The sequence below is a fragment of the Macaca mulatta genome, chromosome 4, assembly GCF_049350105.2.
Source record: "Macaca mulatta isolate MMU2019108-1 chromosome 4, T2T-MMU8v2.0, whole genome shotgun sequence".
Lineage (NCBI taxonomy): Eukaryota > Metazoa > Chordata > Mammalia > Primates > Cercopithecidae > Macaca > Macaca mulatta.
The window spans coordinates 70,233,538-70,355,433 of NC_133409.1; the positions used below are offsets into that span (position 1 = coordinate 70,233,538).

General features: G+C 41.2%; 1 protein-coding gene and 1 non-coding gene across 2 annotated transcripts; one reads left to right on the forward strand and one right to left on the reverse strand.

The window, feature by feature from the left end:
• The first annotated feature begins 32,064 nt into the window (after positions 1-32,064).
• CCDC170 (coiled-coil domain containing 170) lies at positions 32,065-121,638 on the forward strand. Its single transcript, XM_078001035.1, has 11 exons — positions 32,065-32,139; positions 33,314-33,442; positions 35,030-35,286; positions 41,595-41,739; positions 45,376-45,561; positions 75,307-75,624; positions 88,223-88,423; positions 95,092-95,265; positions 98,358-98,600; positions 118,096-118,332; positions 120,554-121,638. Exons 1-11 carry the CDS (start codon positions 32,065-32,067, stop codon positions 120,752-120,754), a joined length of 2,166 nt encoding a protein of 721 aa, XP_077857161.1. The 3' UTR covers positions 120,755-121,638.
• LOC114677820 (U6 spliceosomal RNA) lies at positions 118,426-118,532 on the reverse strand. Its single transcript, XR_003729262.1, has one exon. It is a non-coding gene; the product is annotated as a U6 spliceosomal RNA (small nuclear RNA).
• Positions 121,639-121,896: the final 258 nt, after the last annotated feature.

Consider the following 121,896-nt stretch of genomic DNA (forward strand, 5'->3'; position numbering starts at 1 on the left):
TCAGGGGCTATTCCATATGTGACACTGTTCCCAAATTTGTATTCATTATTCTTGACAGTTATACCCAATACCTCCTATGGAGATAGATCCCATGTAAATGCTAAAAAACGGCTAGTGGCTTAAAATAGGACCTGAAGTTAATTAATTTGCCTGTGACTTTCTTTGAGTCCAGCCTAAGAAATTATCTTACTAACTTGAACAGATATTTTTAAGCTTCATAGAACTTTATATTAAACTAAATTATAGCTCTGAAATCAACAAGATCCAATCTGTACATTTATGAATGTGTACAGTTATGAACATGGAAGAATGCATCTTCCAAAAAGTGGTTAGAAAGAGATTTATGAATTAATTAAAATTAAATTAATTATTTGAGTTAACATGACTTATGGAAATGCAAGTCATCGTTACAACAGTCTTAGAGACAGCAATATCAAGTGTCAGAAAATCATTCAATTTAGGGAAAGGTGATCATTTCAACTTTTAGCCAGGCATATATGGGACAATAACATTGTGAGTAAGAAGCCGGGCATGGTGGTTCACGCCTGTAACCCCAGCACTTTGGGAGGCCGAGGCAGCCGGATCACGAGGTCAGGAGTTTGAGACCAGCCTGGCCAACATAGTGAAACCCCGTCTCTACTAAAAATACAAAAATTAGCCAGGCATGGTGGTGCACACCTGTAATCCCAGCTACTTGGGAGGCTGAAGTAGGAGAATTGCTTGAACCTGGCAGGTGGAGGTTGTGGTAAGCAGAGATCGCACCACTGCACTCCAGCCTGGGCAACAGAACGAGACTCCATCTCAAAAACAAACAAACAAACCCACAAAACAAACAACAACAACAAAAAACATTGTGAGTAAGAGCATGGGCTTTGAAGTCAGAAAGTCTTGGTTTGAATTCTCACTGCATCATTTTGTTCATTCATTCTTCAAATATTTACTGATACTCAGTCAATGAGGCTACAGTGATGAACCAGACAGCCATTCTTCTATCTCTGTGGTAGAAAAAGAGTTTCAGAGAAAAATTTCACATTTATGCTAATTCTAGAAATGAATTATTTATTAGAGTAAAAACTGAAGGAAAAGGCCAAACAAAGCATTTTAGTGTTTTCGGACTAACAAGTGAATTTAAATGTCATATATCAGTGAGGTTACAGAATAAAGATACTGAAGTCAGAAGGGTGTGTTAATATAATTTCCCATAATGTACATCTGGCATGCAAAAAAAAAAAAAAACCTTGAGATTAAGATTAGATATTGCAAAGGAGGTGATAATGAGCTTTTAAAGATAGAATGAGTTAAAGAAATAATTGCAAACTTATTAGTCAAATATTAAGGTTTATAATTTTATAAGTAAGTTTTTTTTTTGTTTGTTTGTTTTGTTTAATAGAGTCTTGTTTTGTCACCCAGGCTGGAGTGCAGTGGCACAACCTCAGCTCACTGCAACCTCCACCTCCTGGGTTTAAGCAATTCTCCTGCCTCAGCCTCCTGAGTAGCTGGGATTACAGGTGCCTGCCACCATGCCTGGTTAATTTTTGTATTTTTAGTAGAGATGGGGTTTCACTATGTTGGCCAGGCTGGACTCGAACTCCTGACCTCAGGTGATCCACCTGCCTTGGCCTCCCAAAGTGCTGGGATTTCAGGCGTGAGCCACCGCACCCAGCTTCAAGGTAAGTATTTTATAGGTGTTTTATATTTTTGTCCTTACCTAATAAGATGTGGATGAATAATTCATGGCTTTGCCTCTCCAGTGTATCTTGGTCAACTGCCTACTACACTTTCCAGTTCTTCTAAAACTCACTATCTTTGCTTCTAAGGTTTTGTCTAGCCCGGGCTAGACAAAAATAGAGGGTTTATAATTTCCTAGTTTTATAAGACATCGTGAAATTCCATCTATACTTGTTCTAGGGGACTATTCTTTGCAATAGTAAGGTGTTATTATAATTAAGTTCAGCCAGGTTGTTTTTTTTTTTTTTTTTTTGAGACGGAGTCTCGCTCTGTCGCCCAGGCTGGAGTGCAGTGGCGCGACCTCGGCTCACTGCAAGCTCCGCCTCCCGGGTTCACGCCATTCTCCTGCCTCAGCCTCCCGAGTAGCTGGGACTACAGGCGCCCGCCACCATGCCCGGCTAATTTTTTGTATTTTTTAGTAGAGACGGGGTTTCACCGTGTTAGCCAGGATGGTCTCGATCTCCTGACCTCGTGATCTGCCCGTCGCGGCCTCCCAAAGTGCTGAGATTACAGGCTTGAGCCACCGCGCCCATCAGCCAGGTGTTTTTATCTTTGACACGCTAACCCTAGAAAGTGACCAGAGGGAAGAAGCCTTTCTATGTTTGTCTATTTATCTTCCTATCCATGTGCTCATTCATTTATCCATCCATTAATTTATTTAACAAACATTAAATGTATATTCACTCACTAGATATTTATGGGGTGTTCATTATCTGCTAGGAAATGTGGTTGGTGCTAAGGATAAAAATATAATTGATTTCTAGGTTCTGCCTTCAACTATACAACGTTGTAGCCGAACCATTCATTCATTTATTAATGTCCAACATACATTTCATGAGTGCATACTATCTGCCAGGCACTGTTGCAGACGCAGTACTGGAAAACGGAGGGCCTGCTCTCGTGGAGCTTACATTCTAGTAGGTAGACATAAAACACAAGATGATTTATGAGAGGTCCAAGAAGATAAGATTTGAATTTTTATCTCAATCTTAATTTACATTTTTGTGTATGTTTGGTAATGTGCATAATATGTACAGTAGTATATGTATATCTTTTTTATTTTTGAGACAGGGTCTCAGTCTCTGTCACCCAGACTGTACTATGGTGGCACAATCAGAGCTCATTGCAGCCTCGATTTCCTGGGCTTGAGCAATCTCCCACCTCAGCCTCCTGAGTAGCTTGCTGGGACCACAGGCACACTACCATGCCTGGCTAATTTTTTAATTTTTGTAGAGATGGGGTCTCACTATGTTGTCAGGCTAGTCTCAGACTCCTGAGCATAAGCAGTCCTCTTATCTCAACCTCCCAATGTGCTAGGATTACAGGGGTAAGCCAATGTGCCCAGGAGTATACCTTTTTTTTTTCTCTTTGAGACAGAGTCTAGCTCTGTTGCCCAGGCTGGATTATAGCGGCATAATTTAGGCTCACTGCAGCCTCTGCCTCCTGGGTTCAAGCCATTCTTCTGCCTCAGCCTCCCGAGTAGCTGGGACTATAGATGTGTGCCACCACACCTGGCTAATTTTTGTATTTTTGGTAGAGACGAGGTTTCACCATGTTGGCCAGCCTGGTCTTGATCTCCTGACTTGTAGCGATCTATGGGCCTTGGCCTCCCAAACTGGTGGGATTACAGGCATCGCCACTGCGCCCGGACCCAGTAGTATATCACTTTAAAACAAACAAATATTGAAATTTGTTCGTAGACTCATACTGATAGCTCGTAGACAAAAACATTTACAAACTCCAGGGTAAAAGCATGGGTGTTAAGATCAGAGACTTGTGGGTTTGAATCCAGGTTCTGCTTTACTCATTGCCTGTGGGTCCTTGGGTAAGTCCGAGTTCCTCATCCTTTCTAAGAACTGTTGTAAGGGTTGAGTGCAATAATGTTAGTAAAGTGCTTATCTGTATATACCAAGTCCTTAAAAAAAGGATGAGTAATGTTACTACTATTATTATTCTTTGTGTGATAAATATTATAATACAGTTATTATTTTATTATTAAATAAATATTTATTTTTATATGTTATTATTAAATAAATATATTATTTAATATAATAATAAATATATTATTTATTTAATAATAACAAAAATATTTATTATTTTATTTAAATAACCAATTTATTATTTATTAATAAATAATATTATTAATATTATTTGTTATATATTTTGTATATGTAATATGTAATATGTATAAAACATGTAATATTTCATTTATAAATAATTCATTTATAATTATTAATAAATTATCAAATTATTTATTTATGATTTATTTATAATTCATTTATAGTTACTTATTAATAATTATTATTAATAAATATATTATTTATTATTTATTTAAATATTTTATTATTAAATAAATATTATATTATTGTTAAATAATATAATAAAATATTACAACACCTCTTAAAAGGTATATAGAAATATTGAGAAGGAACTGATTAAGCAGTGACCCTTAAAGTCATGAACCTTATCGTATATAATTGGTGGGAGTGTAAATTGGTGCTATTTTATATGCAATATGTATCAAAACAATTTTTATTCCCTTTGACTCAGTTGTTTCTTTTCCAGAGAAACAACTTTCCTCATCCTAAGGAAACAGAATTATAACAGATTTATAATAGTGACCAATTAGAAAGAGAACGAAAAGTCCAATTGTGGGAGAGTAGTCAACTGAAAATACAGCTTTATGATGGAATATTGTGCAGCTGTTAACATTTTAAAAGAACACTTGGGGAGATATTAATATTAAACGTAGAAAACAGGTTGTAAAATTGCAGTTACAGTATAACCCCAATTATATTTTTAAAAAATACATGATATATTTGTATTAGAAAAACACTATAAAGAAATGCATTGGTGGCCGGGCGCGGTGGCTCAAGCCTGTAATCCCAGCACTTTGGGAGGCCGAGACGGGCGGATCACGAGGTCAGGAGATCGAACCATCCTGGCTAACATGGTGAAACCCCGTCTCTACTACAAAATACAAAAAAACTAGCCGGGCGAGGTGGCGGGCGCCTGTAGTCCCAGCTACTCGGGAGGCTGAGGCAGGAGAATGGCGTGAACCCGGGAGGCGGAGCTTGCAGTGAGCTGAGATCCGGCCACTGCACTCCAGCCTGGGCGACAGAGCGAGACTCCGTCTCAAAAAAAAAAAAAAAAAAAAAAAAAAAAAAGAAATGCATTGGCAAGGCATGGTGGCTTACGCCTGTAATCCCAGCACTTTGGGATGCCAAGGCGAGCAGATCACTTGAGGTCAGGAGTTCGAGACCAGCCTGGCCAACATGGTGAAACCCTGTCTCTAGTGAAAATACAAAAACTAGCTGGGCATGGTGGTGCACACCTGTAGTTACAGCTACTGGGAAGGATGAGGCAGGAAAATTGCTTGAGCCCGGGAGGTGGAGGTTGCCATGAGCTGAGATTCTGCCACTGCACTCCAGCCTGGATAATAGAGTGAGAGAGGCTCCATCTTAAAAAAAAAAAAAAAAAAATCGGGCACCATGGCTCATGCCTGTAATCCCAGCACTTTGGGAGGCTGAGGCAGGTGAATCATGTGAGGTCAGGAGTTCAAGACCAGCCTGGCCAAGATGGTGAAAACCCTGTCTCTACTAAAAATACAAAAATTATTTGGGCAGTAGTGGCATGCGCCTGTAATCCCACCTACTCCGGAGTCTGAGGTAGGAGAATCCCTTGAGCCTGGCGGGTGGAGGTTGCGGTGAGCCAAAATCATGGCACTGCACTCCAGTCTGGGTGACAGAATGAGACCCTGTCTCCGGAAAAAAAAAAAAAAAAAAGAAAGAAATGCATCAAAATACAATAGAGTTATCTCTGGTAGGACTGTGTGTGCCATTCATTTTTTTCATCGATTAGACAATCACAGAAATATTAACCAATATAAATAAAGCAAGATGGACATGTGTGTAGGAGTGGTAACTGGGATAAAAAGAAATTTTGACCAGCCTGGACAACATGGTGAAACTCTGTCTCTAAAAAATTACAAAAATTAGCTGGGTGTGGTGGCACGTGCTTATAGTCCCAGCTACCTGGGAGGCGGAGGTAAGACGATCGCTTGAGACTGGGAGGTCAAGGCTGCAGTGAGCCATGAGCATGCCACTGCACTGTAGCCCGGATGATAGAGTGAAATCCTGGAAAGAAAGAAAGGAAGGAAGGAAGGAAGGAAGGAAGGAAGGAAGAAGGAAGGAAGGAAGGAAGGAAGGAAGGAAGGAAGGAAGGAAGGAAGGAAGGGAGGAAGGGAAGAAAGAAAGAAAGAAAGAAAGAAAGAAAGAAAGAAAGAAAGAAAAGGAAGAAAGAAAGAAAGAAAAGGAAGAAAGAAAGAAAGGAAGAAAGGAAAGAAAGAAAGAAGGAAAGAAAAAGAAAGGAGGGAGGGAGGGAGGGAAGGAAGGAAGGAAGGAAGGAAAAGAGGAAAGAAGGAAGGAAGGGAGGGAGGGAGGAAGGAAGGAAAGAAGGAAGGAAGGAAGGAAGGAAGGAAGGAAGGAAGGAAGGAAGGAAGGAAGGAAGGGAAATTATGCCTAGGGATCCTAGGAAGCCTTCACAAAAACACCTGTTCCAACTCTTGAATGGGGCCCAGACTTTTGCCCAGTGGAGAAGCAGCTTGTGAAGGAAGAGGAAGAACCCAGACGGTGAAACAGCTATGAAAGCTCTGTGGCATGCCGAAACAAATTTAATTTTTCCATGTGACTGGAGGTCAGGCTAGATATTGGGCACTGGGGAAGAAACCCTGGGGATGTGGGTTTTGGCTGATAGAGAAGAGACTCACATACCTTAAGGAGTTTATTCCTTACCTTGTCTATCATGGGCAGCTTTGTAGGTGGGGAGAGATGGATCAGGTCTGCATTTCAGAGTGGCTACTTTGTGGCAGCATAAAGGTTAGGTCGGCACAAAGTGAGACGGAAAGGAGAACAGTGAGGAGCCTCTTGCTTCTGTCTCCATTCTTTTTGGATGAAGCCTTGGCACAACCATTCATTTCCAGTCTAATATTGAAATGCCTTTGCATTATTACATCAGCTTAGGCTATGTGACTTTTGAAAGCTTGGTAGGCTGGTGTCAGGTAAATGAGGCCTTTGCACTCATTCACCTGGTCTCTGCAAGAAACTGGATCAAGGTGATGAGGAATGCACTCTTAATACCTGAACAAGAGGTCTTGGAAATTGTGTTTCTTATATTAACTAAATAAATGCAGTCAATGCTATTATAAAGGATTGGCTGAAGAATATGTATTTCATTCATTCTATGCTCTACTTCAAAATTATCCTTGAAATGCAAGAACCTGGGAGAGATGTCTACTTGGACTGCGTTGTTTGGACCCTGTTTTAGGGATTGGCATTACACCATTGGATTTGTAAATCAAAAAGTATCTGAGACAAGTCTCCATCAATTTATTTATTTATTTATTGAGATGGAGTCTCGCTTAGCCACCCAGACTGGAGTGCAGTGGTGTGATCTCGGCTTGCTGCAACCTCTGCCTGCCAGGTTCAAGCGATTCTCCTGCCTCAGCTTCCTGAGTAGCTGGGACTACAGGTGCACACCACCACACCCAGCTAATTTTTGTATTTTTAGTAGAGACAGGGTTTCACCATGTTGGCCAGTCTGGTCTGGAACTCCTAACCTCAGGTGATCTGCCTGCCTCCCAAAGTGCTGGGATTGCAGGTGTGAGCCACTGCGCCAGTAGGAAGGCCCAGGTTCTTGTTATGTAGATGATGTCTCTGTAGCAGGCTTCAGAGACAATGGATGGTAAATGTCTTCTTATCAGACCCTAAAAGGTGCTAGACTCTCCTGAAAAGACCTAATAAAGGAAAGAGATTCTTTACAGAATGTACATTTCCTCCACAAGAGACAGCTTTGCAGGGCCATTTAAAAATATGACAAAGAAGGTGGGGCACAGTGGCTCATGCCTGTAATCCCAACTGTTTGGGAGTCTGAGGCAGGAGGATCATGAGGTCAAGAGACAGAGACTATCCTGGCCAACATGGTGAAACCCTGTCTCTACTAAAAATACAAAAATTAGCTGGGTATGGTGGCACTTGCCTGTAGTCCCAGCTACTTGGGAAGCTGAGGCAGGAGAATCACTTGAACCCAGCAGGTGGAGATTGCAGTGAGCTGAGATGGCACCACTGCACTTCAGTCTGGTGACAGACTGAGACTCTGTCTCAAAAAAAAAAAAAAAGACAAATATATTTTCAGGTAAAATACTTTGATATCTTTCAGGGCTGTTATCTGTCATGTAATGCTATACTAGAGTCAGGTTGGAGTTTGGTATCTTATTGCTACAGGAGTCTGTTCTGTCAATCTTAAGATCTCCATTTTAATGTTAATGTTGGTCAGTTGTGTCTGAATTCCAAAGGGAGAAGGGTATAATGAGGTATGTCGGGATCAAGGCCTGAACTAGTTTCAGGTTTACTTTGGAATGCCCTTGGCCAAGAGGAGGTCTCCATTCAGTCAGTTGGAAGGCTTGGAATGTTATTTTTAGTTTACAGATTGTTTTGTGGGTTTTGAAATTTGTCATGATTTCTCGTCATGAATGGGTGTGTTGTAACTGAGCAGGTTCTTTGCTTTACCATGAGGTCCTAGTAAATCATGTTGAAGTGGTGTTGTTGTCTGGGGTAAATACCCAGGGTTTGTCATCTCACACCAAGAAGATTAAGGACATGGACACACACGACCAGTGAGTTTAGGAGCAGAGGTTTAATAGGCAAAAGAAAGAGAAAGAAGAACAGCTCTCTCCCTTGCAAGAGAGAGGGGCTCCCGAAAGGGAAAAACTGGCCAGCTGCAGACTGTACCAGATTTTATAGGCAGGCTTGAGGAGGCAGTGTCTGATTTACGTAAGGCCCAGAGATTGGTTCGACCAGCTGTGATGTTTACGTAGTGCGTGGGGAAGGCTGGTGGTCCCACCCTAATCTTATTAGGCAAATAGGGTCTTCGCCTGGCTGGTGCCATATTGTCTTCTCCATACTGTGCACATAGTTTGGCAAAAAGAAGTGAAGATGAACATGCCTAGTCCCAGGAAGCCATTTCCTTTTGGCACAACTGCCGACATTCACCCGTGTAAGCTTCCAGCTTGCTTGTCTTTGCCTGCAGCTTGATTTTACAGGCTGCTCTTTGTTAGAAAAGAAAATGATTTTGGGGCTGGGTACGGTGGCTCACGCCTATAATCCCAGCACTTTGGGAGGCCTAGGTAGATGGATACCTGAGGTCGGGAGTTGGAGACCAGCCTGACCAACGTGGATAAACTGTCTCTACTAAAAATACAAAATTAGCCGAGCGTGGTGGGGCATGCCTATAATCCCATCTACTTGGGAGGCTGAGGCAGGAGAATTGCTTCAATCTGGGAGGTGGAGGTTTCAGTGAGCTGAGATCGTACCATTGCACTCCAGCCTGGGTAACAAGAGGGAAACTCCATCTCAAAAAACAAGAAACAAAAGAAAATTATTTTGGAACTGCTTTTCATTAAAAAGAAAACCTTACCGAGGACTCTCATACTCTCATACCCTTACTAATAATTTCTTCTTCTTTTTTTTTTTTTTTTGAGATGGAGTCTCGCACTGTCGCTCAGGCTGGAGTGCAGTGGCTCGATCTCTGCTCACTGCAACCTCTGCCTCCCGGGTTCAAGCAATTCTGCTGCCTCAGTCTCCTGAGTAGCTGAGATTACTGGCACCCACCACCACACCCGGCTAATTTTTTTTTTTTTTGGTCTTTTTAGAAGAGACGGGGTTTCACCATGTTGGTCAGGCTGGTCTCGAACTCTTGACCTCGTGATCTGCCTGCTTCGTCCTCCCAAACTGCTGAGATTACAGGCGTGAGCCACCGCGCCTGGCCACTAATAATTTTTTCTTAACTCCTGTATCAATGTGACTCATATCTGTCAGCGTGGAAGGGCCAAGTCAAGCTTGGTCCACCTCTATTAAGTGTACAATACTCACAGCATGTATATAATACTCCTGTGCTTCCTCTTATTTTTTCTTCCTTCAATTTTTCTTTACTGCCATTTACTTCCTTTTTTTTTTCTTTCTTTCTTGTTTTCACACTGGGTAAGAAATAGCCCTTAAGCTTTGGATGAAAATTAAAGGAATTCTCTAAAATCCAGGCCTTTTGCAAACAGTAAAGATTATATGAAACACTAGCTAGGTGGGGCCTTGCCTTCAGTTTGTGGTCTTGCCATGGTACAGAAGCATGTCCCAGAAGAGCCACAGAGTCCAGAAGAAGGCAACCTTTCTCCTTTGGACTTGTGGTTATGGAACACATCCACGTTTTTTAGTTTGTTAATGCTTCTGGGTGGACCAGGCTGAGATGGAGTGTTGCAGGCTATCTTTCCTAGTGTGGGAATATCTGTGCACTTTCTAAGCCAGCCCATCTCCAGGGGGTGGGATCTTGGAGAAATCAGCCAGCTCCAGGGGCTGAGGGGATTTGGTTTAGCAGATGAGAATGGGATGAGACTGTCAAGTCAATCACATGGGAGGACTAGGATGTTAGTAGAGAAAGCACCCATTTGGTACCAGGAAGGAGTCCCAATCCAGACCCCAAGAGAGGGTTCTTGGATCTTGTGCAAGAAAGAATTTGGGATGAGTTCACAGAGTAAAGTGAAAGCAAGTTTATTAATAAAGTAAGGGAATAAAAAGGGTGGCTACTCCATAGGCAGAGCAGCCTCGAGGGCTGCTGTCTGGCTATTTTTATAGTTATTTCTTGATTATATGCTAAACAAGGGGTGTATTATTCATGAGTTTTCTAAGAAAGGGATATGAGGAATTCCCAGACCAGAGGGTTTCTCTTCTTTTTAGACCATACAGTGTAATATCCTGATGTTGCCATGACATTTGCAAATCGTTATGCTGCTGGTGGGAGTGTCTTTTAGCATACCAATGCATTATAATTAGCATATAAGGAGCAGTTAGGATGACCAGAGGTTACTTTCCTTGCCATCTTGGTTTTGGTGGGTTTTGGCCAGCTTCTTTATTGCATCCTGTTTTATCAGCAGGGTATTTGTGACTATACATTATGATCTCCTGTCTCATCCTGTGATAAAGAATGCTTAACCTCCGGAGATGCGGGTCTCAGCCTCATTTTACCCAGCCCGTATTCAAGATGGAACCACTCTGGTTCCAATGCCTCTGACACATTCATTCACTTAGTTCTACAAATAAGGATTGCATGTTTACATTGTGAGGTCCTGAGTAGGGGAGGGAGGAAGACATTGATTACTTATTAAAAATTAAACACACAGCTTATTCCTTCCCCTTATGCTAAGTGCCAGGAGGGAGAAACAGGGGTTGCTGTGAGAGGAGAGCTGACAGAGAGAAATACGGTCAGAGAAATATGGTCAGTGGGAGCTGTGATCGGCAAAGATGTACAGACACGGGACCCTGGGCAGACAAATAATGAAACCGCCTTTGCAAAATTATGACTGAGACAATGAAAGAGATCTAATCTAACCGATTCCATCTTGATTGTAACCTTTAAGCTGTCCTTGTTCTTTCCTGGGCGTAGGCTGAACTAATTTTGGGAAGAACTTAGTTTATAGTTTAAAACAAAGACGATAACAGCTCTTTCCCAAAACAAACCTCCTTCTTGCCTGGGGACTAGATTGCCTTTGTAGTACTAAGACATTAGCCAAAAGATTAGAAATTATGGTTAAGGAGTCATTGCAGCTGGAGGCTACAAGACTCTGACCCTCCCTAAACTGCTCCTAAGATCCATGCTTGAGATATTTTGCAGACCCGCACTTGATGGATCAGCTGGCATGACCCAGATCAATAAACTGGCTCATCTGATCTTGTGGCCCCCAGCTAGAAACTGACTCGGCACAAGAGGACAACTTCAACTTCCCATGATTTCATCTCCTACTTCACCAGTCAGCACTCCTGGCTCACTGGCTTCCCCCTATCCACCAAGTTATCCTTAAAAACTGATTACTCAAATCAGCTTGGGGAGACTGATTTGAGTAATAATAAAACTCCGATCTCCTGCACAGCCAGCTCTGCGTGAATTAACTCTTTCTCTATTGCAATTCCCCTGTCTTGATAAATCAGCTCTGTCTAGGCAGCAGGCAAGGTGAACCCATTGGGTGGTTACAAAAATGGCTTGAGAAGAGTTTTAAGTTGTAAATATTAGAAGAACGAGAGGATTACTATGAAGGTGTGTATGCTGTTCATTTGCTGATTTTGTTCATTGGCCTCTGATTCCTTCTTATCTTCCCCAGCTGCCTCCTGCTACTCTCTTTATTAAATTGAGGGTGAACTCTGGTTATAAAGGAAACAGTGGGTTCCATCTTTTGAAAGGATGGGATCCTAAACTGGAGTCTACCTATACCTGTCCTAAAAAGAGTGTTGGGGACACTCTTGTCATCCTCGTGATAAGTAATGAGGGTTGCTAAGCACTACAGTATAAGATTTGTAATCTATTTTTTGGAAAACAAAATTGTGAAAAAAATTATAAAAATCTAATTGTGGATCATTGTCTCATTGCAAGTATCAGAGGCATTCAAATCAAAGTAACTCTGTCTTGGATAGGGGCTGGGTAAAATGAGGCTGAGACCTACTGGGCCATATTCCTAGGAGGTTAGGCATTCTTAGTTAACAGGATATTTACAGTTAAGGGAACAAGTTAATAATGTTTTTTGAACAAACCCAGGACTTAACTGACCCAGGAAATAACAGACCAAGGAAATGTCCTGATGACCCACTGTCTTAAGAACAAAAGCATTCTTAGTTTAAGAGTAAGTTTCAGGCTGGGTGTGGTGGCTCACACCTATAATCCCAGAAGTTTGGGAGGCCGAGGTGGATGGATCACCTGAGGTCAGGAGTTCGAGATCAGCCTGGCCAACGTGGTGAAACCCTGTCTCTAATAAAAATACAAAAAAAATTTGTTGGGCATGTTGGCATGTGCCTGTAATCGCAGCTACTCGGGAGGCTGAGGCAGGAGAATGGCCTGAACCTGGGAGGTGGAGGTTGCAGTGAGCCGAGTTGTGCCATTGCACTCCAGCCTGAGTGAGAAGAGCAAAACTCCATGTCAAAAAAAAAAAGTTTTGCTTTAAAGATAATAATACAGATTCTTGCAGAATACAGTAGTTGCACAAAGATTAACAATCCTTTGTCGCAAGGCCTTGTAGACAACATCTTCCTCATGTTTTTTGCTTTGTTATCTTACCTATAAACAAGCATTGTATCTTGTTAGATATGAGTTCTAAATTTCTTTTCAAAGAATTAATATGTCAGTATGTTCAATTCTTGGTCTACTTTTAAACTTAACTTCCTTGTAAAGCAATCTTTTTTGATTACCTACTCCACCCTGACTCATTCCGATTACCTACTCCACCCTGACTCATTCGGATCACCTGCTCAACCCTAACTCCTTTTGATCACCTGCTCCCCCCTAACTCATTCTGATTACCTGCTACCTCCTCTGCCCTGACTCCTGCCAAAGCACTCACTCTGTCATTCTCTTTAAATTGGCCAATCTGAATTAGTTTAGCCCTTGCAGTCTAACCCTAGCCAATAGGGGAACTACACAGCGTCAGGGGCCACGTGTGTCAGGGATAAGAACCCCTTCCCCTCCCTTGTCCAAGTGTGCGCTCACCGTTGCTCCATCTGTAAGGGCGCACCCTTCTCTAGAAGTACCTTGCCTTGCTGAGAATTAAAAAGAAAATTTTATATTTGAGTGATATTCCTTTGCGGCACCAAAACTTTATATATAACAATCTTACATATAAACAAGCATCGTACCTAAGGTGTGCGCGTTCCTCCTCTTGCTTTCGAGAGTGCCCTGCTCTATCTGCTCTGTCTATAGAGTAGCCATTCTTTTATTCCTTTACTTTCTTAATAAACTTGCTTTTACCTTACCCTGTGGACTTGCCCTGAATTCTTTCTTGCACGAGATCCAAGAACCCTCTCTTGGGGTCTGAAATGGGACCCCCCTCCGGTAACAGTAGAATTGTTAAAGGAAGGTTGATTTCTGCTAATGTGAGACATGGGGAGATCACACACTGCTAACATTTCCTACTTTCTTCTCATGTGTTTACAAAATGGGCCACTGTGGAGGCTCTGTTGCTCTCAGGGGTTTGTACAGTTGGATGCTATGGATTCTGTCTAACAGAAGAAATGGGTCCTACAAATGATGAAGCAGCATTATTTTTATTGAGACTTCTTCAGGCAGAGCTAAGGACACCTTGGAAAATAAAGCAAGGATTTAGTGCAACACAGAAGCTATTTAATTTTCTCTCTCTGGCTTGTCCTTTGCTAATTGGAGATGGTTTTCTAGTTAATAAAAGCATTAAAAAATCATTGAATTCTTGGCGGCCAGGCACGGTGACTCACGCCTGTAATCCCTGCATTTGGGAGGCTGAGGCGGGTGGATCACTTGAGGTCAGGAGTTTGAGTCCAGCCTGGCCGATATGGTGAAACCCTGTCTCTACTAAAAATAACAAAAATTAGCCAGGCGTGGTAGTGCATACCTGTAATCCCAGCTACTTGGGATGCTGAGGCAGGAAAATCTCTTGAACCCAGGAGGTGGAGGTTGCAGTGAGCTGAGATTGTGCCATTGCACTACAGCCTGGGTGACAGACTGAGACTGTCTAAAAAAAGAAAACAAAAAAATCATTGAATTATTGTTTTAGTCCTTGAAGACACTTAATATTTTGGCCAGAACACTGTTTATATTCCATTTATTTTAACAATGAATTTCCTGTCCCAAATGTAGTCAAAATGTGTACTTGCACAACAAAAGCTTTGCAAACACTGCTGTGTTACCAAACACTGCTGTGTTATCTGGCCAATGCACCACAATGCAGCAGACTCTTTGTGTGAGTTATTATCTGGAGTACTTTGTCTCAGGACCAAGAGAATTAAAGGGTGAGGTTGGAGCGAAAGTTTAATAAGCGAAAGGAGAAAGCTCTCTGCTGGGGAGAGGGGACCCAGAAGAGGGTTGGTGGTTTTCACAGTTTAATGCAAAGGCTTTTATAAGAAACCGATGAGGGCTGGGAATCTCATTTGCATAAGGTGTAAGTTTCTGGTAGCTCCACCCTGACCTCCTAGTACACATGCAGGCCCTTAGCTTAAGTTACTCGATATTGCTTTGTTCTCCTTACTGTGCATGTGTTAGGGGATGGAATTTTCCATTGCGGTCTTGGCTGGGCAAGCCCCCCTGTGCAAGTTCCCTTATCTGTGCCTGCAGGCTGCTCTTCAGTTTGCAAGAATTCATCCGAAGACCCATCCTAACTGTCTGCCTGACTCGTTTCTTCCTTTCTTCTCTCTCAGCTGGTATTCTGATTCTCCTTTTGACTTCTACTTTGACCATGCTGGGGTCCAAGTTCAGGATTTCCTGTGGCCTCTGTGGCCATTTATTGGCTGAATGTGAATTCTTTATGAATTCACAAGCAGCTTTCAGATTCTTGAAGCCTGCAGTGTATGAATATTAGGATGTAAAACTGAAAACCTAATAAATTGGACTTTTAAAACATGCTTTCAGTTGTCTTTTACTTAATTAAGAAATTGATTTTAATACTAAAATTATAGTCACTTTTTCTTTAAAAATTGGAACATTAAAAATGAAGCTACACTTTCCTTTGACAACCACCTCTAATCTTGATCATCTTCTCCCATTGTTCAGAGGTCATTATGATATAAGTTTGGTGAGTGTCCTTCAGACCATTACAGATACTTTTTTTCATTTCATTTCATTGTGCCTATACAAATATTTTGTTTGGTATGTACTTTTAAGACATATATGGTATCAAACTGTTAGTTTTGTCCTCTAATTTACTTTATCTAAAAAACAGTATGTTTTTGTGATCTGTTTATCTCCAAATAGATCCAAATGGATTTAGTCTGATTCTTTTAACTGCTTTGGAGTTTCCCATTTATGAATGTACTATATATGTCAGGCCTCTGAGCCCAAGCTAAGCCATCATATCCCCTGTGACCTGCACGTATACATCCAGATGGCCTGAAGCAACTGAAGAACCACAAAAGAAGTGAAAATAGCCAGGTTCTGCCTTAACTGATGACATTCCACCATTGAGATTTGTGCCTGCCCTGCACTAACCAATCAATTGACCTTATGACAATACACCCTCCCTGCCCTTGAGATAATGTACTTTGTGATAATACCCCACCCTTAAGAAGGTAGTCTGTAATATTTCCCTGCCCTTGAGAATGTACTTTGTAAGATCCACCCCCACCTGCAAAAATTGCTGCTAACTCCACTGCCTATCCCAAACCTATAAGAACTAATGATAATCCCACCACCCTTTGCTGACTCCCTTTTGGGACTCAGCCTGCCTGCACCCAGGTGATTAAAAAGCTTTATTGCTCACACAAAGCCTGTTTGGTGGTCTCTTCATACGGACATGTGTGACATTTTGGTCCCGAAGATCCAGGACAGGGAAACTCCTTCGGGAGGCCAGTCCCCTGTCCTCGCCCTCACTCTGTGAGGAGATCCACGTACAACCTCGGGTCCTCAGACCATCAGCCCAAGGAACAACTCACCAATTTCAAATCAGGTAAGCAGTCTTTTCACTCTCCTCTCCAGCCTCTCTCGCTACCTTTCAGTCTCTCTGTCCTTCCAGTTCTAGTTCTTTATCCTCTCTAGTAGAGACAAAGGAGACACATTTTATCTGTGGACCCAAAACTTTGGTGCCAGTCACGGACTCAGGAAGACAGCCTTCCCTTGGTGTTTAATCACTGCAGGGACACCTGCCTGATTATTCACCCACATTCCATTTGTATCTGATCACCACGGGGAATCCTGACTGATTATTCACCCACATTCCACTGGGGTCTGATCACCACGGGGAAGCCTGTCTGATTATTCACCCACATTCCATTGGTGTCTGATCACTGCGGGGACGCCTGCCTTGGTCATTCACCCACATTCCCTTGGTGGCAAGTCAATTGCGGGGATGCCTGCTTTGGATAATCACCCGCATTTACAGCCCAGGGCGGCTCACCACCCCCTTCTCCGTGTCTCCAACTTCCACCCTCCATTCCCCCTTCTCCCTTAGCTTGTTTCTCAAGAACTTAAAACCTCTTCAACTCACACCTGACCTAAAACCTGAATGCCATATTTTCTTCTGCAATGCTGCTTGGCCCCAATACAAACTCGACAATAGTTTCAAATAGCCAGAAAACGGCACTTTCAACTTCTCCATCCTACAAAATATAGATTATTTTTGTCGAAAAATGGGCAAATGGTCTGAGGTGCCTGACGTCCAGGCATTCTTTTACACATTGGTCCCTCCCTTGTCTCTGCTCCCAGTGCGACTCATCCCAAATCTTTCTTCTTTCTCTCCTGTCTGTTCTGTCAGTCTCCACCCCAAACTCTTGAGTCCTTTGAAACCTCCTTTTCTATGGACCCATCTAACTTCTCCCCTCCTCCCCAGGCTGCTCCTCACCAGGCCAAGCCAGGTCCCAATTTTTCCTCAGCCTCTGCTCCCCAACCCTATAATCCACACCTGGTCCAGCTTACAGTTTTGTTCTGCGACTAGCCCTTCCCAACCTGTCCAACAATTTCTTTTTTAAAAGGTGGCTGGAGCTAAAGGCACAGACAAGGTTAGTGCTCCTTTTTCTTTATCCGACCTCTCCCAAATCTGTTAGCATTTAGGCTCTTTTTCATCAAATATAAAACCCCAGCCCAGTTCATGGCCTGTTTGGCAACAACCCTTGGACACTTTACTGCCCTAGACCCAGAGGGGCCAGAAGGCCGTCTTATTCTCAATATGCATTTTATTACCCAACCCATTCCCAACATTAGAAAAAGCTCCAAAAATTAGACTCCGGCCCTCAAACCCCACAACAGGACTTAATTAACCTCACCTTCAAGCTGTACAATAATAGAGTAGAGGCAGCCAAGTGGCCACATATTTCTGAGTTGCAATTACTTGCCTCCACTGTGAGAGAAACCCCAGCCACATCTCCAGCACACAAGAACTTCAAAACACCTAAACTGCAGTGGCCAGGTATTTCTCCAGGACCTCCTCCCTCAGGATCTTGCTTCAAGTGCTAGAAATCTGGTCACTGGGCAAGGAATGCCCACAGCCTTGGATTCCTCCTAAGCCATGTCCTATCTATGTGGGACCCCACTGGAAATTGGACTGTCCAACTCACTTGGCAGCCATTCCCAGAGCCCCTGGAACTCTGGCCCAAGGCTCTCTGACTGACTCCTTCCCAGATCTTCTCGGCTCTGTGGCTGAAGACTGACACTGCACGATCACCTCAGAAGCCTCTTGGACCATCAAAGACACTTTGGGTAACTCTTACAGTGGAGGGTAAGTCCGTCCCATTCTGAATCAATAGGGAGGCTACCCACTCCACATTACCTTCTTTTCAAGGGCCTGTTTCCCTTGTTCCCATAACTGCTGTGGGTGTTGACGGCCGGGCTTCTAAACCTCTTAAAACTCCCCAACTCTGGTGCCAACTTAGACAATATTCTTTTATACTCTCCTTTTTTAGTTATCCACATCTGCCCAGCTCCCTTATTAGGTTGAGACATTTTAACTAAATTATCTGCTTCCCTGACTATTCCTAGGCTACAGCCACACCTCATTGCTGCCCTTTTCCCAGTTCAAAGCCTCCTTCACATCCTCCCCTTGTGTCTCCCTACCTTAATCCACAGTATAAGATACCTCTACTCCCTCCTTGGTGACGATCATGCACCCCTTACCATCCCATTAAAGTCTAATCACCCTTACCTGGCTCAATGCCAGTATCCCATCCCACAACAGGCTTTAAGGGGACTGAAGCTTGTTATCACTCGCCTGTTACAGCGTGACCTTTTAAAGCCTACAAATTCTCCTTACAACTTCCCCATCCTACCTGTTCAGAAACTGGACAAATGTTACAGGTTGGTTCAGGATCTTCACCTTATCTGCAGCCCCTCTTATGAATCTTCCCAACAGGACACCCTCCTGCTCCTCCAACATCTGTTCTCAAAGGGATATCGCATATCCCCCTCCAAAGCCCAAATTTCTTCCTCATCCGTTACCTATCTCAGCATAATTCTTCATAAAAACACACGTGCTCTCTCTGCTGATCATGTCCAGCTAATCTCCCAAATCCTAACCCCTTCTACAAAACAACAACTCCTTTCCTTCCTAGGCATGGTTAGGTACCTTCTCCTTTGGTTACCTGATTTTGCCATCCTGACTAAACCATTATATAAACTCATAAAAGGAAATGTAGCTGACCCCATAGATCCTAAATCCTTTCCCCACTCCTCTTTCCATTCCTTAAAAACAGCCCCAGAAGCTGCTCCCACACTAGCTCTCCCTGACTCATCCCAACCCTTTTCATTACACGCAGCCAAAGTACAGGGCTGTGTGGTTGGAATTCTTACACAAAACCCAGGACCATGCCCTGTAGCCTTTCTGTCCAAACAACTTGACCTTGCTGTTTTAAGCTGGCCTTCATGCCTCCATGTGGCGGCTACCGCTGCTTTAAGACTTTAGAGGCCCTCAAAATCACAAACTATGCTCAACTCAACCTCTACAGTTCTCATAACTTCCAAAATCCATTTTCTTCTTCACACCTGATGCATGTACTTTCTACTTCCTGGCTCTTTCAGCTATATTCACCCTTTGGTGAGTCTCCCACAATTACCGTTGTTCCTGGTCCAGACTTCAGTCTGGCCTCTCACATTATTCCGGATACCACAACTGACCTCCATGACCGTATCTCTCTGATCCACCTGACATTCACTCCATTTCCCCACATTTCCTTCTTTCCTGTTCCTCACCCTGATCACACTTTGTTTATCGATGGCAGTTCCACCATGCCTAATTGCCACTCACCAGCAAAGGCAGGCTGTGTTATAGTATCTTCCAAATCTATCATTGAGGTTGCCGCTCTGCCCCCCTCCACTACCTTTCAGCAAGCCAGACTCATTGCCTTAACTCGGGCCCTCACTCTTGCAAAGGGACTACGTGTCAATATTTATACTGACTCTAAATATGCTTTCCATATCCTGCACCACCATGTTGTTATATGGGCTGAAAGAGATTTCCTCACTATGCAAATGTCCTCCATCATTAATGCCTCTTTAATAAAAACTCTTCTCAAGGCTGCTTTACTTCCAAAGGAAGCTGGAGTCATTCACTGCAAGGGCCATCAAAAGGCATCAGATCCCATTGCTCAGGGCAACGCTTATACTGATAAGGTAGCTAAAGAAGCAGTTAGCAGTCCAACTTCTGTCCCTCATGGCCAGTTTTTCTTGTTCTCATCTGTCATTCCCACCTACTCTCCCACTGAAACTTCCACCTATCAATCTCTTCCCACACAAGGCAAATGGTTCTTGGACCTAGGAAAATATCTCCTTCCAGCCTCACAGGCTCATTCTAGTCTGTTGTCATTTCATAACCTCTTCCATGTAGGTTACAAGCTGCTAGCCTGCCTCTTAGAACCTCTCATTTCCTTTGCATCTTGGAAATCTGTCCTCAAGGAAATCACTTCTCAGTGTTCCATCTCCTATTCACCATTCTCAGCTACTTGTAAATGTCCTGCCCTTGTTTACACTGCCAGTTTACACTTTTAGTCCAAACCATCATAACTGATATCTCCTGGTTTTACCTCAAACCACCACCCTTAAGTCTCTCTTGAAGTGGATAGAAGATCTTCAGTGGCAAGGTACACTCCAATTCTTCCATCCTGATGAAGTCCTTTTTTTTACTTTTCTACTCACTGTTATCTTTGCCCCCATTCTCCAGTCTCTCTCTACCTCTCCCTAGTTACCTCCAGCATACTTTCAATCTCACCCACTCTCTCCTCACTGCCTCCAATCCTTCTCTAGCAAAGAATTGTTGGCTATGCATTTTCGTTTCTCCCTGCTCTTACACAGCCATCCCCGCTCTACAGGCCGACTGGGCTACCTCTCCCATTTCCCTGCACCTCCGAACCTCCTTTAATAGCCCTCATCTTTACCCACCTGAGGAACTTCTTTACTTTCTAGACAGATTTGATGAGAACTCCCTAGACATTTCACACCAACAAGCTGCCATACTTCTCCGCATCTACTTACAGCACCTTTCTCCTTATATGTCAATTCCACCGCTCCCCCATATTTGGACCCCTAACCACAGAAACAACTATCCCTGTTGCCGCTCCTTTATGCATCTCCCAACAACAGCCTACTGGAATCTCTTTAGGTAACCTTCCACCATCCAAATGATCCTTTACTCTTTATCTCCAGAACCCAGCCACGCATGTTGCCAAACAGATGGGAGTATTCCAACTTCACATTAGTGATAAGCCCTCTATCATTATTGACAAACTAAAAAACATTGGTAGTCACTATTTTCTTTTGTTTTCCTTATTAATATAAGAAGACAGGAATAGGCCTCGATTTACTCACTGCTGAAAAAGGAGGACTCTGTATATTTTTAAATGAAGAGTGTTGTTTTTACCTAAATCAATCTGGCCTGGTATATGACAACATTAAAAAAAACCTCAAGGATAGAGCCCACAGACTTGCCAACCAAGCAAATAATTACACTGAACCCCCTTGGACGCTCTCTAATTGGATGTCCTGGGTCCTCCCAATTCTTAGTCCTTTAATACCTGTTTTTTTCCTTCTTTTATTCAGACCTGTGTCTTCCATTTAGTTTCTAAATTTACACAAAACTGCATCCAGGCCATCACCAACCATTCTTTAGGACAAATGCACCTTCTAACAACACCACAATATCACCCCTTACCCCAAAATCTTTCTTCAGTTTAATCTCTCCCACTCTAGGTTCCCACACAGCCCCTAATCCTGCTTGAAGCAGCCCTGAGAAACATCTCCCATTATCTCTCCATACCACCCCCCAGAATTTTTGCTGCCCTAACACTTCACCACTATTTTGTTTTGTATTTCTTATTAACATAAGAAGACAGGAATGTCAGGCCTCTGAGCCCAAGCTAAGCCATCATATCCCCTGTGACCTGCAGGTATAAATCCAGATGGCCTGAAGCAACTGAAGAACCACAAAAGAAGTGAAAATAGCCAGGTCCTGCCTTAACTGATGACATTCCACCACTGTGATTTGTTCCTGCCCTGCCCTAACTGATCAATTGACCTTTTGACAAATACACCCTCCCCACCCTTGGGATAATGTACTTTGTGATATTCCCCCACCCTTAAGAAGGTACTTTGTAATATTTCCCCACCCTTGAGAATGTACTTTGTAAAATCCACCTCCGCCTGCAAAAATTGCTCCTAACTCCACTGCCTATCCCAAACCTATAAGAACTAATGGTAACCCCACCACCCTTTGCTGACTCTCTTTTCAGACTCAGCCCGCCTGCACCCAGGTGATTAAAAGGCTTTACTGCTCACACAAAGCCTGTTTGGTGGTCTCTTCATATGGACACGTGTGACACTATAGTTAACTAATTTCTGTATCGATGGACACTTACAGAACATGCACATGCATATAAAATTAGAAGTAGAACTATGGGTCACAGGGTATGTGCCAAAGTGTCCCCTGCAGTGGCTGGGACATTTTATGTATCTCTTCATTAAGAATACTTTACATTTGTTTCTATTTATTATACAGCAAAGAAAAGTGTCTCCTGCAGTAGCTGGGACATTTTACACATCCCTCCATTAAGCATAGTTTAAATTTGTTTTTATTTATTATACAGCAAAGAAAACAATCATTGCTTCCACATCTGCTACTAGTCTGTCTTTCCTTCCTTCCTTCCTTCCTTCCTTCATTCCTTCCTTCCTTCCTTCCTTCCTTCCTTCTTTCCTTCCCTCCCTCCCTCCCTCCTTCCTTCTCTCTCTTTCCCTTCTTCCCTCCCTCCTTCCCTCCCTCCTTTCTTTCTTTCTTTCTTTCTTTCTTTCTTTCTTTCTTTCTTTCTTTCTTTCTTTCTTTCTTTCTCTCTTTCTCTCTTTCTCTCTTTCTGTCTTTCTTTCTTTCTTTCTTTCTTTCTTTCTTTCTTTCTTTCTTTCTTTCCTTCCTCCTTTCTTTCTCTCTTTCTCTCTCTTTCTCTTTCTTTCTCTCTTTCTTTCTCTCTTTCTCTCTCTCTTTCTCTCTCTCTTTCTCTCTTTCTCTTTCTCTCTTTCTCTCTTTCTCTCTCTCTCTCTCTTTCTCTCTCTCTTTCTTTCTTTCTTTCTTTCTTTCTTTCTTTCTTTCTTTCTTTCTTTCTTTCTTTCTTTCTTTCTTTCTTTTTCTTTCTTTCTTTCTTTCTTTCTTTCTTCTTTCACCTGTCTTATACTTGTTTTCTTTCCTTTCTCTTTTTTTTTTTGAGATGGAGTCTCTCTCTCTCACCCAGACGGGAGTGCAGTGGCATGATCTCGGCTCACTGCACTTCCACCTCCTAGGTTCAACTGATTCTCCTGCGTCAGCCTCCCTAGTAGCTGGGACTACAGGCACGGGCCACCACACCCAGCTAACTTTTGTATTTTTTGTAGAGATGGGGTTTCACCATGTTGGCCAGGATGGTCTCAATCTCTTGACCTAGTGATCCACTTGCCTCGGTCTCCCAAAGTACTGGGGTTACAGGTGTGAGCCACCCTGCTTGGCCGTTTTTTTTTTGTTTTTTTTTTTTTTTTTTTTTTTTGAGATAGAGTCTCACTCTGTCGCCAGACTGGAGTGCAGTGGCGAGATCTTGGCTCACTGCAACTTCCACCTCTTGGATCCAAGCGATTCTCCTGCCTCAGCCTCCTGAGTAGCTGGGATTACAGGTGTGAGTCACTGCCCCCGGCCTTCTACTTGTTTTCTATCCAGCAATATAATCCCCCTTTTAGGCCTTAATTGCCTGAGTTTTAGGTGAGGGAATAACAGGACTGTTTTGTGAAGAGTGAATGCTTTTCTAAGTGCAGCCCCTGCCCACCCAATGAAAAGAAGACTCAGGGGAGCAAGAGTGTTAAGAATATTTTAGAGTACTGCATTCACTTCAACAAGGATGTTGAATTAGAAGAATTTTTTTTTTTGAGACACGGTGTCGCCCACGCTGGAGTGTGGTGGCACCATCATTGTCACTACAACCTCCACCTCCCAGGCTCAAGCAATTCTTGTGCCTCAGCCTCCCAAGTAGCTGGGACTACAGGTGTGCACCACCATGCTTAGATAATTTTGTTTGCATTTTCAATAGGGTTTTGCCATGTTGGTCAGACTGGCTATGAACTCCTGGCCTCAAGTGATCCGCCTGCCTCAGCATCCCAAAGTTTTGGGATTACAGGTGTGAGCTATCGAGCTTAGCCATATTAGAAGGATTTTTAATCGAATAAGAGTAACACCCAAGAGAAAAGAAATGGGAAAATAATGTAAAAACAATATGATCAGCTTTTTCACCATACTTCATTTTATGCAGAAATGTCTTCTTCCAAAACTTTTCCCACAACTGCTAAATTATAGATGCTCAGATAAATTTTCTGGGTCCCACAGCTGCCACACTCTCCCCTGCAGGCTCTAGTGGGCCCCAGAAACCAAGAGCAGATAGAAGAAGGAAGAAAACCAGGAGGGCAAGGAAAGTCCTCCCAAGTGGGGAGAATTGGCAAATAGTCAAAATTTGACAGGTTGAATGATTAGATTGGAGAAATGCAACTTGCAAGACTTAATGTATACACTGTAAATTAGGAAAGAAACTTTATGTAGTGAGAAGAACATGGACAGTAGGGGAGAGCTTCTTAGAAGGAGTTGTTTACACTGGAAGCTTGGTGGGGGCATGGGGAGAAAGAGAGGTAGAGAGAAATAGAAAGAGCGGGAGAGGGAGAGGAGACAGGCACAAGGAGGCATTCCATAATAGAAGAGCCTACGGTAATATGATTGTGCACTGCAGCATGGGATAATGCTGGGACAAAGAGGAGGCTGGTTATGGGATAGAATGATAAGAATGGAATGGATTTAGGAGCTTTTGTGTGTCAGGGGCAGGCAGTGATTTTCTTCTTATTTTTTCGTCCGTGGGATAATAAGACAACTAAATACCATAGTAGCAAGACTGGCCCAAGACATTGTCCCCAGGTCAGATAATTGGGCACATTGTGTACCAAATTATGAATAAGCTTATCTTTGCTTTATGCCATTGAGCTTTGAAACCATCCTTTATTCTGAAAAGGCTATGAGCCACCCTGTGAGACAATTTCAATCATTATCATAATAATATCAGTAGCAGAATCAAATCATATGTGGTTGGCTCTCTGAAACTAATCTAAAATTGCTGCATGGGTTAGCTGAGAGGTACCTAATAACTTAGATTGTCCTCAGGTGAGAACAAACGGATGAGTTTTTATTTCATCTTGCCATTTTAAATAGGGTAAAAAAATTTTTTAGGTGAAGATTGTTTGATACAGGAAAAGTTGAAGAATTTTCAGAAAATTTTTATGAACTCCAGGAGGACTGAATTAAGAGAGAAAACCCCCCAAATATCAGCCTTCATATCTGTTCAAGTCTGTGTTACCTATGGTTGTTTCTTTGTCATTACCTTCTTCGTAAAGACACAGCATAGCAGGATTGGTGATTTTAGTCTGTCCTTGTCTCCTTTTTTTAAATTTAAGAGGGAATGTTTATTCTAATTGTGAAAGCAATACAGTTATTGTAAAGGATTTGTAAATATAGAAGCATAGGCGGGGTGTGGTGGCTCACGCTTGTAATCCCAGCACTCTGGGAGGCTGAGGCGGGTAAATCAGTTGAGTTCAAGATCAGCCTGGACAACATGATGAAACTCTATCTCTACTAAAAATACAAAAATTAGCCAGATGTGGTGGTGCATGCCTGTAGTCCCAGCTACTTGGGAGACTGAGGCAGGAAAATCGCTTGAATCCAGGAGGTGGAGGTTGCAGTGAGCCAAGATTGCACCACTGCACTCCAGCCAGGACAACAGAGTGAGACTCTGATCTCAAAAAAAAAAAAAAAAAAAAAAAAAATATATATATATATATATATAATATGTCTGTGTGTGTGTGTATACATATGTATATAATAAAGAAAATAATAAAGTCTATGCTACAACCAAAAGAAAACCATAGTTAACACTTCTTCCTAGTGTTTTTCTTTTCTTTATATTATATTTAGTTGTACAAATAATGAGTAAATATATCCTTATTGAAAAAGTCAAATCACTGCCCCTCTCCCCACAACTTCAATTGTCATGTCACCCTCAGGGATAAATACTGTTATCAGGTGATGGGGATTCTATAAAATTCTTTTTTTTCTTGTCTCTAAATATATTTATAGACAAAACACAATACTTTTCCTTCTGCATGTGTTTTATGAAAGACAGTAACAAACAATGAATTTATACTTTCTTATTTTTGTTCAGTGATGTCTTAAGGATATTACCATACCCAAGCATAGAGATCTATCTCATATTACCTGTTGCATAGGATTCAATAGTATAGAAATACTTTTATTTGATAATTGCTTTGTCAACAGGAATTTACAGTTTCAACATCCTCATCCTTCTTGCTGCCATTACAAATAATGGTATTCCTGGGCATGGTGGCTCACACCTGTAATCACAGCACTTTGGGAGGCTGAGGCAGGAAGATCACGAGGTCAAGAGATTGAGACCAGCCTGACCAACATGGTGAAACCCCGTGTCTACTAAAAATACAAAAATTAGCTGGGCATGGTAGTGCATGCCTGCAGTCTCAGCTACTCGGAAGGCTGAGGCAGGAGAATCACTTGAACCCGGGAGGCGGAGGTTGCAGTGACATCGAGCCACGGCACTCCAGCCTGGTGACAGAGTGAGACTCTGTCTCAAAAACAAAAACCCAAAACAAATAATGGTATGATGAACATCTGTATACATATCTCTATGCACATGGGTGAATATTTTTGTAAGGGAGATAATTGGAGAGTGGAGAGGCAGTGTCTTAGTCCTTTTTCTGTTGCTATAACAGAATACCACAGACTGAGTAATTTATGAGGAAAATAAGTTTATTCTGTTCATAGTTCTGGAGACTGGGAGGTCCAAAAGCATGGTGTGGTGTCTTTTGAGGGTCATCCCATGGTGGAAGGGTAGAAGGGCCAGAAAGCATGAGTGAGAGAGAACTTGATTTTATGACAAAGCCACTCTGGTGATACCTAACCTACTCCCAGGATAACAGTATCAACCCATTTATGAGGATTAATATATCAGGACCTAATGACCTTTTTCTCCAAAAATATAATTTTTAATTACTGAATATAATTTCATTGTGTGAATGTATCATTATTGTTTTTCTTTATGTTAACATTCTTTTATTTTTGAACTCTAATTGTTTTAAATATTTGCTATTGCAGATTTTTTGAAAATGTTGCTAAAGAGTACCTTTCTGAATATTTTTGTGTTTAATTTTTGGGTATATTTCCATTTCTTTTGATAAGATCATGAGAAAGAAATTCACTGGGACAAATCGTATCAACTTTTAAACTTTTTAAATGATACATATTGCCAAATACTTTTCTGGAAATTTTGTACCAGTTTATCTTTATTTGAGCAGTGTATTAGTATGTCTTTCTTATAGAACTATCTTTTAATATGCCTAATTATTATTATTATCATCATTATTATTATTACTTTTGAGACAAAGTCTCACTCTGTCACCCAGGCTGGAGTGCAGTGGCATGATCTTGGCTCACTGCAGCCTCTGCTTCCTGGGTTCAAGTGATTCTCCTGCCTCAGCCTCCTGAGTAGCTAGGATTACAGGCATGCGCCACCATGCCCAGCTAATTTTTGTATTTTTAGTAGATTTTGTATTTTTGTAACTTTGTATTTTTGTAATTTTTGTATTTTAGGGGTTTCATCATGTTGGTCAGGCTAGTCTTGAACTCCTGACCTCATGATCGGCCTGCCTCAGCCTCCCAAAGTGCTAGCATCCCAGATGTGAGCCACCGCACCTGGCCAATATGCTTAATTATTAAATATATTTAAAATGTTGCTAGTTTCAAAGATCAGAAATAATATCTCACTGGTATTATAATTTGTATTTAATTGATGATCAGTGAGGTGGGACATTTCTCATTTTATTAGCCATTTATGGCCCCTTGGATAATTGTTAATTCTTCTATAGAAGTTTTCTCTTAGGTCATTGGTTTTCTTATTGGTGTGAATAGGCTCTTTGCATATTAAAGTTTTGACTCTTTGTATTATTTCTGGAAACATTTTTCCAGTTTGCTCTTTCACTTTAAATTCTGCTTACACATTTAAAAATTTTGTTGTCATCTGTGCTCTTTTTCTTGAATGTTCTTGCATTGCTTTTATGCTTAGAAAGTCTGCTATGGCTTTCATGTTTGTGTTGCTCCGCTAATTCATATGCTGAAATCCTTACCTCCAAGAAGACGGTATTAGGAGGTGGGACCTTTGGGAGAAGATGATTATGTTATAAGGGTGGAGGCTTCATGAATGGGATTAGAAAAAGAAAGCTTAGAACTGTACTTACACATTATAAACCAAATAAATTTAAGATAGACTTAAAGCACTGAATATAAAAAATAAAATAAGGCCAGGCATGGTGGCTCACACCTGTAATCCCAGCACTTTGAGAGGCCATGGCGGGCAGATCACTTGAGGCCAGGAGTTCAAGACCAGCATGGCCAACATGGTGAAACCCTGTCTCTACCAAAAATACAAAAAGTTAGCCAGGTGTGGTGGCACATGCTTGTAGTCCTAGCTACTCGAGGGACTGAGGCAGAAGGATCACCTGAACCCAGGATGTCAAGGCTTAAATCTACCATAATGCTTAGGGGGAAAACCCAAATACACTCCTATGAAAGTTAGGAACAAGACAAAATGTCCATTATTACTATTAATGTTTAACAATGTGGTATTAGTTCTTATGCTGTTAATAAAATCATACCTGAGACTGGGTAGTTTATAAAGGAAAGAGGTTTATTTGACTCACAGTTCAGCATGGCTGGGGAGGCCCCAGGAAACTTACAATCATGGCAGAAGAGGAAGCAAACACATCCTTCTTCACGTGGCAGCAGCAAGAAGTGCTGAGCAAAAGGATAAGTTGCTTATAAAACCATCAGATCTTGTGGGAACTCACTATCACGAGTACAGGGGTAACTGCCCCCCTCATGATTCAATTGCCTCCTGCTGAATCCCTCCCATGACATGTGTGATTATGGGAACAATTCAAGATGAGATTTGAGTGGGGACATGAGATTTGAGTGGGGACACATCCAGACCATATCAAATGTTCTGGGGTTATTAACCAATGCAATTAGTCAAGAAAAGGAATAGAAGTATGAAAATTGGAAAGAAGGAGGTGAAATTTTCATTATTTACAAACGGTTTGTGTGTTTACAGTGCAAAACCCAGGAGAATCAATTGAAAACAATTCCAAACAATAAGAAACATAAAAAAGATTTAGGTACATATTTAATATATAGGAATAAGTAGATCCCATTTACAAGATGACAAAAAGATAATATTTTTAGAGATAAACTACAAAATATAGTAAATCTAAATTGCTAATAAGAATAAGACTTCTTGGTGGGGTTCAGTGGCTCACGCCTGTAATCACAGCACTTTGGGAGGCCAAGGTGGGTGGATCACTTGAGGTCAGGAGTTCGAGACCAGCCTGGCTAACATGGTGAAACCCTGTCTCTACTAAAAATACAAAAATTAGCCAGGTGTCATGGCATATGCCTGTAATCCCAGCTATTTGGGAGGTTGGAACCTGGGAGGCGAAAGTTGCAGTGAGGTGAAAGTTGCAGTGAGCCGAGATTGCATCACTGCACTCCAGACTGGGTGAGAGGGAGACTCTCTCAAAAGAAAAAGAAAAGAAAAGAAAAGAAAAAAGAATAAGACTTCTTGAACAAATGAGAAGAATGATTTTAGTTGGAAGACTCAACATTTAAAACATATAAATTCTCCATAGTTTATTTATAAAATTAACGTGACCCCAATAACAATACCAACACAATTTTTTGGAATTTTCCAAGAAGATTTTGAATTTCATATGGGAAAATGAATATATAAGAATGGCCAGGGTTATTCTGAAAAAAAAGCCCTACCAAATACAAAATATATTAATGATCTCAGAGCTGCCTTTCAAACCCCGCTGCCACTAGTTTTCGTGTGTGTTTGTCTGTAGGCATCGCTGCTTTCTCTCAGATACTTGCCTGCATGGGCCAGATCCCTGCCACAGGGCCCTTGCATGGACTTTTTGCTATTTGAATGATGTGGGCAGCTCCTGCTTCAATACCTCTTGACTATTTCACTTTTTTTTTTTTTTTTTTTTTTTTTGAGATGGAGTCTCGCTCTGTCACCCAGGTTGGAGTGCAGTGGTGCGATCTCGGCTCACTGCAAGCTCTGCCTCCCGGGTTCACACCATTCTTCTGCCTCAGCCTCCTGAGTAGCTGGGACTACAGGCGCCCACCACCACACCCAGTTATTTTTTTTATTTTTATTTTTAGTAGAGAAAGGATTTCACCATGTTAGCCAGGCTGGTCTTGATCTCCTGACCTTGTGATCTGCCTGCCTCGGCTTCCCAAAGTGCTGGGATTACAGATGTGAGCCGCTGCACCTGGCCAGACTATTCCATTGACTATTTCATTCTTATTTAATCATCACTTCTGGCAGGGCATGGTGGCTTATGCCTGTAATCCCAGCACTTTGGGAGGCTGAGACAGGCAGATCACCTGAGATTGGGAGTTCGAGACCAGCCTGACCAACATGGAGAAACCCCATTTCTACTAAAAATACAAAATTAGTAGGGCATGGTGGTGCACGCCTGTAATCTCAGCTATTTGGGAGGCTGAGGCAGGAGAATCACTTGAATCCGGGAGCTGCAGGTTGCAGTGAGCCGAGATCGTGCCATTGCACTCTAGCCTGGGCAACAAGAGTGAAACTCCATCTTATAAAGAAAAAAAATTCATTACTTCTTCAGGGAACTCTTTCCTTCCACCTCCTTCATCTGAAGTCATTTTCCTTTGTTAGCTGCCTTTTTGCCTTCCTTGCATTTATTTCATTTTGTAATTATACAATTCTAAGTGTGGTTGTTTGATAAATTCTGTTTCCCTTTTTAGACTGTCGGCTCAGTGCCTGATCCAGAGTAGGCTATCAGTAAATATTACTTGGTGGATAATCTCCAGTCTGCTGGACTCTGAGGGTGATTTAGATCCAGCAACTATCTTATAAACTCAGTCATCAAAAGAGCTCTCCAAATGTAGTCCCGACTCCAGTGTCAAGGGAATGATATCTTAATATATAGCTTCTTTTCTTTTCTTTTCTTTTCTGTTCCTTCCCTTCCCTTCCCTTTCTCCTTCCTTCCTTCCTTCCTTCCTTCCTTCCTTCCTTCCTTCCTTCCTTCCTTCCTTCCTTCCTTCCTTCCTTCCTTCCTTTCTTTTCCTTCTTTCTTTCTTTCTTTCTTTCTTTCTTTCTTTCTTTCTTTCTTTCTTTCTTTCTTTCTTTCTTTCTTTCTTTCTTCTTTCTTTCTTTCTTTCTCTTTCTTCCTTTCTTCCTTTCCTCTTTCTTTTTTTTGAGACAGTGTTTTGCTCTGCTGCTTAGGTTGGAGTGCAGTGGTGAGATCACAGCTCACTGCAGCTTGACCTCCTGAGGCTCAAGCACTCCTCCCACCTCAGCCTCCCAAGTAGCTGGGACAACAGGAACATGCTACCATGCCCAGCCAATTTTTTGTAGAGATGGGGTCTCACTGTTGCACAGGCTGGTCTGGAACTCCTGGGCTCAAGTGATCCTTCTGCCTCATTCTCCGCAAATACTGGGATTACAGGCATGAGCCACTGCACCTGGCCTGGCTTCTTTTCTTAAAAAAAAAAAAAAAAAAAGTTAGTCATTGAAAGAAATAATCATAGCCATTGGGAAACTTACTTTCCTAATACATTTTATAAAATGGTATGCCATACAAATCTCTTATAAGTGACCTGTGTCCTCATATGGCCTAGTTTAGAAAATACGGCGTGGTGGTCAGGGTGGAGAAGACCCTCTGACTATTGAATGAGTCTGAACAGGATGTGGCTCTCTAATAAGAGATTCAGTTAAACTTTTTATGCTTTTTCTCCAGAGTACATGTCTACCATCTTCTTGGTTGTGCTATGATTGGCAAACACTAGCTGTTACTAAGAGCTCTGAAGGTTTTGTTTGGCATTTTGTGGATTGAATCACACTGGTCATGATGCTTGTTGTAAAGTTATGAGCTTTAAGATGACTTTTGCATTCATGACTATATCAAACAGTAGTTGCTGGCAGTGGAGTAGTCTCTGGCATTCTTAAAAATATTTTATCGCTGAGCCTCCTGAGGCCATTTAGATACTCCAGGAAATCCTCCTTTATGTGACCTCTTTCGTATTCCTTCAAAAACGAATGGCTTTCTTCTGGGTCTTTCACAAAGACCACAGGCCTTGGAAACTCCGTAGAGGTGGTGTAGATATCCAACCTCAGTCATAATTCTTGAAGGAAGCAGGCATATGGCATGAGTCAGATGGAAACGGGACCAGAGGGTGCAGTCTGCAGCCCGCAGGCCAAACCCACCAAATCTGCTCTGCAGGTGTGTTTATTTCATTTATATGTGTTTCTTTTTTAAACATTTAAATCAGTTGCCAACCTGCAAAAACCGGGAATTTACACTTCAAAAAGTCTGGATATATGGCTTGTCTTGAAAAACTGGAATGATTTGGAATTGGAAATTCCAAAATTAGAGTGGTTTGGCCAGGCTGGAAATCCTTACTTCTGTATCTGCAACCATCAGTGAAGCTGAGAGCTGTTCCCTTCCAGATGGGCAGGGGCTGTCCGTGTGTGACCCTGCCATCTCTCATCTCACATGTTCATTTCAGTTGCCTTCATGATTCATGGGTATGAGATTATGAGATTGAGAATATCATGGTTATGAGGTTATGAGACTGAGTATAAAAGGCATAGTAAATAGTTACAAAGGAGACAGCCTTTTACATTTGGATCACATGATCTCTTTGATCAATAAATGAGACACTTAAATCAACAGACAAGAAATGAGTTGATCATCTTTGTGATATGGACAAAGAAAAACAACGAAAACTGTCCCTAGTTGCACAGGATGTAGCATTGTTCTCCTCTGATAGCTCTTTGTTGAGTCTATTGATTCAAATACCATGTGAGTTGGGTGGAAGGAAAATCTTTTTTTGTTTTCTCATTTTTAGAGGCAGTCTCTCTCTCTGTTGGCTGGGCTGGGGTGCAGTGGTGCAATTATAGCTCACTGAAACCTCAAATTCCTGGGCTCAAGTGATCCTCCTGCCTCAGCCTCTGAAGTAGATAGGACTACAGGTGCATGACACCATGCCTGACAAATTAAAAAAAAAATTTCTTTTTGTAGAGATAAGGTCTTGCTGTGTTGCCCAGGCTGGTCTGGAACTTCTGGCCTCAAGCAATCCTCCTGCTTTGGCCTCCAAAAGTGCTAGGATTATAGGCGTGAGCCAACACACCCTGCCCTAGGCCACTTCTTAAATGATAAATTTCATCACCATCCTGGAGGAGCACATCATTTGTTCCTGAACTTTCTCCTGCCTCCCTTTGAACTTTGAGAATGAGAACCAAATGGTCTGAATATAACATTTCTCTGGGTAGCATGTTTGACACATTTGGAATACAAAGAATGCTTCTGCCTTTAATCTTGCTTTGTGCAGCTGCACAGAAAAGATCGTTTAACACTCTTCTTTATATTTTGTATTTTGGGGGAATTCTACTAGGAAACTTACGATCATCTTTTGGAAGTCCCGGTCACGCGGGAGCAGTTAAATCACTATCGGAATGTGGCTCAAAATGCTCGAAGTGAACTTGCAGCAACTTTGGTCAAATTTGAATGTGCTCAGTCTGAGGTAAGAAAATGCATCTCCATCACTCAGAAATGGGCCTTCTTAGCTTCTTATAAAGTGAAACAGATCACTCCTGTAACCCCAGCTCTTTGGGAGGACGACGCAGGCGGATCACGAGGTCAAGAGATCCAGACCATCCTGGCCAACAGAGTGAAACTCTGTCTCTACTAAAAATATAAAAGTGAGCTGGGCATGATAGTGAGCATCTGTAGTCCCAGCCACTCGGGAGGCTGAGGCAGGAGAATCGCTTCAATCTGGGAGGTGGAGGTTGCAGTGAGGCGAGATCACGCCACTGCACTCCAGTCTGGCGACAGAGTGAGACTCCGTCTCAAAAAAAAAAAAAAAAAAAAAAGGAAACAAAGTAGGAGTGATTAGAAATAGGACAGTGGATATAGATTTAAAGCTTTTGGCAAAGTTGAAACATGCTCTCTTTGTGCCTATCACCTAGAATTCCTGAAAAGTTACGCATTTGCCAGACTGTAAAGCCTGGTGGCTTGGGCTGAATTCTGGATCTCAGAGGAGCTATACAGCCTTGAGAGATCTGAGGGCGCCTGAAGATGTTAAGTAAAGCTCCATGGGCCTCAGAGAACTTTCAGCATCTCTCAGAATATCTTCCTTTAATGTGGATTGCTTGCAATCTGGAGTTCTTAGGAGGGAATTCTGAATCCCTTTCCTGTGTTAGTTCCAACTGGCTGGGGAAATTCTAGGAAGAAGAGTGGGATCCGTCTACCCTGTAGGCTAGCTCAGATTTAGAGTGGAGTTTCTGAGAGTCTTCCTAAACTCATTCTGCTTATAGTCTGGTGGCCCCAAGGAGTTCTAGACTGGCCTGTGATTTCTCACTAAGGCTGCCAGGACCCCGTAGAAAGATGAGTTGGTAATGTGTGTGTGAATGAATGTATGTATGAGCACTCACAGCTCCAAAGAAGTACATGCTTTCATAACGTTTTCTCATAGGGTAGATCTGACATTTTAACTCAATAGGGCACCTATGTTGTTCAGCGTTTTGATATCACAGAACTCATAAAAGTTAAAATGTTTTCTTCATATAAATCCTATAAGGATTTTTCTTTTCTCTTATGTTTTTTTTTTTCCCCAGAAATTGAAATTTTATTTTTCTTTGTCACTCATGGTTAGAGTCCAGGAGATAAGTGTGAGAAATATAGTGACATACTGAGTAGTCTGTGTTTAAGTGGGGAACAGTTACGGCTGTGAAATCACCGACCATGTGATTTGTAGGTTGCTTGTCTAACTGTTTATCAGCAGCAATAACAGCAATACAGATTTAGAAAATGTGGACCATTGCAAAATATTTTATTGCTTATGCAATCAACATCATAAACTTCTCCTGAATGAGACTAAACAACGTAAGACATTGCTCAATTGGTTTTGGAAAAGATAGATTATAAAGTCAATTATTTAGGCATAATTTCTCATTTGGTAATACAGATACAAATATTAGAAAAGAAAATAAAGTTAGATTAAGTCACGAATAAAAGAGTGAACATTTAAATGATGGCTTTGGGTTTCTTAAAGATGCTTCAAACTTAGGTTGTTAAAGTGTTTTTTTTTTTAACTTCTTTTCCATGTTAGCTTCGAGACCTCCGATCCAAGATGCTTTCTAAAGAAGTCTCCTATCAAGAATTGAAAGCTGAAATGGAGAGCTACAAGGAAAACAATGCCAGAAAATCATCTCTCCTTACCTCTTTGAGAGACAGAGTTCAGGAGCTAGAAGAAGAATCAGCAGCACTTTCCACTTCTAAAATCAGAACAGAAATCACAGCTCACACTGCAATCAAGGAGAACCAGGAATTAAAGAAGAAAGTTGTAGAGTTAAATGAAAAATTACAGTAAGGATACTGCAACATATTTTTCGCTTTAGCTAGCGTTAAAATACTAGCTTCTGAAAGCAAACTATGTCTTTGAACGTACTGGCATTTTGCATTACTTGGCCCCGAAACTCAATTTGAAAAAAAGTTATTGACCTCAAATATCTTTGGAGTCTTGACAAATTTTTCCAAGGCTCATTTCTAAATGTCATCAAGAGTCTTAACAAATACAGCCTTGTCTTAAACATGTTTCTAGGCTATCAATTAGGGCTGCAAATGCTTATTTACACAATTTGGAAGATTCCTTTAAGTAGAGGTTAACCCTGAGGTGGTGGGGTAGTACACAGAGGTAGATGTTTATTTAGAACCCAGTTATAAAAATATCCCAGAAGCTAGACCACTCCAGATCACACTGAACACTCCTCATTAGATTTTATTACTAGTTTACGCAGAGAAGTCATGAAACCTAGGTTTTCCACACTTCATTTTGACAAGAGGTGATTATTGAGACAAAATTGGGAACAAGTTGTTCCTAAAATATATTTTAAAATTCTATGAATGACTTAAATGTCTTTAGTAATGAAATACATTGTATTTATTTTACTTATTCCATTTAAAAAAAATAACCCAATACTTCCAGCCCCTGTCCTCTTTCTCTACTTCCACTTACAGCAAAAACTCCTTAAACATTGCATGTATGGCCAGGCGTGGTGGCTCACACCTATAATCCCAGCGCTTTTGGAGGCTGAGGTGGGCAGATCACTTGAGGTCAGGAGTTTGAGACCAGCCTGGCCAACATGGTGAAACCCCGTCTCTACTAAAAATACAAAAATTAGCCAGGTGTGGTGCCGGGTGCGGTGCCGGGTGCCTTTAATCCCAGCTACTCAAGAGGCTGAGATACGAGAATTGCTTGAACCTGGGCAGGTGGAGGCTGAAGTGAGCTGAGATCACATCACTGCACTTCAGCCTGGGCAACAAAGTGAGACTCTGTCTCAAAAAACCCAAAAAAAACCCCCAAAACATTGTATGTATTCATGGTCTCCAATTTCTCTTCTCTCTCTGGAATCTGCTCCACTGAAACCACTCATTAAGGTCATCAGTGGGTGCACAGTGCAAGTTAAATGGTCAGTCTTATCTTATTTGACCAATCAGTAGCATCAGTCACAGTTGATCTTTTTCTTTGAACCACCTTCTCCTTCTCTTGGCTTCCAGGACCTTACACATGCCTAGGTTTTTTCTTTTCTTTTCTTTTCTTTTTTTAATCTTACCCTTCTAGTTAGTGTCTTTCACTGTTTCTCCTCATCTCTTTTGCTTTCAAATACTGGAGTACCTCAGGGATCAGCCCTTGAATCTCTTCTCATTTGTATCTAAATTTACTCCCTTGGTGACATCATTTAGTTTCATGGCTTTAAGTTTCTAAATGCTGGTGACTCCCACACTTCTGTGTCTAGCCTGGATCTCTTCCCAGAGCTCAAGAACCACATATCTTATTAGCTACTGTACATCTGCATGTGGATCTCCGACAGGCATCTCAAACTTAATGTGTCCAAAATGGAGCTCCCAGTGTTCCCACAAAATCCTTCTGCACTTCTCTTCATCTCATGTGATCATAATTCCATTCTTCTAGTTGATCATATCAAAATTCTTACTATCAAACTTCGTTCTCTTTCTCTTTCACCCTCCATGTCTGATTGTTCAGCAAATCCCCTCATATCTATTTTCAAAACAAATCTAAATTTTGTCAGCTTTCCATTATCACATTTATTGTCACTAATTTGGTCCAAGCCACCATTAACTCTCACCTGGAGAATTGTAATATGTATCTATTACAGCAGCATCCCCCTCCTGGTACTAATTTCTATCTTAGTCGGTTTGGGCTAACTAACATATTAACATAAATTAATAACATATACTAGGTGGCTTAAAAGACAGAAATTTAGTCCTTTAGTTGTGGAAGCTGGGAAGTCCAAGATCAAGATGTTGGCCTATTCAGTTCCTGGTGAGGGTCCTCTTTCTGGTTTGTAGATGAATGCCTTCTTGCTGTATCCTCACATGGCAGAGGGAGAGATCACCTCTCCATGCTCCTCCTCCTTCTCCTTCTCTTTCTCCTTCTTCTTCTTCTTCTTCTTCCTCCTCCTCCTCCTCTTCTTCTTCTTCTTCCTCTTTTTTTTTTTTTTTTGACAGAGTCTTGCTCTGTTGCCCAGGCTGGAATGTAGTGGTTGCAATCTTGGCTCACTGCAACCTCTGCCTCCCGGGTTCAAGCAATTCATGTGACTCAGCCTCCCAAGTAGCTGGGATTATAGGTGTGCATCACCAGGCCCAGCTAATGTTTTGTATTTTTAGTAGAGATGGGGTTTTACCATGTTGGCCAGGGTGGTCTTAAACTCCTGACTTCAAGTGATCTGTCTGTCTCAACCTCCTAAAGGGCTGGGATTACAGGGATAAGCCACCACACCCAGCCGGTGTCCCTTCTTATAAGAGCACTAGTCTCATTCATGAGGGTGCCACTCTTATGGCCTAATTACCTCCTAAAGGCCCAACCTCCAAATATTATACCGTCATATTGGGAATTAGGACTTCAACATATGAATTCTTGGAGGACATAAACATTCAGGTCATAGCAGTGGTTTCCCTACCTCTGACTGTGCCCCCTACAGCCAGAGTGATCCTGTTAAAACACAAATTAGATCATATAAATTCCTAGCACAGAGTCCTCCAGTGACTTCTCTTCTCACTCAGGGTAAAAACAGTGTTTTCTACGAACCAAAAGGCTCATCCTGACCTGGTTTTGCTACCATTCTCTCCTTTATTGTTTCTATTCCAGATCACTGGCTTCTTTGCTGTCCCTTGAACCTGACAGACCTGATCGTACTTCAGGACCTTTGTAATTGTTAATTTCTCTTCCTGGAAGGCTCTTCCCCCAGATATCACATGGCTGACCCCATTTTCTTTAGGGCTTCACTCAGATGGCACTTTCCAAGTGAGATGTTCCATGAATAACATATTTTAAAATGTACTCCTCTAATATCTCTTGCCCCTCTTTCCTTCCTGCTTAATTTTTCTCTCTAGTCCTATTATACTGTACTATACCTTTTACATATACTCATATTTTGATTATTGTCCATCTTTCCAAATAGAACATAAGCTCCATGAGGTCAATAATTTTTTTTTCAGAGATGGGGGTCTCACTGCCCAGGCTGGCCTGAAATTCCTGGGTTCAAGTGATTCTCCCACCTCAGCCTCCCTAGTAGCTGGGACTACAGGTGCACACCACTGCGCCTGGCTGGATTTGTATCTCTTTTGTTTACTATTGTATCTTTAGCACCTTTAATGGGGCTTGGTGTATGGTAGGTACTCAATAAGTATTTATTAAATAAATGAGTAATAAAAACACTATATGCATATTGTAAAAAATATTTTTTAAATACAGAAAAGTGTCAAGAAGAAATTAATAATTACTTAAAAGCTTTTGGTTATAGAAGAGCTATAATTAATATTAATATTTTATTGTATAGATTTTTCAGAAGATCATATACAAATGACTTTAGGTAGTGTACTATTTTTACTGAATCATATGTTGTAAATATATATAATTTATATATTATATATATTTATATAAATTATATACATATTTTTTAAAGACAGAGTCTTGCTCTGTCACCCAGGCTGGAGTGCAGTGACATGACCTCAGCTCACTGCAGCCTCCACCTCTTAGGTTCAAGCAGTTTTTATGCCTCAGCCTCTTGAGTAGCTGGGATTACAGGCGTGTGCCACCACTCCCAGCTAATTTTTGTATTTTCAGTAGAGATCGGGTTTCGCCATGTTGGCCAGACTGGTCTCGAGTTCCTGACCTCGAGTGATCTGCCTGCCTTGGCCTCCCAAAGTGTTAGGATTACAGGAGTGAGCCACTGTGCCTGGCTATATGTTGCAAATATTTAAAAACTCATTTAGCATATACTTTTATTTATTTACTTATTTGAGACAGGTTTTCACTCTGCCACGCAGGCTGGAGTGCAGTGGTGCAATCATAGCTCACTGCAGCCTTGACCTCCTAGGCTCAAGCGATCCTCCCACCTTAGCCTCTTTTGTAACTGGGACCACAGGTGCATGCCACTATACCCAACTGATTTTTAATTTTTTTTGGTAGAGATGGCATTTTGCCGTGCTGCCCAGGTTGGTCTTGAATCCCTGACCTCAAGCAATCCTCCCACCTTGGCCTACCAAAGTGCTGGGATTACAGGCGTGAGCCACTGTGCCAAGCCTGGTACATAATTTTAAATGACTCATTATATTCCATTGCTTGAAATATCATAATTTACTCAATTAATTACTTTTGCTATTTCTACAGGCTCTTAGGTTAGTTCCACTAAAAAAATTACTATAAACCAAGCTGCAATGAATATCTATATGATTCATATTTTTACATTTCTGTGATTATTTTCTTAGGGTAGATTCTTGAAACTTTGTTGGGTCAAGTGAATTGCAAATAGAAATGGAAGTAGTCTAGAGACCTTTGGAATGGAGAAGAAAGATTGAAATCTTGGGGTTAATGTATGGAATCATATATGTAAATTGATCAGCACCATACAATTAATTATGCCTTTCCTGGGTCCAAAAGACTGAAGAGTTTTACTTTTCATATGCTAAAATAAGAACTCAGAGACAGCAATGTTAGTCTTTCATCGTTACACATTTTTCTAAATAGAAATCTGATATGCTTTGAGTATCTGCAATTACATGCTTTGTTACTCTTTGAATAGATCGAAGGAATTTGCAGTAAACACTCAACATGGTAAAAAGGAAAAGCAATAATCATGTTTATTATCTTGGATATTTAAAAAATGACACTAAATTACTGAAATGATTCTAATTTGCCTTTAAAGTATGCCTGTTTTTGACGATCTCTTAGTTGCTAACATTTAAAGCATTAGAAATAGACCATACTATTTCAACAAACCTATCTGAGATTTGAAATAATATATTCATAATAGACCACAAATTTCCTTTTTCCTTGACTGGCCAATTCTAATACTCTTCCAATGCTCTTTTTTTTCCTTTTATTTTTAGTTGACTTGTAATAATTGTACATATTTATGGGATATGGAGTGATATTTTGATATATGTATACAATGTATAATGATCAAATCAGGGAAATTAGCACATCCATCATCTTGAACAGTTATCATTTTTATGTGTTGTGAACATTCAAAATCCTCTCTTCTAGCTATTTGAAAACTAAATTCTTGTTAACTGTATTCACCTTACTATGCTACAGAACACTAGAACTTACTCCTGCCATCTAGCTTTATAACTTTATAACCATCTTTATAAGTTTATAGCCATTGACTAACCTCACTGTATCCTCCTTCATCCGCTACCTTTTCCAGCCTCTAATAATCAAAATTCTACTCTGCTTCCATGAGTTCAGTTTTTTTTGGCTCCTACTTATGAGTGAGAACATGAGGTAATTATCTTTCTGTACTTGACTTATTTTGCTTAACATAGTATCCTCCAGGTTCTTCCATATTGCCACTCCTGACAGGATTTCATTCTTTTAAAAGGCTAAGTAGTATTCCAGTGTGTACATATATCATATTTTTTCCCCCTATTCACCCACTGATGGGCACCTGTGTTGATTCCCTGTCTTGGCTACTGTGAATAGAACTGCAGTAAACATGTGGGTTCAGACATCTCTTCAATATAATGATTTTCTTTCCTTTCTTGCAATACTCTTTAAAGACTGAGGGCATGTGAAAACTCGTAATGAACTTTGCTGGTGATTGAACACATCTCTTTTCCAGAGGCGAGAACCTTCTCTGCTTTTGATGTATTTGTTATTATAGTTATGCCTGGCCACGAACCAGGACCCTTATAAATAAATCACTGTATTGTAAAGTTTGAAAATAAAATGAAGCTTGATCCTCTAGAACCAATGTGGTAGCACTGTCCTTCCCCATGAGGCCCCAGTGAAGACCCATGGCTATGTGGATTGTGAGCACTGTGCTCCAGACACGTGCCTCCATTTTTAGAGATCCTAAAGGGTTGAGGCTAAGGGAATCCATTTCCCCTCCTGTTACTAAGTCCACAATGCCTTGAAGATTTCCTTATATTTCTGCAAAGCATAGGTGTCCCAAAATTGCTGCCACTTTTCTCCTTCCTTTTTAGGGCTTTATAGGGCTTCTGTGACAATAATTTGCTCTGTGTCTGGGAAACTGTGTTGCGTTGAAAACGACAATTATTTCCCCCAGAGAGCTTATATTCTGACTTGGTTTGATGAATGTTATCTTCCATGGTGTTAAATTCTGACTTGCTTGTTATTTGCCTAACAGAAAGTGTTCAAAAGAAAATGAGGAGAATAAGAAACAAGTTTCAAAGAACTGTAGGAAACATGAGGAATTTCTGATTCAACTGCGTGACTGCTTGGATCCAGACGAGAGAAATGACAAGGCATCAGATGAAAATTTAATTTTAAAGGTATCTGTATGCAGATTAAAAAGTCTATAAATGTAGTGGTGATTCTGACGTGTGGCATGAAAGGAAGTGCTGTGGTTGAGTTTGAGTGGGGGTGGCAGGAGAATGGCACAGTAGCCCAAGTGTAGCATTAATTAACTGTGTGACTTGGGACAAGTCATATCACCTTCCTGAGCCTCAATTCCAAGATCTTTTCTAGCATTATTAGAATTAATTATTCTCCAAAAGAGATAATGGCTTTGTCTAAAATATATTTAGGTTGTCATATACAATTAATTACTCATTTTAACCATTTGCTTTAGGGAGATTTTTTCCTTTTAGTTACAGCCAGACATATACTCACACAAAACCAGCTGCATGTCATTTTTAGGATACTGATTGAGTGTGAGTTCTAAAGTACTGTAAAAATTTACATTAAAACCAAATAGTGGCTGGGCATGGTGGCTCACGACTGTAATCCCAGCACTTTGGGAGGCCCAGGCAGGCAGATCACCTGGGGTCAGGGGTTCGAGACCAGCCTGGCCAACATGGTGAAACCCCGTCTCTACTAAAATACAAGAATTAGCAGGGCATGGTGGCGGGCACCTGTAATCCCAGATAATTGGAAGGCTGAGGCAGGAGAATCACTTGAACCAGGAGGCGGAGGTTGCAGTGAGATCAAGCCACTGCACTCCAGCCTGGGCCACAGAGTAAGACTCTGTCTCAAAAAAACAAACAAAACAAAACAAAAAAACAAATAGCAAAAATTCTACTTTAATAGTAGATTACCATTAAGCCAGAAATAAATAATATTAACTGAATGATTCACTTGGCCCATAGTGCTTCATTAGGATGCCTGAAAGTATCTGAGTGCTCATGGTTCTCTTTGGCTATTTACAAACCTTTCATATCCTTGCTTCCTGACAGATTTCCATACAGTCGTTTTTTTATGTTTGTTTTTGTTTGTTTGTTTGTTTGTTTGGTTTAAATTTAGAGATAAGATCTTGCTCTGTCACCCAGGCTGGAGTACAGTGGCATGATCCTAGTTTACTGTGGCCTTGACTTCCTGGGCTCAAGTGATCCTCCTGCCTTAGCTTCCTAAGTAATTGGGACTACAGGCGTGCACCACGTCTGGCTAATTATTTTATTTACTTAGAGACGAGGTCTTGCTATGTTGTCCAGGCTGGTCTTGAACTCCTGGCCTCAAACAATTACCCCACCTCTGCCTCCCAAAGTACTGTGATTGCGGTTGTGAGTCACCATGCCCAGCACCCATGCGTCTTTTTTTTTTTTTTTTTAAATGGAGTTGAGGTCTCACTATATTGCCCAGGCTGGTCTCTAACTCCTGGGCTCAAGCGGTTCTCCCACCTTGGCTTTCCAAAGTACTGGGATTATAGGCATGAGCCATCATGTCTGGCCTATCATGCAGCCTTTTTAAAATGCAGCCATTTTAAAAAGTCATCTCTCAGGTGTCTACTAGTGAGCTTCCCAAACGTCCTCTCTGAAAGCCGCAAGATGACTTCATTCGACTTTGGGAGTATTCCACCTCATGGATGGGTTTTGATAGCTGGGACCATGGGTCCACCTGATGCTCTCATGGGTGCTGGATGCTTCTCCTCCTGCTCTCTATGGCTAACCTGTGACCGGGAGCTCGGCTGTAAAAGTCCACTTGTCATTTGAGAATTATCTTTCAAACCAAATGATGGGGAAAAGAAAAGGGAATTCAGAAGCTCCTTCCGTGACACCCTTTTCTCTATCAGACACAATCTCCCGGTGCTAATCTGGGTGTTTCATCATGCCCTTGTCTTTTCTGTATTTCTAAGGCTTTGACTTCTGGGGTCTTGCTGAGCTGGAAGAGCCTGCTCTTCCCAGCAGAGCTTTCACGTGTGAACTGACCAATCCGGAGCCCACTCCCCAGTCACCTCCTACAACTGGTTCTTACCTTCAGGCTATTGCCCCTTGCCCTAAGTCCCCCAAATAGCTCGGATCAGCCCCTACACCCCAAGAGCCACTGAAATCATTCAATAGTCAACCCTAAGTCTGCTTACTCTGTTTTGCTTATTCCTTCCTGTGGAGGCGACAATAAAGTCTCTGGCCAGCTTTTCTCCCGTCTTCTGCCTCCCGACTGGCCCTGGTGCTTCCCCATGGCCCTGCGTGGTGTGGTGGGTTTCTTCCACTTGGGAAAAATGAGTAAGAAACCATCTTTTTGATGGCAATTTCCTCCTGGGATTTGTTGGCTTCAGCTTAGCTGAACAGTAATGGAATCTATATTTCACGACAGAGGGTAGGAATCGGGAGCTTTGGCATCTCCGCCACCTGAGCAGGTGCCTGTCTTAAAAAGAAAAAAAAAAAAAATTGCCCAGATCAGGAAGTCTGCTGTCTTGACCGAGACTGCAGCCTCATTAGGTGTTCCTCCAAGAACAAAATGGCTCTGGTTTCAAAACTGTTCCTTCGCTTTCACACGCCCTCATAAACACGTGTGCGCACGCATTCCCAAGGAACCATGCATTCCTAATAATTTGACATTCATTCCTTCATTTCGCAAATATTTAGTGAGTGCTTACTATATGCTAGACACTGTTCTGAGTGCTGGAGAGAGAGCAGTGAATGAGACAAGACTATGTCTATGCTCTCCTAGAGATTTCGTTTTCAAGGGGTAAGGATAGTGAAGAAATAACCAAATAAATATGTACGATTGCTCCACATGGTGAAAGGTGCAATACAGAAAAACCAATTAGGATGCAGGGATACAGAGGGAAGCAAGTCACGGGTGTCGGAGACCGTCTGAGGAGCGCCCCCCTGAGGTCGGGAGTTTTGAGGGCTATTGAGGAGCGATCATGCAAACGTGAGGAAGAGTGTTGGAGAGAGAGGGGACAGCGTGAGCTGGGAGTGGGGCTCCATGTTTTCAGAGCATTGAGGCTCAAAGATACATCACTTCCACGGAGAGTCTCAACACAAATGCTGGCCCTGTCCTGAGGGGTCTCAAGTCACCCTACAGGCCTTCCCCTGGCCCTACAGAGTGAGTTTGTCTGTGTGGCTCCTTCCCTGAGGTCAAGGAGCCTGCTGGCTTTTATTTTCCCCTTGTAAATCTTATAAATGCTCCCAGTTAACCATTCCAGTGCACAACATAGTAAGCAAAAGCCCTGCTAATCTCAATTCCCTATGATAAACACTGAGCTGTTATTCAGAATTTTCCTATGCTTATATTAAATAGAAGAATATATATATATATATTTAAAAAGCATGGCCCTGTGTTCTCTGTATTTCCTCCAGTGCCACATGGTGTCTTGACTGCAGTAGGTCTGAGTGGACATGGGCTGAAGGCAGGTCCCTTGCTTCATCGCCTACTGTAGCCTCTGTAGAGCTTCGCCTTACCTGGTGTATTTAGCAGCTAGAGGTTTGCTAATGTGTGTTCCCTCGGGACGCTTTTGGCTTCATTATCCTTGCCTTGTGGCCACCTTTTGGATAATTTGAATTGGACTCCCAGGTCTAAAACAGAGTTTAGAGGCTGCCTTTGAAAATGTGACCTTTCGAGTCCATGCAGGGATAGTGCTCTTACATTTTTCATATGATAATGCTGTCTATAGATTGTGAGTTGCTTAGAGAAAATGTATGAAATTGTTAATTTTTATAGGACAGCTGTAATTGCTTTCTCTTCAGCTTAGAGAGCTGTGCAAGGAAAATGAATTCGTGAAAGGACAAATTGTTATTCTTGAAGAGACTATAAATGTCCATGAGATGGAGGCAAAAGCTAGCAGAGAAACGATCATGAGGCTGGCTTCAGAAGTCAACAGAGAGCAGAAAAAAGCTGTCTCCTGTACTGAAGAGAAAGACAAGCTGAACCAGGTACGATATGTGAAGTATACGTGTGCATCTGGGATCATGTTGAGGAAGTAGAAATGGAAGAGATGGATGTCAGATAAGTGCCCTAGAACTATTGATGACAATTTTTTTTTTATTGATCACAATTTTAAGAGCCTGCACTCAGCAGAAGGGTTGGGGACGACATGGGACAAGGTGACTTGAACAGGCTATTGGCTACATGTACACTTAAAAATTTTAATTGTAATTAATTAATTAATTAATTTTTGAGAAGGAGTCTCACTCTGTCATCCAGACTGGAGTGCAGTGGCGCTATCTTGACTCACTGCAACTTCCGCCTCCTGGGTTCAAGCAGTTCTCCTGCCTCAGTCTCCCACGTAGCTGGGACTACAGGCGCCCACCACCATGCCCAGCTAGTTTTTTGTGTGTTTGTTTGTTTTTTGAGACAGAATCTTGCTCTGTAGACCAGGCCAGAGTGCGGTGGTGCGATCGTGGCTCGCCGAAGCTCTGCTTCCCGGGTTCTCGCCATTCTCCCGCCTCAGTTTCCCTAGTAGCTGGGACTATAGGGACTCGCCACCATGCCTGGCTAATTTTGGTTTTTTGTATTTTTAGTAGAGATGGGGGTTTCACCGTGTTAGCCAGGATGGTCTAGATCTCCTGACCTCATGTTCCGCCAGTCTCGGCCTCCCAAAGTGCTGGAATTACAGGCGTGAGCCACCGCGCCTAGCCTGATTTTTGTGTTTTTAATAGAGACAGGGTTTCACTCTGTTAGCCAGGCTGGTCTCGACTCCTGGCCTCAAGCGATCCATCTGCTTCGGCCTCCCAAAGTGCTGGAATTACAGGCGTGAGCCACTGTGCCTGGCCACACTTTTTTAATAAATGGGAAAAAGAAATACAAAACACTTAAAAGTAAAGAATTTGTAGAGAAGATGTCTTACTTTAGTTAAATTATAGGATCTTAAAAAGTTTAAATTTAATATATTTGAACAAATAGGTAATATATTTACAAGAAACAAAATTCTAAATGTACAAGAGTATATGGTGAAACATGTTCCCCATACCCTCTCCCCAGCCATCTGGTTCTCTTCAGAGGCAACCTCTCTGTTAACAATTTCTTTCTTTTAAAACATTTTTTTTGTAGAGACAGGGTCTGGCTATGTTGCCCAGGCTGGTCCTAAACTCCTGGCCTCAAGTGATCCTCCCACTTGGGCCTTCCAAAGTGCTGGGATTACAGGCATGAGCCACTGTGCCCTGCCCCAGTGATTTCTTATATACTCTTCTGGAAATATTTTACACACATACACATGCTCTTTTAATTTCTTTTTAACACAAATGTTGACACACTCTGCACACTATATTTTTCTCTTTTTATTTATATTTTAACACAAATGACAATATCCTATACATTATTATCAATACAGGTATTATGAGTAATCTTTTATCATTCTTCATGTGGGAGGATATATCAGTAAGACAAAATCCAAGAAGTAGACTCGCTGGGCCAAAGGACATGGACCTTGTAATTCTGACAGATATTGCCAAAGGGAAGTGACTGAATTATAAACTTTTATTTACACAATGAATTGGCTGATCTTTTCAAATGATTTGCAACCTATCTGAGCATGGGACTTAATACCATATATATTTTTTAACACTATATAATCCCTTAATTATAATTTTGTGATAAAGAAATTTATCATGGGATTAATAATAATGATTCATTTCCAAAAGTTAAAAAAGAGCTTGTACAATCAATTAGTAAAAGTACATAGGAAAAAAGTGAATGGCAATGGCCTAGCAGATGGAATTTAAGATCAGCTAAGGACTGGTGCTGATAAAGGGAGCCTCCCTGGGGGTGAAGGGCTAGTGGTGGCCCACAGGCTGAGGAGGGGCCTGTGGAATTGGTGGGTGCAGGAGAAGGAGTTGCCTTTTCGGGAATTTCTTTTGGGCCTTCTCTGTCTAGTGACAGCCACACCGAGGTGAGATGGGAAGTTGGAAAGCACAGTCATGACAATAATTTCTATTTTCAATTAATTTCCTGCATCAAAAAGCCCTTTGCACCACTGGCTTTATTCTCCTGACACATTAACTCTGTGGAAAGGGCAACGTTTATTATTGTCAATGCCCTCATGGTCAGCTTGGACTGCCATAACACAGTACCATAGACTGGGTGGCTTAAACAACATAAATGTATTTCTCCAATTCTGGAGGCTGGGAAATCCAAGATCAGGGTGCCAGCATGGTCAGGTTCTGGTGAGGGCCCTCATCCTGCATGTAGATGGCTGCCTTCTCTCTGTGTCCTCACATATCACACAGAGAGCAAGCAAGCTAAGTGCTATGATGTCTCTCCTTCTAAGGGCACTAATCCCATGGTGAGGTTCCCACCCTCAAAACTTCATCTGAACCTAATCACCTGCCAAAAGCCCCACCCACAAATACCATCACATTGGGGGTTAGGACTTCAAAATACGAATTTTGGGGAAGACACAAATCAGTCCATAGTATTAGCTTGGTGCAAAAGTAACTGTGGTTTTTGCAATGACTTTTAATGGCATCAACCTAATAACTTTCCATTATTTTTCACCAACATTTTCTTTTAAAAAATTTTGAATATATAGAAAGGGTTAAGGAATATGACAATGATCACCCACCCACCTCCGCCCAGATGCAACAATGGTTAGCATTTTGTTTTATTTGCTTTATTATTTTACATAAACAATATATATGTTATTGTTTATTTATTGTTACATAAACATAGATATATTTGCAGAACCACTTGAAAATAAGTTGCAGACATCGTATGTATTGCCTCTAACTATGTCAGCATATTTATCCTAAGAATAAGAACATTGCCCTATGTAACCACAATACCACTGCTGCATCTGAAAGTTAACTGTAATGCCGGATGCCATCTGTGGTGGTTTTCAAGCATGCACATTTTTTTTATATGTTTCCTCTTGAGCATGGTCTGGACTTACTGATTCCCTTCTAGAGAATAGAATATGTCAGAAATGATGGATATCACTTTTGATATTAGGTTATAAAAAGGCTGTGGCTTCTGTCCTAGATACACTCTGTTGATCTCTCTGGAATCACTTGCTCTTGAGGGAAGCCAGGGGCCGTGTTGTGAGGTAGATCTAGGGAGAGGGAAGTCAGCTACTATGTGGTGAAGACACTCAGCCACCTCTCGGGAGGCCCACGTGGCAGGGACCTGAGGCCTGTCAGCTACCCTGTGAGTGAGCCCAGCAGGGAATCCTCCTCTGGGCAATCCTGGGGAGGACTGCAGCCCTGCTCAACAGCTTGGCCCTAACCTTAGGAGAGCCCCTGAGCCAGAATTACCACCAGCAAAGTCGTGCCGAGATTCCTGACCCATAGAAACTGTGAGATAATCAGTGGTTGTTGTTTTAAGCCACCAAGTTTGGCTTAGCTAATAATCATCTAGTATCACTCCACATTCAAATTTCACCACTTGCTACAAGAATGTCTTTTCCAGCAGTTTTCTTCCCCAAATTGGGATCCCACCTAGGTTAATTCACTGCATTTGTTGATTGGTTTCAGTTTTTTGTTGTTGTTGTTCTTATTGTTTTCAAACAGCATTGACATTTTGGAGAGTCCAGAGCAGTGGCCTGATTATTTCTTCACTGTGTGGTTTAACTTGTTTCCTGTAAATTTTTTTTTTTTTTTTTTTTGAGACGGAGTCTCGCCGTGTCTCCCAGGCTGGAGTGCAGTGGCGTGATCTCGGCTCACTGCAAGCTCCGCCTCCCGGGTTCACGCCATTCTCCCGCCTCAGCCTCCCAAGTAGCTGAGGCTATAGGCGCCCGCCACCACGCCCGGCTAGTTTTTTGTATTTTTAGTAGAGACGGGGTTTCACCATGTTAGCCAGGATAGTCTCGATCTCCTGACCTCGTGATCCACCCGCCTCGGCCTCCCAAAGTGCTGGGATTACAGGCTTGAGCCACCGCCCCCGGCCCGTTTCCTGTAAATTTAAAAGTTGGATCTAGAGGCTGGATTGGATTCAGGTTAAGGCTTTTGGCAAGAATATTACATATTATTTTTCACGTTGCATTCTATTAGAAGGCAAATAATGTTAGAGTGTTCCACTGCTGGTGACACTAAGTTTGACTACCAATCTCTTTGGTGTAAGTGTACATTTTTTCTCTTCTGCAGTTAAGTTTCTGTGTGGTGATAATCATCAGGTTATTCCTGTTCCCTATGACTTTACCTAGTGATGTTAGCATTCACCGCTTCTTGTCTGGATTAACTATTACATCATGGGTGGCAAAGTGGTGATATTCTAATTTCATCATTCCTCCCATCTATTAGGCGGTATTCTTCTCTAAAGGAAAGCTTTCTTTATTTTCTTTCCTTTTGTTTTCAATTCTATGGACACATGGATTTTTATTTATTTACTGTGTTATAATCAATTATTCTCTTTCAGTGCTCCAAATTCTCCAAATTTGTCCAGCAGAAGCTCCTTCAGGATGTCCCCTGTGATTTTGTAGCATGAGTCCTTTAGTCTCTCAAGTCTTCCTTGATCTCTGGCTGAAGATGTCATCACAGGCTCTCTTGCAATATTCAGGCCACTGAACTAAAACCAGCCAATTCTTTCTTTTTTTGAGACAGGGTCTCGTTCTGTCTCTCAGGCTGGAGTCCAGTGGCGCAACCTCAGCTCTCTGCAACCTCTGCCTCCCTGGTTCAAGTGATTCTCCTGCCTCAGCCTCCCCAGTAGCTGGGATTACAGGCACGTGCCACTACACTTGGCTAACTTTTTGTATTTTTAGTAGAGAGAGGTTTCACCATGTTGGCCAGGCAGGTCTCGAACTCCTCAAGTGATCCATCCACCTTGGCCTCCCAAAGTGCTGGGATTACAGGCATGAGCCACGGCACCCGGCCTACCAGCCAATTATTTAAAGCGCTTTGGTTCCTAATACTGGGAAATGGTACTTAGAAAGCAAAATCAATGATTTGGAAATGTTCATTTATTGAATACTTACCATTAGCACAGTCATTGTGTTAAGTGATCAGAGAGGTTATTCACTTTGCTCAACTTCACACAGCTATTAAATGGCAAAGCTAGGATTTGAACCCAGATCATTACATTATTGTACCTTCAGCAATAATCTTCTTTCCATATATATTCACAGCTACATCCTACATACAAGTCTGATGCCAGAAACTATTTATTAGTCAGTGGAACAATGACAATAAATAGCCACGCAAATGTCCTCAATAAGTAACTTTTAATTCAATTATAGCTAGTAGTTATTAAATTATCAAGATTTGGATATGGGGGGGAGAGGACGGATTAAAAGAGACTTGACTATTAGGAAGAATTTAATATTTATTTATAATAGCACATTCAAAAACCAGAACTTATTCCTCTTTTTATATAAGTGTCTTCACTTGTAAATGACTGATGCAATGTTGTTCAGACTTTGGAAACACATTCACTTTGGGATGAAGTTCCTGCCAAAATCGTAAAAATTGAAAAAAAAGTTATATGGGCAATAAAAAAAACTTGAGGTCTTTAATAAAGTACTTTATTCATAGGATTGTGACTCCCAGAGATTTACTACTCAAAAATACCATCAAGTGGTTTTACTGACACATTAACAGCCTCAGGAAGAGTCTTCATAATGCTTTCTAAAGCTCTGTTTTTGAGGTAGGAAACTTACTTTATTAGTGAAGTCCAGAAGCACTGCAGAAGTAGAAGTAGCCACAGGGCTAGGGTGTGGTTTCTACAGAACTCAGCTTTTCTGATTTGCTTGAAGACTCTACTTCAGTTCCTTCAAGAAAATTTCACAAATAAAAGTCCAAGTGATTTGTCATATATATGATAAATATATTACCTGAAAAGATTTTGGTAGTTTCATATTGCAGTATGTCTTAAAAACTACCAAAGGTTGGTACTTTTCCCATTGGTTTTCTTGAAATAACCTACTGTTGAGGAAAGCAGTCATTTTGCCTGGGCAAGCCACACACCCATTTCCTATGAATTATAGAAGTTAAAATCAGTGAGATCAGAAACTAAACTTCCATGTTGCATTTAATTCTGCTAGCAAGAATTAAAGCTAGGAAATAAAGTGGTATTAGAGTCAGGCAGGCCTGGGTTTGCAATGATGTCAGTTCTGCCTTTTTTGTTAGCTTACAGTGGAATATGTAAGAGAGACACTGCACAGGCCGGATGCAGAGGCTCACGCTTATAATCCCAGCACTTTGGGAGGCCAAGGTGAGCGGATAACTTGAGGTCAGGCGTTTGAGACCAGCCTGACCAACACGGCAAAACCCGATCTCTACTAAAAATACAAAAATTAGCCAAGCATGTGGCGGGCGCCTGTAATCCCAGCTACTCGGGAGGCTGAGGCAGAAGAATTGCTTGAACCTGGGAGTCAGAGGTTGCAGTGAGCTGAGATGGCACCACTGCACTCTAGCTTGGGCGACAAAGCTAGACTCCATCTCAGAGAGAGAGAGAGAGAGAGAGAGAGAGAGAGAGAGAGAGACAAAGAGAGAGAGAGAGAGAGAGAGAGAGAGAGAGAGACTGCACAGAGTGGTTAAGAAGCTGGGCTCTTTAATTAGGCTCCTTGGGTTTTCATCCTGGTTCCAGAATCATGAATCATTTGGCTATGTGATTGCAGCATGTAGCTTGATCTCTTTGGAACTGTTTTTTTTTTTGTGTGTGTGAGACAGAGTCTTGCTGTATTGCCCAGGCTAGAGTGCAGTGGCGTGACCTCGGCTCACTGCAACCTCTTCCTCCTGTGTTCAAACGATTCTCCTGCCTCAGCCTCCCGAGTAGCTGGGACTACAGGCACATACCACCACACCCAGCTAATTTTTGTATTTTTAGTAGAGATGGGGTTTCACTGTGTTGGCCAGACTTGTCTCGAACTCCTGACCTCATGATCTGCCTGCCTCGGCCTCCCAAAGTGCTGGGATTACAGGTGTGAGCCACCATGCCCAGCCTGGACCTCAGTTTTTAAAATCTATAAAATGGGAAAATAAGGCTCTCTTACTATTACATTAGAATTAAATGATAAAATATACGTAAAATACTTAGGATGTGTCTGGCACGCAATTGGCGTTCAGTATTTTAATTTCCCTTTCCTAGTTCTTTACTTTTACCTAGGGATAAAATAAACATGAGATTAATTTAAAGTATAGTCATATGGAAATAGTTCCTGAAAGTAAGAAATGACTAGATGAGATAGATTACTAAAGAAATTACAGACCTCTTTACAATTCTAGAATCATAAAGTTGGAAGTGACCTTCGGGCCATTTAGAATCTAGATCGTCTAACTCTCTATGTGAAATAAGAATCATGTTTTAAAACAATTTCCCTGACTAGCTAATGTCCAGCCTTTCCTTTAACTCTTCTAGAAACAGGGAACTCACTACTGTATAAGGAGGTCCGTCTCATCTTTGTGAAGTTCTAATTGTTTGACAGTTCCATATTGTAGCAAGTCAGGATTAGAGCCTCTATAATTCAGTTCCTTATCCTGGTACTAACTTGTGAAACTTCGCTGAATAAATGAAAATCCCTTTTCCTATGGCCACACTTCGAGTGGTTAAGGACATTTATTATGGATTTCTAAGTCTCTTCTTCTGGCTAAACAGCCTTAGATCTTTCAAACTTTTCTTATTTGAACCCTCCTTCTTATTGTCTGTGAGGTTGGGGGAGTTCTAGTCTCTGGATGAGGAATTAAAATGAAAATAATAAACACCAAATAATATCTGCTCATATTATAAAAAATTAAAGCTGGGCTGGGGATGGTGGCATATACTTGTAATCTCAACACTTTGGGAGGCTGAGGCTGGAGGATCACTTGAGGCCAGGAGTTCAAGATCACCCTGGGCAACATAGTGAGATCCCTATCTCTATAATAAAATGAGAAGCTGTTTATAAGACTCCTACAAAATGACGTGTTTTAACTGTTTCTCTTTTTTAGTTCTTTTGAAAATTACCATTAAGACTTTAAAGTGGCCAGCCGTGGTGGCTCATGCCTGTAATCCCAGCATTTTGGGAGGCTCATGCCTGTAATCCCAGGCAGATCACTTGAGGCCAGAAGTTCAAGACCAGCCTGGTCAACATGGTGAAACCCTGTCTCTACCAAAAGCGCAAAAATTAGCTGGGCATGGTAGTGCATGCCTGTAATCCCAGCTATTGGGAGGCTGAGGCACAAGAGTCACTTGAACCTGGGAGGTGGAGGTTGCAGTGAGCCGAGATTGAGCCACTGCACTCCAACCTGGGTGACAGAGCGAGACCCTGTCTCAAAACAAAAGACAAACAAAACTAAAACTTTAAAGTAATACAATTTTATTCCTGATTCATCAATTTGAGGCAGTATTTGGCAAAGACTTTCTGCTATAATATATGAAGATTTCATGCCTCCTAATTTTTTATTATTGCTACATGATACTTGAATGTATTTAATGGGTACATGTACTATTTTGTCACACGCATAGAATGTGTGAGGATCAAGTCAAGGTATTTAAGGTCTTCATCACCTTAAGTTTTTATAATTTCTATGTGTTGGGAACATTTCAAGTCCTCTCTTCTAGCTATTTCAAAATATGTAATACATTGTATACAGTATAGTCACCCTACTCTGCTGACGAACGTTAAAGCTTATTTCTTCTATCTAATTGTATGCTCATATCCATTAACCAACCTCTCTTCATCCCTCCTCCCACCCACTCACCCTTCCCAGCCTCTGGAATCTATTTTTCTACTCTAATTCTATGAGTCAACTCTTTTATTTCCTGCATATGAGTGAGAACATGTGATATTTGTCTTTCTGGGCCTGGCTTATTTCACTCAACATAATGACTTCTCATTCCATCCATGTTCCTGCAAATGACATGATTTCATTTTTTAATGGCTTAGTAGTAGTCCATTGTGTATGTATACCAAATTAAAAAAATCTATTCAGGCTGGGTGCGGTGGCTCACACCTGTAATCCCAGCACTTTGGGAGGCCGAGGAGGGCAGATCATGAGGTCAGGATATCGAGACCATTCTGGCTAACATGGTGAAACACCGTCTCTACTAAAAAATACAAAAAATTAGCCAGGTGTGGTGGCAGGCACCTGTAGTCCCAGCTACTCAGGAGGCTGAGACAGCAGAATGGCGTGAACCCAGGAGGCAGAGCTTGCAGTGAGCTGGGATTGCGCCACTGCACTCCAGCCTGGGTGACAGAGCAAGATTCCGTCTCAAAAAAAAAAAAAAAAAAAATCTGTTCATCCATTGGTGGACACTTGGGTTGATTCCATATATTTGTGATTGTGACTAGTGCTGCAGTAAACATGAGTGTGCAGGAATCTCTTTGTTATGCTCACGTTCTTTCCTTTGGATACTCAGTAGTGGGATTGCTGGATGTGTGGTATTTACATTTTTAGTTTTTTTGAGAAATCTCCATACTGTGTTCCATAGTGGCCATAATAATTTACATTCCCACCAACAGTGTTACAAAAGTTACCTCTTCTCTGTATCCTTGACAGCATCTGTTATTTTTGTTTATTTGTTTTTGTCTTTTTAATAATAGCCATTCTAACTGGAGTTAGATGATATCTCATTGTGGTTTTGATTTGCATTTCCCTGATGATTAGTGATGTTGAGAATTTTAAAAACACACCTTTTGGGCCAAATCCCAGCACTTTGGGAGGCCAAGGTGGGTGGATCACCTGAGGTCAGGAGTTTGAGACCAGCCTGGCCAACATGGCCAAACTCCATCTCTGCTAAAAATACAAAAAATCAGCTGGGTGTGGTGATGTACACTTGTAATCCCAGCTACTTGGGAGCTGAGGCAGGATAATCGCTTGAGCTTGGGAGGTGTATGTTGCAGTGAGCCGAGATTGCACCACTGCACTCCAGCCTGGTGACAGAGTGAGACTCCATCTTAAATAAATAAATAAATAAACCTTTGGCCATTTGTATGTCTTTCGTGAAATGTCTATTCATGTCCTTGCCCACTTTTTATTGAGATTAGTTTTTTTTTTTTTTTTTACTGTTGAGTTGCTTGAGTTCCTGTGTATTCTGGATATTAGTACCTTGTTGGATAAATAGCTTGCAAATATTTTCTCCCATTCAGCAGGCTATTTCTTCACTCTGTTGATTGCTCCTTGTGCTGTGTAGAGGCTTTTTAGTTTAATATAGTCTCTTTTGCCTACTTTTTTTTTTGTTGCCTGTGCTTTTGAGATCTTAGCCATAAAATATTTGCCTAGCCAATGTCTTGAAATGTTTCCTCTGTATTTTATTCTAGTAGTTTTATAGTTTTAGGTCTTATGTTTAGGTCACTAATCCATCTTGAGTTGATTTTTGTGTATAATGAGAAAGATAGTGACCTAGTTTCATTCTTCTGCATATGGATGTCTAGTTTTCCCAACACCATTTTTTGAAGAGGCTGTCTTTTACCCTAGTGGATATGCTTGGCACATTGTTGAAAATCGGTTGGCTATAATTATGTGGATTTGTTTTTTCGTTCTTTATTCTGTTCCATTTAGTGTATTTGTCTATTTCATACCAATACCCTGCTGTTTTGTTTATTATAGCCTTGAAATATATTTTGAAGTCAGTTAGTGTGATGCCTCCAGCTTTGTTCTTTTTGTTCAAGATTGCTTTGGCTACTTAAGGTCTTTTGTGGATCAATAGAAATTTTATGATTTTTTTCTATTTCTATGAAAAATAATATTAATGTTTTGATAGGGAATACAGTTAATCTGTAGATTACTTTGGGTAATATGGTCATATAACAACATTAATTTATCTTTTCTTTCTTTCTTTTTTTTTTTGAGACAGAATCTTGCTCTGACTCCCAGGCTAGAGTGTAGTGGTGTGATCTTGGCTCACTGCAACTTCCACCTCCCAGGTTCAAGCGATTCTCGTGCTCAGCTTCCTGAGTAGCTGGGACTACAGGCGCATGCCACCATGCCTGGCTAATTTTTGTATTTTTAGTAGAGACAGGGTTTTGCCATGTTGGCCAGGCTGGTCTTGAACTCCTGGCCTCAAGTGATCCACCTGCACTGACCTCCCAAAGTGCTGGGATTATAGGCATAAGCCACTATGCACAGCCAACAACATTAATTATTCTGATCCATGAGCATGAGATGTCTTTTCATTTGTTTGTGTCCTCTTTAATTTCTTTCATCAGCGTTTTGTAGTTTTCCTTGTAGAAGTCTTTCACTTCCTTGGTTAAATTTATAAATTATTTTATGTTTTTGTAGCTATTGTAAATGGGATTACCTTCTTGATTTCTTTTTCAGGTAGTTCATTGTTAGTGTATAGAAACACTACTGATTTTTGGATGTTTATTTTGTATTCTGCTACTTTACTGAATTTACTTATAAATTTTAAGAGGTTTTTTTGGAGTCTTTTGGTTTTCCTAAATATAAGATCATGTTGTTTGCAAAGAGGGACAATTTAACTTTCTCTTTTCCAATTTGGATGTCATTTATTTCTTTCTCTTGTCTGATTTCTCTGGCTAGGATTTTCAGACACATAGAGATGTTCATAGTCATCTCTGAGGATCTTTTGTGTTTCTGTGGTATCAGTTGTAATGTCACCTTTGTCATTTCTGATTGTGCTTCTCTGGTTCTTTTTTTCTTGATTAACTTGACTAGTGGTCTGTCAATTTGGTTTATCCTTTCAAAAAAGAAACTTTTCATTTTGTTCATCCTTTTATATTTTTTTGGTTCTGAATTTTATTTAGTTCTGTTCTGATCTTAGTTATTTCTTCCATTAGCTTTGGGTTGAATTTGTTCTTGTTTTTGTAGTTCCATTAGGTGTGATGTTAGGTTGTTAATTTGAGATCTTTCTGTGTTTTTGATGTATGCATTTAGCACTATAAACTTTCCTCTTAACACTACTTTTGCTGTATCCCAGAGGTTTTGATATGTTGTATCTTTATTTTAATTTGATTCAATGAATTTTTAAATCGTGCTTTAATCTCGTTGTTTACTCAAAAGTCGTTAAGAAGCAGGTTGTTTAGTTTCCATGTGCTTGTGTGGTTTTGGGAGGTTTTCGTGGTGTTGATTTCTAATTTTATTTCACTGTGGTCAGAGAAGATACTTGGTATGATTTAGTTTATTTATTTTTTTATTTTTTATTTTTATTTTTTTTTTTGAGATGGAGTCTCACTATGTCGCCCAGGCTGGAGTGCAGTGGCCGGATCTCAGCTCACTGCAAGCTCCGCCTCCCGGGTTTTTACGCCATTCTCCTGCCTCAGCCTCCCGAGTAGCCGGGACTACAGGCACCCACCACCTCGCCTGGCTAGTTTTTTGTATTTTTTAGTAGAGACGGGGTTTCACCGTGTTAGCCAGGATGGTCTCGAACTCCTGACCTCGTGATCCGCCCGTCTCGGCCTCCCAAAGTGCTGGGATTACAGGCTTGAGCCACCATGCCCGGCCTGATTTAGTTTATTTTTAAATGTATTGAGACTTGCTTTATGACTGAGGCATGTGTTCAATGTTAGAGAATGTTCTGTTTGCAGATGAGAAAAAATGTACATTCTGTGGTTGTGGGGTGCAGTATTCCGTAGATGTCTGTGAGGTCCGTTTTGTTGAAAGTCCAGTTTAAGTCCAGAGCTTCTTTGTGAGTTTTCTGACTTAATGATCTGCCTATTGCTGTCAATGTGGTGTTGAAGTTTCCATGATTATTGTATGGCTATCTCTTTTCTTAGATCTATTAATTGTAGTATTTTATAAATCTGGGTGCTCTGATACTGTGTGTATATATATTTAGGATAGTTAAATCTTGTTGAATTGAGCCCTTTATCATCATGTAGTTCTTTTCTTTTTCTTCTTACTGTTGTAGGTTTAAATTTTGTTTTATCTGATACAAGAATGGCAACTTTTGCTCTTTTCTGTTTTCCATTTGTGTGATGGATATTTCTCCATCCCTTTACTTTAAGCCTGTGTCTGTTATTACATGCAAGACGGATCTCTAGAGGAAAGAGAACGTAGGGTCTTGTTTTTTAATCCAATTTAGCACTCTACATCTTTTAAGTGGAACATTTAGGCCATTTATGGTCAAAATTACTGTTGATATGTGAGTTTTTGTTTCTGTCATAGTGTTGTAAACTAGTTGCTTTGTAGTCCTTTTTTAAAGTAAAAAAATTTTAATTTTTATTTATTAAAATTAAAAAAAAAATTCTGTGGGTGCATAGTGGGTGTGTGTATTTATGGTGTACATGAGATATTTTGATACAGCCATGCAATGTCTAATAATCATATCATGAAGAATAGTGATATCCATCCCCTCAAGTATTTTTTCTTTGTGTTACAAACAATCCAATTATATTCTTTTAGTTATTTTAAAATGTACAGTTAAATTATTATTGACTATAGTGCTTTGTAGTCTTTTTAAAATTTTATAATTAGATTCAGGGGGTACATGTGCAGATTTGTTTCATGGGTATATTGTGACCCTGGGGTTAGGGTACAAATGAATCCATCATCTAGGTACTCAGCAAAGACCCAACAGGCAGTTTTTCAGCCCTTGTCACCCTCCCTCTCTCCCCTCCCCATGAGGGAACTTTCTTTTTTTTTTTCTTTTTTTCTTTTTTACTTTTTTTTTTTATTATTATACTTTAAGTTCTAGGGTACATGTGCACAAGGTGCAGGTTTGTTACATATATATACATGTGCCATGTTGGTGTGCTGCACCCATTAACTCATCATTTACATTAGGTGTATCTCCTAATGCTATCCCTCCCCCCTCCGCACTCCCCACAATAGGACCCGGTGTGTGATGCTCCCCTTCCTGTGTCCAAGTGACTTCATTGTTCAATTCCCACCTATGAGTGAGAACATGTGGTATTTGGTTTTCTGTTCTTGTGATAGTTTGCTGAGAATGATGGTTTCCAGCTGCATCCATGTCCCTACAAACGACACGAACTCATCCTTTTTTATGGCTGCATAGTATTCCATGGTGTATATGTGCCACGTTTTCTTAATCCAGTCTGTCACTGATGGACATTTGGGTTGATTCCAAGTCTTTGCTACTGTGAATAGTGCCGCAATAAACATACGTGTGCATGTGTCTTTAGAGCAGCATGACTTGTAATCCTTTGGGTATATCCCCAGTAATGGGATGGCTGGGTCAAATGGTATTTCTAGTTCTAGATCCTTGAGGAATCGCCACACTGTTTTCCACAATGGTTGAACTACTTTACCGTCCCACCAACAGTGTAAAAGTGTTCCTATTTCTCCACATCCTCTCCAGCACCTGTTGTTTCCTGATTTTTTAATGATTGCCATTCTAACTGGTGTGAGATGGTATCTCATTGTGGTTTTGATTTGCATTTCTCTGATGGCCAGTGATAATGAGCATTTTTTAATGTATCTGTTGGCTGTATGAATGTCTTCTTTTGAGAAGTGTCTGTTCATATCCTATGCCCACTTTTTGATGGGGTTGTTTGTTTTTTTCTTGTAAATTTGATTGAGTTCTTTATAGGTTCTGGATATTAGCCCTTTGTCAGATGAGCAGATTGCAAAAATTTTCTCCCATTCTGTAGGTTGCCTCTTCACTCTGATGGTAGTTTCTTTTGCTGTGCAGAAGCTCTTTAGTTTAATTATATCCCATTTGTCAATTTTGGCTTTTGTTGCCGTTGCTTTTGGTGTTTTAGACATGAAGTTCTTACCCATGCCTACGTCCTGAATGGTATTACCTAGGTTTTCTTCTAGGGTTTTTATGGTTTATGGTTTTTATGGTTTTAATTTTCATATAAGGAGTAAGGAAAGGATCCATTTTCAGCTTTCTACTTATGGCTAGCCAATTTTCCCAGCACCATTTATTAAATAGGGAATCCTTTCCCCATTTCTTGTTTTTGTCAGGTTTGTCAAAGATCAGATGGCTGTAGATGTGTGGTATTATTTCTGAGGGCTCTGTTCTGTTCCATTGGTCTGTATCTCTGTTTTGCTACCAGTACCATGCTGTTTTGGTTACTGTAGCCTTGTAGTATAGTTTGAAGTCAGGTAGCGTGATGCCTCCAGCTTTGTTCTTTTGGCTTAGGATTGTCTTGGCAATGCGGGGTCTTTTTTGGTTCCATATGAACTTTAAAGCAGTTTTTTCCAATTCTGTGAAGAAAGTCATTGGTAGCTTAATGGGGATGACATTGAATCTATAAATTACCTTGGGCAGTATGGCCATTTTCACAATATTGATTCTTCCTATCCATGAGCATGGTATGTTCTTCCATTTGTTTGTGTCTTCTTTTATTTCACTGAGCAGTGGTTTGTAGTTCTCCTTGAAGAGGTCCTTTACATCCCTTGTAAGTTGGATTCCTAGGTATTTTATTCTCTTTGAAGCTATTGTGAATGGGAGTTCATTCATGATTTGGCTCTCTGTTTGTCTGTTACTGGTGTATAAGAATGCTTGTGATTTTTGCACATTGATTTTGTATCCTGAGACTTTGCTGAAGTTGCTTATCAGTTTAAGGAGATTTTGGGCTGAGACAATGGGGTTTTCTAAATATACAATCATGTCATCTGCAAACAGGGACAATTTGACTTCTTCTTTTCCTAACCGAATACCCTTTATTTCTTTCTCTTGCCTGATTGGCCTAGCCAGAACTTCTAACACTATGTTGAATAGGAGTGGTGAGAAAGGGCATCCCTGTCTTGTGCCAGTTTTCAAAGGGAATTTTTCCAGTTTTTGCCCATTCAGTATGATATTGGCTGTGGGTTTGTCATAAATAACTCTTATTATTTTGAGATACGTTCCATCAATACCGAATTTATTGAGCGTTTTTAGCATGAAGGGCTGTTGAATTTTGTCGAAGGCCTTTTCTGCATCTATTGAGATAATCATGTGGTTTTTGTCTTTGGTTCTGTTTATATGCTGGATTATGTTTATTGATTTGCGTATGTTGAACCAGCCTTGCATCCCAGGGATGAAGCCCACTTGATCATGGTGGATAAGCTTTTTGATGTGCTGCTGGATAAGGTTTGCCAGTATTTTATTGAGGATTTTTGCATCGATGTTCATCAGGGATATTGGTCTAAAATTCTCTTTTTTTGTTGTGTCTCTGTCAGGCTTTGGTATCAGGCTGATGTTGGCCTCGTAAAATGAGTTAGGGAGGATTCCCTCTTTTTCTATTGATTGGAATAGTTTTAGAAGGAATGGTACCAACTCCTCCTTGTACCTCTGGTAGAATTCGGCTGTGAATCTGTCTGGTCCTGGACTTTTTTTGGTTGGTAGGCTATTAATTCTTGCCTCAATTTCAGAGCCTGCTATTGGTCTATTCAGGAATTCAACTTCATCCTGGTTTAGTCTTGGGAGAGTGTAAGTGTCCAGGAAATTATTCATTTCTTCTAGGTTTTCTAGTTTATTTGCATAGAGGTGTTTATAGTATTCTCTGATGGTAGTTTGTATTTCTGTGGGGTCGGTGGTGATATCCTCTTTATCATTTTTTATTGCATCTATTTGATTCTTCTCTCTTTTATTCTTTATTAGTCTTACTAGAAGTCTATCAATTTTGTTGGTCTTTTTAAAAAACCAGCTCCTGGATTCATTGAGTTTTTGGAGGGTTTTTTGTGTCTCTGTCTCCTTCAGTTCTGCTCTGATCTTAGTTATTTCTTGCCTTCTGCTAGCTTTCGAATGTGTTTGCTCTTGCTTCTCTAGTTCTTTTAATCGTGATGTTAGGGTGTCAATTTTAGATCTTTCCAGCTTTCTCTTGTGGGCATTTAGTGCTATAAATTTCCCTCTACACACTGCTTTAAATGTGTCCCAGAGATTCTGGTATGTTGTAGCTTTGTTCTCATTGGTTTCAAAGAACATCTTTATTTCTGCCTTCATTTTGTTATGTACCCAGTAGTCATTCAGGAGCAGGTTGTTCAGTTTCCATGTAGTTGAGTGGTTTTGATTGAGTTTCTTAGTCCTGAGTTCTAGTTTAATTACCCTGTGGTCTGAGAGACAGTTTGTTATAATTTTTGTTTTTTACGTTTGCTGAGGAGTGCTTTACTTCCAACTATGTGGTCAATTGTGGAATAAGTGTGATGTGGTGCTGAGAAGAATGTATATTCTGTTGATTTGGGGTGGAGAGTTCTGTAGATGTCTATTAGGTCCACTTGGTGCAGAGTTGAGTTCAATTCCTGAATATCCTTGTTAACTTTCTGTCTCATTGATCTGTCTAATGTTGACAGTGGGGTGTTAAAGTCTCCCATTATTATTGTATGGGAGTCTAAGTCTCTTTGTAAGTCTCTAAGGACTTGCTTTATGAATCTGGGTGCTCCTGTATTGGGTGCATATATATTTAGGATAGTTAGCTCTTCGTGATGAATTGATCCCTTTACCATTATGTAATGGCCTTCTTTGTCTCTTTTGATCTTTGATGGTTTAAAGTCTGCTTTATCAGAGACTAGGATTGCAACCCCTGCTTTTTTTCATTTTCCATTTGCTTGGTAGATCTTCCTCCATCCCTTTATTTTGAGCCTATGTGTGTCTCTGCATGTGAGATGGGTCTCCTGAATACAGCAAACTGATGGGTCTTGACTTTTTATCCAATTTGCCAGTCTGTGTCTTTTAATTGGACCATTTAGTCCATTTACATTTAAGGTTAATATTGCTATGCGTGAACTTGATCCTGTCATTATGATATTAGCTGGTTATTTTGCACGCTAGTTGATGCAGTTTCTTCCTAGCATTGATGGACTTTACATTTTGACATGTTTTTGCAATGGCTGGTACCTGTTGTTCCTTTCCATGTTTAGTGCTTCCTTCAGGATCTCTTGTAGGGCAGGCCTGGTGGTGACAAAAATCTCTAAGCATTTGCTTGTCTGTAAAGGATTTTATTTCTCCTTCACTTATGAAACTTAGTTTGGCTGGAAATGAAATTCTGGGTTGAAAATTCTTTTCTTTAAGCATGTTGAATGTTCGCCCCCACTCTCTTCTGGCTTGGAGAGTTTCTGCCAAGAGATCTGCTGTTAGTCTGATGGGCTTCCCTTTGTGTGTAACCTGACCTTTCTCTCTGGCTGCCCTTAACATTTTTTCCTTCATTTCAACTTTGGTGAATCTGACAATTATGTGTCTTGGAGGTGCTCTTCTCAAGGAGTATCTTTGTGGTGTTCTCTGTATTTCCTGAATTTGAATCTTGGCCTGCCTTGTAGTCTTAATTGTATAATTGCTTCATAGGGTTTGTGAACTTTGTACTTATGTGTGCTTTCATGGTCTCAAGTATTATTCTTTCATTTCCATGTTTAGAACTCCTTTGAGCATTTCTTGTAGGTCTGGTCTGGTGGTGATAAATTCTCTTAGTGTTTGCTTGTCTGGGAAAGACCGTATTTCTCCATTCATGAAGCTTAGTTTTGTATTAAATTCTCGGCTGGCAATTTTTTTCTTTTAAGGAGGCTGAAAATAGGACCTCAATCTCTTCTGGCTTGTGAAATTTCTACTGAGAAGTCTACCATTAATTTAATGGGTTTTCCTCTATAGGTAACTTTGCCCTTTTTTCTAGGGGCCTTTAAGATTTTTTCTTTCTAACTAACCTTGGATAGTCTAATGACTATATGCCTTGGGAATGGTCTTCTAATATACTATCTCATAGGAGTTCTTTAAATTTCTTGAACCTGGATGTCAATCTCTCTAGCAAGATTAGGGAAAAATTTCTGAATTATTCCCTCAAATCAGTTTTCCAAGCTGTATACTACTTTTTCATCTTCTCTTTCAGGAATGCCAATAAGTTGAAGGTTTGTGAAGATTTGGTCAAAGCCATATTTCTCAAAAACTCTGTTCATTTTTAAAATTATTTTTAAAATTTTATTTATGTCTGGCTGGGTTAATCAGAAAGACTGGTTGTCAAGATCTAAAATTCTTTCTTCTGTTTAGTGTAGACTATTGTTAAAGCTCTAACATTATTTTAAATTACTTTGGTGATTTTTTTTCAATTTGAACAGTTCTATTTGTTTTTTTTCTTAATATGGGATCTAATCTTTCATATCCTGAATCATTTTTCTGGTTTTTTTTTTTTTATAATGGATTTCAAATGTCTCTTAGATGTTACTGACTTTCCTTGAAATCCATATTTTGAATTCTTTATCTCTCATTTCAGATATTTTGTTCTGATTAAGATCCATTGTGAGAGAGCTAGTGCAATGCTTTGGAGGTGACAAAACACTCTGGCTTTTTGTACTGCTGGAGTTCTTGCAATGAGTCCTTCTCCTCTCAGGGAGATGTTGCTTCTTATTTTTGAATTTGCTATTGTTTGAATGGGACTTTCTTTTTTAAATTCTTTTTTTCTCTTAGGGGTATGGCTGTGATATATGTTATGTGTGATCATTTGGCTTCATTTCTGGATGCTTTCAGGGGGCTGTATTTTGGCTGTAAGAACTAATTAGAAGGACTGGTTGTCAAGATCTGAAATTCTTTCTCCTGTTTAGGTATTCTATCTTCTGTAGGACTGGGGGTGCAGAGGTCCTGGGGGGCTTATTTTGTGGACTAGCACTAAGCCCTTCTGGTAGTAGATTTTGTATTTGGTAGTGCAGTTGAAACTGCAGTCCAGTAAATGTTGCTTAAGAGTAAGAGCTGGCAGGTAGGCTGATGTCCAGTGAAAGCAGGTGCCTTGACGTGTTTTTGAGGAGGGGTGGGTGGGAAGAGATGGTGTTGGGGTGTAGGTGTGCTAAAGCCTTAGGGGAGGGGCTGGGGAGTGTCCTTGCTCTTTGACCTGAGGCAGCAGAAATGTGATTTGCTTCCCTATCAAATCCCTGTTGCAGGGCTTGTGACTTTGATTTCATAATGGCTTAGTCCTTTGGTTTTTGGCCACAATGTGACTGCAGGCCACAAGTATGCCCCTCTGATGACTACCACCAAAATGGGCTCAGGGGAGAGTCTCTTCCCCCAGACCAGAGCAGGTACTTTCATGGTTTGTCTGTCCTCCATTTCCAGGATGGTTCCATTCTGTGTAGGGAAGGGGAGGTGGTCTCTGCCCTTTGTAAAAGCCTGAGCAGCATAGGGCTCACTTTTAGCATGGTAGAGCCACTGTGAAGAGCACAAAAAGTACTGTGTCCAAGTATGTGCTCACTGGCCCCTGGTGGGAAGAACCACTCTTGTGTCCATAACTGCATAAGTGTGGTGCAGATGACCCCTCTCTACGTATCTTCCATGGCTATGGGACTGCCTCCTTTAGTACTTGGCACCTTACCTGTGTTTCCTTTGTCCCAACAGGGACTTGGTGGGCTGTGCTCCCTCTCCCTTAGAGGTATCCCATGTTGAGGGTTAAATCTCCAGGGATCCAGCAGCTCCTTGGGGCCTACCAGTCCCCTGCACCTGTGAAAGTCCAAATGAGTTGTGGGGAATGTTTGCAAGAGATCTAGTGGTGCAGTGACTCAGGGGTGAAGAGTCCCTGGGCAGGACCGTTTCCCACTATGGGTGCATGACCAGTATGACGCCCATGGTCTCAGCTCAGGTGTGAGGGGAGTGTGAGTATGCCTACGTGAGCTGGCCACTAAGTTCTCTGTACTTGGGAAGTTCTCAGATTGCTCCCAGTAGTGTTGCCCTGGATCACAAGGGCAGAGGGGCTCACCAGCAGTTTAAGAGTCAAGGGATTGTCAGAGAGGTGAGTGGAGCAGAGAAATCCTCCCACCTACCCTTTCTGCGGGGCTCTGAGCTTCTCGGGGGTCAATCTCTGCCAGGCTCTTGCGGCTTTCTTTTTCTGCAACCCAGCTTCTTCCTGTGGGCACTCTGACAGGTCCTGATTCATTTCCTTCAGTTTTCCATTCAGAATTTGTCCATTCACTAGTAACTTTGATCTTCTTTCTGAGGAGAACTGGCTTGCAATGTCCCTAGTCCGCCATCTTGGAGAGTCCTATTGCGCTCCTTTGGAGGCATCATATTTCCTTGCTTTTTCAAGTTTCTTGTGTCTTTATGTTGGCATCTGTGCATCTGGTGTGACAGTCACTTCTTCCAATATTTTGGGTTTGCTTTTGTAGGGGAGGATGTTTTCCTGGAGATGCATCTATGATGTTGGTTGGGTAGGACACTTTGGCTCTGATTTTGGGTGTGTGCAGCAGTGCAGTTTCCTAATTTGTTTAGCTGTAAATAGTGTCATTGGTGTCTGTTATTTCCTCAGGAGCTTAGGGTGTGGTTGTTGGTGGAGTTGTGGGAAGTTTTGTTGGGGACAGGGGTACCAGGTGGGCCAGTCCTCAGGCCCTGGTGGGAACAGCAGTGGGCCAAGAGTGCCTGTCCTTAGGCCCCAGGGTGGCATTTGCTTGCACTGGTCTTAGGAGGTCTCGGCAGGTCTATACTGGCAGTGGCAGTGGCAGGTGGGTCTTTTGGTCCCTGGGCAGCAGTGTGGCATGGGCTATCATAATATCAGTCATGGGACAATGCTTTGGCTCTCAAGCTGTCTGTGCTGGTGTTGGCAATGGCTGTGATGGCTGGGCAGGTCAGGCCCTGCCCCTGCAGGTTGTGTGTGTGGATGGTGCCATCTGTGGTGGTAGCAACAGGGTGAGTGAGTCCATCTTCAGGTCCCTGGTAGAAGTGCTCGGGTGCTAATGATGGTGGATGTGGCAGAGTAATCCCCAAGTCCCCGGATGGTGTTTTCATGCTCTGGGATGGGGGTAGGGGCAGAGCAAATCCAGGTGAGCCTGTCCTTAGACTCCCTGGTGGTGCCTATCAGCACCGGCTGTGATGTGCAAGGGTCGGGTGATTCCTGGACTCCTGGTGGAGTGCTTTGATGGAGGAGGTGGTAGCTGCAGTGGGGCCCTGCTGCTGGAGAAGGTGGGATTGCTTTTAGTGGCTGCAGCTGTAGGCGGGCAGCTGTGGAGCACATGCTTTGGCCCCAGTTGGCACCTATGCGTTGGGGAGCCTGTCCTTGGGACACTTGTAAATGTGAGATGGTGGCCTGCTGTTAGTGGGCTGGGGTTGCTGCAGTGGCTTGGCTTTGGCCCTGAGAGCAACAGCCAGCTGAAGCAGCAGCTGCAGGTGGGGTATGGCAGTGGGGCTCCTGGGATGTGGAGATGCGGGGGCTGTTGGGCCCCAAGGCAGGGTGATGTCTGGTGGAGGCTGGCTCTCAAAATGGCATCTTGCTGTAGCTGCCTAGGACTCAGGGGGGTGTTTAGGATTCAGTCTGAGCTCCCTCTCTGGAGCAATGCCATTGTGCGGTCTGCAGACAGCTACCTATGTTGGTCTCTGGGCCTGTGAGGGGCTCTCTGGTGGCTGGGACTGGAGGAATCCATGATGGGAATATGGACGCTGCAGGTCTCTCGCTCCCCTTTCCCTGCACTGGGGAGCTTCTCTGTGCTCCCAGCCAGCCCTGGCCAACCAAGCAGGCTGCTTCTCTTCCCTCCCTTCCTTGCCCTAGGAGTTCCTGTCAGTTCTCTGTTGAATTCCAATGTTCTGTCTTTGATGATCTATTCAAACTGTGATTATCTACTCACTGTTTTATTCTTCTTTGTCGGGGGGCAGCTGATAGATGCCTCTAGTCCGTCATCTTGAAGCCCCACCCCTTGAGAATTTCTAATGCCTCTTATTTTTTAGCCTTTTCTTTCTATAATACTTCCTGGTTTTTATCATATTATTGTATTTGCCTTGTCCAAGTTTACATTCTATTCTGTAGCTGTAACTAAGTCTTCAGTAGTTTGTCTTTAGGTTCATTCTAAAAATTTAAAATCAGTTAAATCCATATGTTAAATAACATGATTCTATAACTATTTTTATTAGGGGTCTAATCTCAGCATGTGATGCTGAGCACATTCCATTTTGCTGTGTCCCTTTTGCAATTTCCAGATGGGAACTGTTGATGGTCCTCCAAGCACCGTCTGATCAGTTCAGGGCGAGTGTCTGCAGGGCTGTCGTGAAGCCCAGGAACACACTGGCCTCTTGGGCAGCTAAATCTGTTGTCAGCTAGTACTGATTTGGTCATTGTTGAGAATTTCAAACTTAAGCTGGATTCTAATTTTCCACAGTTGATGATGCCATGGGGAAAGCTCAGATTTGGAGAGGGTCTTCTTCAATTTGAAGTAAAATGTTTCTCTGAAGGTTCCATTCTATTGGCTCACGGGCCTGAGAAGGAGAAACCTAATCCTCCTTCTACATGAGTCTTCCAAGCATTTAAATACATCTGCAGGATAAATGTTCCAGTTCTTTTAACGTTTCCTCTTAGAACATGATTTCAAGACTTTTGCCATTCTCCTTCCTAAACTCTGAATGTGCATTTTTTTTCAAACTATCTTTGGGGAAGAATAGTTTTGTCTTTATTTCCAGTCCATTGCTGACAAATACTTCTACAAAATACAATAAAATGAATTAATAGAAAAAAATTATTTAAATTCTATAAAATGAATTAATAGAAAAAATTATTTAATAAGATACACCAAGCACAAGTTCAAATTTTTAAGTATTAGAAGCCACAGACATAAAATTAAATTTCAATAATGGAAATCAGAATAAACATGGGAGAAATAATAGAATTACCCAAATTGTGCACAGTCTTCTTTGTATGTAGGAGATTAGTGTAATGAATTACTAGTATCACTAGTATACTCATAGCCTTCCTTTTGTTATTCTTTAGTCGTAAGTTTTATTATGACTAGAATTCCCTGCATTAAAGTTCTGCATACACACTTTGAATGAATACTGCTTATGTTAGTATTTAAAGTTTGTGACAATGAGCTAGCTTCTTGCTGGTTCACTTAGGTAATCTTGGTTGGACTGGTGACAATGTCGCTTTCAGTGCCTGTTGTACAGGAATTTTTATTTTTATTTTTTTTGAGACTGAGTTTTGCTCTTGTTGCCCAGGCTGGAGTGCAATGGTGCAATCTCAGCTCACCACAACTTCTGCCTCCCGGGTTCAAGTGATTCTCCTGCCTCAGCTTCCTCAGTAGCTGGGATTATAGGCATGTGCCACTACACCTGGCTAATTTGTATTTTCAGTAGAGACGGGGTTTCTCCATGTTGGTCAGGCTGGTCTTCAACTCCAGACCTCAGGTGGTCAGCCTGCCTCGGCCTCCCAAAGTGCTGGGATTACAGGCATGAGTCACTGCGCCTGGTCCCTAGGAAACTGTTTTTATATTTTACTTTTCAGATACTTACAGTAGAAAACAAATCTAACAGAGGTTTGTTGAGAATAGGTTTTAAAGCAATTTCAACAAGCTCAATATATTTGTAGGTACCTTGAATTCAAATTAAACTATTGTAATTTCAGCTTTCCTTCTTTTTCTGTTTATTTTTTCTTAAAAATATTTGATAGAGACAGGTTTCACCATGTTGCCCAGGTTGGTCTCAAAAGTTCTATTAGTTTATTTTGTAAAGGTATAGTTAGGTTTAAATGTGATGAAATTCTTTTGAGGAAAGAAATGGGTTCTGGATTTTATATACTTATTTAGATTACAGTTGGCAAACCAGCCTTAAATTATCACATCTGTAGCATGTTCCTTCAGTGTATAACAGATAGGCAACTCTCACCACTAGCCACTTACCACACGAGTCTAACAATACTTCGTTCAAAATGGTTCATACTTCTTTCAAAAATGGAGTACAGGCTGGGCGCGGTGGCTCACACCTGTAATCCCAGCACTTTGGGAGGCCGAGGCAGGCGGGTCACAAGGTCAGGAATTCAAGACCAGCCTGACCAACATGGTGAAACCCCATCTCTACTAAAAATACAAAAATTAGCTGGGCATGGTGGCACGCGCCTATAACCCCAGCTACTCGGGAGGCTGAGGCAGGAGAATCGCTTGAATCCAGGAGGCAGAGGTTGAAGTGAGCTGAAATCATGCCACTGCACTCCAGCCTAGACGACAGAGTGAGACTGTCTCAAAAAAAAAAGGAGTCTATGGTATTTAGATGTTGCATCAGTGTCAACTTGCTGTAGAAATTGCTAATCTCTTACCCTCAATTTCTGAAACGATCTTGTTGGGACTGGGAACAGCAGGTGCAGGAGTGGTATCAGATTGTAAATTTGAATAGTGCTGTCCAAGGAGGGTTTTATCTGTATTAAAGTTTGAATCCCAGAACTGAAGGCCAGACTTCAGGCTTGGTGTAATTCAAAGGAAATAGAGCAGGATATCACCTCTCTGATTCTGAATACTTTTGTGAATGCAGCCCAAGTTTGGGAGGGGGGAATGTGTGTGTGCATATGCGTGTATATATTTGTGCTCATATCACTGTTAACTCAACACTTAAAATGGACTAAAATTCCCTGGTGTTTTCATAGTTGCCAGTATTCTATCACATCTTCCTTTCATTTCTGACCCCTGGCTACAGTTCCCTTCTCTAGAGGTGATGAGAATTGGTGGTTGCTTGTGCATGTTTCTAGAGATATTCTTTTCATAAAGGTACAAATGGTACTGTACTATGTACCATTGTTATTTGTATAGATGCACTATTAGACACCTCACTTTCTTCACTAACTGTATCTTGGAGAGTCGTTCATATTGGTATATAAAAAACTGCCCCATTTATTTTCAAGACTACATCATTTTCTATAGTATGGATGTCTCATATTTAAGAAGTTACATATCAACGAATATTCATGTAGTAGCTTGTCTTTTGCTATATTATAATGGGATAATTGCATATTCCTCATTTTCTATATTTAGTGACCTTTCTTATAGATACATTCTCAGGACTGGAATTGCAGGGCCGAAAGATACGTGCATATTAAATTTTGTTATGCATTTATGCCAACAATTTATACCAAAATTATACCTGTTCACACTTCCACCAGCAATGTATAAGACTGCCTGTTTGGGGGAATTTCTGAGTTTTTTTGTTAATCATAACTGCAGTAGGTAGAATTAACCAACTGATTTTTTTATTTTATAAAATTGATCTAGGATTGAAGGAAGTAAGCTCAAGCCAGAGGTTCTCCGTCCTGATGATAATCATTGTATTTTTGAGTGGCAATTTGATCTCATGTGTGTCTAAATCCATAAAATAGCAACAGAACAGGAATCAATTGTTTTTTAAAAAACACAAACCTTTGAATGGTTTCATTACTTGATGCAGACTCACATATTTAAATGGGAAGGTAAATTGAGTGCCATGATCATACTATTTATAAAAGTTTTTGTTAAAAGTAATTTTGAAAGGATCATTTTACATTTGTTGCACGAGTCAGACTGAACCTAAAGATTTAATTATAAAAAGTTTTTAAGTGGTCTCCATCACAGTCTATAGGGCCTGCTCTCTTGTGACCCCACAAGACTGTGGAGGTCAGTCTTGCTTTTGCTCACAGGAAGCCACTTGTTTCTTGTCCTCTATGTCAGTGTGGTCTGACAGCAATCCCCAGGTCCTGGCCAGTGGTACTGATGTCACATGATTTCATGCCGCTTGCTTCGGCGTATCCTTGAGGTAGCCATGGAACCAGACTCCACTCTGGTGGCGTTCTCCTGATAGCTGCACAAGTAATTGCATTTGCAGTCTGAGGACATTTATTTCCAGAAGATCAGCCCTGTGCCCCTGAATCCTGCAGCACTTAATCAGAGCACTAAAGGAGCGGCCATCCCCAAGGCCTTGTCACTCCGGCTCTCGAGTCCTGCATTTGATACAAGAAACAGCTCAGTGTTCACTGAGCTGAATGTGCCTGGAAAACAGAAACCCAACCTGCTTACAGGCAGCACTGTATTCTGTGAGCACAAACTAATTTTGGGATTTTCACTAGACATAAATGTTGATGCCTAGGTTTAAAAAGAAAAAGTTCTTTGGATTTGTTAAGAGAAGATTGTTTTGGCCCTTTTCTCGAACAATAATGATATTGGGGTAGAAAAATTCCTCATAGTTGCAATGTTTTAATTGTGTTTATTGGTCTTGTGGTGTTAGCTGCCAGTTGAGTCGTCGACTCCAAATTGACAGTAACTCCAAAGGTCACAAGCATCTGAGATATTTTTTGTGTATTTTGAGGGTCTTTAGTGAATATATAATATTCCATATGGTTTTGGAATTCTAAAGCAATTAGGATTAATTTCCATCCTGGCATCACTGAATTTAGGACCTCAGTTTTCTAACTACACAGCAGACTATGCAGTCGACCCTCTGCATCCACAAGTTCCACATCTGTGGATTCAACCAACTGTGGATAAAAAAATATTTGGAAAATAAAACAATACAAATAACAAAACAATAATAAAAATAATACAAATAAAAATAACACATAACAGTTATTTACCTAGCATTTACAGTGTATTTGGTATTACAAGTAATCTAGAGATGATTTAAAGTATACAGAAGAACGTGAGTAGCTTATATGAGAATATTATTCCATTTTATATGGGAGACTTGAGCATCCTCAGTTTTGATATCTTCCGGGGTCCTAGAACCAATTCCCCAAGGATACCAAGGATCGACCATAGTTTCCAAGTAAAATATGCACCCAATTTATTATCACCATTACTGATACTAGTTACTCTAATTGAGCAAGTGAGAAGCTATTGTATTATGATCTGAAGAGAAATCTGTAAACTGTTAAAATACTGAATTTGTGATAAAGTGTCCTTGACTCTACTTTAAGTACTGTCATTTAATTAGCAGCAACAGTGAGGCTTCTCTATAGAGATAACTAGTTTAGCAAAGGAAAGGGGAAACCAAGACCTTGAAAAGCAAAAGGCATTTTACAAAATAGATTCCATAATTAGTTATTACATCTCTGAAAAGGGCAGGCTTCTCTAACTACATATCTACTCTGTGACTTTTCTTTCAAATTGATGCCTGAGGCTCCCTTGATTTTAAAAAAGTCACCATAATGAAAAAAAATAAGATGTTACGTTTCCTATAAAAAATAGGAACTAGTGTTTCAAGCTATCCTTTTTCCTGTTTCCAGCTGTTAATGGAGAGAAATTTCTTTTAAAGCCCAGTTCTAATGCAAAAGAGATGATTGCATTTTAACTGGCAGCCTGAAATGTTATCAGCTCATTTAGATGTAGTCGGTTATTTAAAGATACTGTGTTTCTTTTTAGTGCTTTTTACCTCTAACATACGATTTTTAATAATTTTTTTAAACCAGTTAACTAGGCAGCGATACTATAGCAATGCTAGTTAACACGCTGCTTAATATTCCTTAATGTGAATTCATGTATTTTGGAACTTGATGTTAACAAATAATTTTAAGAAATCAATTTAAAAGATGCTCACGCCTATAATCCCAGCACTTTGGGAGGCCGAGGCGGCCAGATCACCTGAGGTCGGGAGTTCAAGACCAGCCTGACCAACATGGAGAAACCCCGTCTCTACTAAAAATACAAAATTAGCTGGGCATGGTGGCACATGCCTGTAATCCCAGCTACTTGGGAGGCTGAGGCAGGAAAATGGCTTGAACCCAGTAAGCGGAGGTTGTGGTGAGCCAAGATCACGCCATTGTACTCCAGACTGCGCAACAAGAGCGAAACTCCATCTTGGGAAAAAAAAAAAAGATTCTTCTTTGGTGCCTCTGTGGGCCATTCTAGATTATGATAAATAGAATGAAGTGCACAGGTAACCTTTATATCCTTCATTACTTTGCTGAAACTAATTTCACATGTTATGTTCTTTTGTTGTTGTTATTTTGAGACAAGGTCATGCTGTGTCACCAAGGCTGGAGCGCACTGATGCAATTACTGCTCATTGTAGCCTCGAATTCCCACGCTCAAGCAATCCTCCTATCTCAGCCTCCCAAGGAGCTGGGACTATAGACACATGCTACCATGCATGGCTAATTATTTTATTTTATGTAAGATGGGGGTTTACCAAGTTGCCCAGGCTGGTCTCCAACTCCTGGGCTCAAGTGATCTTTTGTCTTGACCTCCCGAAGAGCTGGGATTACAGGTGTGAGCCACTGTGCCCAGCCCATATTATATTCTTTAAGATTATTCTTCTAAGTATGATACTTTCCCTCTACTTTTAATCCTCCCACCTACCAAATGGCTAGTTGTTTCTGTTTCCTTTCTTCAGGTTCTTTCTGCATTAATTTTGTCTTTATGAGACAAGGGGATATGCAGTGAATATTGGAAGTCAGTGAATATTTTTATGCAATGATGTTTTTATGAGAATATTCCTCTATTATTTAAAATAGTATTAAAGGGGCATCTTTATTCAAATAATTGTTAGTGCCTAGCTAGGACTCTGAGAGCTTACTGTTTATTAAAAATCAATTTCCATATACACCAAGCTTGAGAAAGATAGTTCTATAAACATATTCTATATATGGACTGAATCTACTAATATGTTATCCAATGATTTGTTTTTATTAACTCTTTCCAGTGTTCCACACAGAAAAGGCTTATGTGTCAAAGTTTCCTTCCTTTTTCTAACCCAGATTTTATATTTTATATCCCTTCTCTGTTTTTCTTTTTTTTTCTTTTTTTGATAGAGTCTTGCTCTGTTGCCCAGGCTGGAGTACAGTGGAGTGATCTCGGTTCACTGCAACCTCCACCTCCCGGGTTCAAGCGATTCTCCTGCCTCAGGCTCCCGAGTAGCTGGGATTACAGGTGTGTGCCACCACGCCTGGCTAATTTTTGTATTTTTGTTTACTAGAGGTGGGATTTCACCATGTTGGCCAGGCTGGTCTCGAACTCCTGACCTCAGCGATCCACCCACCTCGGCCTCCAAAATGCTGGGATTACAGGTGTGAGCCACCGCGCTGGGCCCCCTTTTCTGTTTTTAAGACACCTAAATTTTCCTGACATACCACTGGGATTTAATAACTTTATGAGGAGACTATAGGGAACTTGGAGTTAAAAATGGAAGAAGTAATTAACCCAACCCCTTGTAGTCATTAGCAGGCAAAGTCAATGAATTTGCTATAGCAAATGCAGGTGTACCCTGTTGACTACTAATGTTATTGTCTTCACTTTCTGTAATCATTTTAGGACCTGCTCAGTGCTGTAGAAGCAAAAAAAGCTCTTGAAAGGGAAGTTAAGATCTTCCAAGAAAGGCTGCTTGCTGGCCAGCAGGTCTGGGATGCCTCAAAGCAGGAGCTGAGCCTCCTGAAGAAAAGCTCTTCTGAGTTGGAGAAGAGTCTGAAGGCAAGTCGGGATGCAGTCACAGCCTCACAAAGCCAGTACTCCTCATTTAGGGAGAAAATTGCAGCCCTCCTTAGGGGCAGATTGGGCACGACTGGGTCCACTGAGGACACCATTTTGGAGAAGATTCGAGAAATGGGCAGCCAGGAAGAAAGCAGGGACCAGGTGAGTGGGTCATGGCTATTTACAGACATCTTAAGAACAGTGAGCTCATTCATTTAGCATGCTCAGTGACTGTATTAGTCTATTCTCACACTGCTATAAGAAATACCTGAGCCTGGGTAACTTATAAAGAAAAAGAGGTTTAATGGATTCACAGTTCCGCATGGCTGGGGAGGCCTCACAATCGTGGCAGAAGGCAAAGGAGGAGCAAAGGCACATCTTACATGGTGGCAGGCGAGAGAGTGTGCAGGGGAACTGCCCTTTATAAAACTATCAGATCTCCTGAGAGTTATTCTCTATTACAAGAACAGCATGGGAAAAACTCACCCCCATAATTCAATTACCTCCCACCAGGTCCCTCCCACAACATGTGGGGATTATGGGAGCTACAATTCAAGATGAGATTTGGGTGGGGACACAGCCAAACCTTATCAGTGACTTATCTCAATTAGCTAAAAGCATCACTTAAGGCCAGGCATGGTGGCCTAGGCCTGTAACACCAGTTCATTTGGAGGTCAATGTAGTCACTTGAGGCCAGGAGTTTGAGACCAGCCTGAGCAACATAGTGAGACCCCTCTCTTTACTAAAAATAAAAATTAAGTCCCAGCTACTTGGGAGGCTGAAGTGGGAGAATTTCTTGGACCCACAAGTTTGAAGCTGCAGTGAGCTATGATTGTGTCTCTGCACTCCAGCCTGGGCTACAAAGCAAATCTTGTCTCTAAAAAAAAAGTATCATTTAAATGTGGTTGTATTACTTTCCATTTCAATAGAAAGGCATGGGAGTCCCACAAGCCACATCTAACTATGATGCAGGTTCTGGAGTTGGACCTGCCTGGTGCTGAATCCCGTCTCTGCTGTATATTCACTCACTGGCCATGTGAGCTTGGGCAGGTTCTCTGAGATACGGCCTCGGAGATTTTGTTTCCTTATCTGCAGAAAGGGGTTAGCACAGGTTCCATGACCTCTCATCTGAAATTCTTTGGGCCCAGTGTGTTTTTGAGCTCAGAAGTTTTCAGAACTTAGAAAGGTAATGCAGAGGGCAGGCTTGCACGGCCCTCCACTGTGGTGTCTGGGACAGTTCCCTACCGTCAGTCACATTCACAGGTCTGCAGCAAAGCCCGCCAGCAACACTAAGTGGGATAAATGAAGACCATAAATAGCCTCTTGTTTTTTGGGTCAGGATTTGCTGCCCAGCTGGGTCAGGTCAGGTCAAGCTTTGTCAGTAAATGACTTATGAAAAAGCTGGATCTTGGAATTACAGATAAAGGTTCCTAGACCTGTAACAGTATCTGGCTGATCAGGTTATTGTTTCATGTATGTATTGAATGAAAAAAATTGTTATAAAGATCTTAACTCATTGCCTGGCAAGTCACAACAATAAATATTAACTGTTGCTGCTGTTGCCTCTCCTTCTTCCTCCTTCTCTCCTCTTTTCCATAATGTGTTGGTGCCTAGAACAGTTTTTTAGGGGCCCTATCTAACCCATGGAGAAAAATGGTTTAATTCACATATATGATTGAGGCTTGTTTAACTCTGTCATTTTGTTTCTACTATCAAGGATTCTCTTTTTCTATAAAGGTTTACCTAGCAGAGTCCACTTCAGCCCAGGCTTTGGTTAAATTATCATCAAACCCAAATTATAGAAGTCCTAGTTAATGAGGCTTTAAAGTCAATGATCTCCAAAGTCCTTGTATAATTCCATTATGAACTATTTCTTCTATTGCTGTTGTGCTTGCTTGAAAGGAGAAAATGCATTTTTCCATCTTTTAATGTTACTAAAAAACTCAGAAGAATCACTAACTCAAAGTTCAGGGTTGCATTTGTCAATTTCCTTTAGTGATAGTAAATTCCCTTTAAAAATTCCCCGAAATTCAAGCTTGCAGTGAGCCAAGATCATGCCACTGCACTCCAGCCTGGGCGACAGAGTGAGACTCCATCTCAAAAAAAAAAAATATATATATTCTCAGAAATTCGCGCATACTCTAGGAGCAACCTTAGTGGACCCTTTAGCCAAGCGCATTTTCTTTTCTTTTCTTTTCTTTTCCTTTCCTTTTCTTTCTTTTTTTTTTTGAGATGGAGTTTCACTCTGTCACCCAGTCCAGAGTGCAGTGGTGCAAACTCAATTCACTGCAACCTCCGCCTCCCAGGTTCAAGTGATTCTCCTGCCTCAGCCTCCTGAGTAGCTGGGACTACAGGCATGTGCCAACACACCCAGCTAATTTTTGTATTTTTAGTAGAGATGGCATTTTACCATGTTGGCCAGGACGGTCTCGATCTCTTGACCTTGTGGTCCACCCACCTCGGCCTCCCAAAGTCCTGGGATTACAGGTGTGAGCCACTGTGCCCGGCTGCCAAGTGCATTTTCTATCTCTTTGTGGAGATAAAATGTCGAGTGCTCCTTGGCTGTCCTCCACGCTGTGTAGAGGCCTCCACGAGTAACTTAGTTTTTCTTGTGACTCAGTTTACATGGAGATACTTGATTGGGAAAGAAAATGATTTATAGGTTTGGAAATAAGCTTCATTAAGTCATTTCTCTTAAATGGTAGTAGATATACAGACGATTTCCAGCTCATGAATATGCAATTAAAAAGATTTTCAGCTTGACAATGGTGTGACAGTGATACACACTCAGTGGAGACCATACTTTGAGTGTGCATGCAGCCATTCTGTTTTTCACTTTCAGTGTTCAACAGATTACGTGAGACTTTCAATACTTCATTATAGAATAGGCTTTCTGTTAGATGATTTTGCCCAAATACAGGCTAATGTAAGTGTTCTGAGCACTTTTAACGTAGGGAAGGTGAAGCTGTGATGTTCGATAGGTTAGGTGTATTAAATGCATTTCCGACTAAAGAAACTTTCAACTTACGACGTCTTTATCGGGACACAACCTTACCATTAGTCGAGGAGCATCTGTACTTCAATAGCTAATTTTTTTTTTTTTTTTTGCCATTTCATTTTATTGCTTTCCACTTCTATATTTCCAAGTATTTTCCTAAAACTGCTTTAATCCCTGCATGTGAAACAAGGCACACAATTATCAGCATGATGTATATGTTTATTTTCTAAAGCCAAATGATGTAAATTGGTTAAGCTGGGTGTGCTTTCTCCCACTCCCCATAAAAATTAGAATGATTCAGAGTCTTTTTAGTGCCTTTGTCTGCCATTCCTACCCTGTAATTTTTTTCAATAGCTGCTGTCCCTATTTAAAAGCCTGAAATCAAGCATATAGCTGGTGTCTTGTGTGACTCATCTTCAAGTAAAATCAGGAGAAAATGGATTTCATATATTGTCTTAGAAATGTTTCTAAAGAATGGGAGCTTTACGAATTGATGAAGCTGTTTGTTGAGGAGGCTGCATGTCCCTGCCAGCTGCCATGGCTACGCAAACAAGTCAGTGGCTGAGTAATACTGATGTGAAGGCTCAACGGCGGGTTCAGGCTCAGCTTGGCAGATTCTCTGCTTCAGGCCGGCTCCTGCTTCCCGAACGTTGCTTGCCTTGTTTACCCCTGTGCTACCCATTTTTCCCCTCCTGTGTTTGCAGTTCTCAGTAGAATTCAGGACACCACCCACACTTTTACAGCACGTCATTTCTACTTGTTCCTTGCATTTCTGCTGCTGGCAAGATTTAATCTTCTTTTTAGAAGCTTTACTGTATCTTAGAGCAAGGTTTTTTGTCCTCAGAACTATTGGCATTTTGGACTGGATAATTTTTTTGCTGTGGGGACCTGTCCTGTGCATTGCAGGATTTTCAGCGGCGTCATTGGCCTCTACCCGCTAGTAGCACTCCCCTTCCCAGTTTGTGACAACCACAGATGTCTTTAGACACAGCCTAATGTCCCCCGGGGGTCAAAATTGCCCCCAGTTGAAAACCACTGTCTTAGAGGAATGTTCTACTGTCAGGTTCCCACGAATTCTAAATGAGTATTTAGATGTTATTTAGCCTTGGAATTTCAGGACACCATAGCAGTTGTTTATGAAATAATGACTTCTTGCACAATGATAGAAAGTTATGACATTTTCAGATTTTACTTTAGAATTTTGAGGCAATTTTGTTTTCATCCTCCTCCTCCTCCTCCTCCTCCTCCTCCTCCTTCTTTTTTTATTTCTTTCAGGTGTTTCCTAACTGTGTAATCATCTGAATGATAATCGATTATGCATAGAAAGGACATGACCGTGCCAATTTCTACATTTTTTTCCAAATTAAAGACAAATTAATACAAGCTCACAAACCTCTGTCTGGACATTTTTCCTGTTCTGCTTTAAGTACACCTAAGGCTTTATTTCCTCCCTTGAGATTTTTGCTGGTCCGGTCCAAGGGCTCTGTGGGAGCTGTGGGGACTCCACCTGATGCTATAAAGCAAGGGTCTCCAACCCTCGGACTGTGCACCTGCAGCAGTGCATGGCCTAGTAGGAACTGGGCTGCACAGGAGGAGGTGAGCTGTGGGCGAGCGAGCATTACCGCCTGAGTTATCCTTGTGTCAGATCAGCAGTGGCATTAGATTCTCATAGGAACATGAACCCTGTTGTGAACTGGGCATGCTAGAGAGCTAGGTTGCATGCACCTTATGAGAATCTAATGCCTGATGATCCGAGGTGGAGCAGTTTCATTCTGACACAAAAATTGTCTTCCACGAAACCAGTCTCTGGTGCCAAAAAGTCTGGTGACCTCTGCTATAAAGGACCAGAGATATGCTCCACAGCCCCCTCCTCCCTATTCTGATCTCAGAGCCCGATTATCATTCTCCTGCTCTGTTCTTAACCCTGCCACCTACTAAAGTGAACATCTCCCCAGAAGCACCAGCACACTTCCATTTGGGACATTTCATTGTCCAAAATTATGCTGCATGGTCACTCCAGGCTACAGGAGCATCTGAGAGAGTGAACAGATGGAAGTTTCAGCTTTTCCGGCCTCTCTAGTTATATGAGTTTCCTGGGGCTGCCATGACAAAGTACCACAACTGGGTGGCTTAAACAATAGAAAGTTCTTGCCTTACAGTTCTGGAGATGAGAAGTCTGGGATCAAGGTGTCCATAGGGTTGGTTCCTTCTGAGGGCTGTGAGGGAGAATCTGTCCCATGTCTCACTCCTAGCTTCTGCTGGCCTCAGGCATTGCATTCTTTGTTGTAGGGATAGTGTTCTTCCTGTGTCTTCACATTGCCTTCCTCTATGCATGTCAGTCTTTGTGTCCAAATCTCCCCTCTTATAAGGATCCCAGTCATCTTGGATTAGGGTCCACCTTAAGGACCTGGTTTTAACTTCATCACCACTGTAAAGACCCGATTTCCAAAGAAGGTCACATCGTGAGGTACTGGGGGGCTTCAACATATTTTTTTTGCGGGGACCTAATTTAACTCAAAAGTTGAGATGAACAGAGGAGGAGGGGTAGGGTTAGCCAGTCACAGTGCTGGCCACACATGCCGACAGGAGGGAAGGAGGATTTGGTCGATACTTTCTAGTACCTGATAACTTACATATTCCCCAAGTGAAAATTATAGCTTGAATAATTGGAAAAGAGTTTATGTCTAAAAGGCACTGGACTTTAAGTGACCAAAGTGGCTCTTTCTTCAGTGTAGAACTTTCTGGCTTCTATTTGGTTTAATTTTGGAACAAAAATGTCTCTCTGGTGAAATCAACACATAGTTGTCCCTGGGGAGTGAATTAACTCTTTTAGAGCATTATGGCTTTACTTTTAAAAACCATGCAGCTTATTCTTTAACTATGTTGTGCTTTAGTGCCTTTTTTGTTTAAAGGTATGTATTCTTCACCCCTCACCCCCCGACTGGCCACCTCTAGTGTTGAAATATCTGGTGCATTTTGTCCCATAGAATATCAGGTATATGTTAAGGAATGACCCTAAGAAAAAGAAAAGAAGAGAAAGAAAGGCTTATTTATTGTTTAGACTTTTTGGTGTGAAAAACAGCACAAGTTTACCGTTTTGGTGTGGCACATATGTTCACTCAGGCACTGGCATTTGATGTTCCCAAGAATGAGTCAGATTGGAATGTTAATTTATTTGAATTAATTTATCTAAATTTAGTTAGAAAAAAGCTTGGTGGTGTCGTATGCACTGACACCTAAATAAGCTTCTGAAGCTAAGTTCTGTGATCTGATAGAGTGCAGGAGGGCTCTCAGCTGCTTTCTTCTCTCTGGACACCAGAATCTTGGCATGGGAGGTATCCCCTGCAAATTTCAGCAATCTATGTATTAGTGGTTTTAAAGTCGCACTTTGCTGAGTCTCAAGGCTCTGGAGAGCACCCTTGGGTCCAGATGGGGTGAAGATGCAAGAGGACCTTCTTGCCTTTGATTCGAACACATTTGTCCCTTATTTGTTCTTCCCAGAAAGACTTCTAGTTGAGAGAAAGACGATGCTGAAAATAGTTTGAGAAACATGACATAGGACAATTCCTAGAGGGTTCTTTAGTGCCTGATGGCAACAGCATAGGATTGATGGAACCCGTACACTGGAGCAGTAACCCTGATGATGGAAATGGACACGATGCGTTGAACTTCAATACGGTGCAAAATGCTGTGCGGGTCAAATGATCTAAATCAGCTCATTGAGTCATCATAGCAAAGTCTACAAATTTCAGAGAGATTAGTTACTCGCTTCAGTTAACCTGCTGGTAAGTGGTACAGGGGAACTTGAAACCAGGGCTATCTGACTCCAAAACCCCCGTCCTGCACTCTGGTCTATGTCAGATGCTCACATCTTCCTTCAGGGTCAGTGTCACTCCCTTAGTCTAACTTCCTGCAGTTACTCAGGGTGTCAGCTTCAGAATGGAGACCACACTGAGTGATTTCTATAGAAGGCTTGCTTTCTTCCAGTAAAGTCGATGGTGTGCTGACTACGGCTAAGTGATCACACAGTTCTCCCTCTCTCTGCTTAAGGTTCATTGAATCAGTTTTCTCTTTGATTTCGTTCTCTCCACTATGTCATTTGTGGTATAGGAGATGTTGAAGGGTCTTCACGTAGAAATACTCACTTTCTGTTTGCAGTCCAATGTGAAACCACATCTCCTGATGTGCTATACTTCTAATAACGCGAATCAGTCCCTTGGGAGGCAGCATCTTGTGGACATTTTTCTATAGATTACATTGTTTGTCGTACCAAGATAAACACTGTTTCTCTTGCATTAAGATCAGATTTATCTGCTATATTAGTAAGATATACTTACTAATGTAATTATGAATGTATCAGTAGATATTTTTATTATTGGTAAGCAGGAAAGGTAGGAAATATGAAATGAAATGAGGTTTCTCAGAGCTTCATGTTCTGGGATGACACTATAAATTTCCTTGGTAAATATAATTCCTTAGATGTGGCTCTGAAGAGCTTACCATCAAATATCTCATTTCAAGCACACACACAGAAGTGTAGAATTAATCGAATTATAGGTCTGGAAGCTTGAGAGCCATGGAAGCACAGGATTGAAGAGTTTACAGCTCAGGTAGTCTAACCTTCCTCATGTAGCTCTTCAATCTGTGTGGCAACATTCTTAATTGATATAAGCATACCTCAGAGACCACTGCAACAAAGCAAATGTCACAATAAAATGAGTCACACAATTTTTTTTGGTTTCTCAGTGCATATAAAAGTTATGTTTATACTATGCATAGACTATTAAGTATGTCTATTAAGTATGTAGTCTATTAAGTATGCAATAACCCGATATCTAAAAAACAACATGGATACCTTAATTAAAAATACTTTATTGCTAAGAAGTGCTAACAATCATCTCAGCCTTCCGCAAGTCATAATCATTTTGCTGGTGGAGGGTTTTGCTGCAATGTTGATGGTTACTGCTGATCACAATCCTGAAGGTTGGGGTGGCTGTGGCAATTTCTTAAAATAAGACAACAATGTGGTTGAAAACATCAATTGACTCTTTTTTTTCTCAAAAGATTTCTCTGTAGCACGTGAGCTATTTTTGATGGCATTTTACTAACAGCAGAACTTCTTTCTAAATTGGGGTCAATCCTCTCAAATCATGCTTCTGCTTTGGCATCTAAGTTTATGTAATATTCTAAATGCTTCTTGTCATTTCAACAATGTTCACAGCATCTTCACTAGGAGTAAATTCCATCTCAATCATCATTTTCTTTGCCTCATTCACGAGAAGCAACTCTTCATTCAAATTTGATCATGAGATTACAGCAATTCAGCACATCTTTAGGCTCCACTTCTAATCTTAGTTCTCTTGCTATTTCCACAACATCTGCAGTTACTTCCTTCACTGAAGTCCTGAACCCCTCAGAGTCATCTCATAGATGACTCCTATGATGTTGATATTTTGACCTCTTCTCATGACTTATGAATGTCCTTAATGGTATCAAGAGCAGTAAATCCTTTCCAGAAGGTTTTGAATTTACTTTGCCCAGATCCATCAGATGAATCGCTCTCTGTGGCAGCTATAGCCTTATGAAGTATATTTCTTAGATAATAAGACTTTAGAGTCAATATTACTCCTTGATCCATGGGCTGCAGAAAGAATACTGTGTTAGTAGGTGTGAAGACAATGTTCATCTCCTTGTACATCTCCGTCAGAGTTCTTGGGTGACCAGGTACATTGTCAACGAGCAGTAATATTTTGAAAGGAATCTTTTATTGAGCCATAGGTCTCAACTGTGGGCTTGAAATATTCAGTAAAACATGATGTGAACAGATATGCTCTCATCTAGTTTGCTGTTCCATTTCTAGAGCACAGTCAGAATAGATTTAGCATATTTCTTAAGGGGCCTAGGATCTTCAGAATGCTAAATGAGCACTGGCCTCAACTTCAAGTCACCAGCTGCATTAGCCTCTAACGAGAGAGTCAGCCTATTCTTTGAAGCTTTGAAGGCAGGCATTGACTTCTCCTCTTTAGCTATGAAAGTCCTAGATGGCATCCTCTTCCCATAGAAGGCTATTTTGCCTACATTGAAAGTCTGTTGTTTGGTGTCATCACCTTCATCAATGATCTGAGCTAGATCTTGTGGATAACTTGCCTCAGCTTCTGCATCAGCTCTTACTGCTTTGTCTTGTACTTTTATGTTATGGAGATGGCTTCTTTCCTTAAATCTCATGAATCAATCTCTGCTAGTTTCAAACTTTTCTTCTGCAGCCTCCTTACCTCTCTTAGGCTTCATAGATTTAAGGAGAGTTAGGGCCTTGCTCTGGATTAGGCTTTGGCTTAAGGGAATGTTATGGCTGGTTTGATGTCTATTCAGACCACTCAAACTTTCTCCATATCAGCAATAAGGCTGTTTTTTGTTATCATCTGTATGTGTCTTAGTCCATTTGTATTGCCATACAAGAATACCTGAGGCTGAATAATTTATAAAGAAAAGAGGTTTATTTGGCTCACGGTTCTGCAGGCTATACAAGAAGCACAGTGCCATCTACTTCTGACAATGAACCTCAAGAAACTTTCACTCATGGCAGAAGATGAAGGGGAGCAGGCATCACATGGCCAGAGAGAAAGAAAGGGAGAGAGAGTAGGAGGTGCCAAGCTCTTTTCAACAACTAGATCTCATGGGAACTAAGAGTGAGCAGTCACTCAATTCTGTGAGAATGACACCAAGTTGTTCATGAAGGATCTGCTCCCATGAACCAAACATCTCCCAGTAGGCCTACCTCCAACTGTGAGGATCAAATTTTAACATGCGATTTAGAGGGGACAAATATCCACACTATATCAGTGTGTTTTCTGGAGTAGCACCTTTTTTTTTTTTTTGAGATGGGGTCTTGCTTTGTCACCCAGGCTGGAGTGCAATGGCATGATCTTGGCTCACTGCAACCTCTGCCTCTCGGGTTCAAGTGATTCTCCTGTCTCAGCTTCCTAAGTAGCTGGGACTACAGGTGCCTGCCACCATGCCCGACTAATTTTTGTATTTTAGTAGAGATGGGGTTTCGCCATATTGGTCAGCCTGGTCTTGAACTCCTGATCTAAGGTGATCCACCCACCTCAGCCTCCCAAAGTGCTGGGATTACATGCGTGAGCACCATGCCTGTCCTGGAGTAGCACTTTTAATTTCCTTCAAGAATGCTTCCTTTCTATTCCCAACTTGGCTAATTGTTTGGAGTAAGAGGCCCAATTTTTGGCCTATCTCAGATTTCAACATGCCTTTCTTACTAAGCTTAGTCATTTCTAGCTTTTGAGTTAAAATGAGAGAAGTGAGACTCTTCCTTTTTTTTTTTTTTTTTTTTTTTGAGACGGAGTCTCATTCTGTCACCCAGGCTGGAGTGCAGTGGCACGATCTTGTCTCACTGCAACCTCTACCTCCCAGGTTCAAGTGGTTCTCCTGCCTCAGCCTTCTGAGTAGCTGGGACTACAGGCATGCACCACCACGTCCAGCTAGTTTTTGTATTTTTAGTAGAGATGGGGTTTCGCCATGTTGTCCAGGCTGGTCTTGAACTCCTGACCTCAGGTGATCCACCCACTTTGGCCTCCCAAAGTGCTGGGATTACAGGCATCAGCCACTATGCCCAGCCTGACTCTTCCTTTCATTTGAAAACTTAGAGGCCATTGTAAGGTTATTAACTGCCTTAATGTGAATATTGTTGTGTCTCAGGAAATAGGGAGGCCCAAGGAGAGGAAGAGACATGTGGGGTCAGCCAGTTAGTGGAAAAGTCAGAAAGTACACATTTATCATTTAAGTTCACTGACTTATATGGGAGTGGTTTGTGGCACCCCAAACACTGCAATAGTAACATCAAAGATCTCTGATCACAGATCACCGTAACAGATATCATAGTAATGAAAAACGTTTGAAATATTGCTAGTATTGCCCAAATGTGACACAGGGACACAAAGTGAGCATGTGCTATCCGAAAAATGATGCTGATAGACTTGCTCAATGCAGGGTTGCCGCAAACCTTCAATTTGTAAAAAACTAAATATCTGTGAAGAGCAATAAAGTGGAATAAAGTGAGATGTGCCCGTAGTTAGCCAATTTCTGGCCATCTTCGGTGACTGGGAATCCACTCCCTACTAGACAGCATCTTTAGACAGCTGTAATCATTATAAAGTTTTCCCTTTCTTCTGTATTTTGATTATTTATTATTTTTAATTTTTTTGCTCAGACCTCACAGGGAAGAGTTTTTCCCTTCCTATAAAGGAATGCTTAAGTGAATGATGACTCATTCTCATGATGAGTTCTTAATGCAGCCATTAAAATATTAAGAATTTCAAATGGCATGAGAATAATTAGGTAAAAACAAAGACACAAAATTGCATGTATAATATTTCGACTATATTTTAATGATACACAAAAACAAATTGTATAAAAATATTAATACTTTTTGCCTCTGGGTGGTGGGATCACAGGGAATTATTTTTTGCTTGTTTATACTTTTTGTGGTTAAAGGAAATTTTACAGGGATATCTTATTTTATAATTATAGGAACTGGGGAAAACATTTTCCTTTCATAAATGTGGAATTTCTTCTCTGATTTATACCTATTGGTTCTCAATGTAGGCTCCGAGGGTAACTCAGAACAAATCCTTTTGTTCTCCCGTACAACAGCCTTTCAAAAAGTTTGAAGGCAGATTATGTGGTTAAGCATGGCTGTTTACAGATAGGCAAACAGAAATTGTTTTCTTTTTAAAAATTGAGACAGTAAAAATCTGAAACAGTCAGGATGTTTCCATTTCTGTGAGAGTGGTACTGTACTGTTATGTAAATACTATGCTTTTCCTCTTCTCTTCCAAAATAAACCATCAAAAGAAAACAAATGTATCACCCTAGACTCGGTGGTTTTATTGAATCCAACATTTTATGAAACTGGATTGAGTAAAATCAGTTGGAGTTTTCCGAGAGTGTCCCTGAGGTCCTTGGTAAACTTGCACTCTTGGTTTGAAGGAATGATCAGGACAAAAAGAGGAACTCCTCGGAAGGATGGGAGCGTTGGGCAAATCAGGTGGGTTGTGGAGAGGCTGGAGGGACTTTAACATGGGACAGTACTCAGATCCCCCTGCCCTCTTGTACATTGACCCTGACCCTATTTAGAGTCACCATATTAAAGAGATTTTGACCTCTCCAATGCAAAAATGGTATTACTCTATGACTATGTAGTGTAGAGTCAGTATCCCTGGAGTTTAGGGCATGGGTAACCAATCTTCAATAGAAAGTTGAAAAAAGTTTGAAAAAGCATATGTCTGTACATGAATTCCCTGTAATGCCTCAACGTTACCTACCAAGATTAATTTGCTGTCTAATCTTAAGTCAACTCAAAATGGTGAAAGCATTTTTCTGGGGAATGACTCTTCGTAGATTTTTACAGTACTTTTTGTCTTAATTCTTTTTCCTACTAAACTTTGAAACTCTTAGCAATAGTTTTGGGGTAAGTAAATGTTATCCATAAATTTTTGTCGATTAACCTGTTAAAAGAATTATGTAAAAATTAAAAATACCAATCAAAAATTTTTATTCAATAATGAATGTAGATTATTTCAAACAGAGGGAAATACAGCTATCAATTACATATTTTACATGGGATTTTTACAAATAATCTGGAAGTTGGTATCATAAACAGTTATGCTGCTTAGGCAGAGCAGTAGATGTGAACACTTCCTTGCATCTAAAACAAGGCTTATTCTTGATCTGTTTCTTTGTTTCCAGATGGTCTCCCAGCTTGAAGCCCAAATATCTGAGCTTGTTGAACAGTTGGGAAAGGAGTCTGAGTTTTACCAGAAAGCTCTCCAGAGGGCCCAGAAAGCAGAGAATATGTTGGAGACTCTTCAGGGTCAGCTGACACACCTGGAGGCAGAGCTGGTTTCTGGAGATGTTTTGCGAGACAACTTGAATTTTGAGAAACAAAAAGTAATAACCTGAGGGCATATCCATGAGTAGAAGCATCTGTTGTAGTATAAAATTTTACCTGAAAATATTCTGAATTTTACAGTATTTAGTTTGGTTAAGTCCTGGACTTAATTAGTTAAGTCGATTTCAAGGAACAATGGGTTTGGAACTTCCTTGATTCAAATGAATTTAATTAAACTCAACAAATATTTGTTGAATGCCTATCATATATGAGGTCCTAAAGGTTTGGCAAGCTACAATATGAATAATACACAGTTTCTGATCTTAAAGGGCTCATAATTCGATAGGGGAGACAAGACACTCAGGTAAGTTGCTGTACTATAAGTTTATATGTGTTGTATGTATTGAATCAGAAAGTTCTGTAGGAACTTCTAGATAAAGGGAAGATTTTATAGGAGAGGCGATAATTAAGTTCATTTTTCAAAGGTAAGTTGGATTATAGTGGAGAGAGAAGACAGATACTGTAGGGGAAACAGTTTGAACAAAGGCATGAAATCTGGCAAGTGCATAGTGTATTCAGAGAATGCAAACTGGTGAATCCTGTATGGCTGGAACATGTTATTCTTGGTGGATCTGTGGCAAGAGAGAAGACTGGAATGGCTTAGACTAAGAAGATGGAGTGTTCTTTAATCTGTAGAATAAGAAGTGTGGTAAGTGTGAGCATTGCAGTATTTTATTTTATTTTTATTATTTTTATGTTTTTGAGACGGAGTCTGGCTTTGCTGCCCAGCTGGAGTGCAGTGGCGGATCTCCGGCTCACTGCAAGCTCCGCCTCCCGGGTTCACGCCATTCTCCTGCCTCAGCCTCCCGAGTAGCTGGGACTACAGGCGCCCACCACCACTCCCGGCTAATTTTTTGTATTTTTAGTAGAGATGCGGTTTCACCGTGTTAGCCAGGATGGTCTCGATCTCCTGACCTCATGATCCGCCTGCCTCGGCCTCCCAAAGTGCTGGGATTACAGGCTTGAGCCACCACGCCCGGCCACATGGCAGTATTTTAGAAAGAGAGCGAGATGTCCCTGTGGAGCTGAGATTGGGGCATGGAGAGTCTCGGAAACAATGGCGCTGATAACCCAGTGGGAGAGGAGAGTTAAATGGGAAGAGAAGGGGCCCACACTGAGGATTTGAGTGTGGGGACATTGTCAGTGATCTTTGACGGGCAGTTTTGGTAGAGTGGTGGAGAGCAGAAGCCAGTTTGCTTTGCGCTGAGGGGAGACTTGAGTGGAAGGGGAGCGACCTCCAGTAGACCAGTGTGAAGTCTGGTGACCAAAGAGAAGACAGGCATGAGGCAGTGGCTGTGAAAACCAAGATCAAAGAAAGGTTTTGCTGGACAGGATGGGGAGGAAAGTGTGGACTGAAAGAGTCCGTAGGAGGGAGTGTGGGAGGGGAAAGGGAGGCACAGGGGCTCAAGAGCCTCGATGCAGAATTTGGCATGAAAAATACTCTTAAGTTGAAACGTCTACACTCAACGTATTCCTTTTCATTCTTCTGTACTTAAAACATTGAGGAATCGTCATGCCTGCACTGAGGTTGGATATGCAAAGATGTGCCAAAGGTGTCTGTGGAAAATCAAGTCCAGCGGATGAGACAGGGAGATCGGGGCGTAATAGTACAATAGCGCAATTAGTGCACAGTAGTGCAATTAGTGCCACGATGGAGACAGGTATAAAATTTGACAGAAACCTGGAAAAAGGAGCAATGACTTTTTTTCTGTGCGGTAAGTGAGCCATCTTCACAGAAGAGGGAAGCATTAAAGAATGAGTAGGAATTTGTCAGGCAGAAGAGGAGGGAAGGAATTTGAGGCAGAAAAAATAGCAGGAACAAAGAAGAAATGGAGGTGTGAGAAGATGGCTCGGGAAATGAATGAGGTGCAGGGAGCATGGGACATGATACTGGGTGAAACCAAAGGCGTGAGACGGCACTGGAGGCAGGTGTAGGAATCATTGAAATAGATCAGTCTAATGGCTCAGGCTTCATTGCATAGGTAATGGGAAGCCAGAGAAGGTTTTTGAGTAAAAGAAAGATTTCCCTCAAGTCAGACTGGCTTAGAGGGTAGCAGCGGTGTCCAACCTTTTGGCTACCCTGGGCCACACTGGAAGAAGAAGAATTGTCTTGGGCCACACATAAAATACACTAACAGTAGTGATAGCCTATAAGCTAAAACAAACAAACAACAACAACACACACACACACACACACAAACAAAAAACAACCATGCATAATTTTTGAGATATCTGCCACCACAGATAACCAAAAAAGTCCTTGCATTCAAAGGGCTGGACACAGCTGAAGGAAGGTAGGGAGCCCTGTCGGTGGCTCCCCGACTGGTCCAGTTTAGAAGATAGTCCAGTTCAGACTAGTCCAGTTCAGAAGATAATAAAGATATGAACCATGTAGTGGTTTTGTGAATGGAAATAGGGGCTAGATTTGAGAAGTCTGGGAGAGTGGAGATAGCTTTTTCTATTAGATATCTGTAAAGGTGTGATGGTGGAAAATTTGATTTTGTAAAGAATTATTGGCTCGGCTTGGTAGCTCACGCCTATAATCCCAGCACTTTGGGAGGTTGATGCAGGCAGATCGCTTGAGCTCTGGAGTTCAAGACCAGCCTGGGCAATATGGCGAAATCCCATCTCTACAAAAAACACAAAAATTAGCTGAGCATGGTGGCACGCACTTGTGGTCCCAGCTACCTGGGAGGCTGAGATGGGAGGATAGCTTGAGCCTGGGAGGTGGAGGTTGCAGTGAGCTGAGATTATACCACTTCAGCCTGGGTGACAGAGTGAGACCCTGTCTCAACAAACAAAAAAACAAAACAACAACAACAACAAAAAAAACAAAAACAGGCCAGGCGTGATGGCTCATGCCTGTAATCCTAACACTTTAGAAGGCTGAGGCAGGTGGATCACTTGAGGTCAGGAGTTGAAGAACAGCCTGGCCAACATGGTGAAACCCCATCTCTACTAAAAATTATAAAACATTAGCCAGGTGTGTTGGTGTGTGCCTGTAACCCCAGCTACCCAGGAAGCTGAGGCAGGAGAATTGCTTGAATTTGAGAGGTGGAGGTTGCAGTGAGCAGAGATCGGGCCATTGTACTCCAGCCTAGGGTGACAGAGACTCCCTTTCAAAACAAATAAACAAAATAAAACAAAAAACCACAACCAAACAAAATGAAATATTGCACCTGAGTATGGTAATGTAAATTGAAAGCCATATTACTGCCTGCGGGACAGCTTCACCTGCATGGTCCGTGAACACCAAAATATATTCAAAACTGAAATGACATCTGTTCACATTTATCCCTCTCCTGCTTCAGTCATGGTGGTAATCTACCTCCATTTGCTCAAGCCGTCTTTAACGCTTCCCTCTTTTTAATCAGTTCCTAAGCACTGTAAATCCTGTCTCCTTACTAGATCTCCAATGCCTCCCCCATCTCTATATCCAGCAGCTGTGCTTTGGCTCTGAGAATTGTGCTCGTTAACACCGACTAGGGAAACAAGCTAGTAACTGAGCTCCCGGCACCGTTCTTCATGCCTCAGATTTACTCTCTTCATTGCTGCCAGGGAGGTCTTCATGAAACGTGTGCCTAATCTTCTCTTTCTTTATCTCAAAACTGGCCAGTGGCTCTCTAGGGGCCCCAGGCTCAGGTACAGATTCCTTCTTTTTCCATGGCTTCACATTCTGTGAGCTGGCCAGGTGGTCTCTCCATCTTCCCTTTCCCCTGTAATTTCTCCTGCCAGGAAGGGGCAAACTCAGAAACCTTCTGGGAGCGGCAGGACCCTGGTGGGGTCTGCGGTGATTGCGGAGCCTAAAGCCATCCATGCAAATTTGTAGCAGCACTCACTCCTCCGGCCTCCTCCGGCTGCCTCCCACACTGCCCACAGCTATTCTCACTGAGAGAACGTTCTCCTCACCTCCTTCACCTGGTAACAGCAGTCTCTTCAAGATTCAGCTCAAATACTGCTTCCCCCGGTAGTCTTCCCTAGGAGACTTACCTATCTTTCCTTATGCTCTCCAAGCATAATGCATCTGCCTCTCTCATGATACTTTTTACCCTTATTGGATTGTTTTTAAATTTTTTTCTTCTCCAAATATTCCAAGCTTCTTGAGGCCGGAAGAAATGATCTTTTTCCTGTGTTTCTCCAGGGCCTAGAGAAAGAGTCAATAAATATTATTTGAATTATAGAAGAAACATGTCAAAGGCAAGAATTTCAGGTGGATTGGTATTGCCTTCCCTTACTATAAAGGAATCATTAATTTTAATTGGGATTATGTCCAAAGAACTCTCAGTTATGAAAGCAAGTTATGTAAGCTGATTTTGTCCATGGTGAATCTTCTGTCGCTAACTGCGTATGGAATGCACGTTCTGGTAAGGATGGATGGTATCATGTAAATTGAAAAGTAAAGTTGCACAGTTTAAATGCTAAATGCAGGTAATCTAGGCAGACTCAAAGACAGTAGAATGCACAGTTTCTTATTTATGCTGAACTGGCATTCAGGTGAACAATATATACAGTAATCCTTCATTTCTATGTAGTTAAAAGTTTCTAGTAACCTTAATCTTCTGAAGTATAGCCAAAATCCTTGAAATAGAAACTTTCTCTATGGGGTCTTTCTCTGCTTGGTCTTGTCTTAATCCCTTTTTGCCTGTTGTAGTCCTGGCCCACTAAATGGATGGGTCATACATAGAAATAGAAAAAAAGAGGGTTTCGTACCATCATGTAAAAGGTACTTATCTATTTTAGGTAAAATACAAGCAATAGCACTTAGGTCACTTTCATAGACACAGATTAAAAATTAAAAATTCCATATAGAGAGCTGATACAGCATTAAAAAGTGATAACCAGAGGATGTAGAGACAAAAGCAGTTTATGGGATTGTAGCACAATGCAATAAGTGATATTTGCAATGAATGTGACTTATAAAGAAGAGATAAAATTGTATTCACATGTATGCTATTTGCCAAAACTGGAAAATAGACACTTATAATATAATTTCGTCCTGATAATTAAAACAGGGCTAGTTCTGGGCTTTAAGCTGGTGTGCTTCAGTTGGCAGGAAATTGTACCTATTTAAACATTTAATTGCCTGAAAATGCCAGATGGATAAGTTATTGCAATCAGAAGAAAATATCAAAGATAAAACCCAAATCATGAAATTACGATATAGAAAGCTCATTGATTGATTTATTCATCCAGTAAGCACTTAGTAAGCATTATCTTATGTGTGGACTTGCCAGATAAACCACAGAAATCAAGTAGAGGAAAACCTTTAAATAGCTTTCTAACTGTAGACTGCTAAAATATGAACCCTGACTTCCTTCATACAGCTCTGTTTTAGGGAGGAGGTGTTTATTTAACATAATTTTACTTAATTTAACTTAATTTTAAAGACATTTTCTAAAACATCTTAATTAATAAAAAAGACCCCAAAATCTTGTTCAAAATTTTGTTTGTATGGTGAGCTTTGAGTTTGGAGTGCTCTGTAGAGCCTAAGAAGAGTAAAGTGGCAACTGTCTAAGTTGCCAGGGTCCACCTTTGAGGCCAGGGCCCAGTTAGGTGGGAAAAATTCCCAAGGAAGGTGCGTGGGTGGGTGTGTTAGTCCATTTTCACACTGCTGATAAAGACATAGGCTGGGCACGGTGGGTCACATCTGTAATCCTAGCACTTTGGGAGGCCAAGACGAATGGATCACCTGAGGTCAGGAGTTTGAGACCAGCCTGCCCAATGTGGTGAAATCCCATCTCTACTAAAAATACAAAAAAATTAGCCAGGCCTGGTGGCACGTGCCTGTAATCCCAGCTACCCAGGAGGCTGAGGCAGGAGAATTGCTGGAACCTGGGAGGCAGAGGCCGCAGTGAGCTGAGATCAAGCCACTGCACTCTAGCCTGGGCAACAGAGGAAGACTCTGTCTCCAAAAAAAATAAAAATAAAAATAAAAAAATAAAATAAATAAAAAAAGACATACCTGAGGCTGGGTAATTTATAAAGAAAAAGAGGTTTAGTGGACTCACAGTTCCACGTGGCTCAGGAGTCCTCACAATCATGGTGGAAGAGTAAGGGATGTCTTATATGGTAGCAGGCAGAGAGAGAGAATGAGAGCCAAGCAAAAGGGGTTTTCCCTGATAAAACCATCAGATGTCATGCAACTTATTCTCTACCATGAGAACAGTGTGGGGGAAACTGCCCCCGTGATTCAATTATCTTCCACCAGGTCCCTCCCACAACATGTGGGAATTATGGGAGCTACAATTCAGGATGAGGTTTGAGTAGTGACACAGCCAAACCGTATCAATGGGTGGATCCCAGGGGCTGGATTAGCCTGGGAGGGGCATGGTTGCAGCAGCAAGTTGTCAAAGCAGAGAGATGAAGATGTAATCAAACATAGCCAAATGTGTTGTTTGGCAGGGTTAAGAAAAGTATATAATATTCGACTGAACATCAACATCAAGGGCTAGGAGAGTCAAGAGCATTCAGACAAGGGGTAGGCAGGGAAATGGCAGGATGGTTCAGGAATTTATTACCACATATTGGATCAGAGTCCATGCTCCACTCTATGCTCTCTGCAAAGGAGAATTACCTGTAAGCTTGGGAGAAAGAGGAAAAGATTCTGTGAGATCACCCATTAACTTTGACTTTCATGTCCTATTTTTGTTTTTGTTCTTGGGTTTAGTATCTTAAATTTCTGGATCAGCTTTCGCAGAAAATGAAGTTGGACCAGATGGCTGCTGAACTTGGTTTTGACATGCGGCTGGATGTGGTTTTAGCTCGAACAGAGCAGCTGGTTCGTCTTGAGAGCAATGCAGTCATTGAGAACAAGACCATTGCCCACAATTTACAGAGAAAGGTAGGGGATATTGAAACTTGCTAGTATTGAGAGAAGAAGTTTCTGAAAAACCCAAACATTGAAAAATAATGTACTGCCACCATATTTACCAGTGTAGCTAGGAAGAATCTTATAAAAATATGTATTTAGAATTGGAGGCTGAATTTCAAGTCTGAAGAATTGATAAGTGTATCTGTCACCTAAGGTCGTGTTTCACTGTGTGTAACCAGTACCCACAATGACAGTGACTTAGGCAAGTAGAAGTTTTTTGTATTTTGTTTTTTTGTTTTGTTTTGTTTTTCTCACACGAATTCCTGGAGACAGGAAGTTTGGGGCTGGTGTGGCAACTCTCCTCTGTAAAGTCTTCAAGGAACCAGGCTCATTTCAGCTGATTCATTTCCCATCCCTAGGGTGATCCTTATTCTCATGGTTCCAAATGGTGCCTGGAACCATTATATCTGTGTTCAAGATAGAATAGAAGAAAAGAGTGAGGAAGAGGGCTGTAAAAGAACAAGCAGAGCCATCTTTTGAAAAAGGCACTCAGAATTTGCTACATGAACTTTTGTTTATATCCCATGGCCAGAAAATGTATTGGTGGTCAAACCTAGCTGCAAGGGAGGCTTGCAAATGTAGCCTTTATTCTGGGTAGCCATTTACCTAGAAATTTTTAGCTAGAAAAAATTCACAGTTTCTATTACTTTGGGAGAGGAGGAGAACTGGGAGGACATTTAGCAGCCTCTGCATTTATAAGCTCAGTTGCGCTAGAAATTCTAGTAGAGAGAGAAGGGCTTACTTTTCTTCACTCAAATGAAGAGTTAGAAACAGTTTAGACTAAATCAATGAATGAATGGATGAAAGGGATAAAATATAATTATTAGTTACATAATTATTGGTATTGGGGAAAAATACGAAAACACAGATGTATTCTTATAATAGTTCTTAGGAGAAAAATGCTATGATACAATTCCAGTGTAGATGCTGTATAATGAGTCACATCTGGGTTCCCAATTTGGTTCCATCAAGCTGTGTGACCTTGAACAAATTATATACCTCTCTGTCTCTGTTTCCTTGTATTTAAGATGGGGATGCTATATATCCCAAGGAGTTGCTAGTTTTTAATAAATAACATTTTCAAACCCTTGGCTCACAGAAGTTGCTGTGTTCATGTTTGGCTTCTCCACTACCATATCTTGAGAAATATTTTATAAAAGATAGCATACAAACTCTATTACCATTAGAGACATTAAATTAGCTACCATTCTTCCCAAAGTTCTGCTCAGATCATTGATGCTTTTTCTCAATATCCAACACTATTACTTCTTAATAATTATATAATTATTAAACTTACCAGTTTATAGAATTTACCAGTGTAAAATTGCAATGGAGTGGAACTTTTATTTCTTTTCTTTTCTTTTTTTTTTTTTGTTTTGAGACAGAGTTTCACTCTTGTCACCCAGGCTGGAGTGCAATGGCATGATCTTGGCCCACTGCAACCTCTGCCTCCCAGGTTCAGGTGATTCTCCTTCCTCAGCCTCCTGAGTAGCTGGGTTTACAGGCATCTGTAACCATGCCTGGCTAATTTTTGTATTCTTAATAGAGACGAGGTTTCACTATGTTGGCCAGGCTGGTCTCAAACTCCTGACCTCAGGTCACTCGACTTCCTTGGCCTCCCAGACTGCTGAGATTACAGGCATGAGCCACCATGTCTGACCTGGAGTGGAATTTGACATGAAGAAGCTTAAGAAAGGGAATTTGATGAGAGAAATATTAAAAAGGCCTTGTTCAAAAGTGATCTAGATATGGAGACAGCTGTCACTGTTAGGCAGGATACTCAAAGCAGCATTTCAGTAAGTCTTTCCACCTTTTACCACTTTACAAGTGCAGAGTAGATAATTAGGGGAAATTTGATGGTCTTCAGCTTGAACACTTGATAATACATGATTCTGATTCTGATGTTTGTAGCACATGACAGAGGTTTCTGTACTTAATATTCTATCCACTAATTGTGACATGTGGAGCCCAGGAAGATTCTTCCCCTCTAGAGTCCATAGTCATTTTCTTAAATATCACTCTGGTTTCCTTTTTTGAGTTTGATTACCAATGATAAATGATGTTTGAGAACCTGTCCTCTGCTTAGTTTGTGGACCTTATAGTCTGGGCATATAATAAAGACCAAGAAGCCTTCTTACAGTCTCTTTTATTTCTAAGATTTTATATGTATAAGCAAAGCTTTAAAGCAAAGCTTACTTAAAAGTCTCCTTGGTATATCTCACTTTAAAAATATATCAACTCTCAGCCAGGTGTGGTGGTTTACACCTGTAATCCCAGCACTTTTGGAGACTGAGGCAGGTGGACCTCTTGAACCTAGGAGTTCAAGATCAGCCTGGGCAACATGGTGAAACCCTGTCTTTACAAAAAATACAAAAATCAGCTGGGTGTGGTGGCATACACCTGTAGTCCCAGCTACTTGGGAGGCGGAGAGGTGGAAGGATTGCTTGAGCCTGGGAGAGGGAGGCTGCAGTGAACCGTGATCATGCCACTACACCCCAGCCTGCACAATAGAATGAGACCCTGTCTCAAAAAAAAAAAAGTTGATATATATCCACTCCCATGTTGGGGACCACCTATTCCAGTTCTAAGGGATTGAAATGAGCCGGTCTAGGTTGACAGTACTCACTTGCATTGTATCTTATTTCAGAAAACGTCAGTGCAGGTATTGTGGCCATTAGATGTTAGACAGGATTTTGTCTCTCTGTCTTATCATATTCTGCTCTTGATAAACTCATCTGAGGAGTTTTTTAAAAGTAATTTTACACTTTTCTGATGATGCACATAATGTTAGAGAGCATCAGATGTGGAAAGCTGACTCCTCTGCACATTTTCTAGGGCTCCTTTGTCTCAGAGTTTAGGTATGCAATTAATTCTTGGAAAGGGTATGAATAAAAAATGCAATCAGGAAAAGGAATCCAATAACTTTTTTGATGGTTTACACATTAGTCTTATAGAGGTGTAGATAAAGATCAACACCTCTGGATATTATTATTACTGGGTAACTCATTTATATTTACTACTGTCCAATTATTTTTAAAAAATCCCTGTTTGCATCAAACCAGCTAAAGACACAGAAAGAGAGACTGGAAAGCAAAGAACTACACATGAGCCTCCTCCGGCAGAAAATAGCCCAGCTGGAGGAGGAGAAGCAGGCACGCACGGCCTTGGTGGTTGAGAGGGACAACATGCATCTTACCGTCAGGAACCTGCAGAAGAAGGTGGAGAGGCTGCAGAAGGAGCTGAACACATGTCGAGACTTGAACACTGAGCTCAAAGCCAAAGTGGCTGACACCAATGAACTGAAGGCAAGTGCTCGGCTCCATTTTGTTGTTGCTTTTTGCTAGTTACTGTCAATGTTTATGCAAAAGAATAACAGCTTTATCGGGACACACCAGAAAAAGAAAGATGAAAGCTTCCTCTGATTTTCTAGAGTTGTGGGAAAAATGCAAACAAGACACAAATCGGAGTACATATCCATTTAGTGTCTCTTCAACATCTGAAGTGAAGCCATCATCGCTAGGTGAAAAGTCAGCCAAAAAGTGATGATGTTTTCTTTTCTTTTTTGAGGAGAAGTTTTGCTCTTGTTGCCCAGGCTGGAGTGCAATGGCATGATCTTGGCTAACCACAACTTCCTCCTCCTGTGTTCAAGCGATTCTCCTGCCTCAGCCTCCCGAGTAGCCAGGATTACAAGAGTGTGCCACCACGCCTGGCTAATTTTGTATTTTCAGTAGAGATTTGGTTTCTCCATGTTAGTCAGGTTGGTCTCGAACTCCTGATCTCAGGTGATCCACCCACCTTGGCCTCCCAAAGTGCTGGGATTACATGTATGAGCCACTGCGCCTGCCCTTTTAAAAAATGTTTTTGAGACGGAGTCTCACTCTTTTACCCAGGCTAGAGTGCAGTGGCATGATCTCGACTCACTGCAAACTCTGCCTGGGTTCAAGTGATTCTCCTGCTTCAGCCTCCCAAGTAGCTGGGATTACAGGTGTGCACCACCACACCCGGCTAATTTTTTTGTATTTTTAGTAGAGACGGGGTTTCACCATGTTGGCCAGACTGGTCCCCAACTTCTGACTTCAAGTGATCCACCTGCCTCAGCCTTCTGAAGTGCTGGGATTACAAGTGTGAGCCACTGCACCTGGCCAAAAAGTGGTGATGTTTTAAGTCCAGAAAAGAAATACATTTCTCCAAAGTGTTGGTGACTGCTATTAGTGATGATGCAGGGATTAATCACACTGGAATTTGCTTAGGAAGAAATGAGAAAATGCGTACAACTGTTTGCTGAAAAGAGTCAGGCAGGCAAGGGTATTTATGTTGTGCTCTGTAGGATGCATCATTACCAAGTCCAGTGGAGAAGGTCACCAGACTGGGGAGACATAATTCCTATATTCAAGGTGTTCAACTTCTAATGAAGGCAGAGCAGAAAGAAATGGAAACTTACAAGAAATTTAATCAAAAGATCCACATGTCATGCATGTGTGTGCCACTGGCAATAATATGTAACTTAATATGCACACATCATCCTTAGCAGGTGTGCAAATTGCAAGTGCAGTGGACAATGCTCTTTGCAGACAATGCTCTGAAACTGCTTTTTGGAAGGTTTCCGAATCTGGAAACAGACAGGCAGGGAAAAAGAATCTGGAATTAAGGCAGCTCTTGAACATGTGTAGTGGGGACCATGTTTTAGAAAATATTTTCCAGTGTAGTTACCCTTCTGAGTAGTTTTCTTTTCCCCGCTGAAGCCCTTCTGCCATGGGGACTAGACTGCCAAGTTGAAGTGTACTTCCTTGGTGAAGGGGAGAACGTCCCCCCCCCCGCCCAGAGAAGGGCACATATCTGAATACACGGAAGGGGGAAAGAAAGGAAAAGCATCTGAGGTGGTGCCATGGGTAGGGAGAAACTATCAGAGGTAAGTCCCCTCAACAGTCCCTTTACAACTTGAGACTGACCTTTAGCGGGGATTTGGGGTAGGGTGGGATGGCATCAGCTGCTCTAACCCTGGCTGGAAGGGGCTGCAAAAGGTGATGAATCTTGGGGGTCTAGATTGTACCCCGATTCCCTGGAGCCTGGAGTTCCATTTTCACTAGTGAGGGATATGGATGACAGCTGAAATGCAAGCTGGAGAGCTCATTACAGGAGCAGATGGGGGTGTTCCCTTCAACTGAGGGACAAAGTGACCCTCCATCAGAGGCCCTGGGGTAATCACCTAGGCTGTGGCCCAATAGCAGCTACAGCCAAGCCTTGAACTAACCAAGACCAATGATGGGGCCTCGACTGTGGTAAGAGACCCTCACACATTTCACAAGTCAAATAATAGATACAGAAGAGATTCAGGGCAGCATGAGGGCCAGAATCACTTTTCCTAATGTCACAAGGACTTTCCTCCATCCAGTCATCATCTCAGAAAGAAGGAGGGGAGAGAAAAATCCCCTAAAGATGGCATTGCATGAACAAAAACAAATCTTAAACCCAAAGAAATGCGGTTAGCTGCAACTACCATCTGCTGTAACCATTTGGGGTGACAGTAGTGGGGAGTTTGTTTCCTGTATCCAAAGGACTATACAGATTATCCTAAAGTTGATGTGGCTGGGACATTGCACCAGCTGCTCCTGATTGTAGGATATGTGGGTGTTCATCCCTACGCCAGAGGCACTCATCCCCTCTGACGTCCTTGCTTATGAGGATATAGGAGTACTACTTTGTTAGAGAGAATAAAGGGCCTTTGGACACTTCCAAAGGAGGTAGAAAGGAAAAGTTAAAGAAATGGAAACCAGTGGTATGACAGTTAATAGTTGGAGAATGTCGTTGAACAAAATAGGAAAAGGAACCTCACCATTATAGTCAATGTGTGATGCAGACCTTTGAAAAGGAAACAAAATTTTGGGCTTTAGAGAACAATAAGGAGAATTTGCAGACCTGATCTAACACTTTTGAAGAATTTCTCTTACCCATAGGGAGGCAGTTGCATGTAGACAAGGATATGGCTAATTCGGAGCTGTACAGTGTTTCACAAACTCAGACTGAAAAACCAAACAGTCTCCGGTCTTTGCCAAGATTTTATAAACGCAGATTACTTCCTAGTACTGTCATGGTATTTGGTACAACATTGCCTCTGATCAAACAACAGTTGTTGGAGTAGAGGATGAGGATGAGTGACAGTCAGTGCAATATAGGTGGATAGGAGGTCTGGTCGGCTGCTGATGACACCTTGACCATGTCCGGGAGTTAGGGAGTGGAAGAAGCTGAGCAGTGGACAGGGGCCAGATCACATGGAGCCTTATGTATCACGCTAAGATGTTTGGACTTATCCTCTGGGTCCTGGGGAGCCATTGGAGGATAAAATTGTCAGGAAAGAGACTGAGAAGAAACAGAGAGAGATAGGGAGAGAGCAGAATGAGGCTGTGGTCAACAGTACCAAGTGCAGCAGTGAGATAATGACTGAAGGAGTAACCACTACACTTGGTTTTGGAAAATCTGTAACTCAAGCATGTATAGATCATGGTGGTAGTGGGTGAGGGTTTTGAGAATAAGCCAAATTTCAGGGATGAAAGACAAATGAAAACAAAGACAGTGTAATACCTTTCTGGGATAGTTGGATGAAAAGGAGAAGAGAGGTGGGAAATAAAGTTGGCTTGCGTATTTACTTGGTTGCTTTATTTTGCATAGACAGATCCACACACTTTTACAGATAAGATATAGGAAATGTGTAGGAGAGACTTGGTTTGACTGACTCAAGAATTACTCAGGCCCTTACACGTTTCAAAGGAATGTTAAGTCTGCCTTCCAGTGGAGAATAGAGCTCTCTCTAATGTGCTAACACAGTAAACGCCAACTTCATGCATTTATGAGATATCAAATACAGAATAGATTTTTATTTTGTATTTGATATGAATCCAAAATATCAGACTTCTGATATCAATGTCCAAGACAGACTACTGATATCAACTCTCCCCCCTTATGCATTGCCTAAGCTAGTCCCTGTATTTCACTATTCATAAAGTAATATTTCAAGACATTAGCAAAAATAGCTTTACTGTATTAATTTCTTAGGGCTACCCAGTTACCACAAACTGGGTGGCTCAATACTCAATCCCGCTAACAGTCCTTGGTTTATAGCTGCGTAATTCCAACCTCTGCCGCCCCTTCAAGTGGCCTCCCCATGTGTCTCTCGTTTTCTGTCTCTTATAAGGACATCCATTGTTGGTGTTAGGGCCCATCCTAATTCAAAACGATCTAATCATGAGACTGTTACCTTAATCATTGCCTGCAAAGGCCCTTGTCTAAATAAGGTCACATTTTGAAGTTCTAGGTGGACACAGCTTTTGGGAAGGCACTACTCAAACCACTACACTTATTAAATTAACAATTTTACCACTCTTAGAGGGACAATATAAAATAATAATTTGAATTACATTTCTATGGTTTTTTAACAATGAGAAATGTTTACATCCCATAAAGTTTATTTTCTAAAGTGTATAATTGAATGGTTTTTAGTATATTGACAAGGTTGTGCAAACATCACCACTATCTAATTCCAGGACTTTCCATCACTTCTGCCACATCCTTCCCCAAAATCCCACACCCAACCGCAATCATTCTTCATTTACCCTTTCTTCAGCTTCTGGTAACCAGTAATCTTTCTGTCTTTATAAATTTGTCCATTCTGTAAATTGTATATAAACGGAATCATGTAATACATGGCCTTTGTCTCTGGCTTTTTGTATTAGTCTGTTTTCCTGCTGCTAATAAAGACATACCTGAGACTGGACAATTTCCAAATGAAAGAGGTGTAACGGACTTACAGTTCCACATGGCTGGGGAGGCCTCATAATCATGGCAGAAAGTGAAAGGCACTTCTTACACGGTGGTGGCAAGAGAGAATGAGAGCCAAGTGACAGGGGTTTTCCCTTATAAAACCATCAGATCTTGTGAGACTTATACACTATCATGAGAAAAGCATGGGGGAAACCACCCCCATGATTCAGTTATCTCCAACTGGGTCCCTCCCACAACATATGGGAATTATGGGAGCTACAATTCAAGATGGGATTTGGGTGGTGACACAGCCAAACCATATCACTTCTTTTACTTAGTATGAGTATACTTAATATTTTCAAGGTTCATCCCATGTTGTACCATGGATCAGTGCTTCATTCCTGTATTGGTCAGGGTTCTCCAGAAAAACAGAAGCAATAGGAGGTGTGTGTGTGTGTATGTGTGTTTGTGTGTATGCAGACAGATATATGTAGATATAAATATCTAATATAAATATCTACATCAATCAATCAATCATCTATCTGTCTACATGGAGAGATTTATTTTAAAGAATTGGCTCACACAATTATGGAGACTAGCAGGATGGGCTGACAGACTGGAGACCTAGGTAGAGCTAATGTGGTAGTAAAAATATGAAGGCTGGCAGGTTTTCCTTGTGTTCAGGGAAGCTCATTGTCTCATTCTGCTTATGCCTTCAACTGATTGGATGAAGCTTACCCACATTTTGGAGGGCACTCTGCTTTATGCAAAGTCTATCCATTAAATATTTGACCAAATATCTGGGCATGATTGCCCAGCCAAATTGATACATAAAATTAACCATCATAATTGCTTTTTATGGATGAGGAATATTTCATTGTGTGGATATACCACATTTTGGTTGTCCGTTCAGCATTTGATGAGCATTTAGATTGTTTCCACTTTTGGCTATTCTGAACAAGGCTGCTATGAACATTTGGGTGAAAGCTTTTGTACTTGTTTCTTTCTTTCTTTTTTTTTTTGAGACAGAGTCTCACTCTTTTGCCCAGGCTGGAGTGCAGTGGTGCTATCTCGGCTCACTGCAAGCTCCACCTCCTGGGTTCACGCCATTCTCCTGCCTCAGCCTCCTGAGTAGCTGGGACTACAGGTGCCCACCACCACATCTGGCTAATTTTTTGTATTTTTTGTATTTTTAGTAGAGACGGGGTTTCACCATGTTAGCCAGGATGGTCTCGATCTCCTGACCTCGTGATCTGCCTGCCTCGGCCTCCCAAAGTGCTGGGATAACAGGGGTGACACCGCGCCCGGCCTGTACTCATTTCTATGTCTGTTTCAAAACCATGATTGAAGACCTTGATGCCTAGGTTATACAAATCTTCTGTTTTAAGATCCATGCTGTAAATTTACTCCTGAATTCTAGACCAAGAAAAAGTAGACCTTTCCAGATACTATTACATTTTAATTTGGCAGTCAAACATAAGTATTACAGAAATCCTTTTTGCAAGAAAAATGTTTTTTCATGAATTTCTCTACCTGTGTTGAGTTAAAATAATTTTATTATAATATTATTTACATGTGTACAAACTTAAAACTATATAGAAATTTCTTAATCTTATTATATTTCTTAATATTATGAAATCCATACCAGTTTAGAAATCAAAACAAAGGATAAAATAGAATTTAAAAAATTAGGGATATTAATTCTATGTGATAGATTATTTTACTAAAATTACCATTGATATGGTTTGGCTCTGTGTCCCTACCCAAATGTCATCTTGAATTGTAATCCCCATGTGTTGAGGGAGGGAGGTGATTGGATCACAGGAGCGGTTTTCCCCATGTTGTTCTCATGATAGTGAGTGAGTTCTCATGAGATTTGATTGTTTTATAAGTGTTTGACAGTTCCTTCTTCACATGCTGTCACTCTTGCTGCCACTATGTAAGACATGCCTGCTTCCCCTTCCACCATGACTGTAAGTTTCCTGAGGTCTCCTCAGCGATGCAGAACTGTGAGTCAATTACATTTATTTCCATTATAAATTACCCAGTCTCGGGTATTTCTTTTTTCTTTTTCTTTTTTTTAAGATGGAGTTTTGCTCTGTCACTCAGGCTGGAGTGCAATGTGCGATCTCGGCTCACTGCAACCTCTGCCTCCCGGGTTCAAGTGATTCTCCTGCCTCAGCCTCCTGAGTAGTTGGGATTACAGGTGTGTGCCATCATGCCTGGCTAATTTTTTGTATTTTTAGTAGAGATGGGGTTTCACCATGTTGGCCAGGCTGGTTGTGAACTCCTGACTTCAGGTGATCCACCTGCCTCGGCCTCCCAAAGTGCTGGGATTACAGGCATGAGCCACTGTGCCCAGTCAGGTATTTCTTTATAGCATGTGAAAATGGGCTAATACATCCATTAATAAGAATGTGTGGTACCAACTGCTCATGATACAAGTTCTTTTGAGTTTGGCATGTCTAAAGTTTATTTTCCCTAAGGGTATAGGAGTTATTGTACCATGTGTTTTATTTTAATACTGCAGATACTTGATTTATGCCTATGCCATGACATAGTTTGGCCTTCACTTTGCATGAACACATTTATATGTTAACTCTGCCTTTACCGTTTTCTCTTTAGCCCAGGATAACTACTCATTGGCACAAATATAGCTTTATACACAAATCCAAATGCCAAGTACTGAAATCATGTGGCAGAATGGCAGAGGATGAAGAAAGTGCTTTGCATAATTCACATCATGCTAGGTGCTTTAGGGCCTGTATCAGTTATCATTAGTTTCAGCTCAATATATTGAAACACCCCGTAATATCAGTGGCTTAGAGAGGAGAGGCGTTTACTCCCTTCTCACTGGAAAGAAGCACCCGGCAACCTCAGTTTTCAACCTTCTGCTTCAGTATCCTAGCAATAGCTTTAGTCCTCAATGCCATCTTCTAGGCCAAGCTAGCTGCTGGGGCTCCAGCTTCACTCTAGTCATCAGAAAGGAGGAACGGTGGAAGGACACCTTGTGTGCTGCTTTCCAGGAATGATACAGCACTTCTTATGTCTCCATTGGCCAGAAATGAGGTCCAACTTAGTCCCTGGACCTCATGTAAGTGAAGTCAGTCTGAGAAATGGGTCTTTATTCTGTACAGTAAGAAAGAAAGTAAGAATAGCTATTTGGTGGAGAGCCATCAGCTATCAGCCTATATCATGTGGCCCAACCTTAGTAGGGAGCTGTGGCCAAAGATCAGCAGTCAGACAACCAAAAACTAGTGGAAAGCTCATTCTCTTCATTGCCGTCTTTCAAGGAAACACCAAAAGGGATTAACGTTCTTCAGCCACCTGTGAAGTTCTCTCCAACTTTCTAACTCTCTTTATATCTCCCAGACAAGACAGCCTCTCCCCACATTCCTTCCCCACTCCAGAACATTCTCCAACCCAATGAGTATAGCCTTCCTTAATTTTTTCCCCCTGAGCTCCCATCTCGTACTCAGCTCTGATGATGTAGATCCACTGGATTTCTGGGACTGCTTTGAGCTCTTCCCACTTCTGAACGTGTACAGCAAGCAGATCTCCAGCAAGAGGCATGCTCCTAGGGGTCAGATGGTGAAGGAATGGAAGGGTGTGTCCTTATTAGGAACTGAGAAAGGTTCCTTGGTTAACGGCTACAAAATTACAGCTGTTCTATAACAGTATAGGATGACTATAGTTAACAATACTTTATTGTGTATCTTCAAATAGCTAGAAAAGAGGATTTTGAATGTTTCCAACACAAAGAAATGGTAAATGTTTGAGGTGATGAATAAAGCTAATTACCCTGATTTTGACACACACTCCTGTGGTAGGTAAGGGGTTGAAGTGCTGAACATCCATCTTTGATTTCTGCTACATTCCTGCTTAGTTACACCTGTTTCTTTCATTTTTAGTTGGCACATAACAACTGTACATATTTTTGGGATACGGAGTGATATTTTGATGCATGTATACGATGTATAATGAAGAAATCAAGGTAATTAGTGTATCCATCGCCTCAAATATTTATCATTTATTTTTGTTGGAAACATTCAAAATATTCTCTTCTAGCTATTTGAAAATGTACAATAAATTGTTAACTAGAATCACCCTATAGTGCTTTAGAATGCTAAAACGTATTCCTTTTATCCAGCTGTAATTCTGTATCCATTAATCAACCTTTCCCTAAACCCTGCCCCACCCTTCCGAGCCTCTAGTAACCACAATTCTACTCTCTGCATCTATGCACTCAACTTTTTTAGCTTTTACATATGAGTGAGAATATGTAGTATTTCTCTTTCTGTGCCTGGCTTATTTCACTTTACATAACATCCTCTAGACTCATCCACGTTGCTGTGAATGACAGGATTTCATGCTTTATTATGGTAGAATAGTATTGATACATAGATTGATGATGCCTCAAGCCTGTGTTTGCCTCAGCTTCCGTAAATGATTGGAGCGTTGCCTGTCCCAAATGGGAAATGTCCCAAAGGGGATATTCTGGCAGTGTGGGAGGCTAGCTAGAGTTCGTGCCTAGGAGATGTATGGAACATACGTCCTACAGTGTGGTCCTGCTGAACAAGATGCCACTCTGTTTTGGCATTTCCTTTGGTCAAGTTAAAGAGCTGTCTCCCCTGTTTGTCTCTGGCTGTCCTCAGATATATTTTTCCCTTCAGCTACTCAAAGTAGATGCTTTCTGTGGGTTGAGGCAGGAACTGGCCTCTTACTAGGGAACTTAAGATGTTGGGGAAGTTGGTTGTTCACCTCGATCTTACTTTTTCCATTGTAGAAACCATGAGTCTGGGAAGGTTTCCTATCCTTGTGGTGCTGGGAAGACTGTGGGGAGAGGCATTGTGGCTATGGAAGTCTGATTTTCTCACTCTCTGCTTAGAGTTTTTTCACTTCTCTCTGGCTCCAGGAACTGTCTCATCCTTATATTTGAGTTCTGGGCTATTGCTGGTGATAATCTTGGTGCTGTATATTTGTTTTTGTTTTTGTGTATCTTGGGGTTTGGGGGAGCAGTGCCACCAGCTTGCTTCTATGCCGCAGTTTTTGTTTTTTTTTTTTTTTGAGACAGAGTCTCACTCTGTTGCCCAGGTGGGAGTGCAATGGCGTGATCTCGGCTCACTGCAACCTCTGCCTCCTGGGTTCAAGTGGTTCTCCTGCCTCAGCCTCCCAAGTAGCTGGGATTACAGGCATGTGCCATCACCCCGGGCTAACTTCTGTATTTTTAGTAGAGATGGGGTTTCAGCATTTTGGCCAGCATGGTCTCGAACTCCTGGCCTCAGGTGATCCACTCACCTGTGCTGCCCAAGTTGTTGGGATTACAGGTGTAAGTCACTGCATCCGGCCTATGCCACCATTTTGAAACAAAAAACCTTTTTATCTTTTTGATGTAGGCATTTATTGCTATAAACTTTTCTCTTAGTATTGCTTTTGCTGTATTTCACCGGTTTTAGTATGTTGTGCTTCTATTTTCATTTGTTTCAAGAATTTTTTGGATTTTCTTCTTAATTTCTTCCTTGACCACATTTGTCATTCAGGTGCATGTTGTTTAATTTCCATGTATCTGTAGAATTTCCAAAGTTTCCCTTGTGATTGATTTCTCATTTTAGTCCACTGTGGTCTTAAAAGATACTTGATGTGATTTCTATTTTTAAAAAATTTGTTGAGACTTGTTTTGTGGTCTAACGTATGGTTTATCCTGGAGAATGTTCCATGTGCTGATGAAAAGAGCATGTATTTTGCAGTAGTTGAATGAAATATTCTGTAAATGTTTATTAGGTCAAATTGTTCCATAGTATAGTTTATGTCCAAGGCTTCTTTGTTGATTTTCTGTCTACAGGATCTGTCCAATACCAAGTGTGAGGTGTTGAAGACCTCAACTATTTTTATAATGGAATTTATCTCTCATTATCTCTAACAATATTTGCTTTATGTATCTGGATGTGTTGGATACATATATATTTACAAGTGTTACATCCTCTTGTTGAATTGTTCTTTTTATCCTTATATAATCACCATTTTCATCTTTTGCTTACTTAACATCTAGCTTGTTTTCTGTAAGTATAGCTAGTTCTGCTTGATTTTGGCTTTTGTTTGCCTAAATTATGTTTTTCCATCTCTTCATTCCGTCTATGTGTGTCTTTACAGGTGAAGTGAATTTCTTATAGGCAGCATATAGTTGAGTTTTTAAAAAAATCCATTTAGCCACTAATTGGAGAGCTTAGACCATTTACATTCAATGTTATTACTGATAAGTAAGAACTTGTTATAACCATTTTGTTGTTTGTTTGCGATGGCATCAGTAGAGCAGGTACTCAAGACAGAAAAATGCCCCCTACTAAGTGGGTCTACAGGGGTTGACCTTGGACATAAATGTATTTTCAGTCAATATTTTTTAATTGAGGAATTTAAACCATTTACATTCAAGGTTGCTATTCGTAAGTGAGGACTTAGGCCTTTCATTTTGGTAATTGTTTTCTGTTTTTTTAATGTATAGTTTATTCCTTTTTTCCTCTCTTATTGTTTATCTTTGCAGTTTGCAGTTTGGTGATTTTTGTAGTGATAACATTTGATGCCTTTCTCTTTCCCATTTGTGTATCTGCTTTAATAGTGAGTTTTAACTTTCATGTGTTTTCATTCTGGTAAATATAATCTTTTTGCTTCTAGATGTAGGACTCTTAAACATTTCTTCTTGGACTTGTCTAATGGTGATGAGTTCCCTCAGTTTGCACTTGTCTGGGAAAAACTTGTTTCTCTTTCTTGTTTGAAGCATAACTTTGTTGGCTGTGTATTGTTGATAGGCATTTTTTTTCCTTTTAGCACTTTGACTCCCATTTTCTCCTAACCTGTAACATTTCTCTTGAGAAATCCACTGTTAATCTGATGGAAATTCACTTCTATGTGACTTTATGCTTTTCTTTTGCTGTTTTTAAAATTCTCTTTTAGTCTTTGACTTTTGACTTTTAGACTTTAATGTGCCTGAAAGAGGACCTTTTTAGGCTGACTCTATTTGGGGATCTTTGAGCTTCCTGTCTCTGTCTGTCCATATCTCTCATAAGATTTGGGACATTTTCAACTAGTATTTCATTAAACAGGACTTTAATGCATTTTCCATCTCTTTTTCTTCTGTAACTTCCAGTAATGCAAGCATTTGTTCACTTAATGGTGCTCCTATGCCACATAGAGTTTCTTCATTATTTTTTCTTTTTTTGGCTGGGTTATTTCAAGAGATGTGTTTTCAGGTTTAGAAATGATTTCTTCTGCATGATCTAGTCTATTGTTGAAGCTCTCAATAGTGTTTTTAATTTTATTTATTGAATTCTTCAGTTCCAAGATTTAACCTTGGTTCTTTTTTTTTTTTTTTTTAATATATTTATCTCTTTGCTGACTTTCTTATTCAGATCATTGAATTATCTGTGTTCTCTTTTATTTCATTGGGTTTCCTTAAGATCATTATTTGAATTCTTTGTCAAGCATTTCATAGAGGTCCTTTTCTTTGAGATTTGTTACTGAAGTTTTATTGTGTTCCTGTGGAGGTGTACTTGCTTTTTTCATGTGTCTTGTGTCCCTATGTTTATATCTGTACATCTGTTGAAACAAGCACTTCTTCCAATTTTATGAAGCCTCTTTGGTAGGGAAAGACTTTTTCCTGTAGATACGGCCTATATTGTTGATTGGGTAGAGTGTTTTGGCTTTGGTTCTGGGAGGGTACAGTTGTGTACTCTCTGTATGATTTCTTTAGCTGTAATCAGTGTTAGCAGTATCTGTGACTACTTCAGGGTGTGGTGTTTTGTGGAGGCTGTGGTGTGGCTTTGCTGGGGATGGAGATGCTTGGCAGGCTGGTCCTTGGGCCTCTGGTGACACATGCAGGGATGAGGTGGTCCTACCACTGAAAGTGGGGGCGGATTGCCAGTGGTCATGGCAGAAGGCCATGAGTAGGTGGCTGTCAGGCTCTGGGGAGCATGCACTTTCAGTCTCAGAAAGTGAGTTTGCCTCAGCATAAGTTTCCTCTCTGGAATAATGAGGTCACATGGACTCCGGGCAGCCGCCTATACTGGGCTTGTGTCCTGTAAGGGCTGAGGTCTCCGGTAGCTAAGTTTATAGGTGTCCATGGTGTGCATGTGGACTGCTGGGGATCTCCCACTTCCCTTTTTCCTGCAATGGGAAGTCTCTCTTTGCTCCAAGCTGATCCTGGCTGACTGCTTTGTTTTCCTTTCTATGCTGCCCTCCTGAGATTTTGCATCTCAGAAGGTCTTTGTCACTTCCTTGCTGAATTCCAGTGTTCCTCCCTAGACACTGTTTGATGTGTGGTTATTTGTTGTTTTGGTCCTTCTTTGTGGTAGAGATGAGTGTTGGTTGCCTTTAGTTAGCCATCTTGATGATGTTTTCTACTTAGTTAAATTTTTGTGTCCTTTTCAAAGAGGGACACAGTATCTATTTGGGCCATCAAAAGACTCTCCCACTTTGCCGTCCTATCCCATTCAGAAAGCCTGTGCTCACTTCCTGGCTCCTACTGGGTGGTGTTTTCAGTGCAGCTTCCTGAAACCTTCCAGCTGGAGAATTTAGATCCTCTCAGGAAGCCAACACATCAAAAATTAAATTTAGTCATCTTCCCTTTCTGGGCCTTTGGCCCTTATAACATGAGATAATTGTTCACCGGATTTTAAAATTATTTTCTTTAAGGAAGCAGACAATAGATACAGTGTTTATGACAGCGAAGCACACTTGGAACCTTCTCTGCCCTTGCTCGAGTCTGAGCGGCACATCAATCTTGTTTATGACCAGTTCTGTCCCACTGGAAGAGAATTAGGGGCACAGTCTCTCGCTGAACTCTGAGCTGGGTCTGAGGAGTTCCCTTAGGAAGATTAAGAAACCAACTTAGTCCCACTCCACTCTCAGGAATCTGTTGTTGGGTTTGAGGCTTTCTTCACCACTGTTGGCTCCCTGTTCTGCCCTGGTGGCTTGGCTCAGAGCTGCATTACTTGTTCTTGCTTCCTGGGAACAAAGATTCAGGCAGCCCTGAGGATTCTGATAAAGTCTCATATTTTTTAGAGATTCTTGGCAACAAATTCTTCTCATTAGGACTTGATTCATGAGCTTCTAGACCTCCAAGCTGTGTTCCATCACCTTTGGTAGATAGCCCACTGTAAATGTTTTCCCAATCTGAACAGACAGGCTGAATGTATCTGTTCTTTTATAGATACAAGGTTTAAAATTCAACATACCAATCCCAGCAATTTACCATTTGCCACATATTTTCTTTGTAGCAGTGAGATAGTTTGTATGTGAAAGGAATTTCTTTGTTTTAAAGAGAGATCACTTTGTTTTAAAAATTGATATTTACTTAATCAATGTAATGTCCCCATTTTGTAAAGTGTTTAATGGTCTACAGAATATATTATTTTGAGCAATATGCTTATGTAACTTATAAATATGTGTGTGTGTGTATATATATATATATTTAAAAAATTCTACTAGTAGCATCCATGATCAATACTTTCCCTTTCCCAACTTCTTGTTTTGAAAATATTCAATTGTTTTGAAAACTTTCTAATCTGTAGAAAATGGCAGGAATAGTATAATGGATAATCTTTTACCCTTCACATAGATTGTTAATATTTTACTGATTACTGTATTTTGCTTGGAGAGAGAGAGATAGATGTTTTATTTTTGCAAAAGCATGTGAGAGTAAGTAGCAAACATCATGACACTTCACCCCCCAAATATTTTCCCACATATCACTTAAGAACAAGGGCATTCTTTTACATGACCACAATACAATCAGCACACGTAGGCATTACCATGGAGACAATGCTCTGATGTATTGGTATCTACTATGCAGTTCGTAATCAAATAAATGTTTTGATAACTTGGGATCCATAAATGGTCTGCAAGGTCGGCCCCTGTAGACCTGCACTTAGTGGGTGCTATTTCCCTGTCTCAGGTGTCTGCTCTACTGGTGATATGTTTCATTGGCTCTGTTGCTCACTTAGAATTTTTTCTCCCAGCTGTTGACATTTTATTTCCTGCATAGTTCTGAAGCTGCAGCAGTTGTTCTTATGCCTTCTTGATTGTAAGTTTCATAGAAGCTGCCAATTTCCAAGGGATTTAATCTCCTTTGGATGGAGCCAGGTCAATAGCTACAAACCTGTCTGAGAATGTTTGCCATCGACCTCCTCTCTGTCTAGAAAGATGTCTTAGTCTCTCAGCGCTTTGGGAGGTTGAGGCGGCCAGATCACAAGGTCAGGAGATTGAGAACATCTTGGCCAACATGGTGAAACCCCGTCTCTACTAAAAATACAAAAATTAGCTGGGAGTGGTGGCGGGCGCCTGTAGTGCCAGCTACTCTGGAGGCTGAGTCAGGAGAATCTCTTGAACCCAGTAGGCAGAGGTTGCAGTGAGCTGAGACTGCACCACTGCACTCCAGTCTGGGTGACAAGAGTGAAACCCCATCTGAAAAAAAAAAAAAGAAAGAAAGTTATCTTAGTCTATTAAGGCTGCTGTAACAAAATACCGTAAACGGGGTGGCTTATACACAACAGAAATTTCTTACAGTTCTAGAGGCTGGGAAGCTAAAAATCAAGGTGCCAGCAGATTTGATGTCTGGGGAGAGCATGCTTCCTTGTTCATAGGTGATGCCTTCTTGTTGTGTCTTTACATGGTGGAAGGGGTGAGGCAGCTCTCTGGGGCCTCTTCTATAAGAGCACTAATCCCATTCGTGATGGCTCTGCCTTCATAACCTGCTCACCTTCCCATGTTGTTATTAAGAAGATATTAAGTTGATATTAAGAAGAGGTCCCACTTCTTAATATCATCACTGTGGTGGTTAGAATTTCAACATATGAATTTAGGAGGACGCAAACATTCAGACTATAGCAAAAGAAGTTTTGTGCCTTAAGAAGTTCTATGGGTTATAATAGGTCAAAACTGTTTTTTTTTTTTTTTTTTTTTTGAGATGGAGTGTCACTCTGTCACCCAGGCTGGAGTGCAATGGTGTGGTCTCTGCTCACTGCAACCTCCGCCTCCTGGGTTCAAGTGATTCTCCTGCCTCAGCCTCCAGAGTAGCTGGGATTACAGGTGCCCGCCACCACGCCCGGCTAATTTTTGCATTTTTAGTAGAGACGGGGTTTCACTATCTTGGCCAGGCTGGTCTCGAACTCCTGACCTCGTGATCCACCCGCCTCGGCCTCCCAAATTGCTGGGATTACAGGTGTGAACCACTGCGCCTGGCCAAAACTGGTTTCTGGTTTATGAGTTCAGCAGGTATTTGACTCAAGATTCCTCAATTTAGTGATGTCACACAAAATGGTATAAATAAATCTGATGTTTTTTTCCATCTGGATATCCATATCCCAAGCAGTCACATCTCCTCTAGATCATGTCCTAATCTTAGAACAGTTGTTCCCATTTCTCAGACTTTCTAGTGGGATAGTGAGAGCCTTCAGAGTATAGAACAGGCTCACTTGTGCCATGATTCAGATACTCAGCCACAGTGAAGATGCACTCTAAGCCCAACCCTAGGGAGAGATTTCAATCTGTGACAGTAGTCTCCAAATGTCATCAATGTAAGTCACAGTCATCTCAAAGCATTTTAGCAATACATAATCAGGAGTTGAGCAACTAAATGACAGTTGTTAGTTTTATTATCATCAGTAAAAAAACACAAAGAGATTTCATTCATCAGGGGCAGCAACATTCTCATTCCCCTTTCTCTCTCATTACCTTGCTGCACAACACCAATGCCTTCTCACAGTTTCCTCTTGCATGATTCTAGGTTTCTTCAAGAAGGCTTTCCCGCAGCCTAGTTAGCACAGAATTCTTCATCTTTCTCCCTACTTCTCTCTCAGCTCTTTACCATGTAGGTCAATTTAGCCTCCCTGGCTTGCTGCCTTCCTGACAATCTCCCCCTTTATCCAAATTCTACCCTAGAAGCAATTAGATAAAAGTAGATGCGCCGGGCCTGGTGGCTCACGCCTGTAATCCCAGCACTTTGGGAGGCCGAGGTGGGTGGATCCTGAGGTCAGGAGATCGAGGCCATCCTGGCGAACACGGTGAAACCCCGTCTCTACTGAAAATACAAAAATTAGCCGGGCGTGGTGGTGGGCGCCTGTAGTCCTAGCTTCTAGGGAGGCTGAGGCAGGAGAATGGCGTTAACCCGGGAGGTGGCAGAGCTTGCAGTGAGCGGAGATCATGGCACTGCACTCTAGCCTGGGCGACAGAGGGAGACTCCATCTCAAAAAAAAAAAAAAGTAGATGCATCAATAAAACATCTTTTCTTCTTAGGAAAGAAGGGTTGGGAGGGAAGGAAGAAGACAGCAAATACTTAATATTTGGTATCTTTTATTCTGTTACTTTCTTACTTTTTTTTTTTTTTTAATGATTTAACCACGAAACGAAAACATGAAATAATGCTTTTTCTTTGAGAATATACCTGAACATTTTATCTCAATTGTCAGGAAGCGCAGAACTAAATTCAGAGCTGTACTGGTCTTTGTTTGCTCTTTGTCTATTCATTCCTTACTGATATGTTTATTTATTTATTTCAAGTTAGTTTATTTTGATCCTTTTAAAGAGCTTCCTTGTAAATGCACTTTCAAATAACAGCTTTATCAAGATACAGTTGACATATCATAAAATTCCCTTTTTAAAAGTGTACAATTTAGGCCGGGTGCAGTGGCTCACACCTGTATTCCCAACAGTTTGGGAGGCTAAGGTGAGAGGATCACTCGAGGCCAGGGGTTCAAGACCAGCCTGGCCAGCATGGCAAAATCATGTCTCTACTAAAAATACAAAAATTAGCTGGGCATGGTAGTGCACACCTGTAATCCCAGTTGCTGGGGAAGCTGTGGCACAAGAATTGCTCAAAACCAGAAAGCAGAGGCTGCAGTGAGCTGAGATTGTGCCACTGCACTCTAGCCTGGGTGACAGAGCAAGTCTCTGTCTCAAAAACATGTACAATTTAGTGATTTTTAGTATATGTACATATAGCAAATGGCACCACTATCATGTTTCAGAACATTTTCATCACCTCCAAGAGAAACCCTGTACCCATAAATGGTTGCTCCCCATTCTGCCCTCCCACTAGCCCCTGGCCTTTTCTGGATCTTTCATGTAAATGGGATAATAGAATATGTGTTCTTTTTTGCAATTGGCTTCTTTCCCTTAGCATGATGTTTTCAAGGTTTACCCATGTGGTAGCATGTCACAGTACTCTATTCTTTTTTACTGCTGAATGATAGTCCATTGTATGGCTATACTACATTTTGTTCTTCCATTCACCAGCTGATGGCATTTGGGTTGTTTCTACTTTTTGGTGATTATGAATAATGCTTCTATGAACATTTGTGTACAGTTTGTGTGTGGGCATAAATTTTCAGTTCTCTTGCCCATATGCCTAGAAATGGAATTGCTGGGTCATGCGGTAATTCTATGTTTAATATTTTAAAAACTGGCAAACTATTTTCCACAGTAGCCACACCATTTTACATTCCCACCAGTAGTGTATGAGAGTTCTAGTTTCCTCACATCCTTGCTAACACTTGTGATTGTCTGTCTTTTTTATTTTAGCCAACCTAGTGGATACTAAATTGTAGCTCATTTGTATTGTTTTTAATGATTAGTCAAAACAATTTGTGTCTGTGTGAAGTTGCTTCAAATTCTTTTTTTATTGTGCTAAAATAAAAATAACATAATATATATCACTTTAACATTACTAAGTATACAATTCAGTGGTGTTTCAAGTACTTTTACAATATTGTACAACCATTATCACTATCCACTTCCAGAACTCTTTCCATAGTCTCAAACTGAAACTTTGTGCCCATCAGACAATAGCTCTCATTTCGCCTCTTCCCCAGTCCCTGGTGACTTCTATCTTACATACAATTTCTATGAATTAGCCTATTCTCTGTACTTCATATAAGTGGAATTATACAATATTAGCCCTTTCGTGTCTGGCTTATTTCACTTAGCGTGTTTTCAAGGCTCATCCATGTTGTAGTATGTGTCAGAATTTCATTCTTTTTTTTTTTTTTGAGACCGAGTCTCACTCTGTTGCCTAGGCTGGAGTGCAATTGCACAGTCTTAACTCACTGCAACCTCCGCCTTCTGGGTTCAAGCAATTCTCCTGCTTCAACCTCCTGAGTAGCTGGGATTACAGGTGCCTGCCACCATGCCTGGCTAACTTTTGTGTGTGTGTATATGTGTGTGTGTGTTTTTTTTTTTTTTTTTTTTTAGCAGAGACGGGGTTTCACCATGTTGGCCAGGCTGATCTTGAACTCCTGACCTCAGGTAACCTGGCTGCCTCGGCCTCCCAAAGTGCTGGTATAACAGGCATGAGCCACCACGCCTGGCCTTAAATTCTTTTTGTAAGCAACTCTGGCCTAATCTTAAATAATAAGCTAACACAGAGAATGTGCCTCACCCTCCAGCATACTGTGTGTTTTGGCTTGAAGATCTTTGGACAGCTTCTCAGAGGAAGACACCAGTCCTCCCCACAGTTGCAGCTGTTCACCTCCCAGACTCACTGGTAAAGTTAGAAACGCTTCTGAAAAACTGCCCATCTATATTTTCCTCACAGCAGTTGTGAAGACTTGCTGAGGTGGATTTGAGGTGGGGCTCTCACGGGATAGAGCATTAGAAGAGGGGACATTTCGCTCTCCCTGATGTTTATATACCAGCAATGTCCCGTTGGTCGGGGCAGAAAGTTGAAGCTGCTTTTGCTTATGGAGCTCATAGAATGTGTGTGCACATACCAGCAGGCTTAATTTTAAAATCTGACCCCAGAATTATGCTGTCTACAGTTTTATCTCATTGATTTTTCAAATAAGTGTACTCTAATATGTTGTTTTTAGCTGTAACTGTCTTAAGACATGTTTGTCCAGCACATAGGCTTAGCAAAATCTGTAACTGTTTGAGATGAACTCCATTCTTTATTCATAAAAAAGGTATGAAGCGAATTCCATTGACTTCTGATATGTCATGTTTATACAGTTTTCCTAAATAAATACAAAAGGAGTTATCAGCATTCTCTTGACTTCCTAGATTAAAACTTTGGAACAGACTAAAGCCATTGAAGATCTAAACAAATCCAGAGACCAGCTGGAGAAGATGAAGGAGGAAGCTGAGAAAAAGCTCATGTCTGTCAAGTCAGAACTGGATACCACAGAACATGAGGCTAAGGAGAATAAAGAAAGGGCCAGAAACATGATAGAAGTGGTAACCAGTGAAATGAAGACACTAAGAAAATCTTTGGAAGAAGCAGAAAAGAGAGAAAAGCAGGTGGGTCTAAATCTGGTGATGAAACCTTGTTTAGGAAATGACAGGACAATTCAAGAGCTGGATATTAATAATTATTCATGCATTTCTTTTTTAAAAACTATGGACTGTTTCATGAATTTGTATTTCATCATTTCATGAGGGCTGTGCTAATCTTCTCTGTATTGTTCCAATGTTAACACATGTGCTCCCGAAGCGAGAGCTAGTCACATATTTATTCAAAAGCAATTTACAAAGCTTTCTATATCTTTTCAACATATCCACCTGCCCCTCCAGCATCTTTTGGCATTCAAGTAACCATTATGATTCACCCCGCTAAGAAAAATTGTTCACATTTTCATGGCACAAATTGTAGGAAAGGAAAAGACATTCTTAGTCAAGCAGCGGAAGGGTTTCGGTGAAAAAACAGGTTCTGGTTCTGGGGAGGTTTCTGTTATGTTAGGTGATCACCTCTGAAGTTTGCATCATCACAGAGCTCTTAACGTTAACCAGGGCTTCGGCCTCAGGAGGCAAGCCTTATCTGTAGCAGAGATCAGTCGCAGGAAACAGCCACAAATCTCACACAGTGGCACCCAGACTTGATGGCCGACCAGGCACAGATGTAAGCCATAAAAAAGTACTCATTTGCTTGCTGGCTACAAGGAGGAGCATTTTATCTAGTGAGTCCATCAGGAGGTCAGGCATAAAGAAACATGTACCGGGCAACTTGACCTCCATTGCTTTTGGCTTTTGTCTGTTTCTCCTTTTGAAGCTCAAAAGGGCATAGAGTGGACTCTGATCCTAGGTTTCTTCCCCCCGCTTTGGCTGCCTCTGTTTTGGTTCATGTGTCAGGCAGAGATGGGGAAAGCCAGACGACACAATGAGTGTTCTCAGAAAGGAAACTTCTTCGGAATGAAAAGCTTTGGCTGCATTGGAAAGGGTGGAAGTCTGAGAGAAACTTTTTCATCAGGGAGACTAGGTTGGTAGCTTAGTCCTTTCAGGCTGCTGTAACAAAGTACTATCTACTGGGTAGGTTATAAATAACAGAAATCTCTTTCTCACAGTTCTGGAGGCTGAGAAGTCCAAGGTCAAGGTGTCTGGTGAGCACAGCTTCCTGGGTCAGAGTCAGCCCCTTCTTGCTGTGTCCTCACGTGGTGGAAGGAGCAAGGCAGCTCTCCGGGGCCTCTTTTATAAGGGCACTAATCTTATTCATGAGGGCTCCACCTTCATGATCTAATCACCCACCAAAGGCCCCACCTCCTAATATCTTCACATTGGTCATTAGATTTCAACATAAGAATTTTGAAGTGTCATAAAATTCAAACTGTAACAACTAAAACCATTCCCAAATTGGACTCTGCAAGGGAAGGAGGTTACAGAGTAAATGAGCCTGGGATGGGACTGTTTGGGTGGCATTCTCTTGGATGTAACTGTACTCAGGTTGGATCATCCGTTTTCTAACATGGAGGGTGCCTTTAATGAGGTGTTGGCCAGATGCCCTGATTTATCTGCTTTTGCATTAACCTGGAACCACAGAAACCAGCCTATGAGAATTTGAAGGGGTATGAGGCATATTTCAACCATTGTCCCCAGCCCCCTACTTTTCTTTCAATGGAGAAATAGAAGTCCCAGAGTAGTCCCATGGAATATGGCTTGTGAAATGGCAATCTGTGTGATGTGACTTGATAGTAATTTAGAAGTCCTCCTGTTTTCATTAACTTATACTTTCTTGCTATTTGTTCTTCTTTTTTTTTTAGTGTAAGAGGTTATCAGCCAGCTAAAATCCCAAAGCATGTTTACCATCCATTGACACAACCCCACCAACATTTGTTTAGTCCTTCCTAGTATGCAGAGCACACACAGTCACCATTTCATGTTATCTGAATTTCAGAACAGCCCTCCGAGGTAGGTGTATGGTTAATCCCAACCTGAAGATGAGAAAATGAAGACTTAGTGAGGTCTGGGTCTCATTCATGGTTACTTAACTTGGATTCTTGACTTAGTAGCCAATACCACATCAGTTGGCTCATCAGAAAAGGGATTGTGAAATCTCTGAAGGTTGGCAGCTGTGGGACTTATCTGGAATCTGGTATTTTATAAGTGAGAGAACTAGGAAGAGGGTAGATAATTTCCCTCCCTCATGCAAACCTGGGTTTTCTACAGGTGTTTTGTTTGTTGCATTTGGTTCAGCAGTAGTTGATACATTTTGTTCTCCCAGTTAATGAGTTTCTGTTTGATATTGCAGCTGGCAGACTTCAGGGAGGTGGTGTCCCAGATGCTAGGCTTGAACCTGACCAGCCTTGCTCTTCCTGATTACGAAATCGTCAAGTGTCTTGAAAGACTGATCCATTCACATCAGCATCACTTTTTTACCTGTGTCTGCCTCAAAGATGTGACTGCTGGGCAAGATAGGCACCCACAAGGCCATTTACAACTTCTTCATTGAACACTGTGTCTCTTGAGAGAGGTGGCCATAAGATGTGGGACACAATTCCCAATTTCACAGATTCCTCATGTCTTTGAGATTTGATCAGTTTGTGAATATTTTATGCTTTGATGATATAGTGAGAATGCATCACTTGCAAGAACAATCTCAAAAGTGTCAGCTTTAGATAAACGCTCAGCGTTAAAAACGCCTATGATTTCATTTACTAGCATTTTAGGATCCAGAAGAATTCCACCAGATTGCATGAGTTAGATTGGGAAATGGGAGTGGGAGATTAACATTGGGGGGTATCTATTTTAAGTCAGGGGCTTTACTGGCCAATTTAGTTCTCATAATAACCATGTAGAGAAGCTGTGACATTTTTATTTTACAACCTTTCTGGGGCTCAGACATGGAGTTACCTATCCAAGGTTGAGGTTGAGTAGTGGTGGAACCAGGATGGACAACTCATTGGCCCGGCCTCAAAGACCATGCCTCTTCTCCTGCTACACAGACTCGGCTTTTCCTGAATCTCTATGATGCTGGTGGGAATTGCTTGCATATAGGGAGAAAAATACCCCTGCCATCAAGAGTTAATATCTAGGCTGGGCACGGTGGTTCACGCCTGTAATCCCAGCACTTTGGGAGGCCAAGGAGGGCATATCATTTGAGGTCAGAAGTTTGAGACCAGCCTGGCCAAGATGGTGAGACCCTGTTTCTACTAAAAATACAAAAAATTAGTCAGGTGTGGTGGTGCGCGCCTGTAATCCAAGCTACTCAGCAGGAAAAGCACTTGAACCCAGGAGACGGAGGCTGCAGTGAGCCAAGATTGTGCCATTGCACTCCAGCCTGGGCAACAGAGTGAGACTACATCTCAAAAAAAAAAAAAAAAAAAAAAAAAAAAGGGTTAATGTGCATAAATGACAGATTTACAGGTGTAAACTATGTGATTTCTTCAAAAAAGCAAAAGCAATATACCTAATTCATTTGGATCAAACTTACATAGGTCTCAGGTCCTGTAAGAAACTTGCCTGTTCTAACTGTTGCTGCCAGATTACATCTGGTGGTAATTGTTAATGTTTCAGCAGGGCCGATCTCAGTCCTTTAAAGTGGAAAGCTTTATTGTGAGCCCAACCTTATAAGATGAAGAAATCCTATACAGT

Bases quoted from the DNA above. Each gene is read 5' to 3' on its own strand.
- CCDC170 (XM_078001035.1), top strand. From the start codon at position 32,065: ATGAGTCAGATGGAAACGGGACCAGAGGGTGCAGTCTGCAGCCCGCAG. The intron at 45,562-75,306 runs GTACGATATGTG...TAATCATTTTAG, and splicing joins AGAAAGACAAGCTGAACCAG to GACCTGCTCAGTGCTGTAGA. The intron at 88,424-95,091 runs GTAATAACCTGA...TCTTGGGTTTAG, and splicing joins TGAATTTTGAGAAACAAAAA to TATCTTAAATTTCTGGATCA.